The sequence below is a fragment of the Hyperoodon ampullatus genome (genome assembly GCF_949752795.1).
Source record: "Hyperoodon ampullatus genome assembly, chromosome: 7".
Lineage (NCBI taxonomy): Eukaryota > Metazoa > Chordata > Mammalia > Artiodactyla > Ziphiidae > Hyperoodon > Hyperoodon ampullatus.
This window is the reverse complement of record NC_136920.1, coordinates 85,864,513-86,008,152: the sequence shown is the minus strand read 5'-3', so window position 1 is coordinate 86,008,152 and position 143,640 is coordinate 85,864,513. Positions and strand designations below refer to the sequence as shown.

The following is a 143,640-nucleotide window of genomic DNA, read 5'->3' as shown; positions in this document are numbered from 1 at the left end:
TTTTTTTAAGAAAAAAAGATGGGCATTTAAATCAATGCAAACCTTCTAGGAAGCAATTTGGCAATAAACATCAAGAACCTTTCTATATTGGGAGATAGATACAGAGAGAAAGAGAGAGAATACTACTTGCTACTGGAGCAAACATAAGGGCATTTCTGATGAGAACAGCTTGAGAAAGTTCCAGAGCAAGAGAAGTTGAGGATATACTCAGGGACTATAAGAGAGAAAAGCCTCAAACCATAGTTAGGATGGACCTACAAAAGACTTCAAGTTGAAGAATTACAATTCCCTAAGTTTATAAACTGGTTTTATCAGATTCACCTAAGGACCTAGGCAAAAAGACAAATTCCAGAGTCTCACCCCTGAAATTCTGGATTCTCTCAATTGCAAAGGTAGAGCGGAAGAGCAGGAAGCTTTGTTCATAAACCTCTCCAGATGATTCTGAAGTCAACCAGATCTGGCTAAATCTTGCACAGCAAGGGAAGAAAAATATTTTATCATGGCAATAACACCTTTTGGAAAATCATTCTAGAAGTAACATGAAGGACGGATTATACTGAGGCCAAGAACTGCCTTCAGGAAGCACTGGGCAAAGATTAGAGCTCTGAATTCTTATTCCAACTTCATGATATTAATAGTTATTCATAGACCTTTAGTGTTCAAAGTCACCTTCTAAAAAAGAGATTTTTTTGGTTACTAAGCAAAAATTTAGCATGAATCCTTACACTTTTCTTCAAAATATGCAACTTACCAGCTTCTCTCATATGTTTGTGGTGTGAATGTCTTAGAATTTGGAAAAGGCTGTGTGGTTGTTAGGTCAGGTGGTCTTCCTTGCCAACCAGATACTCTCACGCACATTTGATTTTCCAGCTTCCCTTCACCACATGATAACAAGCAAATCCATTCCGTGCACTTACCAGGAATATTGGAAATAAGCTTTGTATGCAAATATGGATTAATGGGGAACATCCGAAGACTGAAAGATTAATACAAATGACTCATCGAATAATATTGAGCATCCGTGTTTTCTGACTAAGGATAATGGATGACATAGCTCTGAGCACAATCCATCCAGCTCCCTTTCTCAACAGTAGCATTTATTCGCAAGAGAACTGGCAAGGATACAAATACAATCTCTGGCCCAGGCGCACCTGTACACAGAAAGCTATCTGGTCCACATATCGCAAGCTCTTTGTTGAATGAGCAATTGCAGTAACTAAATAGGAGACTTGCAGGTGGGTCTTCTGGGGCCCTGAAAACCTTTCTTACAGAGGGTTCTGGGTGGTAACCTTGACTCGACAATCACAAATCCAGGTTCAGATAAAATACTAGATAATGTTAAGAGGTATAATCTCAAATCCTAAGCTGTTTCCTCAATAAATTCAAGCGCTTTAAAATGTTTTAACTGGAAAAAAAAGAATATTAAAATTGCTTAGAAGAAATTATTCTAGGGCACAATTTTCATAATTTAACATTTTGGATATAATACAAGATAAGACAGTGTAACTACTCGTTCACTCTACCTCAACTCCTGAAATAGGCACAGGCTTTTGTTCAAACAGACTGGACCATGGCTCTGCCCCAGGACTAAGAAGCAAAGTGACACTGGTTTGAAGTAATTCCCTTTGTATCCAATTCAGTCCCCCTGTGAACAGGTAATATGGGCCTCATCTTCTGTTCATTTTCAAATTCTCATTCCTCAACCTCAACTTGTTTGCAAAGTTTAATATGAAACACAGAATGGTCAAAAATAAGCATTTAATTAACAAGATGGTGAGCCCACACAGATGACATAGTGAGGCAGTTACTGCCTTCATAAAAACTCTATATTAATGGCATATAATTAACATTATAATCTAATTTCAACCTCCTCCATCTTAATAAAACTACTATAAAAGGCCAGCATCCACCACTGGCCTGGTATTCAGAGGGGTCTTCTACAAGCCAGGACGTTTCTTACAGTGTTTTCTCAGTACAGAGTAGTGGGAAAATACTGGATGTGAGACAAGTAAAAGTTCTTTATCTTGACAACTGGAATAATAACACCTGATTTACCTAACTCAGGCTCACTGTTAAGATAGAGTGGGATGTTTGTTACAGTATACTACGGTGGTATAGAGTGTATTCCAAATGTTAGTAACTATTTAACTCATGATGCTAAGTATTAGATCATGAAGGTATCTTATCCAGAAAAGTCTTCTTTCCAAGTAAAAGACAATTTAATATGTTTTCATTGTTAAACAAGTCACTGGGGAATAAATATGTCTTAACTGTAGGCAAGGGTTCTCACAACTAATGTATTTCACTAGATAACATGTGTATTTCAACTTTAAATGGATAGAATTTTAAAACTATGTGATTAGCACTTTCTCCCATAAAGAGAGACATCCCATTCCTGTTTAGAAAGCTCAGCCGTATCTACGCTTTGCAAAGACTTACCAGACCACTTCCTTCAGATATAGGTTACACATCAAATGAGTTAAGACCACAAAATCAGGGGGTTTTGTTTATTTATTTATTTATTTTGGGCTGTGTTGGGTCTTTGTTGCTGCGCGCGGGCTTTCTCTAGTTGCGGCGAGCGGGGGCTGCTCTTCTTTGCGGTGCGCGGGCTTCTCAATGCAGTGGCTTCTCTTGTTGCGGAGCACAGGCTCTAGGCGTGTGGGCTTCAACAGTTGTGGCACACAGGCTCAGTACTTGTGCCTCGCGGGTTCTAGAGCGCAGGCTCAGTAGTTGTGGCACATGGGCTTAGCTGCTCCGCGGCATGTGGGATCTTCCCGGACCAGGGATCAAACCCATGTCCCCTGCATTGGCAGGCGGATTCTTAACCACTGCACCACCACGGAAGTCCAAAACCACAAAATTAGAATCCCCTAACAGATGCAGCTCTTTATTTTAAAAATCAGCATATTCATAGTTCAACTGATTGAAAACACATACTGTGGAAATTCAATGTTACTTAAGCAAACAACTACTGGCATAGTAATAATTATGGTTATTGCCGTTTACTGAGTTCCCATCATAAGCCAGGCATTGTGGCTTATTAAATACTCAATTTCACTTAATCCTCACAGCAACCAAAAATTATTACTTGTCCAAGGCCATAGCGCTGATAAGTGGGATTTGAACCCAGATCCCTTTCACTACAGAGCTTAGACATCTTTTCCCTTCTCTGCTGCACAGCTTTCCTCCCAGCAAAGCTGCCAGAACCCAAGCATGGCTCCACTGTGTTGTCTCCTCGGATTCCCACCAGATGATGCAATCAGTAGGCTAAGCTGGACCTCAAAGGAACCAGGGGAGGTTGTAATTTACCAAACCCGCAAACAGATTTAATTGAGCAAATTAGTCAATAGCCAAAGTTAAGGTAACTACAAAGCTATAGTGAAGGGTACCCACTATAAAAATTGAAATGATAATCTTTTAAAACACAACAGTATTTATTATATGCCTATTCTGTGCCCAGCATTGTTTTAGGAAATGAAGAACACACTAGATATTATTAAAAATACCCAGCAGAGAGGGAAAAAAATATAATTTATTTACCCTTGTGCCAAAATAAAGCTACCTGTGTATAGAACATAACAGCCCTCAAATATGAACTGAATCAACTCATATCAGGAAAATTAATTACCCCAAATATTCCTCCTGGTTCTCTCATGTGTATCAACTTCTCTAACAGTGGAGTCGCTGGGCTTTGGTGTCTGCTTGTCTTTGACTTTCTAGGTAATGCCAAATGGTTTTCCTAAGTAGTCATACCAGTTTCTATTCCTACCAGCCACGTATGACTGTTCTATTGCTCAAAAACTTTGGGACTTGGTATTGCCGACTTTTAAGTCAGGTATACGTTTGCCAACTTGAATTTAGGCTCAAAGTAACATGGCACTGTGGTTGTAATTTGCACTTGCTTGATTATTAACAAGGTTGAACACCTTCTCATATGTTTATTAGACATCTGGATTTCTCCTTTTCTGAAGTGCCTGTTCTAGACTTTTGCCCATTTTTCTGTTAGTGCAGGTAACATCTTAAATAAAAAAATCTTTAAAAAAAAACCCTTTTCGAGACTGAGGTCATGAACATATTCCCCTATGTCAACTTCTAAAATTTGTACTGTTTGGACTTTTTTTTTTTCTTTTTTTTTTTTTTTAAGATGTTGGGGGTAGGAGTTTATTTATTTATTTATTTATTTTTGCTGTGTTGGGTCTTCGTTTCTGTGCGAGGGCTTTCTCTAGTTGTGACAAGCGGGGGCCACTCTTCATCGCAGTGCGCAGGCTTCTCACTATTGCGGCCCCTCTTGTTGTGGAGCACAGGCTCCAGACGCGCAGGCTCAGCAGTTGTGGCTCACGGGCCTAGTTGCTCCGCGGCACGTGGGATCCTCCCAGACAGGGCTCGAACCCGTGTCCCCTGCATTAGCAGGCAGATTCTCAACCACTGCACCACCAGGGAAGCCCTGTTTGGCCTTTTATTTGCCATGCTTCCTGGGTCATAAATCAAGTGTCTGAATGTGTGTGAGACTGTTTCCGGACTCCTTGGGGTGTTCAGTTGGTCTACTGCTCTAACCCGGTGCCAGGATCACACTGTCTTAATTATTTAGCTCTTGATCTCTGGAACAGAAGTGTTTCCAACTTCTTTTTCTTTTTCAAGAGTGTCTTGCCTTTTCTTGGGCTTTGGCAAAATTTCATCAGCTTGTCTAGTTTTTTTCAATTTGCTGGGATTACATTAAATCCATAAGTCAGTTTCCAAAGAATCAATGCCTTACAATATTAAATCTTCCAATCCTCAAACCAGTGTCACTCCATTCATTTAGAGTTTATTTGGAGTCACTCAATAAACTTTCAGAATTTTTTCTGTAAAGGTCTTATACATATTTTGTTAGAATTAAAATATTTCTCCTACAGTTTATAACTGTTGAAAAACCACAAATCAGAAAAAAAGATATGATGTATAAAAAGATATAATTTTTTGATGAGATTCCTAAGGTTTGGGAAAAGTATATATAAATATGAATATCAACTTTCTTAAAATTTTTAAATGAAACAAAGTTCATCAAAGCACAATTACTGGGCTTCCCTGGTGGCGCAGTGGTTAAGAATCCGCCTGCCAATGTGGGAGACACGGGTTTGAGCCCTGGTCCGGGAAGATCCCACATGCCACGGAGCAACTAAGCCCGTGCACCACAACTACTGAGCGTGTGCCCTAGAGCCTTCGAGCCACAGCTACTGAAGCCCGCGCGCCTAGAGCCCATGCTCCGCAACAACAGAAGCCACCGCAATGAGAAGCCTGTGCACAGCAACGAAGGCCCAACACAGCCATAAATAAATTAATTTTTTAAAAAAAGCACAATTCCTGCTCCATAATTTAGTTTTAATTCTAGAATTATTGTTTTATGGTTACATCATATCTCACTTCAGAGGGTTTAACATACTTGAGAAAATTTGTGTGTCACATAAACAAGTCCTAAACATCTATTAGTCCTTATATTTATCAAATTATGAAGTACTGGAAATCCAGAATACTTTTTTTTTTTTTGGCCGTGCTGCACGGCTTGTGGGATCTTAGCTCCCCGATCAAGGATCGAACCCAGGCCCTCGGCAGTGAGAGCACCGAGTCCTAACCACTGGACTGCCAGGGAATTCTCCAGAATACTTTCAATTCATCAACTTCAAGAGAAAAAGAATAAAAGAGAAGATGAATAAACGATGAGTAAGAGGCTGAAATCTCATAAATATACATACCACTGCCTGGGACCGAGGAACCAGACACCCTGCTCCCGCCACCCACATCTTTCACTAAACTGCCTCCTTCTTCTCATTTGTAAAGTAGTTACAACACCGTTCTGTCACTGTCGCACAGTAAGAATTAAATATAAACAGGTGTCTTAGAAAGGACACTTAAAAGTCAGTCAAACACAAAGCAATAATTAGTCAAAGGATTATAGTTTTCCTCTATCAGAAGAACATGATAATAAGGGTGCCTATAATCATGGTTTGTGGCAAGACTGAAAATAACCCCTAACGGATTGGCCTCAAAATCTTCAAGCAATGCCAACAAAATGGTGAGATTTGCATCCAAAAATAAGAATTTTGAAGAAAAGGGAGGAAAATTCCAGAGCTCACTTTAATGTCTTATGTTAATTGTATTCACTCCTTTATTCCTCCAAACATTTTAGAGCCCAGTAAGTAAAAGGCACTTTTGTACTGCATTCTGTATGAGGGGACTAAAAAATATCCAAAGCTTCTAGGAATGTACAATATGTTTAGGAAGCAAGAAATAAGCACAAATAGTTGCTATGCGATACTAATTAAGCACTCGATAAATGTTACAATTATTACAAAGCCGTACAAAAATCCTGTAGGGCATTCAGAGACAAGAGGGATCCCTTTCAGGAAAGATGTTCCACCTCCCTCCCCCACTCAGCTTTCACCTGGCTCCAGAGCAGGGCAGACGGACACCTGTTTGTCTGTATGGCCTGTGAACTAAGAATGGTTTTACATTTTTAAATGGTTGAAAAGACAAAAGAAGAATATTTTGTGACACATGGAAATTATATTACTTCAAATTTCAGGGTCCATAAATAAAGTTTAATTGGAACATGGCCATGCTTTCACACCAGGGGCGGAGAGTAGTTGCTTCAGGGACCATCTGGCCCACAAAGCTGAAAATGTTTACTGTCTGGTTTTTTGGTTTGTTTGTTTTTTGTTTCTTGGGGTTTTTATTGGGGGGGGCTTGAAGTGCAGCATGCGGGACCTTAGTTCCCTGACCAGGGATCAAACCCGTGCCCCCTGCATTGGGAGTGCTGAGTCTTAACCACTGGACCACCAGGAAGTCCCTATTATCTGGTTCTTTACCAAAAAAAGTTTACTGACCACCGCTCTAGAAGGATGGGTGGGGTTTTGGTGGGCAGAACTGGGCAAGGAGGGAGAAGTGGGCAGAAAGGAACAAACCTTCCATTTGAGAAATGAAGGTGTGAAAACATGAAGGAAAACCCCAGAATTGCAGGGACAGTGAGAAGACTAGTTTGGCTGAAGCAGAATATCCAAAATCAGTAAACAGTTATTGAGCCATTTATACCACTGTGGACAGTGATAACAGGCATTCTCACGTGGGGTCTTTGAGGCTGGTACTATTATTATCCCCATTAATAATTAAGAAACTAGATTAATAATTTGATAAAGAAACTAAGGCTTACAGAAGTTAACTAATGGGCCCAAGATCACAGCCAGCCAATAAAGCTGAGCTCTAAATCTAGGTTCCTTTGCCCCCAGAGCCCATGCTGTTAAATTTGACACCGTATCAAACCCCCATATAGGGTAGTAAAAAGAAACACATCCACAAAGGTACGTAAGGGCAAAACGGTCAGTTTTCAAATATAGGTATAAAAAGAATATGATTTTATCTGTACGTTATGATTCTTTGTGCTTAAAAGAATAGTTGTCCCATGAGCTGGTCCAAAGTGTTCCACACTTAGAAGCAAACTATTGTGGCCTTTTTTTTAATCACAGGAGAAAAAAAAATTATGAGCTTGATTTTTTCAATTTCAAGTTTCTCCCAGAAATATTTCTTAAATCTCTGAAAAAACAGTACATTGTAAAAATCAGTAAGTGGCAGACCAAGCTGGGGAAAATTCAGCTGATTATGCTTAGCTCAACTTTTTTTTTAATGGATTATGTGCTTAACAGATGTCATTTCATTATTTTAAGTTCAAATGATTAATTGAATATATTTATTCAGTAACAGTTAACTCAATTACCTGGAAATGGTTTTGAGATTAAGGTATTCTTCAAAAGAATAATAATGCTTCTGTGAGAGCCATCATAAGCACTAAAAGAAATCAGACACATCTACGTATAAGCAGTATCTATTGGCTGAAACTATAGAAACAAAGAGATAATACACTGTATGATGACTTACTGCCACTTGGGAGCACTCCCGCCCATGAGACTAAGCCTAAGGCGGCTGTTCAGTGAACAAATCAGGCAAGCCACGCATGCAACCCATATACATAATTTTAAATCTTCTAGCAGCCACATTTGTTAAAAGTAGAAACAGGCAAAATTAATTGCAGTAATGGATTTTATTTAACATGGGATATGCGACATATCATTTCAACGTGTAATCAATATTTTAGATATTGAAATATTTCATTTTTTTCATACCAAATCTCAAAATCTGGCATGCATTTCACACTCACAGCACTAGCCATATTTCAAGTGCTTCACTGCCATATGTGGCTACTGGTAACCATACCGGACAGCAAGATCTGAGGGACAGCAGGAAACAGGCCAGACCATGAGAGCCAGACCGTGAGAGTGAAGGATGTGGGTAAAAAAAAGCGAGCATTTAGCTCCAATGTTCTGATGCTGAAATAAATGAGTTCAACTAAGAAGTGGATAACAAACAATAATAGACTATTTTCCCAATAGCAATCTGTATGTTTGGAGTTCTTAAAGCGTTGCACATTACTGATTTTATATATATATATATATATATATATATATATATATATATTTTTTTTTTTTTTTTTTTTTTTTTTGCAGTACGCGGGCCTCTCACCGCTGTGGCCTCTCCCGTTGCGGAGCACAGGCTCCGGACGCGCAGGCTCAGCGGCCATGGTTCATGGGCCTAGCCGCTCTGCAGCATGTGGGATCTTCCCGGACCGGGGCCCGAACCCGTGTCCCCTGAATCTGCAGGTGGACTCTCAGCCACTGCGCCACCAGGGAAGCCCCCTGATTTTATAATTTTATAATGAGTGTCTTCACCACATTTTTAACTAGTCTTGCTATAATTGTGACTTGGTATAATCTATAGCCTCCCACCTCCCTCTCCGTTTCCTCAACCCCAATTCTTTAAAATATTTCAAAGTTATCCAAAAAGAACCTACTTTCAGCTGCTTTCCACAACCTGAACATTTAAAATCTACACAGGTCTAGGCAACGGGAAGCCCAAAGCTACTGACGGACTTTGGAAAGGGAGTGGAAATAATGTTTCAGTACTAATAGTAAAATATCAGTGTCACAATAGGGCTGCAAGGAAATAAACTGGAAAGGCACCACGTCCACATAAGTCCTGAACTAGGCTTATAACTTTGAGAATAAAAAAAGGAAGGAGGCCAGACACCCTTTAGCAGTAATTCATGTAAACAGTATAAGGCCAGAGAGGGAGAGGAAGGCTTCAACAGAGAATGACCAATATAATAGAGTCAGAAAAAGCTCCCGCCTCACCTTCCTGCCCCTACCCAGTACCCCTGGAGAATCCAGTGGGACCATTCTGCAAAGATTTGGTTATAGCAGAACACTTCCTTTTTCTTAACTCGCCGGCCCCTTCTAGACACGAGACCAAATGCTCATTTGCTAATCTATTAAAGCACCTATGATAAATGTAAACAATAAATTTATTGTTTAACCAATAAATTCTGCTTGTGAAAACCACACAAAAGGCTGGGCAGGGTGTGTCTACACTCTCTGGGACAGAGGTGGGTGGGGGAAGACTGTGTGTTTTAGTGGCAATAGGTCAAAGTACATCAGCATGCTTTTTTTTTTTTTTTTGCGTTACGCGGGCCTCTCACTGTTGTGGCCTCTCCCGTTGTGGAGCACAGGCTCCGGACGCGCAGGCTCAGCGGCCATGGCTCACGGGCCCAGCCGCTCCACGGCATGTGGTATCCTCCCAGACCGGGGCACGAACCCGTGTCCCCTGCATCGGCAGGTGGACTCTCAACCACTGCGCCACCAGGGAAGCCCAGCATTCTATTTTAAAACAAACTCTGGCTAAACAATTCCAACATTGCAATGACAGGGTGTTTAACAGTTTATCATTTGCACCAAATGAAATTATGCAGTTACCATGTGTTCACCAGTGCTTAAAATGTAAAATTATTAAGGAAACCAAAATTACAGTTCAGTATTTCTCAACTCTTGGAACAGTTCTGCTTGTTACTCAGAAACCTATCCCATTAGGTTACCTATGATAAATTTAAACAGTAATCAATAAATTCTGCTTGTGAAAAACAGTGAATCAAATTTCATAATTCCTTTAGTTCAGAGGATTTCATGATGCCCCCTTCAAGTAATGGGGAAAACTACTGAAAATGGAAAATCATCAGTGACGTCATTGGGTACCTATTTACATTAAAAAAAACAAAAAAGCAAAAAACCTAGATGTGGGCTTCCCTGGTGGCGCAGTGGTTGAGAGTCCGCCTGCCGATGCAGGGGACACGGGTTCGTGCCCCGGTCCGGGAAGATCCCACATGCCGCGGAGCGGCTGGGCCGTGAGCCATGGCCGCTGGGCCTGCACATCCGGAGCCTGTGCTCCACGACGGGAGAGGCTGCGGCAGTGAGAAGCCCGCGTACCGCAAAAAAAGAAAAAAAAAAGAAAAAAAAAACAAACAAAAAAAAAACCTAGATGTGAAAACCACATATCATGTGCCAAGTTTGTAAAAATGTTTATATGCACACACAAAAAAGATTTGAAGCATACCAAAATATCAGTAGAAATTATCTCTGGTAATTGTACTTCAGCTAATTTTTACTTTTTATATTGTTCTATATTTTCTATGTCTTCTACAGTGATCATGTACTACTGTTAAAACTAGAAGAAAAAAATAAATTCAGACAAGTGGCAATTGAGGCAGTGCCAACCAATTTAGGATTACACTGGATTGATACACTATCCCTTATACCATCATAATCTCTTATTAAAAAGCACTGAGGGCCCTTGAAGACGTGGGCTTTGCCTTATCTGTAATACATGGACGATTATATTCACATATACAGTACACTATACAGTATTATATTCACATATACAGTACACTAACGTGTGGTGGAGCATGCCGCAAAACACTAGAAAACTAAAAATGGCTTATTTAGAAAAAGACAGCGGTTTAGCGCCCTTGCAAAACGGAAGAGCGGAGCCAAGAGTGGGTGCTCAAGGAATAAAATGAGGAAGAGCCACAGGTGGGAAAAAAGTCTCGCTCCAAAATTTTTAAATACGCATCTATTACTAAATTGTTCTCTTTAAAACGGCTCACGTTGTCAATTTCACTTCATTTAAAAATAAACCCAGAAGTTACTTTGTAAACATATCAGATTGCATCAGCACTGCTTGAAGCATGGCTTTGCCCCAACCAATTTTTCTTTTTTTTTAATTTTGCTTTTTCAATTCTAGAGCATCATATAAGTACGGTTCCTCAAGCTGCTGCGGTGCTGGGGATGGAGTGGATGGAAGGATACCAAAAACACGCAATGTGCCTTCCTGCCCTCAAAGAGCTTCCAGCAAAAGGTGGAGGGAGAAACAAAGGAGCGGGTCTGAAGCAGAGGCCGCAGAGCGTCACGAGTGATTTTGTTTTTAATGAACGTTAAGTGCTTTTGGGTTTAAAGAACTTTTGGGGACGATTAGCCGGGCAAGATATGAACGGGCTTCGACGCAGATGGCACAGGGCCGCGCTGGGTGGGACTCCTCACACACCGAACCCTCGACTGCAGACCCCAAACCAGCCCGCTTTGTGCTTAGACCTACACAAACATAGATTGAAAATGGATCGAAACCCAACCAATCCGCCAAGCAAGGCTAAGCACGTACGCACGCACTATTCCAAAGCGCTGCGTACACTTTACTTAGTGGAGGACCTAATACGTGGTCACGGGCTAAAGTGCTTAAGGAAAGCTGACCCTCGGCTAGCAACCGCGCACCATCAACCCGCTCCCCAAAGGCCTCGGGCTCGCGCCTCTGCACTCGACCCAGAACGCAAGTGGACCTCGGCCTGCGCCCTGCCCACGGCGGACACCATGCACCACGACTGACCCAAACAGGCCACCCCCACGCCCCCCGAGCGGGGCCTCGCGGGGTCCCGGGACGCCAACTTGTGCGTAAGGGACGGAGAACCAGCAATCAATGGCAGGACGGTGGCGCGGCCTCCCAAGACAAAGCAGGGCGCCTAGTCCACGGAGCCCGCCGTCCCCGAGCTCCGGGCCAGCCGCCGCCCCCGCGCCCGCCGGCCAAGACGGCCCGCCGCACCCCGAGCGGCCGCCCAACCGCCGCCGCAGGAGCGCGCAGGGCGCCCAACTGCCGTCCCGGCCCAACCAACGCGGGCAGGGGAGGAGAGGTGCGCGCGGCCGGCGGAGCGTGCGAGCCGCTCGGGGGTCGCAGGGGGGAGGCTGCGCGCAGGGAAGGCAGGGCGAAGAGGCGCCGGAGCCATGGCTGAACGCAGCGCCAGGAGGGGCTCCTTTAGGGTTTTTGCCCCTTTCCCCTTGGAAGGTGCAGATGGTTTGACCCCCCACCCCGAGTGAGGTGCCTCGTCCCAGCCCCGACTGGACTGTACCATCGGGCGGTGCCGCCGGGATTTCTCCCCCACCACCACCATCAAGTCCCCCCCCAACCCGGGTCCGCGGTCGGTTGGCCCCGGCCGGGCTCTGAGACGCAGAAAGAGCTTGGCGCCATTTTGGGTGGGACTAAGCAAAGACGAAACACCCTCCCAGTCGATGGGGTACTCTGGACGCTGGCTTATCCGGTTCCCTTAATCCTTTAGGTACTTACACGATGTTGGGTGAGGGGAGCTGGAAGATCAGCGGGTCCCCGATCCTCTCTCCCTAGGGGTGATGGAAATCAAACCCCCCCGCCACCTCCAGGTGGTTCTTCCCGCCGCAGAGTGGGAGCTGCATAAAAGGCGGGGCCTCATTAGCATAACCTGCCTGGCAACCTGATCTCGGCGTTATGTGATTGGTTGAACTCTGTAAACTCCATGCCTCGCCTAGAGAGGAGTAACGCTGGGGCGAACTGACAGGCCCAGATTTAAGACTCATGACGAAGATCCTGAGACGCTTATTCAGTCAGCGGAGAAGCTAGAAGGAGATTCACACAGTGGCCCAATGACGGAAGGCCTCTTTATTTCGTGCTCTGCTGTTCGTTTAAAGTCCAATCAAAGAGCGGGTCTCAGGCACCGCTCGCCTGCGTTTGTGCTCTAAGCCAATCAGAGAAGCCGACTCGTCGGTTTCAGGGTCAAGACCGCTCGGAGGGACCGGCGGCGGCGGTCCAGGTGGGGAGCCTTCCAGCCTTGCTGCCCAAGGTTGGGAGGAGGAGCTGCTCGTCGGGTGCTGCACGCCCCCAGACGGCCCGCGTCCAGAGAGCTGCGCCCCGGGACGCGGCGGGCAGAGGGCGCGCGGGCTTGGAGGCGGCTCGGGCCCCGGCAGCGGGCCGGCTTGCGGAGCGCCCAGCCGAGCCCACGCCACGCGCGGAAGCCCTGCGCCTCGGAGCCGGCCCCGGCGTCTGACCTCAGCCCGGAGTGCGGCGCTGCGTCTCTCCTCTCCCCTTTACCATGCTGAAAGGAAGTGATTTTCACAGACATGAAGATGTTATTCAACCCTGGTTAACCAAGGGCTTAACTCACTCTTTTCTTAACCTCAGGCTTCCACATCGTACCATCCCTTAAAATTGCCTTCGCAAAGCAGCCCAGTTGCAGAGAAATGAGCTCGGGCTTTGCAGCAAGATGCCAGCTGTAGTTCCCCGCCCCTAATACGAATGGCAACTAGAGCTTGAAGAGACCTTGAGCCTTTGGACCTTCAGGAAGCCGTAATCCTGTCCATGACATCGAACTTGCTACGGTATTTTGAAGATTAAGTGGGATTTACGTGTAAAATACTTAGCACACTAGATCTTAAACGGGTAGAAGTATCAATGATGATAAAATATACAAAATTGCTGAACTATTGGCTAACCAAGAAAGTACCACTAAGCAAAAGACCTAAGAATAGAAAACACGGGGCGGTGGGCGAGCGGAGGATGTAAAATGCGTTCAACAATATCCTATTTACTGTTTATTTGTAAAACTGGAAACAATCTGGGAAATTTTGGGAAAACATTGTTTTTAGAATTTCAGGACTGTTGACTACCTTATAAGCAACTTGATGACTAACCCATGTCTTGTTCCTCCATAGACTCCTGTGCAGGCTGTCAGTAAACACTTGCTGAATTTAATTGAAAAGAAAGCACATTTGGGGTCTGATGAGGCAGACCTTAACATAGTGAGAGATGCTATTAACTCTTACCTGGATATAAAGACACATGAAAGTCAGTTGCCTTAGGAAAGATGATATTGATTAAGAGAGTCACTGGAATGTTCTCTTTCGGTGCTGTGAGTAGACAAACAATGCCAGAAGTGGACAGGTCCACGGCCCCTAGAGAGAATTTCCCCCGTTTTGAGATTTAACATTATTACATCCTCTCTGAAGGATTGGGATCATCACAACTGAAGTTTGACCAGAAATGACCGCAAGGAACACAAAAGGGGGAATTGCCATGAGGAATGGGGCTGTCTGGACTGGAGGGCCCAAGTTGGCCTCATGGACTTGGAGAAATTGTCTGAAACTTTATTGGCCATGGAGCTATGCAGGATCTTAGTTCCCCCACCAGGATTGAACCCGTGTGTCCCCTGCAGTGGAAGTGCTGAAAGCGCAGAGTCCTAACCACTGGACCGCCAGGGAATTCCCTAGACCTAAAACTTTAGAGTGCACAAATGTTACAGGTAGACACCACCCCAGAGATTTTGTTATTCAGAAGGTTTGGAATGAGCCTCAGTAATCTGCCTTTTATATAAATGTTTCAATTAATTATTAAATTTGCATACAGTAGAATTCTCTCCCTTCAGTATACAAGTACTGAATATGTACTGTCTACCAGTCACTGTTCTAAACAATGAGGATGGAATGGGGAACCAAAACAAAAAAAGCCCCTGCTCTCGTGGAGCTTAAGTTCTAGTGGAGGCAACAGAAGGAAACTGATAAATAAATGAGATGATTTCAGGTAATGATAAGTGCTATGAAGAAAATAAAGCAGAAAAATGCAAAGGGCAGGAGAATGCTGGCAATTTAAATGTGTCAAAGAAATCCTTTCTAAGATGCTAACATTTGAGCTGAGACTTGATTGATGAAAAAAGCCCACGGTGCTAAGATCTTGGAGAACATTCCAGTATGAGACCAGCAGATGTAAAGACATGAGGGGGAAAAAAAAAAAACAAACATGCACCTATTCATTCATTCTTCCATAGAATAAATATTCATTGAATGCTTATGATATGCCAGGCACTGTCCTAGGTGCTTTGAGATTTGTCAATTAACATTATAGACAAAAGGAAAAACACAACACATAAAAATCCCTGCGTTTATGGAGAGCTTTCACTCTAACACACTGAAAAACCTAAGAAAGCCTGAGTTGCTAGGACACAGGGCAAGAAATACAGTGGTTCAAGAAAACTTGGGGAAACAGGCAAGGGTCAGATCATTTATTGCTTTGAAGGCTAGAGTATGGGAGTTGTTACTGTATTTTAAGTACAACTTAGAGGTTTTAAGCAAAGGTATGATACAGTGTTTTGTTTTGTTTTTAAAGATAACTCAGGCTGCTCTAGGAAGCTTATGTTGGCTGAGGGGATGAGAAATGGGAGACAAGGAGGATAGTAAGGGTCTGCTGCAATATGGTCTAAGCAAGAAATGATGGTGATCTTGACTAAAACAGGAGAAGTGTAAATGGGGGAAATGTATGGATACCAAATATATTTTTGAGGTAAAGCCAAAGAACTTGCAAATGAATAAGAGAATGGGTGAGAGTTGGCATTTCTAGTGATGACAAGAGAGTGATCAAGACTGATGCATAGGGCTTCCCTGGTGGCGCAGTGGTTGAGAGTCCGCCTGCCGATGCAGGAGACACAGGTTCGTGCCCCGGTCCGGGAAGATCCCACATGCCGTGGAGCGGCTGGGCCCGTGAGCCATGGCCGCTGAGCCTGCGTGTCCAGAGCCTGTGCTCCGCAACGGGAGAGGCCACAACAGTGAGAGGCCCGCATACCGCAAAAAAAAAAAAAAGACCGATGCATAAAGTTGAGACTCGAGTGACCTAGTAAATGTGGATGGCTTAACTGAGGAGAGATCTGGTTAGAAAATTAAGAGTTCTATTATAGTCATGTCAATTTTGAAATATCTTTTAGAAATACAGTTGGACATACTGCAGAAGCAGTTGGAATTCAAGGAGAGATCTGGGCTGCAATACAATTTTAGAATTCATCAGATTATACATTGTATTTCTTTTTTTTTTCTTTTTATTGGAGCATAGTTGATTTACAATGTTGTGTTAGTTTCAGGTGTACAGCAAAGTGACTCAGTTATACATATACACATATCCACTCTTTTAGATTCGATTCCCATATACGTCATTACAGAATAGAGTTCCCTGTGCTATAACGCTAGGTTCCTATTAGTTATCTATTTTATATATAGTAGTGTATATATAAATCTCCCAATCTCCCAATGTATCCCTCCCCCCTATAAACTGTATTTCTTTTTTTTAAATAAATTTATTTGTTTATTTATTTTTTGACTGTGTTGGGTCTTTGTTGCTGTGCATGGGCTTACTCTATTTGCAGCAAGCAGGGGTTACTCTTTGTTGCGGTGCACGGGCTTCTTATTGCAGTGGCTTCTCTTTGTTGCAGAGCACAGGCTCTAGGCACACGGCTGCAGTAGTTGGGGCACGTGCGTTCAGTAGTTGTGGCTCGTGGGCTCTAGAGTGCAGCCTCAGTAGTTGTGACTCATGGGCTTAGTTGCTCCGTGGCATGTGGGATCTTCCCGGACCAGGGCTTGAACCTGTGTCCCCTGCATTGGCAGGCAGATTCTTAACCGCTGCACCACCAGGGAAGTCCCTGAATTGTATTTCAATACATAGTATTACATGAAGTCTAATTAGATGAGATCATCTAATGAGGATGAGATGAAGGAGAGAGTGTTTATAGAGAAGACAAGAGGGTCCAGGATTAAGCTCTTGGGAGCTGCTGAGTTTAGAGCTGAGAGACAGGAGAGGAACCAATCAAAGAGACCATGAAGGCCAGTAAAACAGGAGAACAGAGGAGGGTGGTGTCTGAGAGGCCAAGGGAAGAGAGTGCTTGAAGAAGGCTGCAGTCATCAGCTGCAGCTAAGGATGCTGAGAGGTAAAGAAAGATAAAGGCAGATAACCTGTGGGCCTGGAAAGATGGAGGGGGAATTACCTGGTTATTTGTCAATAGCAGCTTCAGGGGAGGGTTAGGAAACTTAAGAATTGCCTGAAGAAAGAGTGGGAGGTGAAGAGTGATATCTGTTGCCAATAGTATAGCAGATAAGATAGGCCAATAAAAACAACTAAAATGCTGTACATGCTTTCCATAAAACACTTTTTTTTAATGCACCACAGAGCTGGCAACAGAGTGAGGACTCTACAAAGGTTAAAACCAAAGTCCGTGAGTAAAAAGGGAAAGCTCATCATTACAGAAGAAAACAAACGAATAAGAGAAAAAGGAATGCTGGAAAAAGAAGAGAGATCATTTGGCAGGAACCATAACAACTATTAAATTTTTTCAAGCAAGAATCATCAATGGGTGATAAACCTTAATGGATGAAAACCTGATGGTTTGATGTCAACGTGGTCTTGAAATAGCTCTACAAAAGATACATATTAACTACAATGGAAAAAATAATAACTTTACAGTGGAGAAAGTTGGCAGATACCATCATTGTGATCAAAGTTACTATACTCAGGGATAGGACCCCTGAGACCGAGTGCCTCTGTGTGTGATGCCCTGGGAAGGACACGACTTCTGCAATATGGCTACCAGAAGTTCTTAACTCAACTCTATGGGCAAACCCAAACTGAGGGATATTCTACAAAATAACTGGCCTATACTCACCTTTAAAATGTTAATGCCATGGGCTTTCCTGGTGCCATATCTGGCAGCTGTGACTGTGACCTTATTTAGAAATAGGGCCTTTGCAGATATGATGAGTTAAGATGAGGTCACACTAGATGGATATGTTGGGCCCCAACCCAATGACTGGTATCCTTAGAAGAAGAGAAAATAGGGAATTCCCTGGTGGTCCCGTGGTTAGGACTCTGTGCTTTCACTGCTGAGGGCGTGGGTTCAATCCCTGGTCGGGGAACTACGATCCCGAAAGCCGTGTGGTGTGTGGCCAGAAAAAAAAAAAAAGAAGAGAAAATAGAGATACAGACACACAGGGGAAGATATATGAAGACGGGGCAGAGAGGGTGCATCTACAAGCCAAGGAAAACCAAAGATTGCCAGAAACCACCAAGGGCTTGAAGAGAAGGATTCTTCCCTAGAACCTTCAGAGGGACCATTGCCCCACCAACACCTTCATCTCAGACGTCTAGCCTCCAGAACTGTGAGAGAATGAATTTCTATTATTTTAAGCTAGCTAGTTTGTTGTACTTTGTTATGACAGCCACAGGAATCTAAGACAACATTATAAAGTAAGGAAGAAACTCTACGGGTGCAAGATCGTGTATGTGTAGGGCATCTCCATGTGGATGGCTGAGAGTATGAGCATTTATGAGATAGGAACAGTTTGAGGGGTTTTTTGTTTGTTTTTGCTGAGAAGGTTGGCTTTTTAAAATTTATCTTACTGAACTGTAGTTGATTTATAATGTCGTGTTGTACAGCAAAGTGATTCAGTTAGACGTATATATACATTCTTTAAAAATTTTTTTTAATCTTCTTAATTGAAGTATAGTTGACTTATAATATTGTGTTAGTTTCAGGTGTACAGCACAGTGATTCAGTTATATATATATATATATATATATATATATGTATAGTCCTTTTCAGATTCTTTTCCCTTATAGGTTATTACAAAATATTGAGGGACTTCCCTGGTGGCGCAGTGGTTGAGTCCGCCTGCCAGTGCAGGGGACACAGGTTCGTGCCCCGGTCTGGGAAGATCCCACATGCCGCGGAGCCACTAAGCCCACGCGCCACAACTATTGAGCCTGTGCTCTAGAGCCCGCGAGCCACAACCACTGAGCCCACATGCCACAACTACTGAAGCCTGTGCGCCTAGAGCCTCTGCTCTGCAACAAGAGAAGCCACCGCAATGAGAAGCCCGCGCACCACAACAAAGAGCAGCGCCCCCCTTACCGCTACTAGAGAAAGCCCGTGGGCAGCAAAGAAGACCCAATGCAGCCAAATATATATAGTATAGTTCCCTGTGCTATACAGTAGTTCCTTGTTGGTTGCATGTTTTTTAAGATGTAAAAGGAAAAAGCCAAGGAATTGAGCAGATAATTATATTAAAATATGATTTTATATAAAATCGGACACACTTAATTATGGAGTGGAAAATACAAGCAGGTTTTTATCCCTGGCGGTCCAGTGGTTAGGACTCCACGTTTCTACTGCACGGGGCCCAGGTTCGATCCCTGGTCGGAGAATTAAGATCTCCCAAGCCACGCAGTGCAGTCAAAAAAAAAAAATCAGCTTTTTAAGAAAAATAGAAAAGATGGCTGCAGAAGGACTAGCTGTTATGGGATATCTGCTTTTGTTTGTGTCCCAGACTCCCAGAGATCTTAAGTCACAAGAGTGGATATACCATCTTCAGTTCAAACAGCTAGAGCCACAGATGTTGGAGAAAGAACTGCAAAGGAGGTGATGTCCAGCGGAAGTTAATAAGCAGCGAGAAAAGCAGCAGGAAGGCCCTGAGTCAAACTGCATCTTTCTCCCTGAAATACAGTCAAGGAAAAAGAAAATGTATGAAATTGAAAAGTACTGCCTTAAAGAAAAAAAAAAGGAAAAGAAAAGCACTTCCCATCAAACATTTTTCCTTCAAGAAAACATTTTTCTGAATATGGCTCAGTTTGAAAAATTTGGACCATAACTTAGATTTCAGTATGAGGGAATGTGTGTAACCAAGAACGATTATGAATATAATGAGTTTGCTATGGTTCCTCCTATGTGTAGCGATCTCATCTAGGGGTAATCATTGTGAGAAGAGTCTTCTCTCAGAAATATAACGTCAGCAGATACCTGAGAATTAATACTAAAGAGGAACTGTAGCATTTAAGGAATGTTGGAAAGCCTCTAGCCAAAGCAAATCTCCTTAAGCGTAAAAAAATTCATACTGGAGGAAAAACTCATGAATATAATGAGTGTGGAAAAGCCTTTAGCCTGAAGCAATACCTCAGAGATCATGAGAAAATGCGTCCTGGAGACTGTGCATTCAAGCATGTGCTGACTGGACTCAAGTGTTCTTTCTCTCTCTTTCAAGTGTTCTCTCTTTTTTTTAAATAGATTTATTTTATTTATTTATTTATTGGCTGTGTAGCATCTTCCGTGGCTGTGCGCAGGCTTTCTCTAGTTGCTGAGGGCTTCTCATTGCAGTGGCTTCTCTTGTTGCGGAGCACAGGCTCCAGGCATGCAGGCTTCAGTAGTTGTGGCACGCGGGCTTCAGTAGTTGTGGCGCACGGGCTTAGTTGCTCCGTAGCATGTGGGATCTTCCCAGACCAGGGCTGGAACCCGTATCCCCTGAATTGGCAGGGGGATGCTTAACCAGTGCGCCACCAGGAGAGTCCCTTAAGTGTTCTCTTGAATCTCATCCCTCACTCTACATTTCAGAATCCATACAAGGAGGAAATCATATAAAAGTTATAAAGGTGGAAAAGACTTCAGCTGTCATAGAAAAAGCCCACACGCATCATTATAAGGAGAAGGAAAGCTTGTACTCACATGTCATTTCTCATTAAAAATCAAAGAAGGCATGCTGGAGGGACGCTGTGCATCTAAAGAAAGAGGGCAACCCCCACTCCAATAGCAAATCACATCTCACAGAGCATGAGAATATCCATACTGGAAACAGCCTCCTGAGTGTAATCAATGTGGAAATGTCTTTACCTAGATGCAATGCCTCATTACGGATCAAAACATTCATACTGGAAAGAAACTCCCTGAATGTAATGAATGTGGAAAATCTGCAGACAAAAGGGAAAACCTCAGTATTCATTAAATCCATGCAAGAGAGAAATCAATGTAGTAGGTATGAGAAAAGTCATATTCAGAAGTCAAGCCTTATTAGATGCTAGTGAGGTCTTACTGGAGATAAACCCTATGCATGGGAGGAAGGTGAGAAAGTATTCAATGACAAGTGAAAATTCTCATTTGAGAGATGCCCTATAAATATAGTAAACGTGCAAAAACCTTCACGCAGAAACCATGCTTCATTAAATATTACAACATTCGTATAGATGAGACACCCTATGAATGTAATAAGGGTGGGAAAGCCTGTGGAATCCCCCTGCTTATTGTATGTGAAGAACCCATCCAGGTAATAAACATGAATGTAAAATGTGTGGAGAAGCCTACTCTCTACGCATGAGAACCAATGTTGAATGGAATATCCATTAACAGGTGAATGGGTAAATGTATTGTGGTATATCTGCACGATGGAGTGCTACTCGGCATTAAAAAGAAATAAACTATTGGGCTTCCCTGGTGGCGCAGTGGTTAAGAATCCATCTGCCAATGCAGGGGACACGGGTTTGAGCCCTGGTCCGGGAAGATCCCACATACCATGGAGCAACTAAACCCGTGCGCCACAACTACTGAGCCTGTGCTCTAGAGCCCATGAGCCACAACTACTGAGCCCACGTGCCACAACTACTGAAACCCGTGCGCCTAGAGCCCGTGCTCCGCAACAAGAGAAGCCACCGCAATGAGAAGCCCACGCACGGCAACGAAGAATAGCCCCCGCTCGCCTCAACTAGAGAAAGCCCGCGCACAGCGACTAAGACCCAACGCAACCAAAAATAAATAAATTTATATAAAAAATAAATAAACTATTGATACATATCATCATGTAAATTCATCTCAAAATAATTATGCTGAGTAAAATAAGCCAGACCAAAAAAAAAAAAAAAGAGAGAGAGAGAGAGTACGTACTTCGTGATTCCATTTATATAAAATTCTAGACAAAGTCAAACGTGTAGTGATAGGAAGCAGATCTGATTTCCTGTGGGATTGGGAGGAGGGAGAGGGATCACAAAGGTTCAGAAGGAAACTTTTGAAGATGAGTGTGTTCACTTTCTTGACTATGGTGATGGATTCATGGATGTGTACATTTTTCAAAGCTGATTAAGGTGCTCACTTTAGACATGTGCAGTTTAATGTCACTTATACCTCAGTAAGGCTGTTGGGATTGTTTTGGGGATTTCTGACAGTTATAGTAAGTCAAGAAATTTTTTTTAACTACTTATGAATTTGAAAAGGAGAATTTAATCTCCATTTGTTTATAATATGATTAGGATTTACCAAAGTCTCTTGGGTTTCTTGGGTAAACATAATATAAACAAAAAATACTAAAAGGGGCTTCCCTAGTGGTGCAGTGGTTGAGAGTCTGACTGTCAATGCAGGGGACACGGGTTCGTGCCCCGGTCCGAGAAGATCCCACATGCCACGGAGCGGCTGGGCCCGTGAGCCACGGCTGCTGAGCCTGTGCGTCCGGAGCCTGTGCTCCGCAACGGGAGAAGACACAACAGTGAGAGGCCCACATACTGTTAAAAAAAAAAACCTAAAACTAAAAGACTTAAATATAACAATGAAACAATAAAAATCTTCTAAGACAATCTAATTCATTATATGTGCCATCTCTTCTAGAAACATTGGCAACCTTCTTCACCAAGACTGGAAACCAAGGAGCTGTAATGGGGGAAAACATCTATAATAGAGACAATAGGCATATTTTAGTTGCATGTAAGTAAAAACTTTGGCTATATATACCACAAACAAAGTCAATAAACAATATATTAAAATTTTTGCTATACAGAGCACAAAAAGTAATATCTTATAAATTTGTAAGAAAGGGCAAAAAACCCAAAAGTAAAATAGACAAGGTGTATTAAAATTTCAAGACAGACAAGCAAATCCAAATGTCCAAAACTATATAAAACATACTCAAACTTTAAGCACCAGGCAAATGGAAATTAATTATTAGATATGACTTTATTTTCTAAAATATTTATTTATTTGGCTGCGCTGGGTCTTAGTTGTGATGTGCGGGACCTTCGTTGCGGCATGCATGCGGGATCTAGTTCCCTGGGTTAGGATAATGTGGGGAGGGCGTGGGGAGGAGAAGGGGAGAAGAATGCCAAGCAAAAAAAGCAAAAATACCAAAAAAACCCCCAAAAAACCCCTACAACATTAGAAACATAAAATCCAGGATATCATAGCATGATATTTGTGGATTTATAGAAAATAATCTATGTGTATAAAAATATATAAAGACATTAAAAACTAAAATACAAATTTAGCAAGTATTCAGTAGATAAAAGAGTACTCATTGTTAGTTTTCTAAAATATAATCAGAGAGAACTGCTCTTCTTAAATATCTGTTTTAAAACACAATATCTATATTAGTTTTCTAGGAGCAAATTACCATAAACTGGTTGCCTTGAAACAATAGACATCTATTCTCTCACAGTTCTGGAGGCTAGAAGTTCAAAGACAAGGTACTGGCCAGGTCATGTTCATTCTGAAGGCTCTGCGGAAGAATCCTTCCTTGCCCTATCCCAGCTTCTGCTGGTGGCTGGCAATCCTTGGCATTCCTTGGCCTGTAGTGTCATCACTCCAATTTCTGCCTCTGCCATCACATGACTATCTTCCCTCTGCCTGTATGTGTGTGTCTCCAAATCTCCTTCGCCTGAGAGGACAACTATCACTGGATTTAGGGCTCACCTTAACTTGATTACATCAACAAATAAGGTCAATATTCACAGGTACCAAAAGTTAGGACTTTAACATATCTTTTCAGGGGACACAATTCAACCCACTATAGTATACTACTTATGATAATCAACTAAAACATTTCTATTAAAAGGAGAGAAAAACAATGCCACATTTATTGCAAGTATTTAACACTGCCCTGCAAGCTCAAACCACTGCAATAACACAGAAAACAAAAACGAGATAATTATTCGAAAGGAGGAAAAAAAGTCAGCATTATGTGCAGAAATCCAGAGCATATGTGTTGATATACAATTGGGTCTATAAGAGAGTTTGAAATGGTGACACCACACACAATCATTAAATACAAATTAATAGTTTTCCTTAACAGTAACAAGAATCATAGGAAGCACCATAGAAAAATATGTAAGTATGGAAAGCCTGCTACGTGCTTAGCTTTGTCCTTTAAGAAGTGAGAAGTGCGAGATGGCTCAGTTATTCAGTAAGATTTTCTGGATCCCAGGGCGAGGTTTCTGCTCCAGGCACGCCTGACCTGCTTTACCATGTTGCCTGTGCTGTGCTCCCTTTTGCCAAGGGTAATTTTGATCCTCTCTGCAGTCCTCCCTCACAACAGGAAATACAGCTGGGCAATCTACAATTCTCCTTTCTCTGACCCCTCCTGTTTGGTTCCCAAGTAGCTTGTAGGTAGCAGCCCTGAAGCCCCCTCTGTGCTTTCACTTCTGGCTAAACCACTGGAGTTGCTGCCTTGCTGGTTGCTTATGAGAGAAGGTTACTTTCTAGGCAGAAGCCAAAGAGCTGTATTAAATGTAGACTGTTTTAAACAAAGCTTTTTTTACCCAGAAAACATTGAAGAAAATACTTTCTAAGAATTTTCACAATGAAACATTCAGAGCAAGCTTTTTGGTTTACTTAAAGCTTAATTTAAAAAAATAAATGCTGGGCAATTTCTATTTTGAGTTAAGCCCTTCTTTCTGTACCGCTTCAGCTGCTGTGCCTTTCATGTGGATGGCACCTTTTGATCTAAGTGAGATTGCAAATATATTGGCCAACCAAACAGTTAACTGGGGTTAGTCTTCTGCTGATTGGGAGAAAGGAAATGGAAAATTTTTTAGAAAACAAAATCCTAAGCCAAATATAGCAAAGATTAAGATCCACAGAAACATTGTTCTGAATATTGATGGGTAATCCATGAATAATCCTCAGAAATAGATATTGCTGATGCAAATCAGATAAAAGACATTGGGGTGGATTTTTTCCAGCACATATGGCGACAAAGAAGAGTACAGCAGCATTACTGTTACCAGGGCCATGAATGCATAATTTTAAAGACTGAGAGGAAGCAAAGTGAGTCCCATTGGTTAGAGAAATAATCCTCTGTAAGTGAGGGCAATGTTTCACTATTAAAAATAGGAGGCTGTAAGAAATGAGGGGGAAACTCCATTGTTTTTAATGCCAACCATGATGTGTGGATTTTAAGTTGTTTAAGCTTTTTGCTCCTTCTCAGTAAATATTAACGAGAGACGGGTCCTGCATAGATTTAAATTTAAGGAAGACCTTTCCTGCTCCTTCCCAGTGTCTTTTATTTACTCTACTCCTGTGGTCATGGAATGTAAATATTCTCTTAACTTCTCTTTCTTATCGTATTAAAATAACCACCTGAGAGCTCAAGAATTAAGCAGGATTCTTTCCCCTCAAGGCTGCTTTCAAATTCTACGCTGGCATCAAATTTCTTTTCATTTCGGTCCAGACAAAATCAAATTTTTTTTACGTTTAAAATTTTTTATTTCCTCACCAAGAAGAAACATGAATCACTAATACCTGCAAATGCAGTCACTGCCGGTGACTAGGTTTCTAGAAAAAATACTTTTTCATTTTGTTTGTTTGTTCACACAAAAGTCACACACATGGAAGCATCTCAGCTATTCAGATTGTGTTCATGCCCTAGTTAATCAGCCCAATCACAGGTCAGTTGTTGGAGAGTGTTCCTCCAGGTTAGAAAAGGAAAATAAGACCCTGGCTTTTAGCCTTGAGACTATGAATCCCTCTAAAAACTTTTAGGCAAAGTACCATGTTCAACTTCTTATGTGCATTTCTTCTGAGGGGAGATTCATGGAAAATGGGCTGCACAGAGGAGATATGGATGGAGGATGACCATTGGGAGACAGATTGCAGTAGTCCAGGTGAGATAAGATGAAAGTCTGATGTTACAAGACATCCTGCTAAGCACTGCAGGGAACAGAAGCTGAGCAAGACACGGCCCCTGCCTCGAAGGATGGATGAAGAAAAATGCCGAACTCCATGCTCATTTACCCCAACATGAGGCTCCTGGGAGCCAGTGATGTAGAAAGCTATGAATAAGAGAAGATGGACTTTTATTAAAATCCTGCTGAAGGTAGAGATTATAGAAAGCAATAATTCTTGCTTGATCTGTTCAGTTGGACTATGTTGTCTCCCTTGGCTTTAGGTCATCAATTTCTACACCCTGCTGTTTGTGTTTTGACCGACCATACAAAACAAGGTAACGGGAACAATGCAGTCATCTGGTTGCCTGGACGTGTTATCGGATGTGATTTCAGTAACTAACTACTTGCTGACTCAGAGACAAGAGGAAAGCAAAAATCTCTCCCGGTTCTGTGGACAGCCAAGTGATTACAAGACTGTCAAAGTTCACAGGGATGGGCACCCAGCTTGCTCATTTGCTGTGTCATCCGTTAAGCAGGACCGAAGTTCCATTCTAAATGGAAAGAAATACGTGAGTCATGTAAATCATTTTCAGGGCTAGGTGTCCAGGACCAGGTGGCAGAAAAACCAGACACCTTTCCTGCCCCGAGGCCCCATTACTCACCTGATGTCTCCAGTGGCTCCATAGAGGGAGCCAAGAGCAAAGCTACTGCAGCACCTCCCCCATCTCTACTGCAGAAAACAGACACCCAGCACAGAGCCTAGTCCCACAGTAGAAAAAGGATGGGATGTGGAATCAGATATGGCTGAATGCTGGCTTTGTCAAGGCTGTGTGACTTCCTGCAAGTCAGTTAAGCTCTTTCAGCCTCAGATTTCCCACCTATAAAATAGTGCTTACGATATGACCACACATATCTCTGCAAAATAATATATTTACAACACCTGGCACTCTCATACTTTGTTGGGAGGAATGTAAAATGGTGCCGCCTCTTTGGAAAACAGTTTGGCAGTTTCTTAAAAAGTTAAACATCAATTTACCATACAGCCCAGCGATTCTACTCCTAGGCATCTACCCAAGAGAAATGAAAACATATGTCCACACAAAGACTGATGTGTGAATGCTCATAGCAGCATTATTCATGAGTGAACCACAAAAACTAAGTGAAAGAAGCCAGATGAAAAAGATCACATATATTATGAATCCGTTTACATGAGGAAAGGCAAACCCAGAAAAGACAAATCTACAGAGACTTCCAGCAGGTTAGAGTTGCCTAGAGCTGAGGGAGCGGGGAGGGGAAGAGACTGCAAATGGGAAGGAGGGATCTTTCTGGGGTGATGGAAATGCTCTGAAATTGGATTGTGGTGATGGATGCACAACTCTGTAAATTTACTAAAAGTCACTGAACACACACTAAAAAATGGTGGAATTTTATGATATCTAACTATCTGATATCTAAATCAGACCTCAATAAAGCTGTTTTTAGAAACCCACCAGACATGTAGTAGATACTCAATACTATAGCAAATCACTAACATTTAATAAGCATTTACTGGTAAGCAACTTTAAACACATTACGTGCCGTAGCTCAATTTAACTCATTTGTTTCTAAGGCGTATTTCTTAGCTTCAGTCTTTCAAATACCACTTTCATTATTTTTTCCATATTCACTTACCATCAACACCAATTATCAACCAAATATTGTTCTTTAAACAGAATTACTTACATAAAATTTAGATAAATTCATTTAAAAATAAAACACTATATCCCTAGGTAAATGCAAAATCAGTATCATGTGTCATAAATCAAAGGTACTGTGAAAATAAACACAAGGAAAGCCAAATGATCTTAGTTTGTAGACACATGTTGTTACCTAAGGAAGGCTTGCTCTCTCTGCTTGAAAAAGGAGACTGAAAAGGTTAGCCCGGTGATTTATACCAGCACAAACGGAGAATTTCGCTCTGATGTAATCAGAACCCGAGACTGGGATCCCAGGCTGAGAACAAAGAAGGTTTTCTTGTGTCCCCACCGTCAATAGAGTTGAAAACAATCGAGGCCAGATACCTTCTTAGGTTATCAGAGGCGGAGGCGGCTGAGCCTCAAAAAGAGCAGATGCCTGGATAGAGGGGCAGGGAGGGGTTGAGGACCTTCAGTCCTGACTCCTGACTTGGTCAGGAATTCTGCCTCCCCTGAGGCAGGAAGGGGCCTGAGAGAATCACTCTCAGGGACCACAGAATAGTAAGGAAGGAGGCGGCGTCCATCCCCTGGAGGTCGGAACCCGTCTTGACCTGGAGCTGCGACCCCAGCAAGGAGTGTGGAGACAGAGGCTTTGGAGGAGCCTTGGTGCTCCCCTCCCGAGCCCCATGCCCACAGAGTGGAAAGGACAGGAATGGGAGCTGAGGGACAGTTGAGGTGGTCAAGCCAGAGTGACCCTCCGATGCCGGGGAACTACGCAGGGCCTACTGAAGAATGCGTCCTCACGCTAATGGGAGAATCAGAATTGAAGACGCCCAGAACAAGGGGACCTCAACAGCCAAGAGTGTCAGCCAGAGAGGCAAGTGAGCCAAAGAGGATCCGACCTCGTTCAGGGAGGAGATATTTCTCCCTCTTCCATCTTTCCCAAAATCATGGGAGAAAGCGATTCCACTGAGCATGGCAGAAGGGAAAAAGGAAAACATTTCAGGTTTGTACCTCACTTGATTCGGATTGTTCAATAAACAGGGTAGAGAAGGATTAAAACAACTTAAAAAGATCCCACTTTCACACTCTGCCATCCAACTGCTGCCTAGACTGTGACATCTAAAATCATCTCTGGTTCCTCCTACAGTTTAGAAAACTCTGCTCAAGGGAAGGTGAAGAGATGCCTTCAGCCCCACCTGCAATCCAACTGGGATGCTGAAAACGTGATAGAATGATACCTGAACAGCTTCTCCACCCAATCTTTATCAACCTTGGTCTGTCTTTTCCAAGCTATGGAGTCCATAAAATTTAGTAACATTACATCCTTGACCAAAGTGACTGTTTTTCTCTCAATTTCCCCCTCTCTTTCTATTTCTCTCACTTGTTCTATTTTCCTTCCCTCTTACTGACTTCCAGTTCTTGAGTTTCCTCGGTCAGCAAGGGAGAATTACTCTCCACTGGCGGGTCTTATGGTCAAATCAGAACCAGGACACCATGGGAGGCAAAATGTTGGGGAACAAAAACTCCTGCCTGCAATGGCCAGGGTTTGAGTTCAGGTTCTGCTGTATTGTCTATACTAGTTCACATTCTGAGCATCAGTGCACAAGGGTTTTCTTTTCCCCACGTCCTTACTAACAGTTGTTATTTCTTGTGTTTTTGATGACTGCCATTCTGACAGGTGTGAGGCTGTATCTCATTGTGTTTTTTGTTTGCATTTCCCTGTTAAGTGGTATTGAGCATCTTTTCATGTACCTGTTGGCCATTTGTATGTCTTCTTTGGAAAACAATGTGAGTTTTTTAAAAAGTAGGGGAACAGGGTATATATTCATGAATATATACATATGAAGAGAAAGAACTTCAAATGTGTGGGAAAACACATTAAACTCATGCTAATGGGGAGAAAGGGGCCATGAGACTGGGGAAGGGTACCCAAGGGCTGAAAGAAATAGTCAAGGCAAAAATAACAAATTAGGGGGGCTTCCCTGGTGGCGCAGTGGTTGGGAGTCTGCCTGCCGATGCAGGGGACACGGGTTCGTGCCCCAGTCTGGGAGGATCCCACATGCCCCAGAGCGGCTGGGCCCGTGAGCCATGGTCGCTGAGCCTGCGTGTCCGGAGCCTGTGCTCCGCAACGGGAGAGGCCACAACAGTGAGAGGCTCGCGTACCACAAAAAAAAAAAAAAAAAAAAAAAAAAAAAAAACAAATTAGGAACAACTGTTCAATCTGGGTGGTAGGCACATGAATGTTTACTATACTGTATTACTCTCTGTGTTTTTGTCTTTTGAAAAAAATTTTTCCTTAAAAAATGTTTCTGCTCAGGGTTGAAAATCTGGAGAAAACAGAAAAGGGTAAACCCAATAACAATAATAAAAACCCAACATTCATGGGTATATGTACCTCCCATCTTTTTTATTCATTTATGCATACAAATGCACTTAAACACAATTGGATCGTTCTGTTTTGTGGTACCTAAGTTGCCTGCTGGCAGCTGGGTTGGGTGGCCTAGGTGTCAAAGAGCAGGCCTTACGAAAATGAAACATTCCCTCCACCCTTTAATTACTGAAGCTTCAAACACCCGCCTGGTGTTTGTTTTTCATTTATATTTTACTGTGTTACATAATGCCAAATTCATCTGCCAATTCACTCCATTCAGTTTTTTTTAAAAAGTAAAATAGTTTTTTGGTGTTGTATACATACCAAATGTTCAGGTGATCAGCTGAAGTTCTTTTTTATCTACTTGGTTTAGAATTGTTTATGTGTCTTCCTCCTACCCCAGTAATATCAGTAGATGAGGGTATGTTTTTTTCTCTTCACCCTTTCACTTTTCAACCACCTACTTCTTTGAGTTTGAACCAAACTCAGGAGTTGGTTAAGGTTTGAATACTCAACCAGTCAGGAAATCTGGATTTGGTCTCTAACAGCTAAAAAAGTCACCTGAAAGTCAAAAACTGCACTGTCCAGTATAAGTAGCTACTAGGGATATGTGGCTCTTTAAGTTTAAGTTTATTAAAACTGAATAAAATTTAAAATTCAGTTCCTCCATTACAGGAGGCACATGCTCAGTAGTCACATGTGGCTGGTGGCTTCCATGCTGGACAGCCCAGGTCTAGAACATGTCCGTACCTGAGAAAGAACTGTTGGACGGTGCGGATCTAGATCATGTGCCAGCAATTATGTCATTTCCTGCACTTTCCAAATTCCCCATCTTCATCTTCCTAACTTTGAAAAGCTTCTGCAGGTGTAACTCTGGATGAGGAAACTGTGGGTAAGACATGAATGATGAAGTCAAAACCAGCTAATTAGAGTCCTCTTCACTCTGCCCTAGGGACCACTATTTCTCATAAGCTACTCGGCCTTCTGTCTTGGCCTCCATCTTTGAGTTGTAAGATTTTCAGATAAAGATCTTACCAAGAGACAGAGGTAGATCCACACACCCAAGGCTCCTTATTATGTTTATTTATGAAAGAAAGTTTGAGGATTTGGGCTTCCCTGGTGGCGCAGTGGTTGAGAGTCCGCCTGCCGATGCAGGGGACACGGGTTCGTGCCCCGGTCTGGGAAGATCCCACATGCCGTGGAGCGGCTGGGCCCGTGAGCCATGGCCGCTGAGCCTGTGCGTCCGGAGCCTGTGCTCCGCAACGGGAGAGGCCACAGCAGTGAGAGGCCCGCGAACCCACAAAAAAAAGGTGCTCTCAGAAAGTTTGAGGTTTTGAGGCAAATGTAATCGGTAATCCAGTTTTGTCCTTAGACAAACTTCTAGTCACTGCTTCCTTCTTGGAAGGTAGACTAACAATCAATTAATAAAGTGTGGAGAGCAGGAAACTGGCTAATTTTCATCCAGTGACTCCATAGGTCAATAAGTGGTCACAGCTCAGAATGGCTCTTATTTCTGTAGAGGACGTGCTCTATGGACAAATAGGTGACAAGATAAAGTAGCACCTGTAAATATCTGAACCGAGGAAAAATAGTTAGCAAATGAAATTTCTCGTGAATACACCTTTCCTAAACTTATGAGGCGATTTTTTCTTCAAATTCTCTCCATTGTTACTGTGTACCTAAGTGCACCGTGACTTAACTTATCTTTGATTTTCTTCCTCCCTCTGTACTTTTCCATTTGGCTTTTACAGAAGTGTGCTCTACTGCTATTCTAGAATGAGTCTATATACCACTTAACCCTTAAATCACCACATTTTATTAGAACACCTACAGAGTATTTATTATTTCAATTAATAAATGTATGTCTTTTTCGATAATTGCCTTGGGGCATGAGTACCAAGTGAAAAACACTCAGAAAATTATGCAGAACTATAAAAGCCTTCAGCCAATGACAAATGTACTCTTTAGGCATTACGCCATTTAAAATAATTCCAAAGCAGCTTTCACAAAATACTCACTTACGGAGAAGCCAGCTGAAAAAAGGTAAATGTTGGTACAGAAACTCTGAAGGAAGCCAAATTAGGGGCTTCACCAGGGCTGGAGTGGGGAAGAACTTAGGTAAACAAGTGTCCTCCACCATGAGGCCTCTGTGGTTTCCAGATCCCTCTTCTCTAGATGGAATTTGGGACCTGTGAGTGGGTGTACCCCACCAGATCACAAATTGCTCCAGCACTGCAGAGGGAAAGAGGCAGTCACTAGGAAACCAAATCTCAAACCACTTAGGTCTTTACAGACATGGTCAACACTTACAATTCTCCTTAGAAGCAAATAGGCAGCTTGTTCAGACTCTCCAAGGTGAGTTCAGTCTCATACTTGGAGAGTTTCAGAGGGAAAGGAATACATCTGATGAGTTTTAAGTCTGTGAATCTTTTCCTGAATTGCTAGGCAAATATTAGCCCTGTGTGCTGTCGCCACTGTCTTCTCTTCAGCTCACTAGAGGATAGTCATCACTCCCAGCTCCCTGCCTTTGCCTCGTCTGTAGCAATAATGAGCTTGGAAAGAGACTCTGAGAGGCCTCCTTGATTTTATTTATTTATTTCATTTTTATTTTTTTAACATCTTTATTGGAGTATAATTGCTTACAATGGTGTGTTAGTTTTCTGCTTTATAACGAAGTGAATCAGCTATACATATATATATCCCCATATCTCTTCCCTCTTGCATCTCTCTCCCTCCCACCTTCCCTATCCTACCCGGCCTCCTTGATTTTAATCAGCCACACAGAGTAACTCATTACAAACAATCTCACTTCATGTTGTGCATATTTTTCAGGGCAATGCTCAGACCCCCTATCTAAGTATAGTCACATGCTTACGGAAAACACATATTCCCAGGCTCCACCTAAGACCCAATTACTCAGAATCTTGGGAGAGGTGTCAGGAATGCGCATTCTAATCAGCTCTCTTCCATGATTCTTTCACTAAAAGGAAAGATTGAATGGATGGAAGATAAGAAGGGTTTCTATGCCTTTTTCTATAAAGAAACAAGATGAGTCAGAAATTCAGCTAAATCTCTGAACCAGAACAAAGAAAAACTAATAATTGAGAAATAACTCTGGGCAAAAAGCAGAAGAATTTTAAAGCTGTAAGTACTTCCAAGGAGTCCAGGGACTTGGCAAGCCCTTGGCCATCGTCTATCCCTCATTTCTCAAGCCAGTTCCAGTTTCAGATATCCTGTCATGTTGGTTGAGACCACCAGCAAGTGGTCACTTCTCTTTATTTCCATTTCTCATTTGTAAAATGAGAAATAGAAATTTCTGTCTTGTACACCACGTAATGTTTTTGTAACGATGGATCCAATGAGATAACATATGTGAAAGCAGTTTGCAAACTACAAAGTGCTTTACAAACATTATGAGGTCCAGGGAATAGAGAACTGTATTATTCTTTCATTGGCTAATTGTTCGTCATTTTGGAAAAAAATCAGTTACTAATTCAATCTTCTCTTCTGTGAATTAGGGCCATGTCTTTGCATCATGAGTGAACTGTATTATGGCACAATCAATTCATTCATTGTTTGTCTTTGCAATTAAGTTAACATGTGGTCATTTACACTGATTATGGAGATACTCAGATAAGGTGCTACTTAGGGCTCTTCGTAAATGTAGACAAAATTTAAATCCTCATCTCTCTCACCATTCTTCATTTTGTATCTTTTCTTCTTTGCCGTTCAGTTAAAGTTACCTATTTAGTTTTAAAGTAAGTAATACATATGTAAGAATCAAAATTCAAAAGGTATAAAAGATCTCTTTACACGTACATCTCACATTCATCTAATTTTTGCTTACCCTTGGAAAGCAATTACTGTCAGTGTTTTTTTTTCTTTTTAATTTTATTGAAGTATAGTTGATTTATAATGTGTTAATTTCTGCTGTACAGCAAAGCAACTCAGTTATACATATATATTTATTCTTTTCCATATTCTTTTCCGTTATGGTTTACCACAGCATATTGAATATAGTTCCCTGTGCTATACAGTAGGACCTTGTTGTTTATCCATCCTGTATATAATACATTTGCATCTGCTAATCCCAAACTCCCTGTCACTGATTTCTTGTATACACTTCCAGAGATTATTTTTATGCATACACAAATAGATATAAATATATATCATCTCTCCTTTTACTTTTCAACATGATGACAGCATACTCTACACACTGTTCTGTGTTTTGCTTGCTTCACTTAACAATACATCTTGGAGATCTTTCCCTAACACAAAATAGTTTCCTCAATCTTTTTTTTTTTTATAAATTTATTTATTTGTTTTTGGCTGTGTTGCATCTTCGTTGCTGCACACAGGCTTTCTCTAGTTGTGGCGAGCGGGGGTTACTCTTTGTTGCGGTGCGTGGGCTTCTCATTGCGGTGGCTTCTCTCGTGGAGCACGGGCTCTAGGCGCGTGGGCTTCAGTAGTTGCGGCTCACGGACTCAGCAGTTGTGGCTTACGGGCTCTAGAGCACAGGCTCAGTAGCTGCGGTGCACGGGCTCAGTTGCTCCACGGTATGTGGGATCCTCCCGGACCAGTGATCGAACCCGTGTCCCCTGCATTGGCAAGCGGACTCTCAACCACTGCGCCACAAGGGAAGCCCTCCTCAATCTTTTTTACATCTACAGTAAATTTCATTGTATAGCTGAACTATAATTCATCTACCCAGTCTCATAATGATGAACTTTTAGGTAGATTCCAATCTTTTGTCATAAATAATGCTATAGTGAATACACTTGAACATTCATTATTTTCCATTTGTGTATTTCTGGAAGCTGAATTCCATATGCCTTCTTTTCTAGCCTCTGAATGTTTTGATTGACTTTTTGGGACTCTTCCCAAGTTGTGCACAACCTTCCTCAATTAGGAAAACCAAAACCGAACACAGCACTCTAAGAATAATCTTCCTAGCGCTGAATATAGCAAGACTGCTTTTCTCTCTTTTGTTCTTGCAAATCAGATCTGCCACAATTGCAAGCCAGTTTTAAAAAATGGCCTAACAACTGTTCGAAAAACTCAAGTTTATTAAAAGTAATGACTAACATTCCTGAAGAATATTAAATATTTAAGCACCGTGATTTCCAGTTATTTGGCTATTTGTCTTTACACGTTTTCTTCCTCTTTTAACACATGTTCTTTGTTTTGGTTTCTATCTTAATGGAAGTGTTTGTTGAGGTCAAGGCTGCTCAATACACAACTATGAAAGCAATTAAGAACAAGGTGTAGAATGGGAAAATAATATTTTAACTGTCAAGTATGTATCGTGGTTAACTGCTCTGATTTCAAATATTTCATCTCATCTGATCATATGCCTTAGCTTTAGAATATATAATCACCACACAAATATAGAACATCTTTGGATGAGGAATTTGTTAACTATAGCCTGTTAATGTTTCAGCTGTCAGCAATGGCTTAAGAATTTCCAGTTTTCTTTATTGTTGCTTAATGCTCAATGGTTCAAAGTGGCTTAGTAGCAGGCAGAAATAGCCACTAACTCTAAGGAAGTTTTGAGGTATTTACTAAGCATACAGAAGCCAAATGGCACTGTATTCATTTTTTTTTTTTTTTTTTTTTTTTTCGGTACGGGGCCTCTCACTGTTGTGGCCTCTCCCATTGCGGAGCACAGGCTCCGGACGTGCAGGCTCAGCGGCCATGGCTCACGGGCCCAGCTGCTCCGCGGTATGTGGGATCTTCCCGGACCGGGGCACGAACCCATGTCCCCTGCATCGGCAGGCGGACTCTCAACCACTGCGCCACCAGGGAAGCCCCTGTATTCATTTTTGATAAGAAGTGGAACTTAAATAATGGAAAGCCACAAACAATCCCCAAAGTTCACTTTAATTAATTGCCTCACCACGATTTTCTGTATCCCTTTTTTTTTTCTTTTCTTTCCTCACTCCCTAATCTCCTTTGGCCAGAATTTCTCAAGAGCGGTAAAACTGACTTTAAAAAAATGTCCTTGCATTTCCTCAAAGGAATGGCACGAAAGGGGGTTAGCAGGTTGAGGAACTTAGAGGTCACAGATAACACAAAACGTAGATGATGGTTGAGAGTTGACTCCGATTTTCGTCAGTCACCTCTGAACTCAAATTAGAGTTGACTTACAGCTGAGTGATAGAAAACAGCCGAACGCAGGATTGAACACCCCAAATTTCTTTTCAAAGAACTAAGCAAAATGGCATGATGAAGAATGAGAAAGCCATTCTTTACCTTTTCTCAAAGGTAAGAATCCTGAGTCTGATTTGCACCCTTTGTCACTGTAAATTCAACCTCATAGATACTGAAAGCTTCAACATTAATCTATCTAGGGCAGCAACCAAGAGTAAAGATAAAATAAACCACCATTACAAGGATAACTTCTCTTGCAAGGATAGGTTATTGCCTCATACATCAGTCTTTACAACTTGAAACTTACAAACTTTCTCTTTGATGATGTTAACTCAATCCTGTGATGTTCAAGTATCACTTATCCTCACCAAATGTGTCAGTTGATACGTTTGCCTTATCGTTTATCTTGACTGTTCTCTGAGCACTTCAGTGTAAATAATTTCTATCAGACCTGAAAGGTTGCATCCATAGTCAAATCTCAAGGATTTGAATATCAGTTATGCATTTTAAATTATTTATATCAAGTATTCAATTCCGTCTGCCTCTCACAGGCTCTTCATTTAGGGGCAACCTCTTATTCTTCAGTTTCACCCTTAGATATATTTTTTTCGTATGCATCTCAAAGGAAAATCTTTTATTTCTCACCTAACCACGATACCACTGTCACATCTAACAAATTTAACAAAACTTCTCAAAGTGAGTCTTGATTTCATAATACTTTACCATGGCTATGTAATTTAGTGCGTGAATACCAGCCAAGTACAGGTGATACAACCCTGGTGTTCTCAAAAGATCTGTAAAGCTGGTTGTTCCAAGATGAGCAAGAGCTGAGGCCATGATGGTGGGTTAGTCACCACACGGCGCCTTGTCTGGTCTGCAACCCATTCCCAAAAAAGGAGCGAGACCTAGAGAGACCTACTGGAGTATATCTGGAAACAACTCAAGTCTTCAGCAGCCTCCATCTTGTAAAATGTAACGAGGGATTTAAAAGCTGATTTAGACTATGCTTTTGGACTGCTGGATGCTGAACCCTTTTTATCTCAAAATAGTACAGAGATCATCAAAAGTCCCTGTGGTGCAGGCATCCAGGAGCTGTTTTGAATGCTGCTGACTGAGCTTTTAAGGAGGTGTGCCAGCAAATGTGATCAGGAACAACTTCTCATAAAAAGTCAGTAGAGGCAGAGCCACATAAACACATGTCCAGAATTTGGATACCAGGTCACCTTTTGAGAATAAAACTGCTGAGAGCACATACTTATTTCAAGTAGCCATTTGCAGAGGGACTAGTGCTGTGGGTGAAAACATTGGAAACAACTCCTTTCCAACAAGTGGACAGTTAAATATTTGGTGGCATTTGAACGGTATGAGTCTAGTCTAGTATTTAAGACAGACGGTTCTGGAAAGAGGCAGACATGAGTTGCCATCCTGTTGTTTCCATCTGTTTTCTATGTAACCCGGGACAGATTATCTAGTCTCTCTAGGCCTCAGAAAGTTGTTGTGAGTACTAAACTAAAAATTAAATGTAGTAATTTTCAGTTTCTCATATACCTTGATATTGGAAAGGAGGTTCTCCAAGCAGTTAGCATGAGTGATCTGGTCCCCTGAAAGCAGTAATGCCATTGTCAATTGATGTATTATCTTCTAGTTCTACGTGGCAGTCTCTCTCTCTCTCTCTCTTTTTTTAAATTTTGGCCACACCGCAAGGCATGTGGGATCCTAGTTCCCTCCCACCCAAGGATCCAATCCATGCCCCCCACAGTGAAAGTGTGAGTCTTAACCACTGGACCACCAGGGAAGTCCCTGGCAATCTCTTTTGAGTCTGGTTACCTAAAGATAGTACTTGAAGGGTTCTGATAAAATTTCTGACCTGCAAAACAGTGGACTACCATATGGGCCAGAAATTCTACTTTTTTTTTTTTTAATAAACAAGGTTTTTTTTAAAAAATTATTTATTTATTTTTGGCTGCATTAGGTCTTCATTGCTGCACGTGGGGGCTTTCTCTAGTTGCCGCAAGCGGGTGCTACTCTTTGTTGCGGTGCGTGGGCTTCTCATTGCAGTGGCTTCTCTTGATGCGGAGCACAGGCTCTAGGTGCACAGGCTTCAGTAGTTGTGGCACGTGGGCTCAGTAGTTGTGGCTCGTGGGCTCTAGAGCGCAGACTCAGTAGTTGAGGCGCACGGGCTTAGTTGCTCTGTGGCATGTGGGATCTTCCCGGACCAGGGCATGAACCTGTTTCCCCTGCATTGGCAGGCAGATTCTTAACCACTACACCTTTAGGGAAGCCCAGAAATTCTACTTTTAAGTATATACCCAAGAGAAATAAAAACATAGGTCCAAAAAAAAAAAAAAAAACATAGCTCCACACAAAAACTTGTGCACAAATATCCATAAAAGTATTATTCATAATAGTCTAAAAGTGGAAACAACTTAACTATCAACTGATGAGTGAATAATTGAAATGTGGTCTATCCATATAATGGAATATTATCTGGCACTAGGAAGAAATGAAGCACTGATACATGCTGCAACATGGTTAGCTTAAGCTTGAAAACATGATGCTTAGAGAAAGAAGCCGGTCACAAAAGACCACATATTTTATTTTATTTTTAAAAAATTTTGTTGAAATATAGTTGATTTACAATGTTGTGTTAATTTCTGCTGTACAGCAAAGTGATTCAGATATATACATATATATATATATATACACACACACATTCTTTTCCATATTCTTTTCCATTATAGTTTATCACAGGATATTGAATATAGTTCCCTGTGCTATACGGTAGGACCTTGTTGTTTATCCATCCTATAAATAATAGTTTGCATCTGCTAATCCCAAACTCCCAGTCCATCCCTCCCCTCCCCCCTCCCGCTTGGCAACCACAAGTCTGATCTCTACGTCTGTGAGTCTGTTTCTGTTTCGTAGATATGTTCATTTGTGTCGTAATTTGGATTCCATATATAAGTGATATCACATGGTATATGTAAAAGACCACATATTTTATGATTCCATTTACACGAAATGTCTAGAAAAGGCAAATCTATAGATACAGAAAGTAGACCAGTGGTTGCCTAAGGCTGGGAGGAGGAAGGGGGTGCAGGAAACAGGGAGTGACTACTAATAGGTACAGTGATCCTTTTGGGTATAATGAAAATGCTCTAAAGTTGATTATGGTGATAAGTGCATAATTCTGTGAATTTTCTAAAAACTATTTAATTCTACACTTTAAATGGGCATATTGAATGGTATGTGAACTACAACTCAAAGCTTTTATATAAAAAACAGAACAGGGCTTCCCTGGTGGCGCAGTGGTTGAGAGTCTGCCTGCCGTTGCAGGGGACATGGGTTCGTGCCCCGGTCCGGGAAGATCCCACATGCCGTGGAGCGGCTGGGCCCGTGAGCCATGGCCACTGAGCCTGCACGTCCGGAGCCTGTGCTCCGCAGCGGGAGAGGCCACAGCAGTGAGAGGCCCGCGTACCGCAAAAAAAAAAAAAAAAAAGAACAAAACAACAACAAACAAAAAAACAGAAATAGACCTTGGGGTTCCACCAAGCCCCTCTTACCCTGTGAGACTCCGCCGAAGAAGCTGACTGGGCTCACTCTCTGACATTTCTTAATTGAAACAACAAGCAATTATTGTCAATATAAGACAAAGAAAAAAACATGGCATATAGCTTGTTCTACATCTTACCTTCAATTCAGAGGGTTTTCAGGTGATTTAAGGCGAAGGGGTTGGGTTTCCCTGGTGGCGCAGTGGTTGAGGGTCCGCCTGCCGATGCAGGGGACGCAGGTTCGTGACCCGGTCTGGGAAGATCCCACATGCCGCGGAGCAGCTACACCCATGAGCCATGGCCGCTGAGCCTGCGCGTCCGGAGCCTGTGTTCCGCAACGGGAGAAGTCACAACAGTAAGAGGCCCGCGTACCGCAAAAAAAAAAAAAAGCTGAGGGGTTTCATAGACTCTTTTATCAACATCTATTCAGTGACGCACAGAATAACAAATAGAGAACCAAAATAAGGATCCCAGGAAGGACAGCTGGGAAGGAGAAAAGACGAAATTTGTAGCTAACTTGGCAGTAAGATCCAACCTAAACTGAATGTTGAGAAATAAAGTAATCAATACTGTCTATTTCCTACTCAGTATCCTTTCCCCTATTTTCCCTTCCTATTTGATTTTTATCCTGTTAACACCCCTCCCCCATCTCCCCCCACTTCCAATTCCTTGGCCGTCCTGGTTGACTTAAGGCACTCAACACATTTTATTTTTGCCCCTCTTCCCACCCCACCCCCCAGTTATTGAGTCAGGAGTGGGTATGTGACCTAAGTTGTCCAACCAGAGAATCTCAGGACTCTCGTTTGGAAGCCTGAGGCAGAAGCTGTCTTTTCTCCTAGACAATATCCTGAGCAGATGTAGGACAGGATCAAAAACTATCACAGACGCCTCACTGTTAGCCTGTGGATGAAGCTGACAGACGAGGAGGACCATGAGAATCACAGAGACGTGAGCTGCAGTCCTGATTGGAACCATGCCCCATCTCTACATTTTCACCTCTAGATTTTTCCAGTTACATAAGCCAATAAATACTATTTTTGTTTAAGCTGTATTAAGTAGACATTTCTATTATTTACAGCCAAAAACATAAAAATGGGATAATTCTAATAAATTCTAAACTCATGCCTAAACTTAATATTTATTAAGATGCTTGGAACAATGCCTGGCATGTAGTAAGTGCTCTGTGTTAGTTATAGTTATTATTATTATTATTATTATTTTTTTTGCGGTATGCGGGCCTCTCACTGTTGTTTCCCGTTGCGGAGCACAGGCTCCGGTGGCGCAGGCTCAGCCGCCACGGCTCACGGGCCCAGCCGCTCCGCGGCATGTGGGATCTTCCCGGACCGGGGCACGAACCCGTGTCCCCTGCATCAGCAGGCAGACTCTCAACCACTGCGCCACCAGGGAAGCCCATATAGTTATTATTATTATTATTATTTTATTTTATTTTATTTATTTATTTATTTTTTTGCGGTACACAGACCTCTCACTGTTGTGGCCTCTCCCGTCGCGGAGCACAGGCTCCGGACGGGCAGGCTCAGCGGCCATGGCTCACGGGCCCAGCCACTCCACGGCATGTGGGATCCTCCCCGACCGGGGCATGAACCCGTGTCCCCTGCATCGGCAGGCGGACTCCCAACCACTGCGCCACCAGGGAAGCCCATAGTTATTATTATTGACAGAAGTCTTAGTATTATAAAACAAAGAAAATAATAATGACTAACCTATCTACTTAACAAAACATTGTTAATAAGACAATGGAAAACAAAAGAAAAGGGCATCATTCCTCCCTCCATTGTAAAAGTAATACATATCCATTATAGAACATTTGAAAAACACAGAAATATATTAAGAAGAATTTTAAAATCATTTATAATCCCACTCTCTAGAAAAAAGTAATATTTTGGTTCATTTTCTTCCAGTCTATTTTAAACATGTAATTGAAATTATTCTACATATACAACTTTGCATTCTCTTCTTTAAAAAATTTACCATATCTCATAAGCGTTTTCCTGTCATTTATTCTCATTTTGGATTATTTTCCTAGGATGGAGTCCTAGAAATGAATTGTCCTAGAAATGAAAGTGAGACTTGCAGGGTTCTTTTGAACATGAAATGAGATAATGGTTACAAGAGACATTTGAAAATTGAAAAGCACTGTACAAATATGAGCTGCTATTGTAATATCATTAGCTCTTCCCCTAAACTTGCTCCTCCCCCTGAATTCTCTATCTTGCTGAATTGCAGTAGCATGAGCACCACCACCATAAACAGCTAGCCACAATTACCTGCTGCCTTGTATCAAGAACTTATCGTGTGCTGTGCATTGAGCTAAACAGGTAAGCCCTTTATCCATTATTCCATTTAGTCTTTGTCGGATCCCTGCTAAAAAGGTGATAGTATCCTATTTTGCAAAGAGAATTCCGAGCTTTGATGGAATTAAATAATTTAAGGTCACACAACCAGAAATTGTAGAGCAGGGATTCGAACCCTAAAATTCATCTGCCTAAAGTCCCTGCTTTAACCACTTGCTAACTGCTATTAGGCCCTTTTCCCCAGTGTGCATTTCTTCTGTATCCCACAAGTCATTGAGTGGGGCACTTTCTGATCCCTGTGTCACTCTCATCTGCATTTCTACTTCTTCTGCCCTAGTTTGGGCTCTCATCGTGTCCTCCCTATGATTTCAATAGTCTCCTGATCTGATGAATCTGACAAAGTGATCTTCCTAAAATGCAAATCTGACCATCAGTGAGTGGTTTCCCAGATCTGTCAAGAGAGAGTTCAAAATCCTTAGTGAGTATCCTTATTTCTTGTGATCCCTCTTCTCTTGTTGCTCCCCTGTGGTGTCATGCCTCTTTATGCTTCCCTGTCCATACCCAGACCAATGTCTTGGCTAGCCATAGCTGCCTTCTTTGTCCAGATGACTCCTATCTTTTCAAACTCAGTTAAAGCATCTTCTTTGGGAAGTTTTCCCTGTTATCATCACACTCTTTGACATTGAACAGACAGCCTTTATTTATTAAGCAACTTGAGAACAAGAAGCCTATCTTGTTTCACCTTGTATCCCAAGTAGAGTATTGATTGACACATGGTATGCTGTAGGTGCTGAATAAATATCCACCACATGAATTTTTATGTGACTTTGGTATTGATATCTCATCAGGAAATGTTAGGGTGTATTAATGAAATGCATGCTGTCCAGAAAAACAACATTATGCTCTATATAGGATGTGACATATGTTGCTCAGTTTTGGAGTCTACATGTTTAGAGGCTGATTAGTAAATTGGAATTTATAGAGAGGTGTAAAGAAGGTAAGAAGGTCTGGTAACAATGTTGCATGTAAAATGGTTACAGAAATGAGTCTGTTTACATTAAAGAAAGACTTGGGAGTGGGGGACAGAATGGGAGATGAGAGCCATCTTCACATACATGATGTAGATTAGCCAAATAAAGACAAAATTTCTTTTTTTACTTTTCCTTTTTTTAAATTAATTTTTATTGGAGTATAGTTTGCTTTACAATGTTGTGTTAGTTTCTGCGGTACAGCAAAGTGAATCAGTTATACATATACATATATCCCCTCTTTTTTGGATTTCCTTCCCATTTAGGTCATCACACAGCACTGAGTAGAGTTCCCTGTGCTATACAGAAGGTTCTCATTAGTTATCTATTTTATACATAGTGGTGTATATATGTCAGTCCCAATCTACCAATTTATCCCACCCTCCCTTCCCCCTTTGGTATCCATACGTTTGTTCTCTACATGTGTCTCTATTTCTGCTTTGCAAATAAGTTCATCTGTACCATTTTTCTAGATTCCACATGTAAGCAATATTATATATTTATTTTTCTCTTTCTGACTTACTCTGTATGACAGTCTCTAGGTCCATCCACAAGACAAAATTTCTAATCATAGAACTGTGAGTTTCTCCATCCTTCTGTTACAGCCATTATGAAAGGACTTCTGTACAGGGTAGAAAAATGCCCCAAATATGTTCAAACTCTTTGATTTGGGGCTTCTCAAGCTAAGTAATTTCACATCAGCTTGTCTGAAAAGCAAGTACCACGTAGAAATCACCAACAGTAAGAACTTTTAGTGCAAGCAGTTTCCAGCGCTGAGGTTTTTATCATCGTTTTATATTTTCCACACTGAAGGCAGAGGAAATCTTTCGAAGAAGCACCAAACAAGAACAGTAAAAAATGTGGCATCGTTATGGGCAGCTGAGAAAATAGACATAGCATATGGGCAGAACAGCCCAAATACAAGGAATGGGATGGCTCCTTTCAAATGAAGACTCAGGGACAACAAGAAATAAAGGAAGGTAAATAGGCAGGGCCACATGCAATAACAACTCCTCCAAAAGTGATTTGCAGCCAGAGGCAGCTTTTCTGCAGAGTTAATTAAGCTCTGCGACCACTCTTTTGCCCTGGGCTCCCCTGAGGCCTCCGCAGGGACTCTGAAAATCTTAACGTTTGTCTTTACGAGGACACCCAAGACTGTATAAGTTTTAGACCTTACAGAACTTGTTAGCTTCAAGCCTGTCAACCAGTAGACCAGCAAAACAAAGTGTAGCATATGTGTAGTGTGTGTTTAAAGTTATTTTTCAAGCATTGTATTTCAGCCACACCTACATACCCAGATTGTAATCAGTTAAACCAATATTATCTTTGAAAACAAAAGATATTTACATGAAGACTCCAGTGCCAGATTCTTTCTTCTGTCTAGACCCTGCTCTGGCATTATCAAATTTGGGTGCCCTGTACTGATTTTAAGTACTTGATATTTTTGTCTATTTGACTTGTTTGAAAACCAGATCCTGTTTTAATTTAAACCAGTAGGAGGTATAAGAAAGTCTTTATAAGTTAAAATATTTAAATCTTAATTACCTACTCACGTGGTGAAGGTGAAAATCATGCAAGGTTAAACCTGCTCTGCTTCTTATAGAGCGTCCCTCTGAGAAGTGATGCCACCTGTCCAACATCAGTGGCAGAGGGAACATGGAAGCCTTCTAAGCTGGAGAGAAATAGGAGACAGCTAGGGAACTTTCTAGTTCCTCTTGAGTTACATTTTGTAGAGTGGCTTCTCTGTTTATGAATAGAAGTGTGATTTTACAGAATATCACAAAGCTACCTTAAAATGCAAGCAGAAAGAATGGCCAGCCATTGATACATTTTCCATGTATCCATGGAGGGACTTATTAGACGAATGTTTTCTGATACCTGCTAGGGAGTTGGTTAGCATGATGTGAGCAGACGACCTTAAGTTTCTGAGTCACACGAACCAAGATTCAATTTCCTTCTCTGCTGGTTACTGGTTTTGGTTGTGGGCAAGTTATTTAACCTCTCTGAGCCTTGGTTTCCTCATCTGCAAAATGAGGATGATACTCATCTTACAAATCTGCATGGTCTGTCTTGCACTGTCAATTTCTCCCCTTCCCCAGTGGTTTCTTGGGTTTTTTTGTTTGTTTGTTTTTTATTTTGACTGCACTGCCTGGCTTGTGAGATCCCAGTTCCCCATCCAGGGATTGAACCTGGGCCACGGCAGTGAAAGTGCGGAATCTTAACTACTAGACCACCAGGCAACTCCTCTTCCCCTGCACAGTGGCTTCTTAACAATGGCAAACAGCAACAAAACTCTACCCGTACCCCATAAGAGCTGCTCCACTAGCTTGCTCTTTCAGCAGGAAACATCTTGGAGGATATGACTGTGCTTGTTAGCTCTGCCTCACCAGCTACTTAAACCTTTACTTCCTACATGTAGCTTTACAACTTACAAAGAAATGACCAGTGACCAGGTTCTATGATCTCCAAGTTCAGTGATGCTTTCTTAGTCCTCATCCTACTTGGCCTTTTCTAGCTTTTGACTCTATGCTGTGATGATAAACATAGGTTAAACAGAAAAATAATATATCATTCTGGGTTTCTTTCAACCTCTCTTGTTGCTGTCCGCATTGGCTGTATTATGGTCTTAACCACTTTGGGGTAGGTAAATCCCCAAATTCTAATTCTAGTTCCAAACTCTCTCTGAGCTCTTTCCCAAGTAATGACTGTGTATCTCATGCTGGAGATGTTGTTGGCATTTCACCAACTCCACTCCCCTATCCCCATTATCATTTCCCTATTTCTGCCAGTGACATTGTCCTTACCATATTCTCCCAGGCACCATGTTTGGACACATGAAGTTCCTTTTATTCCTCCTCCTCTTCTCCTCCTTTCCAGTCCCACTGCATCTCTCTTCGTTCCGCCCACAGTCACTCTTCCCCTGATATCACAATAGGCTGCTAGTTGGCCTCCTTGCTTCTAGACTCTGGTTCATACCTCGTATGGCTGTCACACTCAATCTGTCTAAAGCCAACTCTAATTATATCTTTTTTCCAAAGATTTCTGTGGCTCCCCAGTATCTTTTAGGTAAACTGACCAACCATCTTACCTTTGCTATTTATTACAAACTCTGTCCTCCAAAGAAATGAAATACTCACATGTTCTCTTACATGCCTTGTGTTTTTCCAACGCCATGCCTTTGCTCGCATTGTTCCTTCCATGCTTTTTGTCCTCTCCTGGACATCCTTTGTATATTCACAGGAACTCTCAGATATAATCGCTTCTATGATGCTTGCCTGCTGTCCTCAGCCAGATGTAACCAACTTCTTCCCCCAATTTATTCCTTAAAAAGCACAGACAGTTCTCTTGGGCCATTTAGGACTTTCCACTTAGTAGTATACTTACGCATGCACAAGCTTTATCCTCTCTGCCAGAGTGTAAAGCTCATTTAGTTATGTGTTCCTGCAGCAAATATTTTTTTGAATGTCTATTAAGTGCAACCACTCTGTAAAGGTACAGAAGTGAACCAAACACGACTCCTCCCCTCAAGGGACTCAGGATGTAATTAAGGAAACAATAAAGAAAATAAATCACTGGGCTTCCCTGGTGGCACAGTGGTTGAGAGTCCGCTTGCCGATGCGGGAGACACGGGTTCGTGCCCCGGTCCGGGAAGATCCCACATACCACACACACACAAAAAAAAAAGAAAAGAAAAGAAAAGAAAAGAAATCACTAATGTTTAGTTTACAAACAGTGTGTCAGAGGTATGTACAGAATGTTCTGGGGAACTCAAAGGAGGTGTATCAGCTCAGCCTTGGAGGAGAAGGGGGAGAGCAGAAAACTTCCATGAGTAGGTGATACTGGAACCAAGTCTTAAGTACTGAGTCAGTCATGGATGATGTGGTGAATTTGGGGGTGGGAGGATACATTCTGGGTATGGTATATTTATTTGTTTGTTTGTTTTTGCGTTACGCGGGCTTCTCACTGCTGTGGCCTCTCCCGTTGCGGAGCACAGGCTCTGGATGCGCAGGCTCAGCGGCCATGGCTCACGGGCCCAGCCGCTCCGCGGCATGTGGGATCTTCCCGGACCGGGGCACGAACCCGTGTCCCCTGCATCGGCAGGCGGACTCTCAACCACTGCGTCACCAGGGAAGCCCTGGGTATGGTATATTTCAAGGCTACCAGTTATAAGCCAAGGCCAAGCTTATAACCAGTTCATATTCATGTCCCATACTACATTGTTCCAACACCTGCATTAGAGCAGGACCATTCTATTATAAAGTATTCACCATTCTGATTTGTGATGAGAAAAAGGCAATGTAGTGAGTTGTCAAAAATTTACATTGTATCTGTCTTTTAAATTGTAAAATGATGACCATTCTTACTTTTTGTTGTTGTTAAATGTTCTTTCTTTAATGAAACAGTGGTGATAACACACAGTTGTGTCAATGTTTTATTTAGAAAACTAAAACACTGGTAATATTTTAATTTTTTTATTGACGTATAGTTGATTTACAATGTTGTGTTAGTTTCTGCTGTACAGCAAAGTGATTCAGTTATACATATGTATACATTCTTTTTTATGGTTTGTCATAGGCTACTGAATATAGTTCCCTGTGCTGTACAGTAGGACCTTGTTGTTTATCCATTCTACATATAATAGTTTGCATCTGCTAATCCTAAACTCCTAATCCATCCTTCCCCCACCCTCCCTCCCCCTTGGCAACCACAAGTCTGTTGTCTATGTCTGGAAACACTGGTAACTTTAAATGCTACTCCAATTTTAAAAATTTTGTTTTACTGACCCATGATGTTCAAGAATCAAGCTCTCAGAAGTATTAGTGGATTAGAATTCCCTGGACAGCTTTAAAAAAAATGAATATTGAATCCCTTATGTCACCTTAGTCTTAGTGATTCAAAATTTCCAAGATAGGAGCTTAGGAATTTGCCTTTTTATAAAACTTCTTAGTTGATTTTGAAAAGCATCCTGATTTGGGAGCAGCTGCTCTACCTGGATTTAACTCACCTGAATAAGTGTCAAATGGATGAGTGGGTGCTGCTCATATAAGGATACATTTAGGGACATAAACTACTTTTTTCCCCAACAATGAAATGCACACATCTTAAGTGTACATGAAAGATAACTCTTTTACGAGAAAGTCTGATTCTTAAGAAGAGAGGAGAAACAGGAGGTTATTTTAGGCCTTTTCCTTTTGTGAACAAAGGGTAATGAAGTGAAAACGAAGTACTCTTCAAATGACTTGGTCACTGACGTGAACATGTTTAGGATGAAAAATCATTGTTTGAGAACCGCAAGACTAAGTATGCTCCTGTGAGTGTCACTTAATAAAAAGAGAGTAACATTTTAAAGTCAAGAACGTTGATGAATAGGGCAACAAACTTTTATTAATGATCCTTCAGTGACCTGAAAATGCAAATAAACATCTTTCAGGACCTATTTTAATTAATTAATTAAAACATATTAAGGGGGCTTCCCTGGTGGCGCAGTGGTTGAGAGTCCGCCTGCCGATGCAGGGGACGCGGGTTCGTGCCCCGGTCTGGGAAGATCCCACATGCCGCGGAGCGGCTGGGTCCGTGCGCCACGGCCGCTGAGCCTGTGCATCCGGAGCCTGTGCTCCGCAACGGGAGAGGCCACAGCAGTGAGAAGCCCGCGTAACGCAAAAAAAAAAAAAAAAAAAAAAAAAAAAAAAAAAAAAAAAAAAAATTAAGGTTTTAATTTAATTAAATTAATTTATTTATTTCATGTGGGATCTTAGTTTCCTGACCAGGGATCAAACCCATGCTCCCTGCATTGAAAGCATGGCGTCTTAACCACTGAGCCACCAGAGAGGTCCCCAGGACGTAAATAATTTTAGATGGAAAACCCCCAGGTCATTTTTCTACATTTCCTTACCCTATTCCATGATATTAGAGTTCAGCCTTGCATGCACAGTCCCAAAAGCATGAATATTGGGGCCACTGCTCTGAATCTAGGGAATTTCACTTGCTTTTCTCTTAGCATTTAGATTCATAGAAATTTAGATGTTCCCTGAGTTGAGTCCCTGATTTTGTGGGCAAGGAAACAGGTCCCAGAGGGTCTGTAGGACACATCCAAGGCTCTACAACAGAATTAGGACTTTCACAGTCACTTGGTACTGTTTCATGCATATTTTCACAGAAAATTGCACTTCATGCTTTTCTCTATTGTACATTCATTTTTCATTGAATCACACAAATTGGTAAAGTAAGACAGGTTTTTAATATTTACACTTGTCAGGGGAGGAAAGATAGTCCACATGATGAAGGGCTTGTCCATAGTTATACAGCTACGCCGGTCAGCTCTGGCTGCCATAACGAAATACCACAGACTGGGTGGTTTAAACAACAGGACTTTCTTCCTGACAATTCTGGAGGCTGAGAAGTCCAAGAGCATGGTGCTGGCCGGCTTGGTTTCCCGATGATGAGGGCTCTCTTCCTGGCCTTCTCTCTGCGTCCTCGTGTGGATGGGGGTGGGTGGATGGTGGAAACAAGCTCTCTGGTCTCTTCTTATAAGGGCACTAATCCCCTCTTGAGGGCCCCCACCCTCATGACTGCATCTAATCCTAATTACCTCCCAAAGGCCCCATCTCCAAATACCATCATATTGGGGGTCAGGGCTTCAACAGATGTGAATGTTGGAGAGGATACACTTCAGTCCAGAGCAACCGTTGAACTAGGACCAGAACCCAGCAGAATTGGTTTCAGTGACGCTGCACAAACATGTGTTGGGGTGTCCGGGGTGAGGGGCCCTGCAGTATTACATACCCATGCCTTGTCAGTGGCAGGAGAGCTTTGGAAATAACTAGGGTAGCAAGTGCCAGAGTGGGGAATAGCGCTCCGGGTATTCAGAAGCAGATGATTTTACCTCCAAGCGAGCAGAGGAAGATGAAAAGGTTTTCAACAGGTAAATATTGGAGCGAGGACAGTGCAGGCATGGGGAGAGCTCTGCAGTGGAAAGGTGCCGGCTGTCTCTGGGGAATGGGGTAGAGGCTGTTCAACCACAGGAATGGGCACGTCACGCAGTGGGGCTGGAAAATCCAGCGTTCTCCTCGTTGCCGCACTCTGTGTGTACTCCGTGGACGCTGTGTCTCCCTTTTTACTGTATGTTTTCCTGGGGTAGAGACCCTGTTCTTTATTCATCTGGAAACTAGCAAGGGCTATACAGAGGGTTGTCCATAAATCTCGCGGCTATTGAAAGGAAACAAAGCCGGAGGCGCCCCAGCCGCGGCGAGGCCGTGCCAGCTGTGAACACGGGCAGCAGAATGTTTCCCGACTGAAAGTGGAAACGCAGCGGAGCAAGAAGGCAGAGAGAAGCAGGTCTCTTGCTAGTGATCTTAAACTGGAGAAAAAAAGAAAAATGATCTTTTCCTAAAATACACGAGGAAGGAGACCTGGGCTTTGAGGTCAACGTTGTCCTTGCACTACTGGTCTCCAGTGGGAGGAAGCTATCCTGGGCTCTAGTGGCCACTGGTAAGGAACAGGAAGGATGAGGCCTAAGAAACAGAGGTCAAAAGCGTGGAAACACGGCCGGGCGGAGCGGCGAGGAAAGGGCGAAGCCGGCTCCGGGCTGGCAGCGCGCTGGGAAGGGGCGCGCCCTGCGCGGGGTCGGAGCAGAGGAAAGCTGCCTCATGGCAGCCCTTCCTCTGCCCGGGGGGAGGGCCTTCTGCAAACCTGCCTGGACTCGGAACAATTCATCCTGTTTTTTTTTTTTATCCTGTTTTTAATAAAATCATTTTCAGAACCCCAAAGAGGGCGGTACCCAGAGGAATCTGGAAAATACCCCGCAGGGGCGGGGAGTGGGGCGTGTCCGTATCAGGCCGCTGCAGGCGAACAGACGGGCGCATTGCGGGCAGACAACCGTGCACGGTTCCAGAGGCCGAAGCGCGCCCCCGCCCGGGCCGAGCTGCGGGCCCCCACCCACCCTGCGCACCCCCCCGCGTACACCCCCGCGTCTCGGGGCCTCGGGGTCCCGGCGGGGGCGGGGCGTCAGCGGCTGGGGGCGGGGCCGGGCGGGGGTGCACGGCTGCGGCGGCGGGAGGTGCGAGCCCTTCCGTCCCCTGGTTGGATCTGGGCTGAACAAGGGGCGGTGTCTTGCGGCGGTTCTGCGGGCCGGCATTGGGCGCTGGACATGGAGGGCGTGGTTTTGTGAAGTCAGTTCCGGTCGGTGTAAAACCCCCGGCGCGGCGGCGAACTGGCTTCAGATGCTTCTGGGTCGCGGTCCCGAGAGCTTTGGAGTCTGAGTGTGTGAGCTTGAGCGCCGAGCGCTAGAGCGACCCGGCGAGGGATGGCGGCCACCGGGACCGCGGCCGCCGCGGCCACGGGCAAACTCCTGGTCCTGCTGCTGCTCGGGCTCACGGCGCCCGCCGCGGCTCTGGCCGGCTACATTGAGGTGGGCACCGGGCGAGCGCTCGAGCCCTTTTTCCTGCGCCCGCGAGGGAGCGCGGCCTGCTGGCGGGCGGGCCGTGGGGTCCGGGCCGGGCGGGGAGCGCGTCGCGTGGGGGTGGTGGGGGTGGTCCGGCGCTGCAGTGGGTCTGGCGTGCCTCCCCCGCCCGCCCCTGCTTGGCGCAGCGCTTAGCGCTGGAGGTCGGGCTGCCTCCTGCGCCGCAGAGGCCAAATGAAAGGCATCGGGGTTGCGGGGGGCGGCGGGCCGCCTCGGCCGCCCCAGCCCCCATCCCGCCCGCGGCGGCGCCACATCCTCTGGGGACCCCGCGCGGCCCAGACGCCCACCCCGCCCTCCCCCGGGACCACGCGAGCCTCTGCCGTGCGCCCCGGGGCGGCCCGCAGCCCGAGACCCGGTGCAGCTGGGCTCGCTCCGGGGGCGGCTGTGCAGACCCTGGCCCCGGGCTGGGGCGGGCAGCGCGCTCCCCGCGGGGGGCCGGGGCTTCCCACCGTGGAGCGGCGGATGCGGCCTTTGTTGGCGAGGTGGGCCGAGCCGCGGGGATGCGGGCGTCCCGGCTCGGCGCCGGGGGGAGTGCCGCGGTGCGGGGCGAGCACCTCTTGGGCTGCACCGGAGAAGCTCCGCACCCCGCAGCGGGTGTGCCCTCTCCTTCCTGTGTGCCTCCCGCTCCAGATCCTGCGTGCTGGCATCGGGCCTTCGGGTGGAATTGTTAAATATAGCCGTTTGCCTGAGTCCAATAAACAAGGGGAAACCCCTCTCTGCTGCTGGTGTTGCTCCCTTTTGTGGTGGGTTTCAGCGAGCAGGGACGCGGTACCCGTGAATACGTTGTAAAAACTCTTGTCTAATCGTACTTTTTTGGTGTAAGGAGTTTTTCTGCACCTGATAACCCCGTGGCATCTCTGTGCCGGGAGGATGTTCCAGCGCCTGGGCTCCTGGGTGATTCGCTGGGGTCGGGCCGTGGGGACAGGCGGGGTTGCTGAGGTCCGTGGGTCCTGCAGGGTGGCCTGGACGTGGCCGCTTCACAGAAACCTTTCTGTTCCTAAGGGAGACGTGGGACTTTAATTTTACTTGCCTTCTCGAAATAGTGCTTGAAGTGTCGGACTGGAATGCTTCGGGTGTGTAGTTTATTTCCCCTCTTCTCTATTTTGAAAATTACAATGGATTTCTGCGTGGTTGGCTAATTTCAGAGAGAAATGAGACTGGATTTGATTACCTACGCATTGACTGAGAAGTTTCTAATAAAAACCCACAGTTAGAACGTGTTCTTCTGCAGAATGTGTAAATATTTCCACGATTAGAATAAATCTAATCAAGAACAAACTTCCGATGGAACGGTTTAAAACGTTTGTATTCATCCTGCTTAAAGCTTTGGTTCTTGGGGGGCCGGGGGGGGAGAAGTTTTAAGTAGAAATAGTTAATGTTTATATACGCATGCTTTTAGATTAGGATTATTTTCGTTTCCACACAGTGGTTAGTTGGATTTATATCTGTGGTCCGCAATATGGTGTCGCAGGGAAGCAAGCTAGATCATTGAGATGGGAGGGGAAGGAAGAAGATTTTGTATGGAACATAGAATTTAACTCTTAGGTCAGGATGTCAAAAACCATTGTTCACATTCTTTTACCTCACTTCCCAAAGGTATGAGTAACTTCAGGCACTAGTGAATTCACAAAAAAGGGTCCATCAGTTTTAAAGTACATCTTCCTTTCAGGTTTAAATGGAATATTAATACTTGATGCCTGCAGAGAAAGAGAAATGAACAATATCAGAATTAGCTGTTGTGGATTAAATTTGATTATTACCCACATCATTGTTCAATCGGAAAGTCTGGCTAGACAGAAAGTAGGAATTAGACATGTCCCTAAAATGGTTTTTGAATGCTGTGTTATGAAGCTTCTCTTCTTTGGAACTGTATTTTTGCCCATACTTGCTAAATTATCTTTCAAATGATTTTTCCTTTTGTCCAAGAGGCAGAATTTCCTTCATACGTATATAATTTGATTTAGTTTATTTGCTTTCAGGCAAAGGACTGCCTAAGCCTTGATTTAGATGAGAATGGCCTAAATCAGGATTCGCTTTGGGATGGTCCTTATTGAGATTAGCCAGAAGGATTCTAGCCAAATCCCTGATCAAATTGCTTGGCACAGAATTATTGATTGGCAAATCTTGAGTGTTGCTTGGTGTTGACTGAATTAATCTCTTACACCTGTTTAAAAGAAAAAAAGTCTCTGTACTCAGGGTCACTTCCTCTGTTAAATCTGAGACAAGTTCAGTCGTGGGCCTGCTCCCATATGGGATTCTCAGACGGTATTTGTGCTGAAATTCTGCACTCTGTACAGTGGACATTGAGGCTTCTGAGAGCCAGTTCATTCCACCACATTTTAAAATGAGTGGGCCCTTTGATAGTCAATTTTCAGGAAACTCAACGTATGACATCTGAGGCAGAGGATCAAGAAGCTTTGTGCTGGTATTTCTGATTGGTGGTGGAGGGGATGTCACATTATGACCTGGACAGATACCAGTGCCTCTGATAGGAACATCAGCCTGTTAACCTCATAACCATGTTAAAATCGTTTGATAAATGTGATGAGCTGAGTTTTGGCAAATCAGGCCCTCCTTTCGCGGGCGTTTGTTTCATCCTCTAAAGCTGGGCTGTGCCACAGTGTAGCCACTTGCAGTGTGGCTATTGTGATTGAGGAGTGAACTTTCCATTTTATTTAATTTTAGCTAATTTATATTTAAAAACAAATACTCTATTCGGTGATTGGAAAACATTTAACTGTGTTTGAAACAACTTGGTATGAGTCTGTTTTTTTAACTATTTGATACATTTTATGAAATCTAAATGCAGATCCAGTATTTCTTGTGAAAATTTAGCATCTGAATTGAGGTGTGCTGTAGGTGTAAAATGCACACCAAATTTTGAAGACTTAGTATGAAAAAACTTGTAAAATAACTCATTTATAATTTTTATATTGCTTGTATTGAAATGATAATATTTTACACATTGGCTAAGTAAAACATATTAAAATTAGTTTCACCTGTTTCTTCTAATTTTAATGTGTCTTCTAGAAAATACAACATATGTAACTCATATCTACTGGACAATACTAATTTAATTTCTTGCTTAAGGTTGGTGCTGCGTGAGTGTTTTTATGAGCACAATTTTTAAATACGTTGCTATTTTTTCCCCCAATAAAGTCTTGCTTAAAGCTGGTCCAGTATGATCTTAAGAACAATTTTGAATATTTTTCTTGTACTTTTTTCAATTAGAATTTTTATTTAGAAATAATTTCAAGGTTACAAAAAATTATAAAAATTGTACGAACAGCTCTTATACCCTTTACCCAGATTCATCAATTTAACATTTCTCCTATTCAGCATTTGCTTTTTCATTCATTTTGTTATTACGTATTTTTTGCTGAACCGTTTTGAGAGCAGGTTGCATACACCATGTCCCTCTACCCCTGAAAACTTCACTGAGTATTTCCTAAGAACCAAGGAAGTTGTCTTACATAAGCTTAGTACAGTTATCAGCTTAAAGAAATTTAACTTTGATACAATACTTTGATCAAGTCTGCTGTCTGTATTCCATTTTGCCAGTTGAACCAATAATGTCCTTCATAGCATTTGAAAACATGTTTTTTTTGTTTGTTAAAGAGCTTTAGAATTCTTGGCAATAATATGTGAAGGGTTAATTTTTTTCCAAATATAAAAATCATATTTTTAACTTATCTGATATTGTTTCAACTCTGGAAAATCAAAACTTAAAAACCTTTCAGGATTCCTTAATTATATTTCTCTTACTGAATTCTTGGGCTTTTGCATTTTTTTTAAAAATAAGAAAAATTATATAGGGAGTGCATATTCATTGTAAAAATTTTAAATGCATTTGAACAATAAGAAATGAAAAATAATCTGAGATTGTGTTGTCCAGGGAACTCTCACTGTAAACGTTTTGGTGTGGTGTGTATCCTCCTAGAGCTCTCAGGTACATACATTTTATCAAAGTGACACATAAATTGCGTATTGAAGCTGGTACCTAACAATTAGTATTTTGAATTGTTCTAAAATGAACTACTGAAAGAAAATAGTTTTCTGTGTGATAAAAAGTAGGGATAAATTTTTGTACAGTAACTGTAAAGTCTGTGGAGGGTGGCCATTTGAGAATTCGAAATCACCCATAATCCAATTTTCATGAGTTGTTTTTTTAGTGAGATAAACTAGATTACCTTGACTCTTAATTAAATTTCGTATAGTGTACCTTGATTTATGTCCTAGGATGGAAAGTGAACCATGTAGGCGCATTCAAATAGAAACAAGTTCCAGTCCTTTGTATCAGGGACAACTAATAACTACTTTATTGCTGAGAGAAATTTTCTTACATAAGCATCATGAAGGCTTTTTTTAATGAAACTTTTTGAAACATAACTATAATCTATTTTTAAAATACAACTTTTCATTTGTTATTCATCCCACTAGTGTTTATTGAACACTGCTACCAGGTTCTGTGTTAGATGCTAAACAGTGCAGTAATAAAAGCAACTATGCGTAGGGCCTTTTCCTCTGCAGTGCACTTGCATGATGTGGTTTCCAGGCCCTACCCCCAGAGATTCTCACTGAGGATGTCTGGGATTCTCATTGTCACAGGCTCCCCAGGGGATTTTTATGTGCAGGTAGAGAGAAACAAACTCCAGCAAACAAAAAGCCAACAGAACTCATTGGGGGACATTATCTTATGTAAGCCCCCCAAAGTCTGGTGAAGTAGGTATTCGTATCCATACCTAAAACGGGAGTCAGGTGAGGCGGAGGGTTCATGGCAGTGCAGCAGGGCCAGGGTGAAAATTGGTCTGTCGTATTCTGAGTCTGTTGCTTGCTCTTTCTTCTATATCAGGGTGTTTTGGTTGCAGATTTCTTTTTACTCCGGTCTCCCTGTTTTCTCCACTATCAAAAAACCTGATGTGAATATTTTCTTTAAAAGAAACTAATTTCATAGATGTTGTAATATTATCATGAATCAATATATGCCAAACTGTTAACAGTGGTTATCTTTGAAGGATGTAATTACAGGGGACTTTGCCTTTTTATATTTTCCATAGGTTTTTAAAGACGTCTAATGCTTTTTAATATAATATGCAAGTTCTCTCTTTTCTTTTTTTGGCTGCGTTGGGTCTTTGTTGCTGCGCCCGGGCTTTCTCTAGTTGCGGCGAGCGGGGGGCTACTCTTCTTTGCGGTGCGCCGGCATCTCATTGCGGTGGCTTCTCTTGTTGTGGAGCACGGGCTCTAGGCGCGCGGGCTTCAGTAGTTGCGGCACGTGGGCTCAGTAGTTGTGGCTCACGGGCTCTAGGCGCAGGCTCAGTAGTTGTGGCGCACGGGACTTAGTGGCTCCGCGGCATGTGGGGTCTTCCCGCATCAGGGCTCGAACCCGTGTCCCTTGCATTGGTAGGCGGATTCTTAACCACTGCGCCACCAGGGAAGTCCCTATCTTTGTATCTGATAACAAATTTTAAGGAAAGAAACGGTGACCACTTGTGGGGAATCTTACCAAAATCAGTGTATGGGATTATTGGAAGAGAAAAGGTTACTGGCACCAGATTTATGATCATTGGCCTAGTTGGTGTACAAACTATTAGGAAGAGGCTGACACAGTAACCAATATGACTGGAATAAGGTTGTGGTCCAGAAAAAAGTCAATCAGCATTTAGAGTGGGGCACCTGTGGTGTGGGTTAATGGAACAGTTCAGCACAACCTTTCTACTCTGCCTTCCTCAGCCTCACGCCTCCTGTGGCTGCAGAATGGCTGTTGCAGTTTCAGAGCACGTACTTTGATTTGATAACATCCAGAGGATTGTGGGGCTTTCTCAGAGCGCATCAGCACAAGACCCCTCAAGTCTTACTGTGCAGAATTATATCAGGTGCTTCCAGCCACACCAGTCATGGGTGGGGAGGGGATGGTGGCGCTGTGATAGGCTTAGACTGCACACTGGGTTCTGTTGGAAAAGAGGACTGTGGACGTTGGGTAGATAGCAACCCAACGTCTGCTACCAGGGCATTATCTGTTCGGGAGGTTATATAGCTAGGCTGGCTGGAAAGAGAAAGAATGAATGTATTCTTACCTAAATGATCTGTGAGTTAAAAGTTTGCCGGTGAAATTGAGACCTCAAAGGAACCTCTCAGGTGATGTATCAGGATCTCGGCACATCCTTTTGAGGGATATTGCCATCCAGAACAGAAAGGCAGGAATGGAGGAGTATGTGAACATTTGTAAGGGAGGTAATTAGCCTAGAGAAGAAGAACACATGGGATTTAGTGTTGGTGAAGAATGTGAGCATTGTCAAATTTTTATATATTGGCTCTGGAAGGCTAAATAGATGACTTACCTAGGCTGAAGCAGAATTTTTACCTGGAGAAATGAGCCAGTAAGAGTGTGAAGAGTGTAGGACACTTTAATTATGAATATGACCAGCATAGTATAGTAAATATATACAAGATACTCATAATCCACCACCCAGTTTTGTGAAATTTTAGCACTTTCTGTTTTTGCTTTAGCCTGTTTTTTTTTTTTTTTTTTTTTTGAAGAACTAAAACATCATCAGTAGAGAAATAAAACATTGTTAGGCCTCCTTTGAACTTTCCCCCATCCCATTAACCTTCCTTTCCAGAAGTAACTCTTACCTTGAGTTGGGAATTCAGCATTCCCACTCGTGTTTTCGTGTTGAGAGAGACCCCTTTCATCTCTCTGGATTCCGAAGAAACTTACCCAGGCTCTTAGAGTTGTAATAAATATTTATCAGTGCAGAGTGCTAATTGTTCGAGCATATTAGGATGATTTTAGAAGGTAACGATGCTAAGATATTTGAACTGAAAGTAAGGGTAGCCCTGTGCTCATGAAGGTGCCAAGCACTCAAGGCAACATTGCAGCCCTCTCCACCCACATCTCAAGCCTGGAATCTTTTTGAGCTTTTAAAAATTTAAATACACAAAGGAAAAAAAGTTATAGCTCAATGTATTGTCGTATAACATACTTGTGTGACCACTGCCAAGGTCAAGAAGTAGAACATTCCTGTCCCTCACTTCCCCCTCCCCTCCCCCAGCTATTATCCCGACTTCTATGGTGATTATGTCTTGCTTTTCTTTTTTATAGTTTTACCACCCAAGCGTTCATCCCTAAACGCTGTAGTTTAGTTTTTCCTGTTTTCTCGCTTTACATAAATGGAATCTTTCAGTATATATTGAGTATCTGGCTTCTTTCACTGAACATGTTTTTGAGTCATTTGGATTGATGAGCATAGCTGTGGGTCACTTTTTTCCACAGCTGTATAGTATTCCAATGTATGAAGAAACCACAATTTGTTCTACTGTTGATGGACATTTGGAATGTTTCTGGTTTGAGGTTATTGAGATAATACTGTCCTCTCTGCTGCTTGCCTTTTTACGCTATTCTTAATGATGTCTTTAGAGGAAGTTCTTAAGTTTAATGTCTAATTTATCAGTTTTATGTTTTTTAATTATGGTAGGTGCTTTTTGTGTCCCATGTGAGAAGTTTTCCCCGCCCTGAGGACGTAGTTATTCTCCTGTTGCCTACTAGGGGCCTTTTGTTTTGCCTGTCACATTTGGAGCTCCAGTTTACCTGGAACTGATTCTTGTGTAGATATGAAGTATTGGTCTTTTTATTATTATTTTTTTTTCCGTATGGCTATCCAACTTGCACCATTTATTGTCAAGGTCTCCTTTCCCTTCTGTTCTCCCATGCCACCTTTGTTGTTAATTAATATCTCTGTATGGATGAGTCTATTTCTGGGCTCTCCTAATCCATTGATCTTTTCTCTATCCCTGTACCAAGTCCACACTGTCTTAATGACTGTACTTTATAATAAGGTTTTTTTGTTTTTTAAATAATTTTATTTATTTATTTATTTATATTTTTTGGCTGCGTTGGGTCCTCGTTGTTGCGTGCGGGCTTTCTCTAGTTGTGGCAAGCGGGGGCTACTCTTCGTTGAGGTGCACAGGCTTCTCATTGCAGTGGCTTCTCTTGTTGCAGAGCACAGGCTCTAGCAGCGTGGGCTTCAGTAGTTATGGCACACGGGCTCAGTAGTTGTGGCTCTCAGGCTCTAGAGTGCAGGCTCAGTAGTTGTGGCACACGGGGTTCGTTGCTCCGTGGCATGTGGGATCTTCCCGGACCAGGGATTGAACCCGTGTCCTGGAACTGGCAGGCGGATTCTTAACCACTGTGCCATCAGGGAGGTCCCTATAATAAGGTTTTATAAGTACTAGAGCAAGCCCTTCTGCCTTGGTTGTCTTCAGTAATGTCTTGACTATTCTTTAACCCTTTTCTTTCCATTTGCCTTTGCCACATTTAGCCAAAAACACTTGTTGGAATTTAGATTCGATTGTATTGAGTCTGTAGTTGAATTGGGAAAAATAGACATTTTTCCAATACTGAGTCTTCCAACCCAGAAACATGGCATATACCTTTATTTAGGTCCTCTCTAATTACCCTCAGTGTTTTATAGCTTTTTGCATAGAGGTCTTGTACATCTTATATTAGATTTATTTATATAGATATTTGATTTTTAAAAATGCTATTGTAAATGGCATCTTAAAGTTGTCATTTTGTTGTGGTTGTTGAAGTTGATATTTTCAAATTGATCATGTATTCAGCGGTCTTGCTAAGCTTGTGTACTAATTCTAATAATTTATCTGTAATTTTGAAAATTTCTGAGTATATTCTGTGAATTGTGACAGTTTTATTTCTTTCCTTTTATTTTAAAAAAACGAGATATAGTTGAATATAACATTATGTAAGTTTACGGTGTACAGTGTTCTGATTTGATACATTTTTATATTGCAGTATGTTTACCATTGTACCATTGCTGCTAATACCTCTATCAAACATAATTATAATTTCTTTTTGGTAGTGAGAGCTATTAAGATCTAGTCCTTTAGCAACTTTGAAGTTTATACAACAGAATTGTTGACTGTAATCACTGTGCTGAATGTTAGATCTCCAGAGTTTATCTGCTGTTTACAAATTTGTACCATTAAACAACATGAAAGTTTTGATATATAATATTTGCATTATCATTCAAGTAAAAAAATAGATTTTTCCATTGTGGTTTAATTTTTTTACCCACAGGTAATTTAGAAGTACACTTCTTAATTTCCAAAGATATGGAGATTATCTGGTTGTCTTTTTGCTGTTTATTTCTAAGTTAACTGCATTGTGGTCAGAGAATTAGTCTGTATGGTTTCGGTTTTTTGAAATTTGTTGAGACTTGCTTCATGACCTGGTTTATGATAGAATTTTTGTTGTGTGCATAGAGAAAATGTTTATTCTGTAGTTGTTACTTCCAGTGTTTTATATGTATTCTGATCATGCTGTTTTCATGTTCAGATCTTTATTCTTATGATTTTTTAAATCTTCTTTTTTTCTTTCATTGAGAAAGGTATGTTGAAAATCTCCGACTGTGATTTTGGGAAAGTTGTTTTTCTCCTTGTCATTCTGACAATTTTTGCTTTGCTTATTTTGAGGCTGTTATTAGGTGCATACAGATTTTAAATTGCTATCTATTCCTGAAGAACTGGACTTCTCAGAGTTATAGTTTCCCTTGTTATCTCCAGTAAGGTTTTTGCCTTTATCAGTACTTTGTCTACTATTTACATCTTTGTGTTTTAGATGTGTTTATGGTTCTTTTTTCTTTTGTTAACTTAGGAGACAGTGTTTGTCTTTTACTGGAATATTTAGTCCATATACATTTAATGTGATTGCTAAAGTATTTGGGTTTTCATCTACCTTCTTATTTAGTGTTTTTTGTTTGCTCTGCTGGTTCTTATGTTTCTTTTTTTTCTTTTTTTTAAATTGAAGTGTAATTGGCACATAACATTATATTAGTTTCAGGTGCACAACATAATGATTTGATATTTGTATGTGTTGTGAAATGATCACCACAGTAAGAGTAGTTAACATCCATCACCACAGATGGTTACTTATTTTCATGTGTGTGTGATGAGAACTTTTTTTTTTTTCTGTATGCGGGCCTCTCACTGTTGTGGCCTCTCCTGTTGCAGAGCACAGGCTCTGGACGCGCAGGCTCAAAGGCCATGGCTCACGGGCCCAGCTGCTCCGCGGCATGTGGGATCTTCCCAGATCGGGGCATGAACCCGCGTCCCCTGCATTGGCAGGCGGACTCTCGGCCACTGCGCCACCAGGGAAGCCCGAGAACTTTTAAGGTTAACTCTCTTAGCAACTTTAAAATATACAATACAGTGTTATTAATTATAGTCACCATGCTGTACATTACATCCCCAGGACTTATTTATATTATAACTAGAAGTTTGTACCTTTTGACCACCTTCACATATTTTGCCCGCCCTCCACCACTCAACCCCCACTTCCCACCTCTAATAATGAGTGATGTTTTCTCTATATCTACGAGTTCAGTGTTTTTAGAGTCCACATATAAGTGAGATTATACAGTATTTATCTTCCTCCATCTGACTTATTTCACTTAGCGTAATCCCCTCAAGGGGATTATGTTGTTGTTGCAAATGCTAGGATATCCTTTTTCATAGCTAAATAATATTCCTGTGTGTGTGTGTGTCTGTTGTGTGTGTGTGTGTGTGTGTACACCGTATTTTTTTTTATTCATTCACTTATTAATGGACATTTAGGTTGCTCTGTTTATTCCCTTATTTAACTCCTTTGGAGGTGGTTATTATTTTACTTCTCTCTCCTATTACTTTGGAACATATTTGTATAATCTTTTGTTTTCCCTTTAGTGGTTACTTTAGACATTTCAATATCTTTCACTTAATCAGTGTCTTATATTAATTGATATTTTTGCCCTCCTCCTGCTCAGTAGAAGGTTATTAGAACACTTTAACTCTATTTAACCCCTCTCGACATTTTTGCCATTGTTGTTATGTATGTTAATTTCATTTAAACCCCAGAAGACCTCATACAAACCATGTTTTATAAAGTCAAATGAATTTAGATCAGTGATTATGAACTTTGGAGGCACACTGGTATCATCTGGGGGAACATTTACAAAACACAGATTGTCTGCGCTCCAATTCAGACAGATTTCATCAGGGTCTCTTGAGGGAGGGTGTCAAATTAGTGTTTCTTAAAAACTCCTCCGGTGATTCAAAGATGCAGTGAGTTTGAAAGCCTCTGATTTAGATTTACATATTCTCTTTGTTATTCCTCCTGCCTTTTGTATCTCCGACCTTCGTTTTAGGATAATTTTTTGTCTTCCAAGACACACTTTAGAATTTTCTTAAGGTTGGCTGGTGACATATATTCTTTCACCAAATACCTGTCTTAGTGTCTTTCTTGCAAGATAGGTTCATTGGGAATAGAATTTCTTTCACTGTTTTAAAGATCTTATTCTTTATTCTATTCCTGGTCAATATCTTGGTGTTCAATATTATCAATAGCTTATTGGAATTAACTGTCAGATTGTTGTTCCTTTGAAGATAATGTGTCCCTTATCTCTGACTACTTAGTAGATTTTCTCTTTGAATCTGATTTTCAGCAATTTTACTATGTACCTAGGTTTGGATTTTTAAAAAATGTATAGCCCCTTGGCATCCTTGGGGGATTGGTTCCAAGACACCCCTACCCCCAGTACCAAAATCTGTGATGCTCAAGTCTGTTATGTAAAATGGTTCTAGTATTTGCATGTAACCGTCAAATATCCTCCTGTATACTTGCAGTCATCTCTAGATTACTTAAAATACCTAATGCAATGTAAATGCTATGTAAATAGTTGTAAATATAATGTAAATGCTATGTAAATAGTTGGCCCATGGCAAATTTGAGTTTTGCTATTATGAATTTTCTGAAATTTTTTTCCCCTGAGTAGTTTCAATACATGGATACACAGTCTGAGGATATGGAAGGCTGACTGTCTTCAGCTTGTAGAGCTCCTTGAATCTGTGATTTGATGTCTTTCATCAGTTTTAGACAATTATCAGCCATTATCTAAGTATTTAAGTATTTAAATATTGCTTCTGCCTATTTCTCTTTTCTCTGGGACTCCAAAAACAAACATCGTAGACACTGTTACTCTGTCCTGTGTTTTTCCATGCCTCATTTGATAGCTTTTCTTTTGACCCATCTTTCGGCTTACTAATGATTTCTCCAGCTATATTTAGTCTACCATGAAGTCCCATCCATTGAGTTCTTAATTTTAGTTGTTGTGATTTTCAGTTTTATAATTTAAAAGTTTTTTTTTTAATTGTTCCTAGATCAGAGATGAAATTCTCAATTTTTGTCTTTTGTGTCTTTGAACATGAAAAGTATACTTGGAGTCTCTGTCTGGTAATTCCTGTGTTTGGGGTCCCTGTGGATCTTTTCCTGTTGTCTGTTTCTGCTGGTTATTTATTCATGTTATCTTGTTTCCTTGTTTGTCAAGTTATTTTTTATTATGAGCCATACGTTTTATTTACACAAATGCTTATAGATTAATTTAAGGCCTAGGCTAATGTTATGCTCCAGAGAATGTTTGATTTGCTTCTACCTGGAGTTTGATGAACTAGAGATCCAGGATATCTCATTTCACGGATTGAGAGGATTGGAAGTTGAGCTGCAGTCTCTGTGAAGTCCTGTCAATTCTGGATTACCCTTCTAGGTTCAGCCTGCATTGGGGTATCAACTCCAAACCACTAGTGTATTTCCAAGTATGTTTCCTTTCTCCTCTCCCTCCTGCCCTGGACTCCAGTCCCTTTCCCGTTGGTCCTTACAGGCTGTTAAAAGCACTGCTCAGCTATTCCCTTTAGGATATTTCATCATCCCCCGAGGAAAAAAGCCCTGTGAGCTATATTCATCTCCTTGGACCTTCATCCTCCTCTGGTTACTGACCTAGGAAATCTTCACTGTCTTTTTAGGTCCCTACTGCCTTTAACTAAGTGCTTTTTAAAAAATATTTACTTATGTGGCTGCGCTGAGTCTTAGTTGCCACACGTGGGATCTTTGTTGCCGAGTGTGGGATCTTCATTGTGACATGTGGGATCTTTAGTTGTGGCACGTGGGATCTAGTTCCCTGACCAGGGATCGAACTCAGGCCCCCTGCATTGGGAGCTCAGAGTCTTAACCACTGGACCACTAGGGAAGTCTCTAACTAAGTGCTTTTGAAAAATATTTTATGTTGCTTTTCTAGCTGTCCTCATCAGGAGGGTTGGTCTGAATTACCTAGTTGACCATAATTGGAAATTAATTCTCTTGAAATTAGATATCTACTGGGAGTTTATAGAGAGAACCTGTGTTACTTTAGGTATTGGGGAAGAAGAATAGACAAGCAGGAATAGAGTGGCAGATTCTGGTGGTGGTTGGAGTGATAATAACAGTGATAGTTATATTTATGGTGCAATTAGTATGTATAGTGTTGTACATGTACTCACTGAAACCTTTGAACTACCTTCTGGGACACATACTGTGGTTATCCCTGTTTTACAGACATAGGAACCAAGGCGTGAACAGATAAAGTAACTTGACCAAGGTCACAATCAGTAAGTGATGAACTGGCTCTCAAGTTTGTGCTAACTGGTAGAACAGATGGCCTGGTCAGAGGCCTGGAGAAGGGATATCTCAGGTCAGCATGGGGCCACCAAAGGTTTATGGAAAGTTACCAAACAGTCAACATTTGGGCAAAAATTTGCAATAGGTGATTCTTAGTAATCAGAAAGTAAAGAGAAAACTCTTCTGAGGTTATTTCTCCATCTTTCTCCACTACCAAACCAGTATCAGGTCATGGAATTTAGATTTACAGTCATTGTACGTTATGACTTGAGTGTGTATCATCTCAGGAACCTATTTGCTACTTCTTACAGCCTTTCATTAAAGACTGAGATTCTAAATTGATTTTTTACAGATGATTATTATGGTGACTCTTAGTGTGTATCCTGTGTTAAAAAAAAATATATATATATGGTCATTGTGAAAAATCTGGAAAACACAGGTAAAGCTAAAAAAACAAACAAAACAAAACAAAAAAAAACAGAAAGAAATTAACTGTAATTTACCATCCAGGTAAGTAACTTTAAAATTTTCCTGGTCTGTGTTCTGGACATCTTTGTTTTTTGAAAGGATGGATTCCCCCTTACATGTTTATAAGCTGTTTTCCTGCCTTTGGACATATTGAAAAACTTTCCAAGCCATTAAAATATTTTACAGCATCACTTTTAATTGAATCACCGTTCATGGTTTGGGGCATTTGAACTCCCTGCATTTTTAAATATGCAATATCCACCACTTTTAGTTGCCTTCCACGCTTTGAATTTGGAGTACTTAAGCTGATGCACAAATATTTTGAGTTATTGCATGAGAATGCTGCCTGCCAGCCAGTGGTTGGATGTTTGCAGCAGTATTGGAACCATAATTTGAACATTTTATTGCGTTTTGCCTTTATTTTATTGTTGAGTAGCACATGGTTTGATGGAGTTGGTGCTTATTTGGTGCTTTTGAGATCTAGAGTCTTTGAACTTAGATGAACACACAATGGGCTCAGTTATGTAGAAAGAACTAAGGAATATTTATAAAATGATAGAATTGAGTTTTTTTTTCCATTTTCCCAAGATTAAATGATTATTAAAAAAGTGTGCCACACTATATAGAAATCAACATTCTCTCCCATAATTTTGAGCATCTGGGACTATAGAAATGTCACTGTCCCTGCCCCACATCTTCAAATTAACATTCTTAGGTCACAACAATAAGTCTTCTCATAGGGGACCTTCCGGGAAAGCAAGCTATTTCCCCCGCTCATATTTCCCTCTTTTTGTAGCATGCACCAGTAATCTATCCAAGAAGAATATATTGGGGAGTAGGGAGGGCATCCACCAGCAAGCCCACGGTTGTTGACAGCCATAAGATTAGAGACAAGCACAAAGGGGTACGTCAACATACTGGCAAAAAATCCTGTGACAGCTTGGGAATAACTCTTCATTTCATTCATGGTGGAAACCCCACCTTCCAGTGCATAAGTGTTGACAAGGTAGGCCAGTGAGTTACAGAGCCACAAAGAAATGCTGTCACCTAGGAGGCAAGGAAAAAGACCCGCAAAAAATCCTAGGATGGCTTCTTCCTGATAGATAGTTGCTAGGAAGCCACAAAGTCCACAGTACTTGGATTCTCTGCCAATGAATTGTACCATAGATCTCAGAGTGATCACATGGAAGGGATGTGTGATGAGAGTAGCAGCAGAACGAGCCATCACCTCTCGAGTTGTCTCCTTGATAACTCGGTCAAAGGAAGACGAAACTTCTTTCTGTACATTTCCAGATCCTGACTCCTCAGCATTGTCACACTCCTGGTAATGCTGTAAAACTTTATCACGGACCACAGTTCCAAGGACCCCTGAACACAGTCTTGGAGTTAAGCCTGTGAACAACCCATGCTTCCCACTGATGCTCGCAATGTGCTGAGCATAATGAGAGGCCAGGAAGCTGACAAAATTGCTGCCCCCAAATATTTCATTCTGTTGTTGGTGGAAGAGGCTCATATCCCACCTGGATGAACACCTTCATGTACATGAGCGGCTGGGACAAGATGGTGAGACCGGAGCCCGGGAGCACCTGACTGGCTGCGTCCTCCACGATGGCATCCATGGACGGACAGATGGCGCCACCAAGTGACGAAGCTGGTCCCGGATCACGTGCCAGGACCGCTGGCTTCACTGGCCCGCCCACGGTGTGCCTAGAATTAAGTTTTTAAGGATAATTTTTTCCTAAAACACTGGAAGTAGTTGAGATTTGTATAAATTATTAGCTTTCTAGTGACAGAACCGCCCCCCCCTCAAATAACATGCATATCTTTGAACTTGCCCATCTTTTCAGGATTTTATGTAAAAACAAGAGTCTTCTAATTCTGTCATTTATTTGTTTCTTTATAATTTACATTTCTAATTTTTCTTTAATGCAAACAGTATGCAGTAGATACCTCTTTTTATCCTTTTAGCTGTATCTCAGATTGACATTTAAAAGAACCTTTGGATATAACTTGTTACAGAGTTGAAGACTTTCCCTGGTAACTGGTTCATTTGAAGTTCTTCATGGTCATCGTTATTGGCAGACATTTATTAAATTACTGTATGCAGGCCACTGCATAGAACACATAGCACACAGCTGAGGGCAACATATATTGGGTTGGCCAAAAAGTTCATTTGGATGTTTCTGTAAGATGGCTCTAGCAGTGCTTAGTTGTCTTTAACTTCATTTGAAACAGTTTTGTTAGATTGTATTGTGACAGCTGTCATATGAGTATGCATTTTTTTTTTTTTTTTTGTGGTACACGGGCCTCTCACTGTTGTGGCCTCTCCTGTTGCGGAGCACAGGCTCCGGACGTGCAGGCTCAGCAGCCGTGGCTTACGGGCCCAGCCGCTCCGCGGCATGTGGGATCTTCCCGGACTGGGGCATGAACCCGCGTCCCCTGCATCGGCAGGCGGCCTCTCAACCACTGCGCCACCAGGGAAGCCCATGAGGATGCATTTTTAAAAAAATTATCAAAATTGGTGAATTTTTGTGTAGCCATTTTAATATTGAAGATGGAAGAAAAAACATTTTCAGGGCCTCCCTGGTGGCGCAGTGGTTGAGAGTCCACCTGCCGATGCAGGGAATACGGGTTCGTGCCCTGGTCCGGGAGGATCCCATATGCCGCGGAGCGGCTGGGCCCATGAGCCATGGCCGCTGGGCCTGCGCATCCGGAGCCTGTGCTCCGCAACGGGAGAGGCCACAGCAGTGAGAGGCCCTACCGCAAAAAAAAAAAAAAAAAAAAAAAGAAAAAACATTTTCAGCATATTATGCTTTATTATTTCAAGAAAACTAAAAACAACTGAAATGCACAAAAGGATTTGTGCAGTGTATGGAGAAAGTGCTTTGACTGATGGAACGTGTCAAAAGTGGTTTGCTAAGTTTCGTGCTGGAGATTTCTCGCTGGACGATACTCCACGGTTAGGTAGCCCAGTTGAAGTTGATAGCGATCAAACAGAGACATTAATTGAGAACAATCAGTGTTATACCACTCAGGATATAGCCGACATACTCAAAATATCCAAATTGAGCATTGAAAATCATTTGCACCAGTTTGGTTATGTTCATCGCTTTGATGTTTGGGTTCCATGTAAGTTGAGAGAAAAAAGCCTCTTGACAGTATTTCTGCATACGATTCTCTACTTAAACATAATGAAAATGTTCCGTTTTTAAAACAAATTGTGATGGGTGATGAAAAGTGGATACTGTACAAAAACATGGAATGGAAGAGATCGTGGGGCAAGTGAAATGAGCCACCACCAACCACACCAAAGGCCAGTCTTCATCCAAAGAAGGTGATGTTGTATATGTGGTGGGATTGGAAAGGAGTTCTCTATTATGAGCTCCTTCCGGAAAACCAAACGATTAATTCCAACCAGTACTGCTCCCAGTTAGACCCACTGAAAGTAGCACTCGACCAAAAGCATCCGGAATTAGTCAACAGAAAACACATAATCTTTCGTCAGGATAACGCAAGACTGCATGTTTCTTTGATGACCAGGCAAAAACAATTACAGCTTGGCTGGGATGTTCTGATTCATCTGCTGTATTCACCGGACATTGCACCTTTGGATTTCCATTTATTTCAGTCTTTACAAAATTCTCCTAATGGAAAGCATTTCAATTCCCTGGAAGACTAAAAGGCACCTGGGACAGTTCTTCGCTCAAAAAGATAAAGCGTTTTGGCGTATGGACACCAAGGGGGGAAAGCTGGCGGGGTGGGGGGGCTGCTGGTGGTGGTGTGATGAATTGGGAGATTGGGATGGACATATATACACTAATGTATAAAATAGATAACTAATAACCTGCTGTATAAAAAAATAAAATTCACCAAAAAAAGATTAAAAGTTTTGGGAAGATGCAATTAGGAAGTTGCCTGAAAAATGGCAGAAGGTAGTGGAATAAAATGGTGAATATATGCCGCGGAGCAACTAAGCCCGTGTGCCACAACTACTGAGCCCACATGCTGCAACCACTGAAGCCCACGTGCCTAGAGCCCATGCTCCGCAACAAGAGAAGCCACCACAATGAGAAGCCCACGCACTGCAACGAAGAGTAACCCCCCGATCACCGCAACTAGAGAAAAGCCCATGCAGCAACGAAAACCCGATGCAGACAAAAATAAATAAATTAAAAAAAGAAACGGTGAATATGTTTTTCAGTAAAGTTCTTGGTGAAATGAAAAATGTCTTATTTTTACTTAAACACCCAAGGAACTTTTTGGCTTCTTTTGTTTATCATCCTAAGATGATAAACAAAAGAAGCATTTTAGGTGGTTGGGAAAATGATAGTCAACACTTCTCCAGTCTTTTAAAAACAGATTATTTTAATCTAGCTTACCTTTTTTAAAGAACCTATTTATAGGGTTTACTTCCAGGTATTTTTATATTGTCAGCCATTAAGTTCCTGCTTTCAGTTCTTTTGGGTATGTACTGGAAAGTGGAATTGCTGGATCATATGGTAATTCTATGTTTAACCTTTTGAGAACTGCCAGCCTCTTTTCCACTGTGGCTGCACCATTTTACATTCCCACCATCAGTGGCGAGGGTTCCAATTTCCACACATCTTGGCCAACACTTGTTTCCTTTATTTTTATTTTTTTGGATATGGCAGCAGCAGCAGGCCCCCTTGATTTGTCAGAGATTCTAGTCTCCCCAAGGGAGGCTGAGTGTGGGTTGTCATTTTGTCTTATACCCCTGTCTGTTCTCTGTCATCTAGAGGCACAGAGTTTTCAATGCTTCTTGAAAAGAGGAGAAAGTTGGCTTGAAATCACCTCTTGCAATAACGATTTATTACTCATTTTCAAGTGAATTGCAAACCACATTTCATAGCAGAACCTTCGCTGATTGGCTGGTTGGACTCTGCCATGCCCCTCCCCCCTTTTGAAGAGGATTTCTGCTTAATGCTGTATGAATGTTTTTCCTTATAGCAACTCTTTTTTTCTTCCCTCTCTGTCCCCCTCCCCCTCCGTGTCTCTCTCTCTCTCTCTCTCTCTGTCTCTCATAGCAACTCTTTAAGAAAAATGATTACTTGAGGCTTGATTAACTGCCTCAGGATCTACATTAATAAAATATCCTGCTGGGCTGTTGTTTTGAAAGATTAATCTTGTGAATTGATACAAGTCATTGAGACTGAGTGTTGGTTAGTGTTGTTTTTAAACAATGGAAATAGGACAGATTAAAATCAGATTAAAATGTTTTAAGTATTGATTTTGAAAGATTAAATACAAAGCACCGACTCAAAGCTGATAAGCTCCCAGCCAAGCTGAGCCATTATGTGTGTGTGGGTGTGTGATGAGTGAAGAAGCAAACTTGTCACAGGATGTGGGGAGTTAAGGCAGATTATAAATCCAACACCAGTCCCTGGACGATTGGATCCTCACTAAAATATCCCCATGGTGATCTGATACTAGGCGAGCAGCATCTATGCCTGTCTCTGAAAAGCTATAGAAAATAAAATAGAACATGGACTCTGAGTCGATTTGAGATAATGATATCTGTTGCAGTAAACATTAAGAAGGTAATGTTTTAGCTGTGCCACTTCTAGCATCCTTTTTACTTGGTAATTTGTGAAGATAAATTTCTTTTGGATATCACATCAGTATTTGGAACATTTTGGAGTTTTATGGGAGAAAATGTTTGGAAGAAAGCAAAGAGACAAAGAAGTGATCAGAGAGGTAACATGTCCTATACAAATATAGGATCTCGATTACATCATTTTATACCAGCATAGGGTTCATTGTTGGCCAAGTAAAATATTACCATGTTAAATATTACTGAGACTAAGGTGTGGCTCCTGTGATGTTATGTGAGGGTTACTATTAGTCTTATGTACGTTTGGAAATATTTGAAACCCATTTTTTCCATAGGGCCAAAGAATTCACTTTAGCCTAATATGAACACTTGTTTTCATCCTGGCATCAGGCGTTAGAAGTGAGTTGCAAAAATTCTTCCATTGAGCTACTTAATAGCTGTTCCCAAGGAAGGTGAAGGAGGATCATTCTAATAGGCCAGCACGGATTGCCCAAATTTGGCTTGGGTACTAAGTTACCGGATAGTGTTATACTTGAATAGCTGCTTGGCCTGCCAGTTTTTGAAAGCTTCATGGTGAACTAGTTCTGATGACTTTGTAAGACTACTACTACTATAGAGTTTGGGAATCTTTCCTTTTATATTAGGATTATTCTGTTCACGTGATGTCTCCCTTACCAGCCCGAGCCTCCATGTGGGTGAGAACTTGTGACTCTTCAGTTTGTTGTCTCTGGATCCTGCTCTAATAAGGCCTTTGCAAATGTGTATTGGCTCAAAGTCCTGTGTGGTGTGAATACCATATCATATATACTCTATCTGTTCTGGCCTTTTTTTTTTTTTTTGGTCTTTGGAAGACCTTTGGGTTTTGTTCTGTGGTTATCAGAAGCCTGAGAGAGTGTCTTTTTGTTTTTGTTTCTGTTTTGTCTGTTTGTTAATGTCTCAGTCAGGCTTCTTTTACTATTTGTAGGATCTAAAGAGTTGGGGAATGGAGGCGGGTTGTCATCCTCCCCCACCCTCCAGCAGTTGGATAAAATAAGAACTTGGGCTCTTGGCACTGCTTTACCCACTTACATAACCCATACCAAATCCTTTTTAAGAAGAAGCGTCTCAAGGTCCTTTTTCCTGTCTGATTCCCGTTCGTTATTTTACTTGTAACCACTTGTCTCTTTTGCATGAGCCTGGCCTCTTTAGAGAAGCTTTTTTCTCTTTAGAAAAGCTTACCCATTTAGCCATCCAAGGACCCCATTCTTGGAAATGCCAGAAACTCTTGCTAGCCTTCATAACGGAAGAAAGGAAACTGCAGTTAAACAGAATCTACAGGTAAATGAAAAAAAGTCGTTCCGGTCATGTCTTCCCCTAGCACAGTGTTAGCTGAACACTTAACACAGTGCTGTCCAATAGAAATAAAGGCGAGCCACATATGAAATGTAACTTTTTCTAGTTGACATTTTTTTAAAAAGCAAAAATATGTGAAATGAGCTTTAACAATATAGTCTATTTAACTCAGTGTATCTGAGATATTATCATTTCAACATGTATAATCTCCTGGATGAATGCAGAGGCTTCCTAGTCTCCACCTAATCTTGCCAAATCACACCCTCTCCCCTTCTAAAATATGCCTAGCAGGGTCGTTCTGGTGCTGGCTCTGGAGGAGAACCCTGGCCCAGTTTCCTTGGGGAAACGGTTTTGGAGACTTAGCTGTCCACTCCCCGCAGCCCCGCGCCTACCCCTGCCGCAGTGCTTCTCAGATGCCAGCGCCGTCTCCACTTCCTTACGTCTCGTGCATAATGTAAGTGTTACACTGTAGGTCTGGGCTTCCCTGGGTCTGGATCCGGCCTCTAAGACGGTGAGCTCCCCAGATACTTAGACTGAGTCTTATTCGCTTACCCAGCGTATTCATTTGCTAGGCTGGCCATGGCAAAGTACTGCAGACTGCGTGGCTTAAGCAGTTGAAATTTATTGTCTCACTGTTCCTGGAGGCTGGAAGTTTAAGGTCTACGTGCTGCTGGGTTACGCTCCCTCTGAAGGTCTGAGGGAGGGTCTGTCCCAAGCTTCTCTTAGCTTCTGATAGTTCTTGGCTTTGGGCAGCGTAACTCCCATCTTCACACGGCTTTCTCCCTGTGTGTGTGTGTCGTCTCTTACATTTTTCCTCCTTTTATAGGGGTGCCATTCAGGTGGGATTAGAGGCCACCCCACTCTAGTGTGACCTGATCTTAATTACTGATATCTGCAACAACCTTATTTCTAAATAAGGTTGCATTTGGAGGTGATAGGGGTTAGGACTTAAACATGAATTTAAGGGGGGCACAGTTCAGCTCATAACTCCCAGTGACTAGCATATTGACTGTAACATAACTGTAAAATGATCAAATGAAATAACCTGAGGAAAGGATCAGAATTTTATTTTCTTAAAAGCATTATGTTTAAATAATCAAGATAGAAGCTCTCAATTTTATTAATACTTCTCATCTCTAGTTCTCAAATATATTCATAGTTAGTGGCTTTTGAATTGTTGCACCTCAAGAGATGCAGGTAGAGGGACTTCCGTGACGGTTCAGTGGCCAGGACTCTGCGCTCCCAATGCAGGGGGCCCAGGTTTGATCCCTGGTCAGGGAACTAGATCCCACATGCCGCAACGAAGAGTTTGCATGCTGCAACTAAGACCCGGCGCAGCCAAATAAATAAATAAATATTTTTTAAAAAGAGAGAGAGATGCAGGTGCAGGGTTCTAGCTCTGACTCTGTCCTGGTGAGAGAATGAATAGACCAACAAGGACAGAGAACAGGAGAGAAGAAAAGATGTCCATGCAGTCTTGATGATGGACCTAGTGACTGAGCCAGCAGACCAGAGAAGCTGGAACCTAAATGCAGGGACACCAGCTAAAAGCAAGCTGATGTGCAGAGCAGACCTTGAATGAGGGTTGGAAGCATCAGGATGAGGCTAATGGCAGGGAGGGGTTGAAACTAAGCATGAGTAATCAGGCCCTGAATAGCGCACCTCACCCCACCTCGCCGCACCTCAGGAGGAGACTTCAGGTTCCTCAGGACGCCAGGCCCAGCAGAACATGAGGCACTGACAGGGGAAAGGCTCCCTTCCTAGGCCCCGCAGACCCGCAGCAGCCAGGCTCGGGGGCCCCAGTCAGGGAGGGAGCTGAAGGGTCCCTCTCTGGACAAGCTCTGTCCCTGTACAGCAGGGTCCCTTTCCTAAACGCTGAGTTAGATGACTTAGGGTCGCCAGCCCCTTCAGGAACACCTTGAACAAGAACAAAACAGATGGGGGAACAGCAGCTTAAAGACCGTGCAGGGAACAGGCAGGTAACTTCGGTAGGCTCTTGATATTTACCGCAGAGAGGAGAGGTGGTTTCCTCTGTGAAATAATAGTTTGCAATAAAAAAAAAGCCTTTCCGAGAACAAGGAAGAGTTCTTGGTGGTTAGAAATGTGATACCAGACATTTAAAAATCTGGTTAGAAATCGTTCTGAAAGGGAACAAAAGGAATCTAGAAAGGAAGAGGTAAGAAAGGAAGAAGATCAATATAGGAGGTAAGATGCGGCTGGTAAGAATTACAGAAAGAGGAGAGAGGAAACCCAGGACTGAGTGTTGCCACGATGATGTGGCCCACTGAGCGCTCAGGCAAGTGAATGACACTCAGACCCAGGCCTATTAGAATTGAATCTCAGGATACCGAAGATTGGTAAGATTTTACTTCCATGTAGGAAACAACCAGACCTGTACAGAGAACGAGGGATCACATTGGCTTTAGATGTACCAGCAGCAGTGCTGGAAGCTAGATGGCCTCAGCTCCATACCTTAAACTCTGAGGGAACATTGCGTCCAGGTTACAGTTTAGTGCTTGTCCAAATTGCCAGCAAAGTGTGTGCGTAAGATAAAAAGTCTCATGTGTGAACGTTTTCGGGAGGCTGTGGGAAGCGGGGAGCCACTGACACAGGCGGTTAAGTCACGAAGGGGCAGAGTACTGAGTTGGGAACAGGAGAAAAGGGGGAGGAGTTTTCAGGACGGCTGTGATCAGTCCCAGGAGTGGCGGCTGTGCTCAGGCCTGGAGAGTCATCAGCGCAGTTGAAGCGGGAAGACGGTGCCTTGTCTTCAAGAAGAGGGATCAGAGCCATCCAGTCTTCTCTGCAGATCTTCCTGGGAGGCTGAGTGCCAGCGGTCAGTACAGGCAGGTGAAGGAAGAGATGGCCTTGCAGAGGCCAAGGGAGGAAAATAGAAGCCTAAGGACGGAGCTGGAACTATATAGTACCTTTTAATGTCGTAATCATGTAAATAGGAGTATTGATTGGACCAGCGGAGCAAGGGGAAGAAGGTGGGTGAACATAGGGTCTGGTGGTTTAAGAGTTCAATCCTTTAGAATAGGAAGTCGATCGATGATGTCCGGACTGAAAAGGTATGGAAGTAAAGCTTGTCATTTAGAAACGTTGGGGCATAAATAGTGGGAGAAAAGGCTGGAAGGGCCACCTTGGGCTGGAGGACTCCGCGAGGAGCCTGGTGTTGGGTGGCTTTTCAGGCTGGGCACGTGGACTCAAGTGGCAAAAGATAAAAAATGGAAACTTGCCATGCTGCCTGAGTTGTTTTCATTTTACTTGTCATTCATTACAGATGTACTTACGTGGAGGCTAGCACAGCGTTAATCATTTAGAAATCGCTGCTGAGCGGTATCTGCTTAATTCTTACTAATTTAACTAAATGTGTTGGAGAGAAAACAAGAGCACAGCCTTCAGACAGTCAGACAGTCACCTCCTTGGGTGTGAATGATTACCTACTAGGTAGTTGGTGCTGTTTCCAGGCGCCGAGGGCCCCCCCCACAAACACAGCCCCATCCCCCGGCAACCTGCATCCTGTTGGAGGGAGATGGGCAGTGCTGGTGAATGAGCAGGTGAATTTCCATTGCTGGAGGAGAAAACAAAACACCGGCAGGGTGGGGCCTGTCCTTGGGAGGGGCCCCCAGAGATGTACATTCGAGCTGGGTCCTGAAAGGTGAGACATGACAGCTCAGGGAAGAGCAGGAGCAGATGTTCGAGGTGCAGAGCCTTGAGGCAGGAGAGACCCTGGCTTGTGCCCAGGAGGGTGGCAGATGGGTTGATGGAGGGAGTGGGGAGGAAGCAGGGGTCGTCAAGAGTTGCAATCTCTTGGAACCCGAGAGTGAGTGATGTGTTCTGCCTTGAGATGATTCAAAATGCTGTGGTCGGAGTGGGTCTCAGGGCAGGGTGGACATAGCTCCCCAGGGGCCCACCTGACCAGTGGAACAGAAGTGCTCCTGGGCTTTCCCCTCTGGGGGCGTTCACACACACGTTTACATCCTTTTTATTTATTCTTTTTACTTGGGCGTAGCTTTTCCTGCTCTCCTTTATGCATTTATTTAGTAGTTAGGTGGCTGGTACCCAGGAAGGCTAATTAATGGCAGAGACAGCAAGCAGTAAGCATGCTGACTAGCAGCTCATACTCGCTTTATTACTTTATTTTTTTTAAATTGCTGATAATTACAATAATGTGCATGGGCATGGGTCCCAGACAGGAAGCATTGTTGTCTACAGGCAGATCTGGTGCGAGCTGATAATACAGTATTTACTTTTACATTTAAATGCTGCATAAATCATGGCAAAGATGCCTTTCTGACTTGATTTGAACTTGGAGAGGGTGGAGCTCTTTCATATTTGTGTTATTTTCATAGCTGTTTTGATGGACATTAGAAGTTAGTGTGATTTGTTACATCAGGATTGGTGTGTGAATATTGCTTGACCTAGTAAACAGTGAAATGTTTAGCAGAATAGCATATGGAAATTGCTGATTTTGTATTTTTAAATGTGCATTTCCTCTCCCTGCCCTGTGAATGTCATCCTGGCAAATTGTCTTATTTTCCATTTATAAAGAAAGAAAGATATGGGTTATTCACGGAGGAATTTCTGCCCTTTCTTGCCATTCAGCGTCACAGAACCTTAGAAATAAAGTGCTAACTCTTTGGTTTTCATGGAATAGTAAAGCTAAGAAAACATTTTAGATAGATAAAGTTGTCAGCTCTTAATATTATGGAAGGAGCATTTTTAAAAAACAGACTACCCATTTATTACTGCTGCCATCCTATGAAAAACATTTTAAAGCAAAGGTAAAAAAGAAGAGAACCTTAGAATTCAGGACAGTCACTTCTCAAGAGAGGACAGTTAGCAGCTCAGCACCTTCTGCATTCATGTGCGCACATGCTCTCTGGACCTTTCTTACTTGCCTAAGACCTGTTGTTACAGACCTTACCAGGCAAGTAAGGTGTTAGGGAACCCCTGCTTTAAATTTAAAACACCAGTAAAAACTGTCCTAAATATTAAAACATGGATGTTTGCAGCTGCATGGATTTTTCTTATCTTTTCCCAGATAGTGTATTAAAGGAAAAAAGATCCAGTGAAATCAGTTCAGATGTCTGACATTGGCTGTTGATGTTTGTGGTTGTAACATCTTGCAGTCAGAGCATTTCAGCCAAAGCTGACATGTTAGATAGTTTCCCAACTTAACCTTGGTAAAAATCACTAAGTTGAGTGTTTATTTTAGTGAAATATTTCTATCTGAAGAATAGAATTTTTTGAAAGAGGTGTGATTTATTGTTTCAAGTGCATGAAATATTTGAAATATGCCCCCAAATTACCTAATTTTTAATGACTGACTTAATGCCTTTAAAATAAACAAAATATTATAGAGCATCAAATCAGCCAGAAGTAAGCTTATAACTTCTGAGAATATTGCCAGGTTTGTGCTTGGATATTCAACAGAAAACTCCCCATCATTTGTAGTATTTCTGTCATCTGTGAATCAATAAGAATGACTTAGAATGAACATATTTAATGACTAAGATTTAATCATTTGTACTTCTGGGTGTTTGTTACTTGAAATCATTTCAGCCTTTTAAGGTTTAGGAAACATGCCTACACACACCCCCGCCAACCCTGTCTAGGCTGTTTATGTAGCAGGCTCTTGGTTGCTGCCTGAGTAATACTGGCCAACGAGTGCCGAGGGGAAGACCAAGTTCATACCATGGAGATCCTCTGATGTTAATATTCATGCTCCATCCTCCTGGCTTTCTGACCTTCGCAGGTAGCAGCCTTCAAAGCATGACATATTACTGCTTTTGTTTGGAATCATGCAGATTTTTCTTCAGCGAGGAAGCTGTCTTTGTTTGCAAACCACGTTTCTCATGCATCAGGAGCTTTAGGAAAGTAGACTTCTGTCTGCCGTAGTGTGAGCCAAAGCTAATATTGTGGGTGTCATTTATTGTAATACCTAACATTTGGGTAACGCCATATTTATGTTGCCCAAAAGTGAAAACTGGGGTCAGGAGAGAAACTAAATAACCTCCATGAGGCTACTTAGACTGTAAGGCAAGGGAATATCCCTCAAGAAAACAGATTTGGAGAAATAACGTAGTGCTTTTTTGATCACAGCAGTGTCTCCATAGAAAACACAGGTTCATTTAGACCTCACTTCCATTTGGCTGGAAGCTGGACCAGAACTAGGAAGCCAGCAACCCCCCCGTGATTTTCTTTTAAAGCAGTATTAAATTGTCATGTAAACATTTGGTGACTGAATTCCCTCAAAATAAATGTGGAGTGTGAATGCAGCCCTCTTCAGATGTGTCCAGACTTCAAAGGTAGAGAAGGAATGTGCAGCCTTCACCCCATTTCATGGGTTTGGGGAGGATGCCTGGTCACGTGGTGTGCCCATGACTGAAGCCCTGGTTCTTGTAGCCAGAGAAAATGAGATCTTCAGGAGCCAGCCGCTGCTAACGATGCTAACGTTTGAGTCGGGTGTTGTGCTTAGTGCTACGTGCATTCTCTTAATTTAATCCCACAACAGGCCTGAGAGGAATAGTATGTCAGTAGCCCTGTTTTACAGATAAAGAAATTTAAAGCCTGATACTAATAGCCACCAACACTTGAAGAACTCCTATGTAACAAACACTGTTTCAAGCACTTTACGTGTGTTAAACTCATTTAAACCTCAAAACGGCACTATGGTGTGTAGTTACTATTGTCCTTATTTTGTAGACAGGAGACTGAGGTCCAGAGAGGTTAGGGAACCTGCCCAACGTGGCACAGCCTGTCAGTGGTGGGGCTGGAACACGGTCACGGTTTGTCCACCTCGTACAGCCCGTGCTCTTCACCATCACATCACGTACTTCCTCCAGGGTCAGGAGTGGAGGGAGAAGGTGATGGCTGGCCGAGCCATGTCCCTAGGACCTCTGTTCCCGAGGAGGTCAGTTTCGTGGAATTCCCATAACAAGCAATTGGAAAGAAACACAGGAGCCTGTAAAGAACTTGTTCACTTGAGAATTTTAGATCCATAAACACTGTTCTGCCTTTTTTTTTTTTTTTAACTTGAAAGTGTTTTATGTATTTCAGTAACTTCCTTTGTAAAAGACTCCTAGCTCTCATCTTAGAGACACGTACAGAAAGACAGACCTCTCTTAAATCTTGGTGCTTGGATCCTTACCAGTGTAATCCAGATGGACAAATTACCACGTTCCTATAAAAAGCCTTGGAGACAGTCTAAACCATTTTCAGTCTTGGAAATGATACATCATTTATACTTTAATATTTGCAGCTCTAATAAAAGCAGGGATTATTTGTATAAATTACTGCCTATGAAAATGATACCTAACAGCTGGCATACATCAGTGGAAGAATAATGGCTGGAAGAATAATGGCCTTTTACATTCAGAGTTTTTCCGCCTCACCCTAATTCACAAGCTTCTAATTAGAATTAAGTTCAAATGTTAACAACAACAGAAAAAAAGCCGAGGATTTTCAGTTGGCGCAACATAAACTGTCACTTTTAAGAACAGGTTTCTCAGTTTGCTGTTCAAGCTGGAAAATGCTTAACAAGAATCCTGGTATTTTATTAAATAGTGTGTTGAAATGTTTGAAGCTTGGAGCTTTTTTTTTTTTTTTTTTTTTGGCTGCAATGGGTCTTCGTTGCTGCGCGCGGGATTTCTCTAGTTGCGGCGAGCGGGGGCTACTCTTCGTGGCAGTGTGCGGGCTTCTCATCGCGGTGGCTTCTTTGGTTGCGGAGCATGGGCTCTAGGTGCGCGGGCTTCAGTAGATGCAGCATGCGGGCTCAGTAGTTGCAGCTCACGAGCCCCCTAGAGCACACAAGCTTCAGTAGTTGCGGTGCATGGACTCAATAGTTGTGGCTCATGGGCTCTAGAGCGCAGGCTCAGTAGGTGTGGTGCGTGGGCTTAGTTGCTCTGTGGCATGTGGGATCTTCCCGGACCAGGGCTCAAACCCGTGTCCCCTGCATCGGCGGGCGGATTCTTAACCACTGTGCCACCAGGGAAGTCCTTGGAGCTTTTTTAAATTGAAAGCTTCACTCTGTACTGCTGAGGAAGATGCACTAGGGACTTCAAACTACAGTCACCCTTTGGACAGTAACAGAAGTGGAGTTTCTCATACGTGAGGTTCTGGGCAGAATTGTAATAGTCCTCCCATTGGAGATAAATCAAATGTAATATATATACACGTGGGGTTTTACTACATTAGGGTATGTTCAGAATCAGTAGTTACGTTTTTCAGGTATTGGGCCCGCTCTGATCATACTTGCTTGTTGCCCTACCAAAGAGCGTGTCTTCTCTTTGCAGATGGAAACCATGCAGTCACAGTCGAAACTCAGGCAAGCGATGAACAGGATTTAAAAAAATCAAAACTGTTTTATTTTCAACTAATTTTAGAGTTTTTAAAAAGTTGCAAAAATAGGAGAGGGAGTTCCCCTGTATCCTTAGACTGCGCCTCTCTTAGTATTAACATCTGACACAACCCTCATGCAGTGATCAAAACTGGGAGGTTGACATCGGTACAGCAGTGTTAACTGATGCACAGGCCTTATTCAGATACTGCTCCAGTTTTCCCACCAGTGTCCTTTTCCTGTTGCAGGATCCTGTCTGGGCTCCCACATTGCATCTGTTTTTTCTCCATAGCCTCCAGTCTGAGACAGTCCCTTGGTGTGTCTTTCCTCATCTGTCCTCTTACACGAATTATGGCTGGTGAGGTTGACGGCAGTGTCTCCACTGTGAAGTAATTTGGCTTCCCTTTTGTAGTTAATATATTGGGGCGATAACCTTGAAACTATGGATTTTTTAAACTTTGTTTGATTAAGTAAATCTTAGGTGCAGGTTTGTGGGCACAGACCTAAGTCATTTTAATTTAGGAATCATGAAGTACCATTCATAACTTAAACAAACAAATGAATACAGGATCTTCACATCCATGAATAGATTGTCATTTCACTGGAATAGATTGTCATTTCACTGACTTCTTCATTTAAAAAAGGAGGGTCGGGGCTTCCCTGGTGGCGCAGTGGTTGAGAGTCCGCTTGCTGATGCGGGGGACACAGGTTCGTGCCCCGGTCTGGGAGGATCCTACATGCCGCGGAGTGGCTGGGCCTGTGAGCCATGGCCACTGAGCCTGTGTGTCCGGAGCCTGTGCTCCGCAACGGGAGAGGCCACAACAGTGAGAGGCCCGAGTATGGCATAAATAAATAAATAGATAGATAGATAGATAGGAGGGTCTTTGAGTAAGAGTCTGTGTCTTGATGTCACTCCTGTGCCGGTGGTGCGTAGGTGCTACACGTACAGTGCTCTAATGGGAGCTGGAGCTGTGCTGCCTTGCTTCTCAGGGGTACATGGACCACAGGAGCACTTCCTGTCTCAGGAAACAGACTCCCTCAGGAATAGAATAAAGCCCTCCTCTTTGGAGGATGCTCCCTCCATGGCAGGCATTTTCACAGAGCCTGGAGCCAAATTGGAATCTGGGGCAGTAGCTTTAGTGAGGAAGGAAGTAATGGATTACCTGTTTGCTTTGGATTGGGAGGCTTTGTGAAGGGAGGTGGGGCTGAGGTGGGCCCAGGAGTTGCTTCTCTTGAGGTGATGATTAAAGGCCCTGTTTGAAGTTACATTCAGATTTATGTTTGTTTCTATTTATTTATTGCTTTAAAGCCATTTCAGGTTTTCAACCAAGTTACTAGAAGCACTTTTTACCAAGTTGAATTCCCATCCTTGAGTAGCTGAGTCAAATTAATCAACTGGAATTTCTTCATAAGAATGAATTATTAAGTAAAATGGAAGTGCTGGGCTAGGAAAGCAGTTGATGCAATTTGTTTTCAAAGCCTTAAAAATGCTGCAGTGTGCATAGATCAAGGGCTGGCCGCAGTGCCCAAGCGTGGGGCGTTAATTTTCTTTCGTAGAGGATTTCAGGTTCACAGGATATCAGAAGTGCTGACTTGGCAACGAAATCCCATTTGTAACATGTTAGGTTAGGAAACAGATTGATTTATACGTTGATGTAATGGGTCAAGGCACAGTGTGTGCCTCAGAAAATGGAGAGTACATTAAATAATACAGGAAAAAGCGATCCTGTTATACTCTAGGTGAGGTTGGGGTATGTTTGATTAGTTGATCCCTAGACGTGGTCCGCAGAGGCTTTTTATATTCCAGATGATACCTTCTTGAGAGTCTCTGATGACCACAAGGATTAATCTTTGTGAACTCAAAAATGAATCGCGGCAGCGTATGAGCTGTCTGGACTGATTCCAGTTACCCTCCTTTCCCTTGGTGGTAACATGGGAGGAGCTGTGGCTGCCAAGCTGCCTCTTCCTGCTGCTTTAACCTCTGGTATTTGAGATCCTCTTTAGGGAAGGCACTGTTGACCATCTCCGCACAAAGATCAAATGCACTTACCCACCGATGTATTGACCTCAGTGGTTGACCCGTAAACTGAGCATTCGTACAGTTGGAACTCTGGTGGCCTTTCAGCCAGCAGCCACGGTGAGCCACACGTGGACTGTCATCTTCAATGTGATGAGCGACTGCTTGCACAGTTTTGGCTGTGGCCCCGGCTGTGGCCTGGGTGAGCTCATGTAATTGACGGATGCTGTTTCTTACCTTTATTCATCTTTGGAATTAAAGAGGCAAATGCCCCCCACCCCCGCTCCTGTACTTCTGAAAGATTAGATACCACCCTGACATCCTATGTAATGTTAAAATATACCAGTCTGTAGAGAGAATTTAGAAAGGATTGCTCAGCGTCTTTCACGTTTAACTGTGGTAGTTCATTTATAGCAGGTTTAGGAAATACTTTCCTTCTAACCTTAGATTTGGCTTTCTTGCTTACATATTTATCATGTCTTCCTGGATTTTCTTTGTTCGTCTCTGTCTGAGCTTTTGAAGAGTAGGAAGGAATGAATTTGCTGGAACACTGGTTTCGGAGCACAGAGCATCCCTGGGGTTTGCTTGCCTTTGTCTCTGTATGTACCATTTGTGTACTGTGTGCCCATTTCCCTCCGTATCATAACCCAAGTTTCTAGCCTTAATCCTTAGATACGCCTCCCAGAAGAAGAATGGCCAGTAGAAGAGGCAATTTTGTGCACATCTCCAGCTCAGTGTGAGAATTAAGTGCCTTTGTCGTGTGCATCTTTATACCTTTTAATGATCTGTTTGAATTAAACGCCATTAGGTACTACCTATACCTTCTTTCCACAGATACCTTTTAATGTTTTTTCTTTCTTTGGGGGAGACAGGACTTCACACCAGTCTGTAGCTTCACATGCAGTTATTGTGGACGCACAGGATCTGTGTATTCTGCTTTAATAGATGATTATTCATCACAGTGAGGTGACAGTCTGTTCTACTTAATAAAGTTGCTGACTGTTCTCCTCGTTGGATTTAACTGAGGTGTTTTTCAACCCTGATTGATCTTGGCGACATTTTAGATCCAGATTAGCTTTCTCCCAGCTATCCAGCAAGTGTTCATGCTTCCTTCTCTCACGCTATGGGAAAGCAGGCTAATTTTAATAAGCTTCTAAGCAAAACGTGTAGGTGGTAAATTTGTCCTAGAAGAAGATCGGGATGTATTTTAGAATCGAACGTAGGCTCCTCATTGGAAGGCCCATTCATGTCTGTGTAACCAGTCCATCAGCACAAATACAGGAGACTTGCCTGGAAAGCACACAGTTTCCATATATTTTAAAAGTCAGGGAATTCCCTGGCGGTCCAGTGGTTAGGACTCTGTGCTTTCACTGCCAGAGGCGTGGGTTTGATCCCTGGTCGGGGAACTAAGATCCTACAAGCTGCAGGGTACGGCAAAAAAAAGTCAAATCTACTTTTTCTTGTTAATAGGAAAACCATTTAATACTAATGCTCTTTGCTCTTTTTGTAAAGATCATAATAGGCCAGATAGTCTAACCCGACCCCTCAAGTTTTAACATTTTAAAAAGATGTTTAATTTTTGTTTTGAAAGAACTTACCCATTAGGAGAGACCACAGAACTTTATTGTGAATGTAGCCATCAATATTGGTATATCTTTAGATGCAGGGATGCCTGTGTTTTTTCTGGTGCACGAGACTTTGTAAGAGCCTTACTGTCATCATATGTAAATGTTTTTTCTCACCTGTAATTTGTGAGCTATTGATGGCTACTAATAGTTGATTGTTTTCCTAACAGGAGATAAAATTGTTCATGAAATCCCTTTTAGTGTTCTCTTTCCATGCACGACGCCATTGCTCATTGAGTTACGCAAGCCATGCTGCCTCTTGGTCACCCCCCAGCCATCGTCACCCAGTCTTGCCTGCAGTGCTGTCTGCCGGCGCTGCCTTACCCAAGTACTGTCATCTCTCCAGCTCCCTGAGCCATCCCCCTGCTTACAGAGAACGTCAGAGCTGCATTTGAAAAATATTAACTCTGTACTTTGAACCCTCAGCACTCCATCCTTTCTTGGTCTACAGACCATCCAGTCTTGACCATGTGTGCCACCCACCCTTCCCTTAGACCCTCCACAGACTCACAGTCTACATTCTCCCCCAACGGGGATGGCCAAAGCTACTCCAGTGTCACAGTTCAGGAAGCTTCCCCATCACCTCCTACCCAAGCCTAAGTCACATTCCCTTTTTGTTTTGTATGCTTCTTCAGCTCTGTGTTCTTTTTCTTCGTAAGACATCTGGGAATCTTTTTGTGTGAGAATTGACTCTTGCGGTAGACCATAAGCCCCAAGAGGGCAGGGGCCGTAACCTTTTGCTCAGCCTTGTGTCCTGAGCATTTGGCACGTTGCTGTGCAAAAATAGTAGTTGCTCAATAAAATTTTGCCATGTAAGTGAATTGAGTAAAATTGCTGGAACTCTCGCCGTTCTATACTTTTGTGCTTTGGTGTATTAAGGAATGGAAAGTGGGTTTGCTTGTATTAGAGGGGACTGCAGGTGGATTATGGGTTCCCAAGTCAGAAGTATCTAGATGGGGAGTGGTGGTCACAGTTCCCACGCACATTTCTCTCTGATTATATATGTCCAAAGGTCGTTTTTTATTCCGGCTTAGTTCCTGGGAAAAGGCTTTGTTTATGAAGAAAAAATAGTAAGTAATGAAGATTTTTTAAAAGGTCAGTTCTACTGTCACAAACCGCTAAGTGCCAGCCTCCTGGGAGTGAACCTGGAATTTATTTTCCCTTCAATAGGCCCTCGCAGCCAACGCCGGAACAGGGTTTGCTGTTGCTGAGCCTCAGATTGCAATGTTTTGTGGAAAGCTAAATATGCACGTGAACATTCAGACTGGGAAATGGGAACCTGACCCAACAGGCACTCAGAGCTGCTTCGGAACAAAAGAAGAAGTTCTCCAGTACTGTCAGGAGGTAAGCATGCTGCCAGACACGTAAACGTTTCTGGGTCACGTTTGAACCTGTTTACTTTAGAAATAGGTGCTCTGTCCTTCTGCCGCTTTGACCTAAGACCAAGCTGGTAACGATGGGGGCAGCAGGCTTTTGTTCCGAGTGTGCACTTGGCCTGGGTGTGCTGGGAGCTCCCTGTCCTTTCTGGATGGAATACTGCAGAAGCTTGGCAGGGCCTTAGAAGTGCAGCCTGGTTCCCTTGGCTTCCCACGTGTTATGGGAAGTTGTGAAACAAGCCCAGTGTCACGTGTGTGCTTGTGTTTTGCACTTGCTGGTAGAAGCCGCCAGTATCATAAGGGATTATCTCATGTCTGATTCAACAGACTTTTTGGGTCAACGCTTGACGTAGAAAAGGATATGAGATGTTTTAATTTCTTACCAGAACTAGCCTTTGGGGTCAGGGTTGGAATATTATTCTATAATTTCATTAACACACACTTCCGTAGACTTGCCTCTTAAATGTTTTAGTTCTTGAACTCGGCTATTTACACAGACCCTACAAGTGAACTTGATACCTAATAGACTTGTTTGGGGCTGAACGCTTGCTGCTTGTGTAGGTCTTTTTTCAAAGAGAATGTGTTAGAAGTGGTCCAGAATCTACCTGTCAAAAGAAAGCTAACAGTTACAGTATCTCTCTGCTTGATTAGTTCCGTTGGAACCAGGCAGCAGAGGGGACTTGAGATTTACGTAGGACGATGGGGAAGCTGAGCACACAGACACTCGTCCTGGCTCACCAGCGAGTGTTCATCTTTTATGGACAAAGTTAGTCTACTGTGTGTGTTTCCTCTTCCCTTGCAGATGTATCCAGAACTACAGATCACAAATGTGATGGAGGCAAACCAGCCAGTCAGCGTGGACAACTGGTGCCGGAGAGACAAGAAGCAGTGCAAGACTCACATCGTGATCCCCTTCAAGTGTCTCGGTGAGCGTCCTGGAGCACCTCTGGGTCACTTCTCAGGAATGCGGGGTCCCCAGTTTTACATTTCATCTTCTCCTGGCTCACAGTGAGATGTCATCTGTTAAGAAGCCAAGGGCTGCAGGAATTTATTGGGGGACTGTCTCTTTTGAATACTCACGGCTTTCTGGTGTCGATAAGTGACTTGTCTTTGATGGTCACTAACTCCACCTCTCCCATCATGGGCGTCCTCTGTTTTTTCAGGATGAGCCTTTTCCACACCCCTGAGTGAGTGTGCTGCCCTCAGGGTGGTCCAGCTTCATTCACACTGAGAGTTTGAAATTACTGTTGATAGTCCTGGTATCAGTAGTACCGAAGCAGCCGAGGGGTGGTCTTTTGTTCCCCTTACTTTGCCCTACACACATTTTGCAAGCACTGAAATCCTGTTTTGTTAGCCAGACCAAACCTGTGGCAGTTTTCAGAAGCTGAGGAAGTGAGTCGTAGCTGCCTGTAGACAGTCAGGGATGCGTCGGCCAGGCCCTGTGCCACCTACCTTACTGAAGGGTCAGCTGATAAGGGTGTTTATGACTCTGTGTGTTTCTGTTAGCAGTCAGACCTAACTCAAGTGCAGCCATAACATTTTATTATCCAGAAGTAGAGTCGCTGCTCCAGATGCTCTTTTAGTGATCGTTGACACATCTGAGTTACGTTTGCGTGTCTGTTGCCTGGCTGACTCAGGAACAGATTTGGTTGTAGAAACTTAAAAGGGCGAAACGATCAATCTTAGATGATCCGTGATAGGACTGACATAGATAGAGCACTAACGTAGCCTGGCTAGTTCTGCGGATGTGTTTAATTTTAACCATTAACTTAACCTGTTCCCCTCCCTCCTTCATTAAAACCCTTCTGGGACTTCCCTGGTGGTGCAGTGGTTAAGAATCCGCCTGCCAATGCAGGGGACACGGGTTCGAGCCTTGGTCTGGGAAGATCCTACATGCCACGGAGCAACTAAGCCCGTGCGCCACAACCACTGAGCCTGCGCTCTAGAGCCCGCGAGCCACAACTACTGAAGCCCGCGGGCCTAGAGCCCGTGCTCCGCAACAAGAGAAGCCACCACAATGAGAAGCCTGCGCACCACAATGAAGAGTAGCCCCCGCTCGCCGCAACTAGAGAAAGCCCGCGCGCAGCAACGAAGACCCCATGCAGCCAAAAATAAATAAATAACTAAATTTATTTAAAAACATCAACAACAACAAAAACCCTTTCCTAACATGGAACTCATTGCTTTCTCATTCTCACAGGTAGCAAAGTAACAGGAAGAGGCAGCAGCTGAATAACAGTATTTACCATAGCAGTTACTTTGTTTTAAAAGTATTGAGTACGGGGAAAGGAGAACAGGTGTGTGCTTAGCACCATTTACTTAAAACTGAGCCCCATGCAGTAGTGTGAGGCTTGTGAATGGTTTTGTGTGGTGTGGTTTAAAGATGTTCTTTCATTCCCTTTGGCTGTAAGAAATCTCTGAGTATGCGGTTTCATTCATTCTCTAAAATTCTCAAACTTAAGAGAGTACCCTTGAATATTTGTACATGATAGATAGTACCTAGCAATCATTTTCTTCCTTTTGCACTGTCATTACCAGAGGCTTTGTGGCCTGGTCTTTCCCATCCTCCATGTTCTTTGTCACTTGTTGGCTCCACTACCCACCCAGGACTCTGAGCTGGAGATCTGAGAGACCTGTATCTCCCCACACCCAGCCAGTTCTCAGGGCAGCCTGATTTTTACCTCTTAAGTATGGCTTATAACCATGGTTCCCAAACTGTGCACAGAGGCACCCCAGGGCACTGGGGATATTTTTGATTTTCAAGGAAAGCAATGTCAGACATTGTGAACTAGCTGGAGGCGTTCACAGTTTCAGCATCAGCTCATCCCGTTCCTTTCGATGACCTCATGTCTTTGTGGGGCTGCTTCTTAGTGGTTTCTGTGAGGAAAAGCCAACATTGCACCGGAATTGCTGAAGAAATGGGGGTGATGGTGCTGAGTTTACTGCCGTGCGGGAGAAGTTGTGCAGTGCCCAGCAGGCACAAGGTGTCAGACACAGGTGCTTTTTACTAAGTTGTCGCCACCCTGACTACTTAATTTTTCAGCACCCTTTTGGCCTGGGGGGTGCTGTGAAAAAATTCCTGGGACACCCAGAGTACCATGACTGGGGAAACTTTGGGAACCTCCGGCTGGTCCGTCCGAGTCCCCTGCTCTAGCTCAGTCTTTTATCATTTCCTGCCTGGTCTGTGAGAACCACTTCTGCACGTTTCTCAGTTCTGTTCAGTCCATTGCCCTCCCTGATCCAAAATGAAGACTGAACTGTCTGTCCTGCACATAAAACCCTTCAGTAGCTCTTCTTCACCTAAAAGACCAGGTGTAAGCGCCCTTAGCACAGTTTGGAAACTGCATGGTGTGGCCCTTGCTTAGCTCTGCTCCGTGCTCCCTGCCCCCGCCCCGTCCTCCCCGCCCCTGCTCCCCTCCCCTTCTCCGTCCTCCCGGCCCCTGCCCCGTCCTCCCCACCCCTGCTCCATGCTCCCACCACAGCACGTCCACCTCGTGGCTCCTGCCACGTGCAGTCCAGCTCCCACTGGAGTGACTTTATGTACTCACTTTGCTTGGCGAGTTCTCCTTTTCACACTCATCTCAGGGACACCTCCTTTAAAGGAAGCCTTTCCTGCTGCTCTAATTTCTGTCTTGAGGTCCGGGTTTCTCAGCTCCTCTTTGTTGCCGCCGGTGCCCCATCACCCTGCACGATGCCGGTCTGTTGATGTGTCTTTCTCCAGCTACACTCTGAGCACCTTGGGAGGAAGGACACGGCTTTAGTCTTCTCTGTCCCCGCAGTCAAGACGGTGCCTGGAACTAGGATGCTGTCTGTTGACTACAAGACCACTACCACAGCTGTTGCACAGCGAAAATGTTCTTTTCTAAATGTTACAGTTGGAGTTTTTCAGTGCCAGAGAACCAGACGATGCATGCTATTGTCCTTAACTAGATGCATAAAACAATTTGACCATAAACCATTCAATACCTTCTTTGCATTGTGGTCACTGAATAATGCATAATACAGTCTTCAGTGTTACTAAATTCAGACAGTTATTGTGTTTACAGCAGCATCCATTTGGACAACTTCTTTACCAGGAAGGAGAGCTACCTGTTGGTATTTTTAAATAAATAAAACAGTTGCCTGAGCCTAAGCTAGTAGGGGACCAGGTGACTGGAGTTTACGGGAGGTTAGGAAAAAAGTACTGCCAATTCCTTGTCATCATTTGAGAAGCAGAAGATTGTAATGTCTCTCTGTCCCCGTCCCCACCCCTTTAGAGTCCCCAGGCACTGGTTAATTATCAGCACCACTTTCTTTTTACCATAGGCTCCTTAGAAAGCCTTTTGGTTCTAGTCTTTCAGGGTTACTTTTGCCTTTTTAACTTAAAAATAATATGGGACTTCCCTGGCGGTCTGGTGGCTAAGTTGCCGTGCTTCCATTGCAGTGGGCGTGGGTTCGATCCCTGGTCAGGAAACTAAGATCCTGCATGCCATGCGGCATGGCCAAAAATAGGAAAAAAAAAAAAAAACAGTTTTAAAATAATTTCAAGTTTACAGAATGGTTGCAAAAATAGTACAAAGAGCTTCCATTAAATCCTTTCCTCAGATTTCAGATTTTCCAACTGTTAACATTTGACTAATATGGTAAAATTAATCTTACCACTTGTATCTCCCCGCAGGTTTTGTGTTTTTTTAAATCATTTAAGTTGCAGGCATGGTATCCTTTTATCCCTTAATACTTCCGTGTATATTTTTTTATAAACAAGGACATTCTGCTATATAACTATAGTATAGCCGTCAAAATCAGGAAATTATCATTGATATAACATCTAATCTACAGACCCTGTTCAAGTTTCACCTGTTGTTCCAACAACACCAGGATCTAATTCATTGTTTCAATGTTGCATTTAGTTCTCTCTGTAGTCTTTCCTTGTCTTTCTTAACTTTGGTTTTTAGAGTACAGGCCAGTGACTTTGTAGAATGCAATTTGGGTCTGTCTTAGGATCCTTTTGATTTGTGTGTTTTTGAGGGCACTGTCACAGAAGTGTTCTTCTCTCTGAATCATCTTAGGAATTGCATGATGTCACTTTGTTTCATGACCGGTGATAACTTTTATCACCTGGCTAAGATGGTGTCTGCATTCATTCATTCATTTCATTATGGACTCACTGTCCAGATTTGTCCAGTGGGACCCCCTTCATGCTGACTCCTGTGTCTTTTTGCTATGTCCCTATTATTCTTTGAAAGCTTCCTTACTTTCTGGTACAGAAAGATGCTCCAGGCTCATCCTGTGTTCCCTACCCTACCCCTGGAGTCAGCCATTTCTCCAAGAAGAAATGGTTTGATTTAGTGGGGAATGGTATTTAGAAACCAAAATCTGGGTATTAGGTGTGCTTACTGCTATTATGCTGTTATTGCTTCTAGGCCCACTCAGCAGACAGACCTATGAAATATATTTATATACACATATTCATGCACATATAAATCTATATTTCTATACGTGTGGATATTAAAAGCAGTGAGCTCATATTGATACCTCCAATTCCATTATCCTCAGTATATTTATTTATTTGCTCAATATTCCCTGTAAGTAATCAGTCTCTCTGCTTTTTAAAAACAGATTTGTTGAGATATATTTCACATACTATAATTCATCCATTTTAAAGCATACTGTTGAATGGTTTATAGTATATTCACTGAGTTACACAACCATACACAATTCTTTTAACATACAAACTACTAAAAATTAATCCAGTAAAAAGCAAGCATCCTATATATTTTATTCACCAGAAATAACCACAGTGAGTCCTTTTATACATGTTAAGGTGAATACCACGTGTTGCAGTAAAGAGATGGTCATAGTGTGATTAGCTTCAGCCCTGAAACCCCCTTTAAGATATTACTGCCCAGCAAACCCAAAGCACAGGCAGGCCAAAGGGCAAGGAGATGGGAAAACAGGCTATATCTAATTGGTCGGGTACCCATATTAATTGGTTTGGTTGTTCCAGGGGTGTTATGGATGTTCTCAGACACTGTTTTTTGTTTGCCATTTGTTTTGCTAGCTTTAGGGGAAGGACATGTCTTTTTTTTTTTTTTTTTTTTGCGGTACGCGGGCCTCTCACTGTTGTGGCCTCTCCCATTGCGGAGCACAGGCTCCGGACGCACAGGCTCAGCGGCCATGGCTCACGGGCCCAGCCGCTCCGCGGCATGTGGGATCCTCCCGGACCAGGACATGAACCCGTGTCCCCTGCACCGGCAGGCGGACTCTCAACCACTGCGCCACCAGGGAAGCCCAAGGACATGTCTTGATTAGCACTCTTGAAGGCTGTTTGAGAATGAATTTAGGTAACGGGTAGTGTTGGCATCAGGCCTGGTGTCTCGCTGTCTGTAGACATCTGTGCACCTGTCACTCAGTTCTGCCCTATTTTGAGAGCGTGCTTGACCACCCACCAGTGTGACTCTTTTCACTGATATTCAGTATATTTGGTGAGAAGTTATACTTCAACCTTGCCTCTCAAAATGAATCTTATATCTTACGTTATTACGAATTGCCTGTTATCCATAAGATTTTATCTAAATAATTAGGATGATCTGAGTGGGATAGAGTTGGTGAACTGTGAAGAAGCAAAGCTGCTGGTATTTGGGGGGAAGGAGTTAGTCGTCTCTGACATTTATATATAGACTGGCTCCTGCATCAAAAGAAGAGAGCTTTGTGAGCCCATGACTGTTTCTGTTGTTGGTGATTTCTGGAAGGAGATTTGGATGGGAGTATTACTGTGGTGAAGACTGCCAGGAAGGGTCTTGTTCTCAGAAGCTTTGAGGCGGGGTCCAGAGTGAGCTTGGAGCTTACTTGTCCACTGCAGGTGTCTGTCCGCAAGTCATCTTCTGCCTTTGAATTCCTGACAGCCCGTCAGCAGTTCACCCTGTTCCCACTGTGGACCTTGTGCAAGGTGTATGTTTCTGTTCATGACGATTGTTCAGGCTCTTTAACTTTTCAGAGCCCTGTTTACCTCCAAGACATCTGCTAAGGGTGGCTACCAGACCTCTCAAAAACTCACATTGTATGGTCAGGTTAATTTTCTTGGTTTTCTATAATTACAGCAGGCTTTCTCCCCGCTGCTTACAGCTTCCAAGGGCCCCGTATATGACATGGTCTTCCTGTTTGCAACCAGAGAGTACTTTTTTTTTTGGCTGCACTGTACGGCTTGTGGGATTTTATTTCCCCGACCATGGATGGAACCTGGGCCCTCGGCAGTGAGAGCACAGAGTCCTAACCACTGGACCGCCAGGGAAGTCCCAACCGCAGAGTACTTTTGCAGTAGGTTTATTTATACATATGAGTGTTGGTATCGAGGGGCTTCCCCAAGTGGGTGAGCAGCCTTTGTTACTTTGAAAGGAATTTTATCAACTCTGAAAAAGCTCTAAGGACCTGATGGCTGCCATGGCCCTGCTGGTGGGAGGTGGTATGAAAGAAAAATAGTATCACAGGGAATGAGTGGAGACTGAAGATAAATCATAAATGCAGCTTAAATGAAAGCCTATAGTTTAGATTTTGCTAAATTGCCGTGTTCATTGACCAACTTATTGCCTTGAATAGCAAAAACAATATAGGTTTCCAGTGACTTAGGGAATTGTGGGCACTGTCTATTGTACTCCAGCGGGTTAAACTGAGAATTGTAACAACCTTAGATAAACTTTTAAAGTGAGACCAAACCATCTTCAGTGTTTTTCTGTAAAACAGAGTAATACTGATTTGCTTACGTCAGTCTTTTTCCTAGAAGTTTCTGATAATTATTTGTATCAAAGGCAAAAAGTAGCAGTGAAATGACAGAACTGATGCTGGGATTGAAATGTGTTCCTCTTTTAATTTACGTGTTTAAAAAGTTTTTGTTTTTGTTTTAAATGAAAGAAATTGGGAAGAAGGAAAGCAAAAACAATCCTTTCCAGTTTCTGCACTCCATTAACCATATTAACATTTTGGTGTATAGACAAGACTTTTTTTCTTTGGATACACATGGTAATATGTGTGCTTTTAAATGCTTTTTTTTTTTTTCCGAAATTGGATCATGCTAAATATGCTTTCCTGTTTAGTGCTTTTTAAAAAAGTTAACATTTATTGAACATCTATTATGTACCACTCTTAGGGATGCATACATCTTTTGAGTCTGTCTTTTTAGACAAATTTAGCCTTAAGGAGTTAACCAGGCTTAAGGAGAGGTTAGGGATATCGGGTGTGTTTATTCCTTTGCTTATTTGTTTAATGATTGTTAAAATTGTTAAACCGTCATGGAAATGGAAATGTTTCCATGTTATATACAGATATTTAACCATGTTTCTTATAACCCCATGGTATTCCATCAAGTACCATTATTTAACTAATTCCCTATTGAGGAACATTTAGGTTGGTTCCGTTTTTTGGTTTTGTTTTTTTTTAAATAAATTTATTTATTTTATTTTTGGCTGTGTTGAGTCTTCGTTGCTGCAAGCAGCCTTTCTCTAGTTGTGGCGAGTGGGCTTCTCATTGTGGTGGCTTCTCTTATTGCGGAGCATGGGCTCTAGACGCACAGGCTTCAGTAGTTGTGGTTCGCGGGCTCTAGAGCGCAGGCTCAGTAGTTGTAGCGCACAGGCTTAGTTGCTCCACGGCATGTGGGATCTTCCTGGGCCAGGGCTCGAATCCATGTCCACTGCATTGGCAGATGGATTCTTAACCACTGTGCCACCAGGGAAGCCCTGGTTCCGGCTTTTTGATATTAACAATTCTGTAATGAATATCTTTGTTCACTTTCTTAATTACTTCCTAAGAGTACGGTTTTAGAATTGGAATTGTTGAATCAAGGAGTGCTATTCTGTTTTAAATCAGTGGCATTAGTTCTTTTCTGGTTTTCAGAGGTCAGACAGATCAATTAATCATGATTCCATAGCAGAAGATTGATGGCGTTTAATCTTACAGTTTAGCATGGAGTTAATTATTAAATTTCTTGCATTAAAATTTAAAAAAATTTAAACTTAATTTCATTTTGAGATATTTCAAGCATACTGAAAAGATAAAACATAATATGATGGTCACTCATGTACTCACTGTCCTGATTTAAGTTCTTCCCCGTTTTGCCATATTTGCTTTTTTTGGGTGGGGGGCTGCGTTGGATCTTTGTTGCTGCTGCGTGCGGGCTTGCCATATTTGCTTAATCTCCATCTTATGTTTTAATTAAGGGATTAAATGTCCCAGAGTCCCATCCTTACATCTCTTCCCTCCCTCCCTCCCTACCCTTGGAGGTCACTGCTACCCCACTGTCAGAGTGTATCATTCCCATGCCTGTTTTTATACTTTTGCTACATACGAATGTATCTATAAACAATTTGTTTTTGTGTTTTAAAACTGACATTAATGGTGTCATACTGCACTTGACCTTTTATAACTTGCTTTTTTACTTTATATCATTTTAGGGTTTATCTAAGGTGTAATATAAGCAGATTTAGTTAATGCATTTTTAACTAAGATGAAATGATATGTCGTACTCCACTATATTTTTAAAACCCAGTTTGGTTATTGTTTCTATAGAATATATATAGTAGTGAAATTGCTGTCTAAACTTTTTCTCTGATGTTGCAGTTGTACATATAAAATTGAGGTTTTACAAATTAAAGGATATGAATTGTTGCCTAACTGTAGATTTCTTGATAACTGTGGTTGTATAGTTAAGTATAAAACTAGTTACTTGGGACTTGAAACTAACAGCATTAACATCAGTAATTAGAGTTAATACTTAAATAATTCTCAGTGCTTACTGTGTACCAGATTCTGCTCTAAGCTTTTCCCGTGTTGTACATATTACATCTGGCCTCACAGCAGCAAGATAAAGAAACTGAGGCACAGAAAGTTTGAGTAACTCGCCCAAGACCTCTCTGCTAGTAGCAGTGGTGCTGAGATTAAACACTGGCATTTAGCCCTGTACACACTGCCTCTTAAGTGTACTCTTTTGTTGCTTTTTTTGTCATAAATTAACAAACGTAGGGAGTTCCCTGGTGGCCTAGTGGTTAAGATTATGGGCTTTCACTGCCGAGGCCCGGGTTCAATCCCTGGTTGGGGAACTGAGATCCCTTAAGCCAGGAGGTGCAGACAAAACAAAAACAAAAAAATATATATATATAAAGATTGCTTAGTCCATACAGTCACCATCAACGGTGTGAGCTGGTGGTTGGCTGTCAGAATTTCAGTGATTTCTAGTTAGACTGAGTATCGGGTTGCTTCTCCTGATGGAGGCGAATCATAGTTTACCCCTGGGCTTTGCTTTTTAAGCTTCGATTTTAAGCCTGGTTGATGAGTAAAGCTTGTTTCTATCTCCCCAGAGCCTTTGGGGCCCTCGAGGGCAGCACCGTGTCTAACTAACCATTGTGCTCCTGCATTAGTGTCAAATTGAGCTATCTGGTCCCCAAAGCCCCTGTGCTAATGGCAGAGTGAAACCTCACTGCCCTGCGGAAGGCTGTTTTGATGTGTGGTGGCTGCCTGTGATGGCGGGAGCACATCTCCCCTTCACAGCAGATCAGGGGCTGCCCTTTGCCTCCACATGGGCAGCGGAAGGACAGACTTCTCAGGCCCAGAGACCGAGGCCTGAGCTGTGATGAGGCTGGGGAGCGGGTCTGCATATAGACTTCCCGCTAGTTCAAGTCTTAAGACCTTTTTTTTTTTTTTTGGCCACCGTGCCACTTGGCTTGGGGGATCTTAGTTCCCCGACCAGGGATTGAACCCAGGCCCCGGCAGTGAAAGCCCCGAGTCCTAACCACTGGACTGCCAGGGAATTCCCCCTAAGACCTTTCTTAGGCCAGATTACTTTCTTATTAGATTTTTCCTTTTTCTTTTTTTTTTTTTTAAACCTCAGAGGTTAGCCTGCCTGTTTCCTTTTCCCTCCCCTACCTATTGCGTCTCTCCTGAGCTAAGTACCACCTTGGTTTTCTTGCACTCGGACCCTTGGTAGAGCATGTTGGTGATGCATCAGAAGCGCCTGGGATGCTTGTTCAGTGCAGATCACTGAGTCCCAAATTAGACCTATTGAACCAGGTTCTCTGGGTGATGAGCCAGTGATTACATTTTTAGCTTTTTATTATGGAAGTTACAAACATATCCAAACACAGAGAAGATAATCGCATTAACCCTCACGTGCTGTGTAACGAACAGTTCATGAGCCACTCACCGTCTGTGGCCAATCCGACCTACCCCTCGTTATTTGGAAACAAATCACAGATTCCATTTTTTTTTCCTGTAAATACTTCAGCATATATTTCTAAGAGATAAGGACTCTATTTTCTAAGCAGCTATGTGTATTTTTCCCCCAGCTTTTTATTTTTGAAAGGTTTCAGAGCTATAAAAAATGCAGTAGTGAATACTCTATACCTGTTACCTAGGTTTCCCAGTTTTGCCTTATCCATCTCACTGTGTGTGTCTTACTTACTTTTCATTGTTAGGCCATTTGAAAGTGAGTTGGGACATTAAGATAGTTCACCTCCAAGTAGTTTTCAGCTTGTTTTTCTTAAGAGCAAGGACATTCTCCTGTATGACTGTGATACAGCGATCACACATGGGACAATTGTCCTAAATGTTCAAATAATGTCCTTTACAGCTTCCTTTTAAAAAGGATCATACATTATATTTAATCTAGGCACTTCCGCAGCTTTTTCTTTTGAATCTTTTATTTATTTTATTTGATATTACTTTATTTTTTTGGCGGCATGCAGGATCTTAGATCCCTGACTAGAGATTGAACCCGTGCCCCCTGCACTGGAAGTGCAAGAGTCTTAACCACTGGATCACAGGGAGGCCCCTGAATATTTTATGACAATAATATCTTTTAAGAGTCTAGGTCGTGTGTTTAGCACTATCTCTGAATTTGAGTTTGTCATATTGTTTTGTATGATTAGAGTCAAATGACATATTTTGGCAGAAAGACTGTGTAGGTGATCTGTTCTCAGAGCATCACTGAAGCCAGCTTGTCCGTTATTGCTCGCCCAGTTAAAGTAGTGTCCGCCAGCCCTTCCCACTGCAAAGACACGTCTTCCCCTTCATAATTAACTCTCCACTGATGATTTGTACCTGGATCAGTTATCGCAGTGGTGGTTTGTCTTAGAGCTAGGTATCTGTAGGTCCACAAAGGGCTAAAGTAAGATTCACCTGTTCTTTAGGAGAACACCCAGTCTTAGTTTCCTGGGCGTTTTGTTATTAGAACTGATGTAGGCAGAAATAGAAGTAAGAGGCTAGGAATGTTGTCCATGTGAAGCCAGAGGTGGTGGGGAGTAGCTGTGTGTGTTTGAGGTCACGCATGGGAGTTCTCTTCCCGTTTCCCCCGTAGGGTGCTGTAGCCCTGCACTAGAAGTTAAGGGATTGAGGTCAGGAAGGAGTGAGGAAGTCCTGGGCTTTGCGGTTGTAACAGAGTGTTGAGCTCTTGTGGCTGCTGGCCTGGAGCTGAAACGTCCAGTTGACTTTGGAAGATGAGGTGCACATCAGCTTATATGCATTAGAGACTGCTCCTGTCTGCACGTGTCTGTGTGACCGTCACGGTAACCTTCAGTCAGGGTTGTTTTCACCTTGAATCATGATCAGATTTGCTTCTGACAAAGCTTCTCTTTTCCAGTGGGCGAGTTTGTAAGTGATGTTCTGCTAGTTCCAGAGAAGTGCCAGTTTTTCCACAAGGAGCGGATGGAAGTGTGCGAGAATCACCAGCACTGGCACACTGTGGTCAAAGAGGTAAAGGAGTGGATGGAAAAAGTCGAGGGTTGTTTTTTAGGAAAGTAGTATTTTTTCTCGACACCTTACCATAATTTTAAATTAATTTTCTCTCTCTTTATCTCATCAAAGTTTACAATTACTTGTATCTTTTAAATTAAAACTATTTGGGAGAAGAACAGATATTTTTGTAAGGAAGTACAGTATTAACAGTTCAGCCCCTGAAGTCAAGGACATGAAAAAGGTCATTAAGTAAGGATTCTGTCGGCAGGGCCCCCAGCAAGGCCACCCAAACCCTAAGGCCTGTGTGGGAATAGCCAGTTATAGAAAATCTGTGTCTGGACAAGCATGCTGACAGGTTTAGATATCATTTCATTCTGCCCGTGGGGAGAATGACCCTTTCTTAGCTTGTCCTCTGAGTTAAGTTGGTTTTCCAGCCAGTTGCCTTTCTTTTGTCTAGTTCTGAAGTAATTCTGAATTCCTCACCAATTAGGAGTGTATGTTACCATTGACCACCATTAACCAGAGTCGATAATTACTAAAAGAAACCTTCTTTCCTTAATTTTATTCCAACTTTGGGCTTTCATTGGTTTTAGCCCAGATGATGTTTCCCCATTGCAAATTAAGCAAAATTTGTAACTCTTAAAATAGTAGGGTCGCAACTTTTTGGCCAAAAATTTATGTGTCCGTGAGAAAGGGTAACGTTGTGATTTGGTAAGGGTTTCTTTTGGATAAAGCTAGGGATCGGGGGTCTTTGACCACACTTGCTGTGTTCTGATGTTGGTCTGTGGGTTTCCCTCAGGCCTGCCTGACTCAGGGAATGACCTTGTACAGCTATGGCATGCTGCTCCCCTGTGGGGTGGACCAGTTCCACGGCACCGAGTATGTGTGCTGCCCTCAGACAAAGATTGTTGAATCTGCTGTGTCAAAAGAAGAGGAGGAGGAGGAGGATGAAGAGGAGGATGAAGAAGAGGATGAAGAGGAGGATGAAGAGGAGGACTACGATATTTATAAAAGGTAACCTCCTGTCCGGAGCCTGCGGATGGCCCTGGCTGCTGGTCCCTGGCTTCCGGGTGAAGCGGGCATTGCCCGTTCCTGCCAGAGCTGGGCCAGCACATCTCACTTGGGCCGTGGCTGAGCCCAGGCACGCCAGTGGCCTTCAGCTGCGTGTCATCCCGGCCACGTGCCTTTCTGCAGGTTAGCCCAGTCCCTGCTGCCTGGCGGTCCCCTTCTGCCGAGGTGGCCGGGCTGAGGGCTTTAGCGGCACAGCTCGCCATGGGCTGAGCTTATTTCCTGCCTCTGTCTTTGTGTTTCAGAACAGGGAAGGGACTCATTGTTGTGCTCTGTGCATAGCAACTGGTATTAACCTTCCTTTTTTATTGTGACCTTTAGTGAATTTCCTACCGAAGCAGATTTGGAAGACTTCACAGAAGCAGCTGTGGACGAGGATGAGGAGGAAGTGGTGGAAGATCGCAATTACTACTACAACACCTTCAAGGGAGACGACCGCAACGAGGAGAGCCCGACCGAGCCCAGCAGCGATGGGACCGCTGCAGAGAAGGAGGTCTCGCACGGTGTCAGAGGTAACCCCACGGAGAGCCGCCGCGGCTGTAAAATCCACCTGGCAGTTATTTACTTAGAATTTGTTAATATTCTTTAATTTGCCTAGAGACTGCTTTCCTCACAGGTAAGTCACAGGAGGGTGGCTTCATGCCCCGAAGGTGAGGTCAGCTCTGGGCACTGCAGGGTCTGGCAGTTGACAGATTTTAATCAGGAAACTAAGCTTTGCATTGTAAGGACTGAACTAGAGAATCAGAGAGACCACTGTGGTCTGCCCTCGGGCAGGATTCTTCCACATTCAGCCGGAAATGTTCTCTCCTGAGGGGGATCCCCTTCCTCAGTAACTGCTAAAGCCCCGACCTTGTGGAGTGGAAGTCACTGCCTTGGTTCCTTTCCTGAGTGTGTTCCCATCTGTAGGCTGCACTGTTTGTCCATCAGAAAGAGGTTTGCAGCTGGGAGGGTGGAATTTGATGACCTACTGGTAAGGGATCAGGGCCAGCAGAGTTTTCATTTCACCATTTAAAAAAAAAAAAAAAAAGTCGTGACAGTTCTAGACCATTTTATGTGCAGCCTCCTGCTGATAGTATATTCGAAACCAATTAAGATCTGAAGAATTATTCAGGGTTCAACCAGGAGCAGGTGACTTAATGAGTCTAGAAGTTTGTGATTCACCCTGGAGAGCATAAAACGTACACTGGTCCTTTCCAGGGGCCTAAGTAGTGTTTACGATGGTTACCGCCACTGAAACAGCCTCTGCACCTGCACTGTCTCCTTCTGCCCTTGACACCCCTGAGACGGCCAAGCCAGGCAGCTGTCCCCACTTCACAGATTAGAAACGTGAGGCTCCTCCGTGTCAGCCCTGCCCCGCTCTAGACTCTGGACAGTGCAGAAAGCACCAGTCCATATTCTCAGGGCCTAAGGGTCTCTCTTGCATCAGGAAGGAAAACGACCACACCCTCAGGGTTGGCTGGCAGGAGTTGGCAACTTCGTTGGCCTGGGCGCCAGGTGCTGCCCCATCTTGGCCTTCGCTGACGTTAAGCGTCGCCTGGTCCTTCTCCCCTTGCTGGCCTGTAGCTTTGTGAACCTTTGGAGCTGCTGCCCGGACCCTGCTGACATTCTGACCGTTTCCACACAGCTGTCTGCTCCCAGGAGGCGCTGACGGGGCCCTGCCGGGCCGTGATGCCCCGGTGGTACTTCGACCTCTCCAAGGGGAAGTGCGTGCGCTTTATATATGGCGGCTGCGGCGGCAACAGGAACAATTTTGAGTCTGAGGAGTATTGTATGGCTGTGTGTAAAGTGATGAGTAAGTCCCGCCGCCCTGGCTTTGCAGCTCCATCCCGTCCAGCGTTCTGTCCCCCGGTGTCCTCGTGACCGCGTCTGTGTGGTGCTCCCTGCCCACTCGGTGTTCGCTGTTGGTCGTCTGCTCTTCTCTCTGTGCTTTCTAGATCTAGCTTTGCTTTCCTGTCGGCAGTTGTCAGCTCAGTTTTCCGTGTCCTGTGCTCGCCGTGGGCCCGTGGAGGTGGAGGTGGTGGTGGTGGTGGTGGTGGAGGAGGTGATGGTGGTGGTGGTGGAGGAGGTGATGGTGATGGTGGAGGTGGTGGAGGTGATGGTGATGGTGGTGGTGGAGGTGATGATGGTGGAGGAGGTGATGGTGATGGAGGTGATGGTGATGGAGGTGATGGTGGAGGTGGTGGAGGTGATGGTGGTGGTGGAGGTGATGATGGTGGAGGAGGTGATGGTGGTGGAGGTGATGGTGGAGGTGATGGTGGTGGTGATGGTGATGGTGGAGGTGATGGTGGTGGTGGAGGTGGTGGAGGTGATGATGGTGATGGTGGAGGTGATAGTGGTGATGGAGGTGGTGACAGCGGTGATAATGGCAGCAGTGATGGCGGAGGAGGTGGCGCTCCCTCCCTGCCACAGGGGAGAGCCCGGGGCCTGCCCTTGCTCCTCCGGAGCCTCCATGTTGGTTGGGTTGGGAAGGCGGCTCTGCCCTCCTCTGTCCGAGGCTGAAACGCACGAAGGACAAGCAGACGGGTCGTGAGTTCTGCACATCTTGTGTCCAGGCTTTTATCTCTCAGTCTTGTCTTGAGCGACCCTGTGCTGAGCCCCCATGATGCACACTAGCTAAGGGGGTCACCCGCTCTCCAAAGAGGTGACAATAAGGACACTTCAGGGAGCCGAGAACATTGAACATCTGCTATATGCACTCCAGGGAGCGTGCTCTGCAGCCAAGTGGTAGTGACTCCGTTTCCCCAGTATTCTGGCAGCGCTGGATCAGGCCGAGCTTCAGGAGTTTTAGTTTACGTGTTCTTTGGTCACAAAGAAATTCAGCGTTCAGTTGAGTCAGGTTTACTTCGATGTCGGTAGGTTGCCTTTCTTCATGGTTCCCCCGTTTCCTGTTTAAGACCCTCTTTCTCGTCTGGAGCACTTCTGACCCGTGTGTAGGAAAACCCTCTGGCTAGGCAGACCCTTCTTCATCCTGATTCTGGAATTCATTAGAATAATGAGCTGTGCTGCCATTCCTGGTATTTGCTCTAAAGATTTTTGGCTGTAGCTTCTGACGGTTTTTCGTTCATAAGCCATCTTGTTCCCTCTTTCCTTCCCCAACCAAAAGACTTTTTAAATCCTAATATGATATGGTTTACTTTTAGTGCTTCCACTCCAGCTGCTGCTTTGTGAACTTTTTATTTGAAATGATCGAAAAGATGAGAAAACAAATGAGCCCTTAGGGAACGTTGGTGGCAGAAACTTTTTTATTTAGGAAAGATGGAGACAGAAATTATTGTGATACTTCCTGCTTTGTAAAACTTCTTAAACTAAGGGGCAACAAAACACTGTTTGGGGTCAAAGCCTGAGGAATCTGGGTCGTTAAAGATCTCGCTGAATATGGAGGTGCAGTCTTTACCCAGAGGATCAGGTGGACGGTGTCGTAAGACACTGGGGACTGGCAGATTGCTGGAGCGTGAACAGTTGCGAAGCCTGCAAGGTCATGCTTCCTGACAGGTCATGTGCTTGGGGCCCGGCTGGAGGCCTTCGGAGCCTAGAAGCGTCACTGCTCCTGTGGGCAAGTTTGCTTCCCTCCTTGAAGGGGACTGAGGCCTGCGCATTTCCGGCTTCCTGAGCTGGTCGCTTGCACACAGAGGGATGTGGTTCGAGGTTCGAGCCCATTGTGTCTTCAGAACCAAACCTCCAGACCTGCTGCCCCTTTGCCCTCTTGTTCTGGCGGGGGGGTGGGGGTGGGGTGGGGCGGAGGCAGCTTGCGCTTGTATTACCTTCATCCGGCCCGGGGATATGAACCAAAGGCTCTGTCTCCAACACGTAAGCCTTTAAGCTGTGGACATGCGCTGCCAATGACGACGTGTTTGTTGGCACCAGTGGACTTCAGTGCTTCAAAATTCTCCTGGCTGAGCTTTTGAGTATTGTGGGGAATGTGGTTTCTGAAGCTAGCTGTACATATTCTGATTTAGTTATAGTCTGAAAATTGGCTGTTGAGATCCTATTTAACTAAATGTAGGAGGCAGATGTTCTTGACAAGACTTAAGCCGTAGTTTCTAGGGTTAAAACTCAGTAAAAGAGGGTGAATGAAGACACCCCGATGTAAGGACTGCGGAGTGGCTGACTTACTTGTGGTCACACTCATCAGTTACACAGCTGGTCTCATGTTGTGTTAAAATTATGCAGTTCTGGAAACGGGGAGAATTTGTTTTTGAATTAAAATTCGTTGAACTTGGCCTTGGCTCTCAAGTGTGTCCCGATGGAGCAAGCTGTGTGAGCAGGTTGCCTGACATTCCTCCTTGGCCTGGGAAGTCCCCAGTGAGTTGGGGTAATGAGAGTTTCCACAGGTATTTCTTAAGAGGTAGACCTGTCATCTCAATCCTTCCTGGGTTAGGATAAGCTCCTTTGTGCAGATGCACGTCTGCCTGGGGCTGGTTGGAACTCAGGAACTTAGACTAGTGCGGAGTGTTTGTTCCCTGGGTGGTGGCCTGGTGGGGCCAATGAGTGCCATGGATAGAAAAGCCCAAAGCATCTTCCCATTCATGGTAAGCCCTTGTCCAATACATTGCCCCTGCTGTGGGGCTGGGGCTGAAAGACCTCCAGTGGAACTGAAAACTAAGCAGCTGGAGCTGAAGCGTTTGGACTTTCTCTGCCCAGTCTGTGTGCAAAGAACATTCAGTTGAATCAGTTGCCCAAAGTGAGTTGTGACCTAAAAATAGCCAGAGAAAAAGAGGAGACCTGAGCCCTGCAGTGCCTTTGCACGTCTGACTTCAGCCCTGTCTCTGGTCAGATGCTCTCAATAGGGTAGTTCTTGTTTAGGTTTTAAGGTTTCAAGAACTGAGGGAAGGTATAGAAGTGGTTTCCTTTTCTGCCCCTGAAGTCCTAAATAGATGCCTCACTGGTCCTGAAGGTACGGGGGGAGTGCGGACAGGCCTGGTGGCTGGATATTGGGTAAGGAAGATGGAGTGGAGTCCCAGCAGATGGGCGCACCCTGCCCTTGAGTGCAGTGCTGGACACGCCAGTCCCGTGTGCAGGCCCAGCCAGGCTTTGTTCCCTGAGCATCGTGCGACTTCAGCGTGGGGCTGACCCCTGGAGAGAACCCTCTGGTCACTTTGTTTCAGTTCCCCCAACTCCACTGCCAACCAATGATGTCGACGTGTATTTCGAGACCTCTGCAGATGACAATGAGCACGCGCGCTTCCAGAAGGCCAAGGAGCAGCTGGAAATCCGGCACCGAAACCGGATGGACAGGGTAAACCTCGGGCTCCCTTATCTTCGTGCTGTCAGGCGTCAGCTAACTTGGGGCTCGTGGTTGAAGCAAAGGGGCGCCACCTCCCCAGGTTGTTGCACTAACCGGGTTAGGACAGGTGAGGTGTGAGAGTGCAAGCAGGTCTGCCTTCTGGGCGGAGCTAGTCCCCCTCGCTATCTCCATGATGATGGAATTATCCTCTGAGTGCTTATCTGTCCCAGACTCTGCCGAGGAGCACTTCCTGTAAACATCATGTTCTGCTGCTTTTTCTTTGCCGTGAACTAGCTTTTTAAATTTTTTTATTTTGAAGAAGGAAACTTTATATCAATACTGTAAGTAGAAAGCTAGTATCATTTACCATTAGAACAAGGTAACTAGAAAAATATATTGGATCAAAGCGAACAGTGTTAAAACATTCCAGCTAGCTACTGTTGCCTGCGTAGTTTCAGGGATGCTTTCTTTTCCTTCAAGGAGTTATAAGTTCCAGAGCAACAGAGCACCAGAGGGCAACTTTCTCCTAGACTTACTTGGAAAGGTTGGAAAAAAAATTGAAAAGGGAATTTTTTGCTAGGTCTGGGTACCACCTAAAATCCCACACGTCCCCTGTGGTGGGCTTGTATGCTGGGAAATGCTTGCTTCTCTGTTTTATCCACATCAGTTCTGAGAAGCAGGTAGAAGAGCTGATGCCCTGCATCTTCTGAGGCAGCAGTTCTGGGACAAACCCTGAGCTCATGAGTTTGTGGGATGTGATTTCTGTGTGCGCTTTTCCACATTACATTCAGGGCTTGGCAGTGTTTTTAGAAAATGGGGGAATTGTTTCAGAGATGATTCTGGTTATAGTGGCTTTGACCTTTGTTCCAGGTGAAGAAGGAATGGGAAGAGGCTGAACTTCAAGCCAAGAACCTCCCCAAAGCAGAGAGGCAGACTCTCATTCAGGTGAGACGTGTCCTCTAGAGAGGGGCTCCCAGGCTGACCCTTTGGAGTATGGTCGGAGCCAGAGTCCCCACAAGTTAGAGTTTGACACCCCCTTTTGGTTGAGCGCTTATGTTACAAGGACATTTTCACTGGCCTGCTTTGTTTTTCACCTACCAACTGGCGTTCTCTAGAATTGCTCACCTATGGTGGAGGGAAACCAGAGCTCGGAGGAGAGCACACCTCACTCATGCCGGAAGTGACCTTAGCTCGGCTGTGTTTATTCTGCTTTCCTGGCAGCAGTCCTCGGGCATCTTCCTTCGTAGGCTGTGCCTTGTTTTCCGGCAGTACTGCAATACAGAATGCTTTTTTTTCTTTTTTCTTTTTTTCTTTTTTTGCAGACTTATTGAAAAGTCAAAAGGCAGAAAATAAATCTCTATCAGTTTCTCTTTAACTTTGGATTTAAGAATGTAATCAGACTCACAGCAGCTGCCTCCCTTTGACTAGAGGAGGTTGTTGACAGGAATTTACAGGACGATTTGGGATTCATAAAACTAGTTACATCTTAAGTCAGCTTGTGTTTATGTTTAGCTGAAATCTCTCTTCTCATGATGTTGATATTTTATCGGCTCACCTTTGCTTTTTTATCAGTAACCTAGAAAATCCGCGAATGTTAATTTCCACACAGCCAGTGCACCCTGTGCAGGGAGCTTTAGCTCAGCAGCCTTAAACCTGCCTGCAGACCTGGCCAGGCACCCCGCAGGGAGCTCGCCCTTCAGGACTTGGTGTGAATGGCTCGGCCTCACCTGCCACAGGACAGGACTGTGGTTTGGGGGCACCTTGCTGCAGTGTGGGAAGGACGGCCTTCCTTTCCTCGCGGTGCACACAGAGAGGCCAGGCCTGGGCTTGCGTGCTAGGGATTTCGGTTAGGGAGGTGCTGAGGAGCCCGTCCCATGCCCAGACATACATGCTCTCGTTAGATGGGGAAGTACAGTCGGCCCTTGAACCACAGTGGTTTGAATTGCGTGGGTCCCCTTACACGCAGATTGTTTTCAATGGTAAAGGCCACAGCACCGCACATGGGCAGTTGTCTGAATCCGTGGATGCGGAAACACGTGTACAGAGGCCCGACTGTAAGTTACACTGGGATCTTGGACCGCGGAGAGGATCGGTGCCCTTAACCCCTGCGATGTTCAAGGGTCACCTGTAAGTGTCCAGACGGAAGTCAGAGGAGGTGTTCTACCACCTCACCCCGCTCCACACGACTCTGTGCTGCTTGCAGGGGCGCTGGGCGCAGAGAGGCACAGAGTGGGGTCTGACGCCGTGTGCGTTAGATGCCCGCAGGTGCGTGAACTCGATGTGGTTCCTGCTTTATGGTTTAGCATTTCCAAGCCATGGTGAAGGCGCTGGAGAAGGAGGCGGCCAGCGAGAAGCAGCAGCTGGTGGAGACGCACCTGGCGCGGGTGGAGGCCATGCTCAACGACCGCCGCCGGGTGGCACTGGAGAACTACCTGGCGGCCCTGCAGTCCGACCCTCCGCGGGTGAGAATCGCTGAAGCAGTGAGTGTAGAACTGGTGCGAGCTCACATCGCGCTTGAGGGCCCGTGGGCCGCCTGTGGTGTAGACACGGCTTCCGCTGGAAAAGCAGAACCTCGGGGTGTTGGTTGGTAGTTCCCCAGTTATTGCATTTTTATAGTAGCCTTACTTTCAAAGAATAAAAACATGTCTTCCATGGACAAAGACTTTTGAACCACTTCTATTCTAAATAAGTTAATTTATATCACAGCTCTTATCTGCCAGTGGTGTCAAACTTTATCCCTTAGCTCTAACTTGCCTTGCTCTGGGGGATGGAGAGGATCGAAAAGGAGGGTATTTGTAGCCTCCTTAAGCAAGTAAAGTCTTCTGGGTGACACAGGTCACCCTGTGCTTGTAATTAGGGTGGCAGGCGCCGAGCTCAGGAAAGGGGACAGACAGATGGGAGGAGGATGGTGGGCTAGAGGTTTTGGAAAATGCTGTCTGTTGAGGAGCCACTATAACTGTGGAACTTAGCTTTTGCTACTTAGAAGGGTAGCTTCTTGTTCCTTGGTAACTGAAAGCTCTTAAAGGTACAGCTTTCATTCCTGGGCCTCGCTGAGGCTGACTTTCTTAGTGAGTTTTTAAAGCTTCGTTTTCCTGCCTGTTTTCAGTTCCCTAGTCTCTGGACGTGAAAACCACTGTTCTTTCTTGTAGCCCCATCGCATTCTCCAAGCCTTGCGGCGCTACGTCCGCGCTGAGAACAAAGATCGCCTCCACACCATCCGTCATTACCAGCATGTGCTGGCTGTCGACCCTGAAAAGGCGGCCCAGATGAAGTCCCAGGTACACCAGACAGAGGAGAGACCACTCTGAACGGTGGTCAGGCAGCACAGATGGTCGTGCTTGTTGTTGTTAGTCCTCAGGAAATCATTTTGGATTTCCAAAGACAGTAGGTACAAGAGTTGGTTTTTGCAAAGGTACTATTTAAAAAATATCTTTTCCATACTTTTTAATATTAAGTATGTCCTACTTAAACTGTTCTTGAAGGTTTAGGAATGCTTGATTATATTGAAGAAATCATTTTTATATCAGTTTATTTCTGGCTGAGGGTCCCACCAGAATTAATATTTGAAATCTCTTTCTAGGCAGATACATCAAGCACATCTTAAAAATTGGTCTCTTTTGTACAGTATAGTTTTTGTGTTTAGACACTGTACGTCCCTGGGTTTTGTCCCCTGCTGCGTCCTACTGGTCTTTGCAGTCATCTATAGAGGTTTGTTTCTGGACCTACTTTTCTAATTTTTGTTTTGACCATGTATTAACTTGAGTTTTACTGTCTTGTATTCGTAGAAATGAACTTGCCTCCAAGACCGCTAGCTTCCTTTAAAACAGTCTGCCTGTTAGTTTTCCTAGAGGGCCTTGTGATGCCATAACTGATCTTACTCTATTTCCTCCCGTGTTTTAAACCCAGCCCTGTGCTGCTTGTGGGGACCCAGCGTGCACAGGCTGGGAACCTGTCCCCTCCTGCCTCCTGTTGCCCCTGTGGTGTGATTTTAGGGGAACTTCGCAGAAGCCCTGGGGGGGCTCCCTTACAGCCCCATCTGCTGCCCAGTTCTGCTCCAGCATCTCACCACACATAGTTGAATCCTGTGTGCCCTTGAGCAGCTCACAGTTGTGTGGAATTAATTATGTTAACTGTGGAGCTGGAGAAGAATTGTCCTTAATAATACAGAGCCCACATTAGCAGCTGGGTGTTCAGGGAATGAAAGAACTCAGTGTCCTAAAGAGTGGGAAGGGCATGGGTCTGGGGACCCCCGGGGCCTCTGCTGGGGGCCTGGAGCTAAGGCTCTGTTTGAAGCTGGATGGAGTAGAAGAGAAGGAGGAAAGGCCGGGAAGCTCAGGTGGGAAAAGCTTCCATCCTGACGGATTAGAATTTTTCAGGTCTACCCGATTTTTTTTTTTTTTTTTTTTTTAAACGTAGGTCTTCCCTGGCGGTCCAGTGATTAAGACTCCACACTTCAGTGCAGGAGGCACAGGTTCAATACTGGTCGAGGAACTGAGATCCCACAGGCCGCATGGCACGGCCAAAAAAATAAAGTTAAAATTAAAAAATGTAATCTTTTTTCAATTTTTTTTTTTTGTAGAAAATCTAGACTATTATGTAGTATTTTATAGAAAAACAGCCTGTTTTGTATGGTGAGAAGAGAAGGAAAGGTGAGACCTCGATCAGTGTGTTCAATTAACCTGTGAGCCAGGATCAGGGTACCACCTGAGTGCCCTGGGAGGCGGAGCATCTTTACCATGTGATGTTTACTGTCTGCTCAGAGCCCTTAACGCTGGGGCAGCCCGGCCGCTGGATTACACTAGCCTTTGGCCTGTTCCCTGTCCTGTTATGTAAACTCTAGAAAATATGTTGAGCCTCTTAGAACGTGTGCACTCGATTTGAGGCGTGAGTGATGTGCTGCTGCCTCCCGCCCCACACTGCAGCTCCAGGCGGCCCTCCAAAGACCCTGGCGCCCAGCATCCCACCCTGTGGTCTAGTCCTCGTGGGTGTAGGAACCGTCCTCTGCCAGGCTCCTTAATTCCTCTGACATGTGTCAGTGTCACCACTGCTGAGACTGGGGGGCTCACCGTTCCGTTTCCACTTGCATTTTTGTCTCCAAAGCACTCACTCTGGTGCTTTCCCATCAATTTACTTGATTGAAAGCATGGCAAGTATAAAATTAAATTGCTTTCACCTTTGCTTTAACAGGTCAGCGAGACATCAATCTACAGTAAAAGCGTCTTTCCATTTAACTTTTTTTCATTTTGACCCTTCATGTTAATGGCTTCAAGCCCACATAATTAATCCATTGGCTCAGAGCGCCCTCTTTAGGAAGAGCTCGGTGGCTGCAGGTGTAGCCCGGTGGGATTAGCCTTCCTGAGGAGCTTCTGTGACGTACAGCCACGTGCTTCACAGTGTCATGGGGTGGATGTAGTCCAAATCTCCTTTCATTTCCACCCTGAAAGCCTCTCAAATTCAGTGACAAAAAAAATTTATTTTAATAAAATTCAGTGACCACTTTAATGACTTTTTTTCTTTTTTTTTGGATGAACAACCTTGGAACTTCTGCATTCAGAAAAGGCAGTGAGCTATGTAAGACAGATGGTAGATATGCCTTCCTTATCACCCCATAAAAATCAGGTTTATTTATACTTCAGTGTGCAGTTTTGAAGGAAGAGCTAATTTAGTTAAATAGGAATAAACTAGTTCTGATGCTCTCACTGTGATAATCATTTCAAGCAACTGCTTCGCTAAGCAAAATCCATGAATGGTCCCACCCCTCAAATCTACTTTCTAACCAATGATTTCATTCCCTTGTTACCTCATCTTGTCTGACCAGTGGTAAAAATTGACCAACTCATTTCCTCTTTCACTCAGAAGGACCTTACTGAGTGTCTGGCGTTGTACAAATTTGGGTTCTTTTTTTATAGTACAGTTAGCAAGTGCCTCCTGTGAAAACCAAATCAGTACTTGGCTAAGGAAGTTTTAAAAATTTTCCCTTAACTTGGAGCACCCTCTGGATAAATCCTTAGATCACCGAGAGGTAATACACACATTCTTGCACTATGGTGGCCGGTAGACATGGGGAGGATTCATACTGCCCCCCTGACCAGCTGCTTTGCTGGACTCTGTAGAGAACATAGGTCTTTGCAGAAGAGTGTGGGTGTCAGGCTGGCCTGGCTGTTCTGGTGACAAGGCCTCTCCCCCATCCTGTGCTTGCAGGTGATGACACATCTCCACGTGATTGAAGAAAGAAGGAACCAGAGCCTTTCTCTGCTCTACAAAGTACCTTACGTGGCCCAAGAAATCCAAGAGGAAATTGGTGGGTGCTGACTGTTTGCATCAAGGTCAGGCGGGGCTTGTGCTCAGGAGTGATGGCGGTGCCAGAGGAGAGAAACAGGACAAGCGAGGCCACGAAGCCGGGCATTAGCGTGCCACGGGCTCAGAAGTCTGGGGCTCACATGGCAGGACCAAGCCCTGGCTGGGAGCCACAGAGCCTTGAGTTTCATTGACCTTCACTCTCTTACCGGAAGAAAAATCTAGGGTGTGAATTTGCAAGGGACTGAGCGAGTGTCCCGTTACCCTTTCCCCCTTAATTGCTGGCGTATTTTAAGGCATCTGTTTATTCACGTTCTCACTCCTCCTCCCTCTTCTGGTCTTTCTCTTCTTCATTTATCCAACAAACGTTTGTTGTGTCTACTGTGTGGCACAGAGTAAAATGTGCACCAGTAGACAGACCTCCTGGAGGTCACATTTTAGGAGGGGGGAACGGTCAGGAAAACGAGTGTCCGTGGGGATGGGTGCTGTGCCAGAGGTGAAACTGGGGTGGGACGGGGAGGGTGCCTGGTTGTCAGGCTTCCTTGGGGGAAACCTGAGGTCTGAATGATAAGGAGGTGCCCTCCACACAGCGACCCCAGGGGGGAAACACTGAGCACAGGAAGCGACCACTGCAGAGCCTGATGTTTGAATAGAGTGATTTTAGCAAAATCAAGGAGTTTGGATTTTATTCTAGGATAATTGAAAGCCCTTCGAGGGTTTTAAACCAGCAGGTTAAAATATGTTTTTAAAAAATGTGAACTTTAAAAAACAATTACTAGACTGCTATGTTGAGAGTTGATGAAAATTGGAAACCACCCAGGAAGCAGTTGTAAAAATCCAAGAGAGAGGGGATGGCTGAGTGCACAGAGATGGGAATGGAGGAGATGGAGATGTGAGTGGTCCTGAGGATGTGTTTCAGAGGAAGGGTGAACAGGATGCGCTGATGGGCTGGATGGGGCAGGGGGTTGAGAGAAAGAAAAGCATTGGCTCAGCGCCAGTTTCCCTGTGAGCAGCTGAGTGGGTGGTGAGGCTACATTTTGCTCGGGTGCTGCATTCTCTTTACCTGTTAAAATAGAAATTGCCCTCAGACATTAAGTGGAGGTGTGAAGTAGGCTACCAGGTGGATGAGCCGGAGGTCGGGGGTGCAGGTGCAAGATACAGGTTTGGGACTCACGATCCGTGGATGGTATTTAAAACTGTGCCGTAGGAGGAAACCACTTACCCAGAGGGAGTTGATCGAGGAGAGGGGGGTGCCCAGGACGCAGCCATGGGGTTCCCAGCGCCGAGGTTCTGCAGTCAGCAGAGTCAGGGGGCACACCCTCAGGAGAGAGGAGGGGGTCGTGCGTGCCCTGTGTCACGAGCTGGTGAGACGCCCCTTTAGGCAGAGCTCGCATCCCACCCATAATGACACGAATTAGCCCCATGCAGGCTATCCTGTGCCTAGAAACCAGATCCTTCTGAAAAGCTGGCTCCTGCGTGTCTGTCTTTGTCAGATGAACTGCTTCAAGAACAGCGAGCAGACATGGACCAGTTCACCGCCTCCATCTCAGAGACCCCCGTGGACGTGCGGGTGAGCTCGGAGGAGAGCGACGAGGTCCTGCCGTTCCACCCGCTCCATCCCTTCCCGTCCCTGCCTGAGAACGAAGGTGCGTGTGCGGTAACAGCCCAGCTTGGCAGCGGGGGCCAGGGGGCGGGGAAGAATGCAGTTAGAAAATTGAAGTCAGATCTGGGACGGGCTTGTGCTAGGGAGACTGTGTTCCTGGTGCAGGTCGAGCAGGGGAGGGGCCGGGATTCACCGAGCACCTGCCACGTGGGGAGCCTTCAGTAACGTCGGGAGGTTTGTGACGTTTCTCCCATTTTCTGGACAGTTTGCCTAAAGCCCACTGTTTGTCCTGGTCCCATCAGCTGCCTCCAGTGTGTGAGGCCTTCCACGTGGAAGCCCCTTTGCAGCTTAAATAGCACTTCCGTGTTCTAGGCTGTCATTATCTTTTCCTAACAGTCTTGGGAGGTAGGTGACGGGGGCTGCAGAGGTGACCTGACCCACTCGAGCGCGAGGCGGGCTGAGAAGCTGTCTCTCTGCCTCCTCCTGCGCAGGCGTGCTTTCTTCCATCCCCTGCCGGTTCTCGACGTCTGTAGGGATCTCCCAGAGCTCTGGGTCTGGGGGCTTTCCTGGTGGCGCAGTGGTTAAGAATCTGCCTGCCAATGCAGGGGACACAGGTTTGAGCCCTAGTCCGGGAAGATCCCACATGCCGCGGAGCAACTAAGCCCGTGCGCCACTACTACTGAGCCTGTGCTCTAGAGCCCACGAGCCACAACTACTGAGCCCATGCACTGCAACTACTGAAGCCTGCGCACCTGGAGCCCGTGCTCTGCAACAAGAGAAGCCACCGCAATGAGAAGCCCGCGCACCGCAAAGAAGAGTAGCCCCTGCTCGCTGCAACTAGAGAAATCCCGTGCGCAGCAACAAAGACCCAACGCAGCCAAAAAAAAAAAAAGCTGTGGGTCTGCACCAGAAATAAACAAGCTGCTGAGCCCAGGCCCTGAGAGCAGGGTGTGGAATCAGTTTCTATTTATTTGCCTGCTGCTGTTGTGGCTGATGATGGTGATGATAAAAATAGTGGCCACCGCTGTAGAGTCCTCCTCATACGCCAGCCTTGGCTAAGCACTGTGCATGGATGCTCTCATTTATATTGTAATCCTCAAAATAACCCTCTGAGGTAGGGACTGGGAGCGTTCCCCATTTGGGGATCCAAGGTTTAAAGAGGTTAAGTGTCTGCCCAGGGTCACGTAGCTCGTAGGTAGAGAGTAAGGGTTTGAGCCTGAGCTGATGTGGTCCTGAGTCCTAGGCACATCCAGTGGTGCTGCTACGGAGGCCCGAGGAAGGGGGCGTCCAGCTTGGCCTCCAGACCCGAACACAAGTGCCTTCCTTCTAAACCAGCTCTCTCAGAGGTACCGACTCAGTACAGTTGACCCTCTGGTTGTAAAAGGGAATCCGAGGAAGGAGCCAGATAAATAACGAGGTGCCAGCGCGCTCCCTAAGCTGCTCTTTCAGACCCCACCCATGGGGCTGCAGGGTGGCCCTGCTTCCTCAGCTTGCTGGGATGGGGGCGCGTCTTGCTTGGACATTTGTGAACTAGGACCTTGTCTCCTTCTCAGAAAACCACAACCAGTGCTAACTTGTGTTTTTGTTACTTTCTAAGAAAGGTAACTTGGGGCTAAACTAAATAATTTGGGAATCTCACAGAAGTTCCCCCAAAAGACCCAAGACCGCCTGCCGTCTCTCCCTTCCTCCCAGTCACGTGCTGTAGCTCTTACCGCCGTTTGCCTGTGGGGCAGCTCAGGCCCAGTTTGTAAGGAAGAATATGCTTTTGTTCACATTATAGGGAAAGTCAAGTCAAAGGTAGGAATTTTGAAAGAAGGGATTTTTTTCTTAATCTCCTCTTGTGCTGTTTTGTTTTTGTTGCTTTCCTTTCTGCTAGACACTCAGCCGGAAGTGTATCACCCAGTGAAAACAGGTTGGTTTTGTCAAAGATGTACCCCCTAAGACCTTCATTCCTTTCACTTGCCCGGAAGTTTCACGCTCCGTTCCATTCCACCACCTGATGTTTTCCGCCTCATGCCTTCAGACATGGCTGTGGGAGGACCAGAGGAGCCTGACTCCCGGCACCCAGAACCCAGTGTCCGTGGGTTTGCTTACCCGGTGGCCATCCTGAGCTGCCCTTCTGGATGTCCAGAGAGTGCAGAGGAATACAGAGTAACCAAAGTAGAGCCTTCATAAATCCTTTTAAGCTGGGTAGACCTTAAAAGTATATCCAGCTTAAACAGGTTGGTTGCAAATTCCTAGGGTAAATAAAAACATGCTTATGGTCGGGTGGAGAGTCATTTTATTTTACCTCTTTTTCTCTGCTGCTCCCACATACATCTTTTCCCTTTCTTCTTAGCTGTCCTCTGCCTTTTGTCCATGCCCGAGTGTCTGTTTCCAGCTGTCTCATGTCCCCCGAGATGTAGCGCCCCTCGGAACATAGTAGAAGCTGATGGATGAAACAGGTTGAGACAAGTGAACTCTTGCTGTAACGAGTCTCCACTTTTCAGATGAAGTTAGCTGCGTGTGAGCACAGGCTGAAGGCTTGCACACTTGATCTTGTTTAACCACTGAACACACTGGAGGTAGAGTTATTAGCTCTCTTTGCCAGATAAGGCAGTTGGAGCAGCCTCAGAGTTCAGTCATGAGCTTAGGAACTGGAGGAACCAGAATCTGAACTCAGCTTCCTCCGTCTTCACAGACTGCGGTATAGCTGCCGCATTTCCGGGGCGGGGGGAGCGGGGGCCAGTCCAGCCTCCAGGGTCATCGTGAACAAGGGCACACGTTCTCGGACTGACCGGGCTGCCTCGTGCCGTGCCTGGCTGAGGGTTTGGCAGTGGTGTGTGTGCTGCTTCTCAGAACACAAGGTTGTGAGCTGCCTGCAGAAGTCACTCGTGTGCACGTGCTTTGTTTTATTCTACTTGGGTATGCCTCTTCATCGCTGTGTGGACGTTCCTCTGGGCGGCACCTCTTGGATATGTTCAGGTGAAGTTGAATTTTCTGAAAGATTAACTTGTCCTTATGCTTCAACTGTTATTCGTTGGAATAGTTTAAACATTAACGTTTGGTCTGTTAAATTCCCTTGTTTATTCATTCTATAAAACCAAAGTGCTTTGGGTCGGTGTTAAAGAAACATGAGGGTTGTACCACCAAAAAAAGTGTTAGGAGAGTCTGAGCACTGGTAGTAGGACTTTAAATTGGTTGGTTCAGTGCCACATTATTTTTTAGATAGGATCCTGCCCTAGGACCTTTGAAATTCTAAGGAGGAGGAGAGAGAGAGATGGAAGGAGTGCAGAGCTCGAATTTATTAGGCTTGGTCCCGAGCATGCTGCTGAGAGAGAGCCCTCTTTCTCAAATAGCTGAAACGCAGTGTTGCCGTTTCATTGACATTTTGGGACTACAAAAGCCGGCCCTGGTTTAACTCACCCTAGAATCAAGTTGTGAAACTCTTCTTTAACATGAAAGCTCTGGAAAAAAGGCTGCCTCGTTTCTGGCTGCATTCTAATGAGTTAAGCGTTAGCTGGCCTGGGGGTTCAGCAGCTGCAGTGCGGTTACTAGCGGCTCTGGGTCCAGAACGAGTCTGGCCGTGAGCTGGAGAGCTTTGCTGCGGCTGGGTCTCTGGCAGCCTGGGACAGCGGTGCTTTGCAAATAAATACTCGTGTCGGCATCTTACTCACTTACGGGTGGTCACCTTAGAATGCCGAGTATGCCGCCAGGTTGATCTATTTATAAAAGGTTCGAAGCACAGGCGTCTAGGTAGCACTGTATATAATATTATTAACGAGACACTGGTAGGAGAGCTAGAAGTCACGTGCTTTGGGACTAAAAATAGAGAAGATTGCACCTCACTTTTCCTCTCCCTGGGTTTGTGCTGCGCCTTTAAACGCCATCGTCAGGAGTGCCGCGCACAGGTGATGCTGGCCCAGGCAACATCTGACCTTGACAAGAGACTGTTGCCATTCTTGCTCTGTTTATGGAAAGGTACCATCCACTCTGGTGTTCGAATTCCCCCCATGTAGGGAATGCTTCCTTCCTGTTCATTCTGTCATAACCACTGAGGATGTGACTGTCTGATAAGCCCCGGGAGGGTGACATCCTAGTGAGAGACACAGAAGAAAATCAATAATTACAAACAGTGGCTCTAAGTACTCTAACCTGGGAATGTCTCCCAAAAAGAGCCGCAGCTTGAAGAACAAATAGGAAGGATATAAGGTCAGGGAGGGTATTTCAGGCAGAAAGAACTGCCTGTGGCATAAAAGATGGTGCTTGAGGCAGGCACGCAGGTTCGCTGCTGCTGTGACAGTTCTTCCACTCAGAGAAGTGTCAGAGGAGTGAGTTGAGGGGTCGTGGGTGCTTGGTAATATCACAGGGTGGGTCACGGGTTTTTTGATGCTGGAATGCCTTTGGATCCAGCTTCTATTTATAGTACGAAAAGTATCCTCTCCTGAAGGCTTGCAGAGTGAGCACAGCGCTCTCTCCTTCTCCATGACACCCATTGGTCCCGCGTCACTCACCCCTGTGGAGCACAGCGCATCCTCCCAAATGGGAGCAAGTAGCATATCGAGAAAGGGGAGGGGGCATTTGGTGAGGGCTCCCTGGCCCTCAGGAGGGAGTTTGCTGCTTCTGTGAGGTTGGCGCGAGGTCAGCCTATCCCAGGAAACTCAGGTGCGCTCTGTCCACACAGGCTCTGCACTGGGAGAGCAGGAAGGAAGACTGATCGGGGCCGAGGAGAAAGTGATTAACAGTAAGAAGAAAGTGGATGAAAACATGGTGAGCCGTTTCTCCCTGCTCTGTGCCCGTGTTAACTCTGAGAATAATTAGAGTGCGTCGCGTTGTTTTAGATGCTTCCCAGATGGACCTCCACGTGTCCGTTTCCGTAGGCTGGCAGATGGGCAGGCTCTCACTGCTCCCACAGATGCGCTGTATTGTTTAGCGTCTGGGTGTGAATAAAGGATTATTTTTCAGCAGTAGCTCATCTCTTGCTATACCGTGGAAAATATATTTGCAACTAAAGGTATGAATAAAATATGAGGGGCCATTTCAAATGAGTAGAGATTTAATAACTTGAAAATGGAATAGAGTTGAATTTGGTTCTTACACTGCCTGAGGTTTATACCACCTATTAATTATTCATCTAGCATTTTTATCACTTACATTCCTGGATTATCTTTAACTGAATTTGATATTTAAACGTGGCTGCTTGGTAATCTGTGCTGAAACATCTCCACAAGGGTTACCTAAAGGAAAACGCAGGTGACAACCCTTAAAAGACCAACTGCTGTACAGTAGTTTTGCACCCGCACCTGCTCCTGTGTTCAGGAGTTTGGCGAGCGGACTTAGGTGAATGGCGCAGAGCTGATGGGTTAGTGGGTGTCCATCAGGCGCCTGCTTCCCTCCACCAAATGGTAAATGGAGGGGACGAGAAGCAGTTACACACTAAAATTGCCCTCCCTCCCAGTTGGTGACATTCCCCCCCCTCCCCGTTTCAGGTCATTGACGAGACCCTGGACGTGAAGGAAATGATTCTCAACGCCGAGAGAGTCGGAGGCCTCGAGGAGGGGCCGGTATGTGTCCCGCTCCAAAACCTGATGGCAGGTCCCACACCAGCCTTGGCCGTTTTCTCTCCCTCCTGGGAGCACCTTGCGCTATCTTAAGCTATCAAAGGTCCCTCGTCCCCCATGTCCCCTGTGCTTTCGGATAAGAAAGCTCAAGTTCGAATCTCCATGGAGATTGCAAAAGGTGGGGACACCCCTGACCTGGACGACCACCTGGATGGCAGGGTCCAGGCGCCCCCTTGGGGTTTTGGAGGCGCGACCGAAGGCTCACGGCCTCCCCCGCTGCTTGTCGTCTCTCACACCTTGTCGCACGTCTGTTTCGTTACGTTAGGAATCCGTGGGGCCCCTGCGGGAGGACTTCAGTCTGAGCAGCAGCGCCCTCATCGGTCTGCTGGTCATTGCGGTGGCCATCGCCACGGTCATCGTCATCAGCCTGGTGATGCTGAGGAAGAGGCAGTACGGCACCATCAGCCATGGGATCGTGGAGGTGAGCCGTCGGGGGGCTTGCAGAATTCGAGCGTCTTGACAGGCCACGCGTCAGATGACTCTCTGGATTATTAGGTCACGTCTCGGAAGTCAGCCTCGGCTGAGTCAGGTTGATCCTGCCACAAGAGCCGTTGCCAGCTCTTAACATTAATTTGGGCTTCGACCGTGAATGCGAGGAAAGCATAGGTGCATTTTGTGCTGCACAGGGTGAAAACTGTTTTCTCAGATTGTTTCCTTAGTGTTTCCTTTTTTTTCAGGTGCGTTATAGATGTTTGAGAATGAAGGACTGCTAATACTGTTTCTTTCTTTCTTTGTTATTAGTTTGCTCTTTTTTGACATGTTTTATAAGGAGAAAACCAGGTATATGGCAGTTCAGGCAACAATGGCAGTGTGAGTGAATTGATTCCTAAAAACATGAAATAGGAATAAACACCCTTCTTTTTCAATGGGGAGAAAAGCAACAGTAAATTCGGAAAGAGCCAGACCAGGCTGTTTCTCTTCCATCTTCTGCTCATTTGTGATTAGAACTGCTTACTTAACACTTGTTTTTGGTGAGTGGTGGGAATGTCCACAGTGTCTTGATTCTAGAAAATGAATACAATAAAGAATAGAATCTGCTGGGGGAAATGAATGCACATGCGTGTGTCTTAGTTATCTGGCTTCACCTCCTGCTGCACACTGGCCTAGCTGTAGGGTTCCAGGGCTGGAGGGGACCTGAGGTCATCTGGTCCTGCTCCTTGGCCCTCGCCGAGGCTGCCCCGCAGAGAAGCGGCAGAGCTGAGACTTGTCACTGTGGTGCTGGGAGATTCAGCTCACTGTTTTCTCCAGCTTGGACTGGAGAAAGCGTGGACTCCAGCTTTCAGCAGCCTAGCCTCTCTGACCCTCTTCTTTTCTCTTTCCTCCTCCTGGGTCCTCACCGCCTGCTCTTGTTTGGTCCACCCCGTGGTCCCCGGGGATCGTACAGCTCAGGTCTGCTGATGCCCTGGGAAGTTCTCTTGGGCTCACGCAGTAACCCCCGTCTTTCTTCCTGCAGGTCGACCCAATGCTCACCCCAGAAGAGCGTCACCTGAACAAGATGCAGAATCATGGTTATGAAAACCCAACCTACAAATACCTGGAGCAGATGCAGATTTAAGCAGGTGAAGCACGACACCCAGCTGGAGTGGGGGGGTGAGGCGGGCAGCAGACGTCCAGAGGTTTGTATCTACGACTGACCGACAGCTACTTCCAGAGGATTTCATCTTACACTCAGACCTCCTGGATCATTAAGACTATAAAGTACTACTGTAGAATCACAATTTCCATTCTTTTTAAATGGGTGAAAAAATGTTAATATAACAATATATGATATATAAACCTTAAAAGAAGTGAAAAAATTATCTATTACAGATATTTGACTGATGTAGTTTTCTTTTTTAAATTAATCAGGAGTCCCACTTCTATCGTATTGTCTCACACATGCTCTCTGTAGAAATGGAAAATGTTGATTTTCAATGATAGACTGTACATGCTACATGCAGGCCGTTTGTTCCGGCCGCATTGTGTAAATCAGCTGTTTACGGCTCACTGTCCTGGTTTTTATTTTTTAAAAAAGGAGAGGCAGTATTCCTCATTTAAAGCTTTAAATGAGCTTTCAGAAAGTTGCTGAGAAACTAACTGAAATAAGGAGCCGTAATTGATCCTTAAAATACATCATGGCCCCCCTCTCAAAATTCCTTTGAAGGACCAGTTTCTTGGAAGTCTGGTGCGCCCACCACTGGGTACCTGGGTGTCTCCACACGAGTCCTGTCACCAAGGAGGCGCTCAAAGCAAGCATTTGAGTTCCAGCTTCTTTCAGCGAGCCTCGTGTGTACAGATTAGGGCCACTACTGCGTTCCTTCTGAATCCAGTTCTTCCACAGAAATTAGCCTGTAGTTTGTACATGACGTTCTTCCACTGTCCGCCGTTGAGTCACCGTAGCTTTTGACCGCTCACTTCTCTCCCGAGTAATGTCCAGATGTGCTGTTTTCCTCTTTGGGCATTTCCCACCCCCTCCGAAGGCACTGGTCTCCACCATCCCCACCGTTCACTGAGAGAAGACAGCAGGAGGAGGTGGCCGGCATCCTGGGGAGGATGCGGGAGGTTTGCTTTTCTCTGGAAGGTGGATGCTCCAGGCTGTACACAGAATGATCTGTAGACCCCATGGAAAGCTTTGAAGATTTTGTTTCCTTCCCATGAGTCTTTGTGATGCTTGTATAGTTGATGTTGACGCTCACAGCTGCTGCTTTTCCTTTTTTTTTTTTTTTAATTCTGAAGGTTCTGGTAACCTGTGGTGTATTTTTTTTCTATTTCCCTGTGACTGTTTCTTTTTCTTCTTCCTCTCCTTTACCCCATCCATGTCTCTTCCCACTATGCACAGGTAAACTTCACCTACAAACTCCTTAATCTGCTCTGTGGAGAATGTACAGAGTTTAAACACATCAATAAATACTTTAACTTCCACCAGGACTCCTTGTTTTATTGGCCTGGCATTACTCGCGGTGATGATGGCTTTAACCCTCCTGCCCTGGACAGTGGTGCTTCCTTCCCTGGAGGGTCTCTCACTGCACAGCAGAGGCAGGAATTGGTACAGGAAGCTGGACTCTTGGGCTTGAATTCTGTTTTTCATTTAAAAAATAACAGGGAAAGTGCTTCAGCCTCAAAGCTGGTGGCTTTTATTGATCTCAGAGAACTGGTCTTTCATTATTTCTTTAATGATTTCCTCCACTGTGTTTTCTGTTTTCTAAAATTGTAATTGGCTAAACGTCGGACCTCTCTGATTGCTCCTTTTTCTTTAGTTTTAGTCTGTAATCTGGGTGATTGTTCTGCTTACCTTCAGCCTTTCTAGTGAATTTTGTAATTATATTTTTAAATTCCATAAGAGCTGCTTGCTTTATCTTCCTCTGTTTTTTTTTTTGTGTGTGTGTCCACCGAATGGCATGCAGGATCTTAGTTTTCTGACCAGGGATCGAACATGTTCCCCCCTGCAGTGGAAGTGTGCAGTCCTAACCACTGGACCACTGGGGAAGTCCCTGCTTGCTTTACCTTAATATTTCATATAACATTTCTTCTTTTTATGATGCCAAATCCATCTGAGTTTGTACATCAGGAATTTTTAAAGTTTTCTTCCTTCTCTAAATTAACTGTTTCCTTTTGAGCTATCGACGTCCTATGAATTCCTATAAACATGTAGTGATCATTTGATCAAATTTGAGAATGAATTACATGATTAGCTAAAAGAAATAAACTAAGTCAGAAAGTTAAGAATTTGGTGCAGCGAAATACAATTAATGTTTATTAATATGAGACTTTTCTTCCTGATTCTGGAAACAGTGAGTGGAGCTTGTGGCTGAATTTTTAGAGAAAGGTTTGCAGCCTCCATTTCTGAGTTTCTTAAATAAACTGCCACTGGTAGGCACTGTTTTTCTCGTTGATGGAGGCTTGTTTACCCCACGCCTGCTTTCAGCACTTTGTGCCTGGGGGTGGTTTTCACTGGTGATCTAACATCCGGCTACTTGTATGAGTAAATTCAGGGGCTAATCTCAAGAGTCCTCACTCTAGTTTACTGTGACGCTGATTTACAGTATATGGTGCAGTTAAGAGTCCCTTGCATATACATGCATACCTGTGTATAAGTGTACATGTATGTGCATATAGGGAATGTGCATTTTATGAGCCTCTGGCGAGGAAGCACCTTGGAACAAACCAGTTGAACAGGCTGGTTCTCTGTAGCAATCAGCACATCCCCATCTGCCCCTCCCTCCTGCGCTGGCCTCACAACTTGCTGCCAGAAAGGTCGCGAAAAAGACGAAATTTCATTTTTTTGAAGCCAGTTTCTGCCAGTGTTCTAAAGAGTGTTTTCACTTGACCCTCTGCAATACCAGCTGGAAAATGTGGGTCTACATTCATTATGATTCAGTTCCAAACCTAACAGACCAGCTTTTTGTATGTTAGCGCCTGCCATCTGCTAGCTGCTTTGTATACAGCACCTCATTTAATTATCTGAACTTCAGAGCATGGCTGTTATTTTACAGAAAGCTGAGGTCCTCCGCCTGGTGAGGGATGAAGCAGAGACCCAAGCCCAACTGTCACTGTCCATCCCCTTGCTCCGTGTATGTCGGCCCTGGGAGACAGTGGGCCCAGGAGTCACTTCATAAGTGGCGCCTGTCGACCAGTACTCATCCAACTGGCCAACTCTTAGGACTGGTGTCCATTACCCACACCACTGTCAGTGGTGGGCCTCGGAAATGCCTGGGGCTGGTGAAATAGCAGTGGGTTCCTTTACCCCAGTGGGGTCAGTACAAAGGGAGCTGAGGGTAGATCTGAACATCCTGGTGATTAGGTTTACCTGTCGCCTTTACCCTGGATTGATGGAGAGCTCTAGCTCTGTATCTGTAGATCTATAGACGCTATATGCAGATGTAAGTTTTTTAATTTTGAAAGGAAATGCATGTAAGGCAGGGACTGCAGGGCAGGCCTCACCTAGACCAGCTCCACTCTGCTCCCTGGCGGCACCTTCCCCGCACAGGGTCCTGAGAGAAACTTGTTCATCCCCTAGTTTCTGCCGTGACTCAGCCTTGCCCTCTGGGGAACGTGGCCCTGCCCACCTTGCTGGCAGCCTGCGGTGCCGGTAGCTCCCTGCGGACTTTGGCGTGAGGTCATCCGACCTCCTGTCTGCTCAGTTACAAATCGGAACCTGGCAGTCGAGGTCTGAGCCAGCCCAGGTGTCCTAGTAATCTCTAGTTTCAGTTGCCATGACGCTGATTCTCTGATTGAGGAGACACACTGGGACATGATGAGTCTCTAAGTTAATCGGGACAGTCCCCAGGGTCCCCTCCAGAGGAACGCACAGTCTGACATGACTTGTTAGAAGTGGACACGGGCCAGATGGATGGAAGGAACCAGAAGGCCCTGTGGCACCCGCCCCCTGCCCCCCACCATTTCACAGCTGAAACAGCCACCAGCTCACATGTTCCTCAGCACAGAGCCAAAGTCTGGGACGTGCAGTGCTTTTCTGGGACAAAGGGTGAAGTGGTCCTTGTAAAACGGAGTCGGTGCCTTGCCTTGTTACCTAGAGTGAATAAGGGGAAAGGGTGTCTCTCCTGCCCTCTGTGGGCACTGGGTCTAGCAGGCCTCCACAATCGCAGTCTGCTGTGCTTTTCCTCAGGGAGTGGCCCAGGTATCCAGGGAAGGGGACAGGACCTAAGCAAATAAACAGCGTTTTTCTAGAATCCTTGAAATGGATGGGGCATGACTTCTTGAGGAATCTCGAGGCGTTCTCAGGCCAACTTAACCCAGGTCTGATTGAACTTAAAATGCTGGAGTCGGTGGCTCTTTCTGATTAGAGCAGCAACCTCCAAGAGTAAAACCTTTTAAATTTGTGCCCTCTATAGAGAGTCATTTAAAAGCTGTATGCATGTACTATCATAAATGGAAATTTGGGAAGCATAAGAAAGATGAAAATTTTTTTCCAAATTTTATTTACTAAAGGTACAAAGCCTTTTGGGTCCAGTGAAATATTACTAGTTTTAGTGCAAGCAAAGTGATTGCTTTCATTCTCTCTCTAACTAAAGTCCATAGTTCTTTCCGATTTCCTTAGTTTTTACCCAGTGTCCTTTGTCTGTCCCAGGATATCACATATTTAGGTGTGTCTCTTTAGACTCCTCGACTGTAGAGCCTCCTCAGACTTACCCTGTTTTTGATGACTTTGAAGGTTTTGAGGCGTACTGGTCAAGCATATTGTAGGATGCTCCTCTACTAGGATTGGTTGGGTGTTCTCATGATAAGACCCTGGGATTATGTGTTACTGGGGAGGAAGACCACAGCCAAGTGCCGTGTTCATCACAGCATATCAAGGGGACAAGCTGTCACCATGATTGTCACTGTCCTTGTCGTCCTTGATAACCTGCCTGTGGTGTGTTTGTCAGTTTCTCCCCTGTGAAGTTTCTCTCCTCTCTCCTCTCTGGCAGGACATTGCTGTGTGCTTAAGGAGTGGAGAGTTATGTTCCCTCACACCTTCTTATTTTTAAATTGTGTTCTAACACTTTGCAACACAGCAATCAGAAAGTCAGCTTCTAAGGTCTGCTTGTTCCATTGTATTTCATGGCTATCAAAGCTGAAAGAGTTCTTGACTGTGGTGATGGTTTCAGGGGTGTGTAAGTCTGACGTGTGTCAAACTTATCAGATTGTACCTTTCTAATATGTGCAGTTTATTGTATGTCAATTATACCTCAATAAAGTTGTTGTTTTTTTTTTTAGGCCAGAAGAGAAATTGCAAAAAACAGGCTGGAATGGGATAAGTCATACTAGACTGTGCCTGTTAACAGCACGATACTAAATTTCGAATCCTATCTACCAGTTCTATTTCCGAGCTTAAGTATACAGATAGGTCTTTCAGATGAGGCATCACTTTTGACAGCAGAATTTACTACTAATGGAAACCTTTCCAGACATTGGTTTTCAAATTTCTCCATAGCATAGGTTTCTTTAGAAAAAGCAAGTTGAAAAGGTGTTTTTAGCTTAAAAAACAAACAGGGAACAGCATAACATCATTAAAGTTCAACAACTCTGATTACTTTGTCACAGATGAATCTCTCTGTGAGGTACAAAATGGTTTCTTGGTCACTTCCAATCTTATTTTAAAATACTGTGAAAGGGGCTTCCCTGGTGGCGCAGTGGTTGAGAGTCCGCCTGCCGATGCAGGGGACACGGGTTCGTGCCCCGGTCCGGGAAGATCCCACATGCCGTGGAGCGGCTGGACCCGTGAGCTATGGCTGCTGAGCCTGCGCGTCCGGAGCCTGTGCTCCGCAACGGGAGAGGCCACAACAGTGAGAGGCCCGCATACCGCAAAAAAAAAAAAAAAAGACCCGGTACAGCCAAAATAAATAAATATTAAAAACAAACAACCAAACCAAAAAAGAAGCTCAGGCTTCTGCTCTTGGGTTTCTTCACTTACAATTTAGGAATAAAAGCACTGACCTCATATGTCATGGGTTTAATGTCAGGACATGTGGTTACACTTCTTCCTCTGTCACACGCATGGTGTGCACTCAGTAAGCTGACGTGACACAATGTCAGGGGAAGGGTCTTGGCCTGCATCACCTCCTCCTAGTCTGCAGTAAATGCACAGCATGTGCTTTGCATTCAAATGACAGCACTGAGTGCCTTCTACGTGCAAGGAATTCACAGCTCCATGATTTAAAAGAGGATGCTCCAGGAGCCTGGGAGATGATATGAGACACTCCTTTTGTAGCAGGGCAGCAGGTTTTAGTGCCATGAATGCCTCTCCTTTATGTTACTTTGGATCCAGCTTACTTTCCATCATCTACACTAATTGAAGGGTATCGTGTCATTGGTGGCTGTGGTACCAAGGTAGTACCTACAAAGTTCTGTAGGTGACTTTGTCACAATACGCAGAAAATTATTTTCTGATATCTTCTATTTAGCTTTGGAATGCTTCATATGATGGGAGGGGCAGATTTATTTTCTATTTCTTCAAGGGATAGTGCCAGCCAGTGTGCTAGGCTCTGAGGTCTCAAAGGTGCATAAGACATTGACAGAAATGCAAAGAAAAGGTGATAAATTCCACAGTAGAGGTATAAACAGACCTAGTTCTGGTTTAGAGGGAAGCACGTGACAGTCACATGATTTCTTCAATAAGCCCTAGAGCTTCCACAACCTCATGGAGGAAGTAGTGTATCAATGTGGATAGGCTAGACTTGCTGCAATAACAAACAAACCTCGACTCTCAGTGGCTTAACATCCCAAAAGCTTACTTCTCATTGATGCTACATATCAAATGCACATCAGCAGAAGTCTCTGCTCACTGCAGCCACCTAGGGCTGCAGGGTAATAGGGGTCTTGTCTTATCTCAGCATGTGCTTTCAGGATCATCTAGCCAGGGAGAGAAGGCATGGGGATTGTGCATTGCGTCTTCATGCTCCTACCTGGGAGAGGTGTGTATCATTTGCCATTTGCCATTTACCATTTCCCTGCCCACAGTTAGCCATAGGGCTGCACCTAACTTGAATCCCAGCCTGTGCCCAGAAGGCAGAGAGCTGGAAATACTCCGGTGAAGAACGTGAATGACTAGTGTTGTGCAAGCGACTTTGTCCCGATGTGCAGAGATGCTTGTGAAGGAGAAGGGCTTCCCAGCGGGTGAGAAGCTTTAGGAAAGGTGCAAATGTGGGGAAGTCTGGCTGCAGAAAAGGGGTCCTAGTAGGATTGCCGGGAGGCAAGTTTGCAAAGGAAGACAGGTCACGCTGTGAGAGCCAGGCAAGGAAGTTGGATTTGATCCAGGAGACACTGCGGGTTTTACAGGAGCTGTGGTTTAGGATGAGTAACCTGATTGCCTGTGCCGGAGAGGTCAGAGGGTAGCAAACTGGAGGCAGAAGATCCAGTTGCTGATTATTATTATTTTTTCTAAACGCACCACTTTACTTTCGTTGTAAGGCAGCCAGACATTACAAACCTTAAGCACGTGACAGTCACATGATTTCTTCAATAAGCCCTAGAGCTTCCACAACTCTCCTGGGGCCTACAGCCCGACCCTGAGGAGTCTAACGTTAATGTTTTCTCCACAGACACACGTTCCTTTGAGGTTTTTTTTTTTTTTTTAATAAATTTATTTATTTTTATTTATTTAATTTTGGCTGCTCTGGGTCTTTGTTGCTGCGTGCGGGCTTTCTCTAGTTGCGGTGAGCGGGGGCTAATCTTCGTTGCGGTGCGCACGCTTCTCATCGCGGTGGCTTCTCTTTTTGCGGAGCACGGGCTCTAGGCGCGCGGGCTTCAGTAGTCGTGGCATGTGGGCTCAGTAGTTGTGGTTCGCGGGCTTCATTGCTCCGTGGCATGTGGGATCTTCCCGGACCAGGGCTCGAACCTGTGTCCCCTGCATTGGCAGGCGGATTCTTAACCACTGCGCCACCAGGGAAGCCCTGATGTTTGGGTTGTTGAACACAAGCTCACTGGATCATTTGTCTTCAACACAGTCCATTTCTGTTCCTAAAAGTATTCACTGTGCTTTCTTCTCGATGAACATGCTGACACCATCTTGGACAACCTCCTCGTCAGAGTTTCCCTGTCTTCGTATATTCTAGCAGGTAGCAAAGGCCATTACAGCCCTTGGTTTGGACACCTACGTGTTCAGGCTTATCTTTCAGAAGTTGTTCTATCTTGTTTACTGCTGAAGGGATCAGGGTGAGGGTGGCCCGGGTGGGCTGCAGCTTCCTCTGGCTCACAGCATGGACAGTGGCCCGGACTAACAAAGCCAACATCCTCGCTGCCCTGGCACCCCGGTGCCTCGGGCCAGAGCTTGGCCACCTCGGCCTCTCTCCATGGACAGGGTGGGCACATTCTCCATTTGCTTCTTATACTAATCCAGGCAAAGGGTGATAAGAGCTTGAAGTGGGGTCTTCTGCATGGGGAGGAAAGAGAGGTGGTACACATCAGCTACTAAAGAGAAAGAGTTGCTCAGGTCTGGAACGAATTAGGTATGAGATGCAAGGGGGCTGCAGAGTCAAAGGCGATTCCACGGTTTTGAGCCTAGAACAGTATTATAAATGGAGAAAACAGTGCAAGGTGGCAAGTCTGGGAAGGAAGTTCAGGGCTTGCTGATTGCAAAGCAGGGGTTTTTGTTTACTCTTGTTTCCCAGCACCCAGAACAGTGCTTAGCATATAATATGTGCTCGATAATATTTGTTGACTCTGTAACGCCAGTAGAACACAAGTGGAGAAGTTCCCAAGCAATTGTGAATGCCGAAGTGGCACTCCTTCATGATGCCAATGCTAGGAAGGCAGATTTACTTACTTGAAGCCACAAGATGAGTTGCCAAGAAAGTGTAGAGAAAAAAAGGAGGAGGCTGAAGAGAGAGCTTTGGGAACCTTGACGTTTAGGGGCCAGAAAGTGGGACCGGAATCCAGGGACGGGATCAATCGGTATCGGATGCTGCAAATGGGTGAGGGAGGCTGGGGACAGGTAAGAGGGCACTGGGTTGAGGAACTCAGGGGGAGCTGGACTCAGCCACAGCGCGGCCCTCCTAGCAGCAGAAGAGGCAGCTGCTGGTCTGGAGCGAGAGGAGAGCAGTGGCCGGAGCTGGAGGCTGAGCCAGGGGCGGTTCTGGGTTTTGTTTGGCTTTGGAGGGGTTATAACTGAGACCTGGATGTGGAGCAAGGTGGGGAGAGATTGAAGATGCAGGGGGGAGGGAGGGAAAGAAACCAAGGTGGGCCTCTAGGAGGCGGCAGGGAGGTCGTCTTCCAGCGGAAAGGGCCACTTCTACTCGAGGAGGAGGGCAAGGGGGAGGGGATTAAGTTTCGCAGTTGTTCGGTCCTTCCCGCCCGCCTGTTCCGTGCGGAGGCACAGTGCGGACCGGACCGAGGGCCACCCCCAGTCAAGTCGCCACTAGCTCTTACACTACCTTTAGGCGGTGGCCTCGCTTTCCCGCTTCGCGAGGGGAGGAGGCGGTCCCGAGCCCGGCGGGATGGGGGTGGGGGAGGGGAAGGGGAGGGAAGGGGAGGGGAGGGGAGAGGAGGGGAGAGGAGGGAGGGGGAGGGGAGGGGGAGGGGGAGGGCGGGGGAGGGGAGGGCGCGGGCCCGGGAAGGTGCGGCGGCGTGGAGGGCGGGGCGGCCCGGGAGCCACACCCTGAAACTACCTGTGCGCAACAGGAAGGGCCTGGCAGAGCCTCGGCGGCCGGAGCGCTGGGCCTGAGACCGGAACCAGGCCCGCCCCGCGCCCCGGCCCCGCGGCGATGGCCTGAGCCATACGGCCTCCGGGACCATGAAGAGCGAACGGGCGCGCAGGGGCACAGGCGGCTCCGGGGGCCTCGGCGCGGGACTCAAGTACACCTCGCGGCCGGAGGTGGGCGAGCGCGGGCGGCGCGGGCGCCTTCGGGGCGGGACGCGCGGGGGGCCGCGGCCGGGGTGCTGGGGGGGCCGGGGACCGGCGGCCCCGGGGGCTGGGGGCCGGGCGTCCCAGGGGGTCGGCAGCACCGGCTTCTCTCGGCCAAGGGAGCCGCTACGCTGCCGGTTTGTGGCCGCGGCGCCGACCCGACAGGTGGAATTTCCTGCTCGGCGGGCTCCCGCCAGGACCTTCGGTTCCAGCCTCGCGGCGCCCGCCCCGGTTCCGGCGGTCCCGCGGTGCCCTGTCCTGGCCCTCCTGCCCCTCGGGCCTTTCCCTGGCCTGGAAGGGGGCTCATCTCGGTCCCTGAAGAACTCCGCGCTGTCCGTGCACATCGGGAAAGGAAGCAGCGGCGCAGGCTCTGAGGGGTGGTTTGGGCCGGGGAAGGGATGTTTCCAGGGGGCTTTGGAGTCCTAGCGTCCCTGGCCTCTGCAGGAATTTGTTTTTGTCTTGCTGGTCAGAAGGCAATGGAGGACCTGTGCAGAGGGCAACTGGGAGACCAGAGCTTCGGTTGCCATGGAGCCTGGAGCTTAGGACTCCAAGGTGGGGCTTGCTTGGGCTTCTCCGAGGGGGGGGATGGAGCCCTTTGGGAAGGTGACTCTATGGGACAGGATGTGAGAACCTGCGTCTTGAGCTTTTTGGAGACTGAAGCAGGAAGCTCTCGTTTGCAGAAAGTACAAGGACGTCTTAAAAGACCTTAAAAACAAACATTAAGTCTTACCGTAGAGAGGCGGGAATGGGTTGTTAGCTGCTTTATTGATGGCCACACCTAGGTGGCAGTGCCCAGGCAAAACTAGCAGCCAGGCCTCCACCTCTCTGCCAGCGGGGACCCCGGTGTCCTGGAAGGCCCGCACACTGAGTGGGCGCTGCGAGGCAGGGGCTGTTTCAGGAGGGAGCAGTGGATGGTCTGCCTCTCCCTTTCTCCCGGGATCCTGGGGTCAGTAAGCTCCTCTGCTACCCCGCACTGCAGCCGTTGCTCCCATGCCAGGCCAGATTTTGGAGGTCTCTCAAATCAGTCCCTTTCTCCAAGTGGCATCCTGACTGAGGGAGCTTGCAGAAGACCAGATTCTGGGGCTGCCATGGTTTCCTGAACCACAAATAGCAACTGAGTCTGGGCACTCTTGTTTTCTCCACTTTTCCACCCCCTTTGCGGAAGGAAGTGTGGACTCAGCAGCCAGTCTGGAGGCTGGGGTCTGTGTTCCCACTGAGTGTCTGCCCTGCTGGAGGTGGATGCAGCTGGGTGGCCAGCTTCTGTGGTTTCTGTTTCCTTTCCGTAATTGCCGTGTTTGTGAATCCCTGATAATTGCCTATTGGGGCTCTCGACTCCTGCCTCCTCAGCAGAGGGCCTGCTGTTTGGTGTTTGTTATTTTAGGACTGTTTTTCTTCCCTCCCTCCACCTCACTTGTTCTTTCTCACTTCCCTTCCTGGGACTGTCTCCTGCTGACACTGGGAGAGCTGGGTCTTCCTGGATTCGCCTCTCACCGCCCACGCTCCACACTCTCCTCTGAGCTCCCACGGAGCTCCCACCCGTCAGCCCTCGCTTCCTTCCCCCTTGGTCCCTGCTCATTTCTCACCTGCCGTGAAGCTCATCCATTCCCCTCTGGGCTCTTCCTTCCACTCCGTTTCTGCCATTTTCCCCTGCATGGGTCACTCTGCCTTTTCTCCTGCCAAGCTCAATTGAACCCACTCTGTACCTCGTCCTGAGCTGGGCTCTCAAAGACAAATAAGATATGTTTGTTTCCCTTAAGGAGCTTACCCTCTTGAGAGCCATGCTAAGAGCTGTGTGTGAGCATTAGACGTGATCACTGTCCCGAAGGAAGTAACCTGCTGTGCCCAAAGCTCCTTTCTGTCTCTCCAGGAAGTCTTCAAATGTGCCTCTCCACTCCGTGCTTTCCCAGAGCTCTCAGCCCCTGGATCACCCTGCAGTGTTTGCAGTCAGGGTCTGCAGACTCTCCCTTGACTCGTCTTCTGACTGGGAGGGACAGCTGCTGTCCCTGGGTTTGTCCTCGGCATTAGGAGAGCCTGGCTGGGTCCTGCTGGGCCTCACAGGGGCACTGCTGCTTTTGAGTTCCTTGCTCCTGGCCTCTTCCATCCCTGCATGGCTGGAGAAGGATTCTGTTTGATGGTGCTTGTACCTGGCTGCCTCCTTCCCAAGGCTGATGACTCTGGCCCCTGCCCCACTTCCACCTGTTCCTATTTAGTGGGAAGTGGCCACCTGTGTGTTCCCCATCGTCTCCGGAGCCCTGATGTACGTGTTGTGTCTGGGGACTGTGTGAGCCTTGCCTGCGTGAGAGCAGGGGCACAGATGCCAGTTCTTGTGGCTGTTAGTGAGAAGTGGGGAGCCTGCCTCGCCAGGTGTCCTGGCCCCTGCTGAACCTTTGGTGGTGGCTAGGAAGCTGCTTTGAAAGAGCTCTTGGTTTCTCCTCAAGTCAGCATTGCCCTGGGTAAGACTAAGTATCTCCTTGGCAAGCAGAGACCAGGATTGAGAAATCAGATGTCGTGGGATCAAAATCAGAGGTCGTAGGGGCCAGGCTGTGCAGCTCTGGCTATTCAGGGTCTCATCTCTTTGTTAATTGGTCAAACGTTCACTCATCCACATAATAGCTATTTATTAGGTGCCCGTTGGTGGAGCATGTGCCAGGTGCTGGGTAATAGCCCTGAGAAGGAGCCCAGTCACACAGTCTCTGCCTTCAGGGAGTTGAATTCTGCATGACAAGGACTGGGTTCTGGAGAAGCCTGCGGGCCACTTAGGAGGGATGTCTAACCCAGGCTCGAAGGGCCAGGGTTGGGTGAATTGTGGCCAGAGCCGTCTGTGATGTGGTGACAGGAGTCTCCAACATGGAGCCAAGACCTGGTGCTGCCGCTTTCCCGCCAGGTGATCTCAGAGATGTTACCTAATCTCTCTATGCCTCAGTTTCTGTAGCTATAAAATGGGGATGATATATATGTTCCAGGTTTTTTTGCAAAGATTAAAGGGGATACTTTACATGAAAGCCCTTTATAAGTTGCAGCCTGGTGTACAAATCACACAGTTTGAATTTCTGAGTTGGAAAAGCCTCAAGACAAACTGTAAGGTGATGTCAAATCAGCAGGATGCATGGGAAGAGGCTGAGAACCCAGGTTGTCAGGATGCTAACTGCGCAGATATGCGGCCTACCTGTTGAACACAGGGAATGCCTTCGAGGGGTGCTGGGGAATAGCATCCCAGCCATGGAAACCCTCTTCAGTTTTCATTTCTCTCCCTTACTTGGCTTCTATGAGGAAGGTCCTCCTGTGAAAGGGAAATGGATGCTAAGACCGGCTATACATCCCTTTCTCCCTCCTACCACACAAAGCAGAACTTCAAGCACTTCTTCCTTTCTCGGTTCTTTGAGCCTGTGCTGGCCTCTCCAGAAGGGGAAGGCCCCGTGCTGGGAGGTGTGTGCAGGGGTGAGGAGAGAGCAGGGGTGCTGGTAAGCAGTGGGAACTAAGACTGAGACCTGGGTGCTGTGAATGGACAGGAAGCCTGTGGGCCTTATAACACCCTTCCCTCCACCTCATTTAGGACACGGGAAAACTGAGGGTAAGAGAAGACAACACTAGCTTGACAGCTGCCCAAGGAGGAAGCCCATGTCGCCTGCTACCCCTGGGAATCACTCGGGTGTGTGTGTCCAGAGCCGGCTCCTTGGTGAGGGCGCATCTCATCACAGGCTTCCCAACCTGGACCTCTCACTGCTAGCTGCGGCCTGTGGCCGCCGTGGTTCTGGAGTCCCCTGCTGCCAGCTCGTTCTCTGGCCTGTGGTTCTGCCCAGGCTGTTGGCTCCTGTCTCTCCTAAGAGAGAAAGTCTGTTCTTGGAAGAGGAGTGAGGGTGTGACAAGCCCCCAAGGAGCCCAGGTCCCAAAGATGTGGCTTCTGACCTTGCACACTGGCTACTACTGGAGTGTTTAGAATACTGATAATCATCGCTGAGTTTATTGAGCATGTACCATGTATTGGTATTGTACCTCTTAGAGTAAGACTATTATTATTACCCTTTTATAGGTGAGGAAAGTGTAGCACAGAGAGGCTAAGTAACTTGCCTAAGGTCACAGAGGGAAACAGTGAGATCAGGATTTGAACTCAGGCAGTCTGGCTTTACTATATTCTACTTGGACTGCTGCAGTGCAAGGCAGGGCTGGCAGCCCAGTGGGCTCAGGAAGGGAAGAATTACTAAGGGTAAGAGTTGGTTTGATTTCGTAAGAAAATGGATTTTCTCTACTTGGGATTTTCTGAAATGCCTGGGGCTTAGCACATTTATAATAACCACTTGGTAGTATAGAAGTGGGAAATGGGAACTTCCAAGGTTCTCATGGAATCCTCACCCTGGCTGGCAGAGGTGAGAAGGGTATTTGGGGTTTGCTCAGAGCTCATGGGCAGTAATTGCCCTTTTTTCTTTGCTAAGAACTTTTTTCTCTTTTTAAAAAGAATATTTATTTATTTATGTATTTGGCTGCACCGGGTCTTAGTTGTGGCGCACGGGATCTTTAGCTGCAGCATGTGGGATCTATTTACCTGACCAGGGCCCCCTGCATTGGGAGCGCGGAGTCTTAACCACTGAGCCACCAGGGAAGTCCCACTAAGAACTCTTCTAGAAGCAGATTCCTATGAAAAGTCTGTCTTGGAATCTCATATTTTCAGAATTTGCTTATTCTGTCCAGGCTTAGCAACAGAACCTTTAGAACCCTTGTGATAGTTGGCTAACCGGTCAGAATCTTGGGTCCTTTGTCTCTCTGAATTGGTGGTGATGATGGTGAAAAGATGGAGAAGAATATGATGACAATCATTGCTACCCATCACTAAATATGAGGACTTCAATTTATTCCCTTTCTTTATCCTCACAGCAACTATCCGCGAAAAACGCCTAGTTTACAGATGACAACACTGAGATTCAGAGGGCTTGCATAATGGCCCAAAGGCAGAGGCACAGCAAGAGTTCAAACCTAGATCTGTGCAGCTTCAAAGCTTATAGCCTTAACCGCAAAGCCATTGTACAGTTGTATTCCAAAGACAGGGTGATTGATGCACATCCCCAGCAAAATCCTAGAACACATCGTTCAACAGAGTACTGAGAACCAGGTGCCAACACGAATCCACTAAAGACCTCTCACACCAAACTCATCTAGTTTCTCCTCTTGATGAGGTTACTCACCTGATAGACCAGGAGACCGGCTGGAGATGGGATTTCAACAGGCTTTGAAAAATGTAGCTTTGTTTTCACTACACACACAATTAAAAATCATAATAGGACTCATCAGGTTGTTTACGTTTTGCATGACTCTTTCCAGTCTTTGCCACATGCATGGGTTTTATTTAGTGTGTTGCTGTACATGTACTGTTTATGTTCTGGAAGGCATATCAGCCTCCTATCTGCTGGTCATGCTGGAGGGCCAGGGGCTGGAGGAGAGTCTGGTCTGGAGGGTGGTGTCTGACTGAGCAGCTGGGCCCACGAGGGTCCCCTCGTGCATCCAGGTCCTTTGGGGCGGTGGCCTCGGGGCTGCCCCTGATTCCCTCCTGTGTCATTTCTTTTTTTTTCTTTTTTTATAAATTAATTTTATTTATTTATATTTGGCTGCATTGGGTCTTCGTTGCTGTGCGGGGCTTTCTCTAGTTGCAGCGAGCAGGGGAGGCTCTTCGTTGCAGTGCGCAGGCTCTAGGTATGTGGGCTTCAATAGTTGTGGCACGTGCGTTCAGTAGTTGTGGCTTGTGGGCTCTAGAGCACAGGCTCAGCAGTTGTGGCGCACGGACTTAGTTGCTCCGCGGCAAGTGGGATCTTCCCGGACCAGGGCATGAACCCATGTCCCCTGCATTGGCAGGCGGATTCTTAACCACTGCACCACCAGGGAAGCCCTGAGTCATTTCTTATCTAGTAACAACTCTGATGAAGTCTTGGAGGTTTGCTTCTCAGCTCTGTCGATGACACCCTAGTGGGAGGGAAAGGCCAATACCTCGGATGACTTAATCATGAGTCGGAAGGACCTGGGCTGCCTGCAGGAGAGACTGCTGAGAATAGCACTGTGTCCGGCTGCCTTAGGGGTGAGAGCACCACCCTGACAGCAGACGCAAAACCTCCACCCTCCCACAGCTGGGACGTGAGGGGCCTGAGGAGTGACCAGGGCACCGCAGCAGATCCAGAAGTCTGACCTGACGAAGCCAGGCATGTAATGTGGCTCCCTAAAATGTAAAGTAAAAAATTTTCCCCCTCCCCGATATTTTTATTTGTTTATACTAATTTTTTTTGGCTGCACCCACGAGGCATGCAGGATCTTAGTTCCTGGACCAGGGATTGAACCTGGGCCCTCAGCAATGAAAACGCGGAGTCCTAACCACTGGACCGCCAGGGAATTCCCTAGAGAGGCATTTTAATAACTTGGTATTGCCTATGCATATTTTCTAAAAAAAGTTGCTTTCTTTTTTCTGATTATTAAAGTTAGGAAAGGACTTTTTAAAGTTGAACAATACAGAAATACACATGGTGAAATTCCTCTGAAATTCTCTTCCCCAGGTTTTCTAACCCCTATAAATAGTTTGGTTTCTGTTATCCCAGTCTTCTATGCATGAACTAATACTTATGTGGATATTAATATATATGCATACACGTATTCTTCCCCAAATGGAATCATGATGTCCTTCCTATTCTGCAGCTAAAGACATGGTTGTAATGAATTAATTCATCACACGTTTATTACAAATCTGAACCCATGCTAAGAGTGTGGAGCAAGACACAGCCCCCTCTCCGCTCCCCCATCCTTAAGGAGCAGATGGTTGACTTTGAGAGACTGAGAGACTGGGATGTGGGTATGTTTGGGGTGATAGGGAAACTGGAGGCTGTCACCCCACTAAAATGGTGGGGCAGGGGCTTTCCTTGGGAGCACCTCAGAGGAGACATCTAAGCTGAGTCTGGAAGGGTGGGAAATGCACAACAATTTGACTTTTTTTTTTTTCATTTAACATTGTATTTTAGAGAGTTTTTCCATGTTCCTACTCTTTGAAAAACCGCTCTTGCTGTGTAAACTTTCATCAGGTGGATCTGTCATTCTGTATTATTATTATTTTATTTGTATTATTTGTGTGTGCTAATTGACTGTGTCATTGGACAATTAATGGAAACAGAGCGATGGAGATAAGGGAGGAAATTGACAAACAGCCCTCATGGGGACCTTGCTGGTCAGGCCCCGTTTGGATTATGCTGTTGAATTCTGGGTTCCATGTCTCAACGGGAATATTGCTGCTGTGCAGATGGCCAGCGGTTCAGAAAACACTTTGAACCGTTGAGTTGAGCATTTTAGCCAGAGAAAGAGCAGACCCAGAAGAGTATTCCAGGAGCCGCCCTGAGCTGGAGGAATTAGGCTGGTTCTATCGCAGTGCTAATGTGCAGGGCTATTGTGATGCCCTCGGGGGAAGGGAGAACTTTGTAACGCTGGCCCTAACCGAAAATACTCTTTGCCCCAGAAAGGGTGGCCCTGGGAGGACGGGAGATGCAATGACGTCTAAGCTGTTTCGGCTGTAAGAATCGGATTCCAAGGACACAGTTCTTTCCTCCTTTGACTTCTGTGCACAGGTTGTAATGGTGGACTGGGGCCTCCAGGCGCCCTCCCCTGGCGACGGGGCTCTCTTGTTTGCATATTCAGTGCTTTCTCCCAAACAGCTAGATTTTTAGCTGAGTGAACATTCCTGGGAGCTACTGAAAAGGTGGAAGAGCTGTTTCTGAATGTAGTCAGTTCCTGGAGGCTGGTGTGCTTGGGGTGTTTCCACTAACTTCTGCAGATCCCTGGGTCCAGCAAGGCAGCTGCTAAAAAAGGCTAAAAGGTACTGTGGAATACTACTCAGCAATAAAAAGGAGCAAAGCATTGATGCATGATGCTCCAGGGAATCTTGCTGAGTGAAAAAAGCCAGCAATCCTAAAAGATTCTATATTGGATGATCCATTTATATAACATTTTTAAAAATATTTATTTATTTAGTTAGTTAGTTAGTTTTGGCTGCGTTGGGTCTTCGAGGCTGCACGCGGGCTTTCTCTGGTTGCAGCGAGCAGGGGCTACTCTTCATTGCTGTGCGCGGGCTTCTCATTGAGGTGGCTTCTCTTGTTGCGGAGCACGGGCTCTAGAGCACGGGCTCTAGAGCACAGGCTCAGTAGTTGTGGAGCACGGGCTTAGTTGCTCCGCGGCATGTGGGATCTTCCTGGACAAGGGATTATCTAACATTTTTGAAAGGACAGTTTTAGGCTAGTGGCTGGCGGGGCAGAAGGGAAGTGGGAGGGATCCTTGCATTGCAACTGTTCAGAATCTTGACACTTGGTAGTTACAGGAACAAACACCAGTGATTAAATCGTATGGAACTTAATAGTTACACATAAAAGAGTACAAGTAACATGGGAACTCTGAATCAGATCTGTGGGTTATATTAATACTGTGGGGTTACAATGTAGTCTTACGAAATGTTACCACTGAGAGAAACTGGGCAAAGTGTACAAGGGATCTTGGTATTATTTCTTACAACTGCATTTGGATTTACAGTGATCTCAACAAAAATGTCAATAGTTAGAAAAAGCACTAGCCCAGGAAATCGGAATGTGGGCTCCGTGAAAAGTCAAGAAGAAGGATGGAAAGGAGTTACACGGTGCTGCCTTTATCTCTGTCTTGTTTAGTTTCTTTCTTGTTTAGTTTCCTGTTTCTTAGTTTCTCTTGTTTCTGGTTCCTTGTTTAGTTTCTTTCTGGGTTAGCTTCCGGGGGAACCTGCCTGGTTGTGCCCCTGCGGGCAGATACTTCTGCTCCCGGTCAGGTGACTGGGGCAGGAGAAAGGTGGGCGTGGCTGCCCCAGGAAGACGGTCTCTGGCCAGAAAGGACAGGGCAGGTGCAAAGTTTGTGGGATCAAAGAGACTGGCTGGGTTTGGGGGTGCTGCTCCGTTACACAGTCTTGGAGCCCATCTGAGATGGAATTCTCTGGTTGGAATTACAAAAGAGGTTGTGCCCTGGGGGAGCATTTAACTGAGGACTGGGAGAGGGTGAGACCGGGAGGGCCTAAACTTACATGCCTTGGCATCAGTATCGGGTACAGCAGGTGGCCGGGCTGGCTGACACCACAGAGCTTGGGGGGCTATCAGCAGATCCCTGGGGTGTGGACTGAGCATTCTCTCCCCTTCTAGGGGTGGACACAGGTCTGGAAAGTTGCCTGGGTCCTGGCACCTGCCTTGGGTAGGCTACCTAATTCTGGCTAGGAAGAGAGAAGTCCTTCAGCCCATCAGTCAGTCAGGTCCTAAGCCTGGGCAAGGTCAAGGGAAGAGGGTACGGGGTAGAGAAGCAGTACAAAGAGGAAAGTGGGGCAGCCTGACCTCCTAGGACTGCCTGTCTGCCCTCTGTGGCTGGGGGGTATCATTGATGCCAAGGGTCTGAGGGAGGTGAGGTCCCAGGGAGAAAGACTGTGGACCAAGGTGGTCCTTGGATGCTTCCTGGAGGGGCCCTGGGCTGTGTCCTCAGGGACAGGCTGGGCTTGGGAGGTGGTGACAGGAGCAGAGCCTTTCAGAGTGGCAGGATGGTGCCAGCCTCCTGCTTCCTTACAGCTTTGGGGGCCTCCTGGCTGGGGTCAAGGTTAGCACCCCCAGACCAGTGTTGAAGGGGTGGAAATCCACCAACTCCAACCCCTCATAAAAGAAAGAAGAGTCTGGTATCCACGGAGTCTGGTTGCAGGTGGTGTGGTGCCAGTGCCACAGTGGTATGGGCAGGGTGGAGGGGCCCTGGGCAGTGCCAGGAATCGGGAGGGGACACAGACATGAAACCCGCAGGAGCTTGACGCTGGCTGGCAGAGAACCACCGGGTCCCGGGCCGACAGTGCCCGCGGTTGGCTGAGTCAGGCCCCTGGGACTTTCTGTCCCGCTCTGACCAGGTGTGCAGAGTTTTGGGTTATTTTATTTCCTTCAGTGGGAGCTATTGGCTCTGCGTCAGCTTTCTGTTCTCCTTGGACTCACAGATCTGCAGGTAATTCTGGCTCCTCCTTAAGGCCCCGCAGCCTCACCCATTTTCCGGCAGGTCCTTCTTCAGGTGGGGCAGCTGAGGACAGTGACGAGGTTGAAGGGGAAGGGTGAGCGGGTCAAGCAACAAGAAGGCAGAGGGTTTTGGGAGTCTATCACCAGCTGACCGGCCTTGGCTGGCAGTGTGTGTCTGCAGAAGTCTGCTGGCAGCCTCCGGGACTTCTGGATGGTGCTTATAACCTATCGTGGGAAGGTCCTGGGCGCAGAAGCCAAGCCCAGCCCCTTGCGCAGGTACCTTGCATCCCAGGCGGTTGCTTAAAATAGGCTGACTGAAACTGACACGACCCAGCTGGCTCCTCTCACTGTGGCGGGCGGTGGGTGAGCCGGGCCAGCAGCCTCCTGGGAATGGTAGGCGGCAGTGTATTCTCACAGGCTAGTTCCCAAGAATGACCAGGGACACAGGTTAGACTTGCAGACCCCAGGGCTCTGCTCCTGCGTTGGAATCTCCTGGGAGAGGGGCTGGGGAATCTGGATGCTGAGCAAGCACTGTGCTGCTTCTTTTTTTTTTATTATTATTAATTTATTTTTGCTGTGTTGGGTCTTCGTTTCTGTGCGAGGGCTTTCTCTAGCTGTGGCAAGCGGGGACCACTCTTCATCGCGGTGCGCAGGCCTCTCACCGTCGCAGCCTCTCTAGTTGCGGAGCACAGGCTCCAGATGCGCAGCCTCAGCAGTTGTGGCTCATGGGCCCAGTTGCTCCGCGGCATGTGGGATCTTCCCGGACCGGGGCTCGAACCTGTGTCGCCTGCATCGGCAGGCGGACTCTCAACCACTGCGCCATCAGGGAAGCCCCGCTGTGCTTCTTTTATTTATTTTTTATCGTTATTTTTCATGGCTAGGCAAGTCTGGAGTATGCTGGAGTGGTACCATCAATGGGAGCTTCCTGTTTCTTGAGAATCTGGCTTCTTTTGGGATCAGATGCCCCGGGCTGATGAGTGGGTGGATTCCGACATGGGTTTCTTTTCCCTTCTCCTTTGTTGCTTCGGTCATCCTGTGATGAGCAAATCAAGTGTCCTTTCTGTGCTCATCATTTTGCTGGGCCAGGACTGCAGTGGCCACAGGATAGGTGAAGTCCCCACCCTTGGGAGCCTGCATATTGGCTGCACACTGCCCACAGCCTCTTGAATTTTTTTGTGGGTGCTGACTCTACTGGAAAGAGTCCATCTAAATACAGGGTCCCTTCGTAGACAGAAGCTTGAAGAAGGGGCCTTTCTCCAGTTTCACCCCTGGTATCTCAGTGCTACGCGTTGTACTGTTCTCAGCATCTCCCGGGATGACAGATACAGTGTTAAGTTTTGGAATCCACTCCTTGCTCTGTCGTCTCCGGTGGCCTTGAGCCCATGCTGAGTTTCTGGGGACTCTGGCCAGGATCTGATTCGAACTGGCATCGGGGAGTGGCCACGAGAGTCATGCTGGCTTTGTCTTTCCTCTTGAAAAGAAAAGCATCTTCGAAGTGCCATGGAATTGGCCCTCACCTTGGAAAACCATTGCAGGTGCTGAGACTGTGCTTTCTTGCTTGAACCATCTCAGGGATATTTTATGGTCCTCGTGACCACGGTGGCGGGATGACATCATCATGGAATTGAAATCCGTCCCAGCTGGTGGTGGGTACACCGAGTCACGAGTCACGGAACCGGTGAGCGAAGACCGCCTGCCACCAGTCCACGGCAGAGTTGGGAGTGGCACATGAAGCCAGCCACCCTCGTCTTCGTCTCAGGCCGGTGTCTCCAGCCAGTGACGTCACCTCTGCCCCTTGACCTTGATCCTCAGCTGCAGAAGCACATCACCAGACATCATGTGGGAGCCTTTCGTGGCCCCTCCCAGGACTCTCGGCCACCTCTTCAGTCTTCAGCTTCATCCCCTGCCTTCCCGGCAAATCACACCCAACCTTGGCCAAATGACGAACAGTCTTTAAAAAAAGAGCCTGGCATGAAGATTTATTTCTTCTCCGTCTGCTTTGACTGAAATCTTGTGCAGATTTTTAGATCGTTAGTATTGTTTTTGCTATTTATAAACGTGAACACTTACCAGTAGCTTTTCTCCCACGAGGACCGCACTGAGCTGCCAATGCCACCTTCCGGCTTTGGATCTGCTGGTCCCTGGAGCCAGTGGGAGAGCGGGCCCTGGTGAGCGAGTGGCCGGTGCGAGGCCATCAGTGTGCGCTTGGGGAACCAGGTAAAGGGTCCTCGCCAGCGTGAGGATTCTGTGGTTGACTTGGACACAGTTTTGCTTGCTAAGCATTTAGCTTTCAGCCCTGGTGAGTTTCGTACTTAACAGGAGTAGGGTGACCACAAAGGTCTTTGCTATAGCATCAAATAAAATATGCCTTTTCGGGCTTCCCTGGTGGCGCAGTGGTTGAGAGTCTGCCTGCTGATGCAGGGGACGCGGGTTCGTGCCCCGGTCCGGGAGGATCCCACATGCCGTGGAGCGGCTGGGCCCGTGAGCCATGGCCGCTAAGCCTGTGCGTCCGGAGCCTGTGCTCCACAACGGGAGAGGCCACAACAGTGAGAGGCCTGCGTACCACAAAAAAAAAAAAAAAAAAAAAAAGCCTTTTCCTTTTTACCTTCTATAAATTAGTTTTTTGCACAACCACTGACCTTGGGGAGGATATGCATCATTTGCACTAGTGTGCTTAAACCAGCAGAAAATATGAGATTTTCCAGGGCTTATATGTCTCCCCTTCTGGATTTTTGGATGGTACTCCCTCTATCCCTCCAGGAAGTTGGGTGGGGATGGTGATCTGATTTGCCCCTGCACCCCGCACCTTGGGCTCTCCCCCTTTGTCCCTTTGGGGCTTCACTCTGTGTGCACCCCTGATGCCTGTCTGTCCTCCAGGAAGTCATCCCTTGCTCTCTTGTCTGAGCTGGCCTTGAGCCAAGATCTAACTCAAGCTGGCGGGGGAGAAGAGGCCATGAGAGTTGCATGGCCTCTGTTTGTGGTAGGCCAGCATCTGCTTTACCACACTGTGTTTTGTATGTGCACCTGTAAATGTGCTTACTTTTACGAAAGACAGGACAGGCAGAGGCAGGCACCAGCATCCTCCCTCTTCTGTTGGCTCTGCAGTCTGTAGAGAGATAGTTATGTGTGGGGAGAAGGTTATGTTTTCAGTTAAGCCCGAACGGATGGGAGCGCCCTGCCACTTGCTCCCGGGGGCCACCCAATCCCGTGCATCCGTGAAACCCCGATGAGGGTTGGTGCGGCTTGTCCCGCTTTGCTGCGGCTTGTCCCGCTTTGCTGCTTTACTGGCTTCACTCCCTTTGTGACTTTGGACAGGTCACTCCCTGTCTCTCAGCCTCAGTTTCCTTATCAGTGAAAGGACTGGGTTAGGCAAGATGACCTTTAATATGCCTGAAAACGGAGCCAAGAGTAGGGTAATAAATGGAAGTCGTCTAGTTACTGATTAAACAGCATCTCTGGGCTGAGTGGAGCCTGGTATTCACAGTGCAGGGACGACCAGGGCCCTGCCTATGAGCCAGCGCCACGGCTGATGACTTGCTCCACGGCCAGGCTGGGGTGGCCCTTGGGCTCCGCTGTCCATGCTGTTGGCCACCTTCCCCTTCCCAAGGAGTTTGCTTTCCCATATCCCAGAATACTTGCTCCCTGAGTTCTGGAAGCTGACCACAGGGAGGTAAAAAATCAGGATCAAATCTGGAGCTGCCACCCAGTGACTGTGTGATCTTGCAGGGTCACCATTTCTCCCTGCCTTTCTGTAGAAGGCAGTGAGGGCACCAGTCATGCATGATTCCAGGATTGTTGTGAGGCTTGGGTAAGAAAACAGTTGTGAAATTACCCTGGACATTGAAAATAAACATATTAAACTATTGTGTTACATTTCTTCCAACACATATAAACATAGACACACAGGGACTTGAGAGCCTGCCTGCCAGTGCAGGGTACACGGGTTCGAGCCCTGGTCCAGGAAGATCCCACATGCTGTGGAGCAGCTAAGCCCGTGCGCCACAACTACTGAGCCTGCACTCTAGAGCCTACGAGTCACGACTACTGAGCCCGTGTGCCACAACTACTGAAGCCCGTGCGCCTAGAGCCTGTGCTCCGCAACAAGAGAAGCCACTGCAGTGAGAAGCCCGCGCACCTGAACGAAGAGTGGCCCCAAGCCTGCGCGCAGCAACAAAGACCCAACACAGCAAAAAATAAAATCAATAAAATTAAAAAAAACAATAATCATAAATGAATAAAAGGGCACAGCCCCTCCCTGGGTTTAGGGCAACAGATAGAGTGTGTGCCGGAGGGCGGAAATTTGCCTACCTGTCATCGCATGCTGCAGACACCTCACCTGCCCGCCCATACTCATGCCCCCC

The 143,640-nt window shown here is 45.0% G+C and overlaps 3 protein-coding genes and 1 long non-coding RNA gene across 31 annotated transcripts in view; 3 read left to right on the top strand and 1 right to left on the bottom strand.

Moving 5' to 3' along the window:
- Positions 1–51,082: 51,082 nt before the first annotated feature.
- Positions 51,083–119,712, top strand: APLP2 (amyloid beta precursor like protein 2; the record flags this gene model as incomplete). Of its 28 annotated transcripts, none has more annotated exons than XM_079708270.1 (18): positions 51,083–51,202; positions 85,259–85,432; positions 86,267–86,390; positions 98,066–98,178; positions 98,960–99,174; positions 99,550–99,740; positions 100,853–101,020; positions 104,334–104,464; positions 105,323–105,397; positions 106,756–106,914; positions 107,602–107,730; positions 110,654–110,753; positions 112,243–112,395; positions 114,229–114,264; positions 117,016–117,101; positions 117,821–117,895; positions 118,218–118,373; positions 119,406–119,712. In XM_079708270.1, the coding sequence occupies 18 exons, from the start codon at positions 51,098–51,100 to the stop codon at positions 119,505–119,507; spliced, it is 2,292 nt and encodes a 763-aa protein (XP_079564396.1). In that variant the 3' UTR covers positions 119,508–119,712. The 28 variants fall into 28 exon arrangements, with proteins under 28 accessions (XP_079564396.1, XP_079564382.1, XP_079564404.1 ...); XM_079708256.1 differs by having other exon boundaries at positions 51,098–51,202; positions 99,110–99,174; XM_079708278.1 differs by having other exon boundaries at positions 51,098–51,202; positions 99,059–99,174.
- On the bottom strand, positions 65,846–66,461 carry LOC307055727 (mitochondrial carrier homolog 2). The gene has a single exon (XM_079707926.1). The coding sequence runs from the start codon at positions 66,424–66,426 to the stop codon at positions 65,899–65,901; it is 528 nt and encodes a 175-aa protein (XP_079564052.1). The 5' UTR covers positions 66,427–66,461; the 3' UTR covers positions 65,846–65,898.
- Positions 119,713–129,161: 9,449 nt separating the features above from the next.
- ST14 (ST14 transmembrane serine protease matriptase) overlaps positions 129,162–143,640 on the top strand; it is a gene marked incomplete at its 5' end in the record, with an annotated part of 32,142 nt that continues 17,663 nt past the window's right edge. Inside the window, one exon of the mRNA XM_079709256.1 lies at positions 129,162–129,242. Within this exon, the coding sequence (XP_079565382.1) occupies positions 129,162–129,242 (81 nt within the window). The remainder of the gene's footprint in view (positions 129,243–143,640) is intronic.
- On the top strand, positions 132,824–134,551 carry LOC307056028. The gene is made up of 2 exons (XR_013810993.1): positions 132,824–132,948; positions 134,142–134,551. It is a non-coding gene; the product is annotated as an uncharacterized lncRNA (long non-coding RNA).

What these genes read in the sequence shown, in the direction of transcription:
- LOC307055727 (XM_079707926.1), bottom strand. Translation starts at nt 66,426, where the DNA reads ATGGCTCGTTCTGCTGCTACTCTCATCACACATCCCTTCCATGTGATC.